The 144179-nt window shown below is 43.9% G+C and overlaps 2 protein-coding genes and 1 long non-coding RNA gene across 5 annotated transcripts; 2 read left to right on the top strand and 1 right to left on the bottom strand.

Annotated features, from left to right (window-relative positions):
- The first annotated feature begins 32460 nt into the window (after window positions 1-32460).
- On the top strand, window positions 32461-32786 carry PIGY (phosphatidylinositol glycan anchor biosynthesis class Y). Its single transcript, XM_075849794.1, has one exon. It carries the CDS (start codon window positions 32549-32551, stop codon window positions 32762-32764), a length of 216 nt encoding a protein of 71 aa, XP_075705909.1. The 5' UTR covers window positions 32461-32548; the 3' UTR covers window positions 32765-32786.
- A 6063-nt stretch (window positions 32787-38849) lies between these two features.
- LOC142758666 (putative E3 ubiquitin-protein ligase HERC6) lies at window positions 38850-115984 on the bottom strand. Of its 2 annotated transcripts, none has more exons than XM_075860720.1 (23): window positions 115706-115984; window positions 101734-101893; window positions 101335-101411; window positions 100458-100685; window positions 100276-100367; window positions 97371-97498; window positions 95747-95880; window positions 93100-93176; window positions 89670-89788; window positions 88377-88436; window positions 84129-84222; window positions 80324-80513; window positions 76565-76701; window positions 75008-75124; window positions 74565-74672; window positions 57857-58027; window positions 55664-55807; window positions 55118-55284; window positions 53424-53490; window positions 50965-51035; window positions 48647-48830; window positions 44909-45011; window positions 38850-39220 (listed from the first exon to the last, which is right to left on the bottom strand). In XM_075860720.1, exons 1-23 carry the CDS (start codon window positions 115890-115892, stop codon window positions 39009-39011), a joined length of 3027 nt encoding a protein of 1008 aa, XP_075716835.1. In that variant the 5' UTR covers window positions 115893-115984; the 3' UTR covers window positions 38850-39008. The 2 variants fall into 2 exon arrangements, with proteins under 2 accessions (XP_075716835.1, XP_075716834.1); XM_075860719.1 differs by having other exon boundaries at window positions 100276-100370; window positions 115706-115983.
- Window positions 75622-98471, top strand: LOC142758692 (uncharacterized). Of its 2 annotated transcripts, none has more exons than XR_012883034.1 (3): window positions 75622-75763; window positions 90366-90594; window positions 98246-98471. It is a non-coding gene; the product is annotated as an uncharacterized LOC142758692 (long non-coding RNA). The 2 variants fall into 2 exon arrangements; XR_012883035.1 differs by lacking the exon at window positions 75622-75763 and adding an exon at window positions 87005-87387.
- Window positions 115985-144179: the final 28195 nt, after the last annotated feature.

The following is a 144179-nucleotide window of genomic DNA, read 5'->3' as shown; positions in this document are numbered from 1 at the left end:
GTATATCAGTAACATCTGTAATAAAGCAATTGCAAGTAGAACATTGGAGTATAGGGGGGTAATAGCCATTAAATATTCCGAACCCACAGGTTGAGGACTCCACAATTGCATTATGAAGACAGTTGAATAGAGTTACTAGTAAAAGTAGTAAGAAATGAGAATATAAGGTTATAGCAAAATAACATCATATTATGGCAAGTGGGTGAAAGAAATAAATTCTTCATATAGAGCGTGCTCTTATAAAATCGACTGATAAGGGCATATCCGATTCAGGATTGAAAAGGAGCAAGAGAAAACACATAGATCAGTCATTATCATCCACAAATCTCCTCGGAGTCATACGACCTGACTTTTTCCTATGCCTCGATGTTTTGAAAGCCGGATTCTGTTTCCACGGAGTAGCCTGAGTGACTGGCGGGAGAGAGGCAAGATCCGTAACGAGGTCCCAATCTTCAATTTGTAATGGATCTATTCCCAGGTAATCATAGACTTCGGAGAGATCACCCACTGATGAGATGGTAAATCTGTGGCCCTCGACCGAGAAAGATAGTCCAAAAGGAAAGGTCCACCGATATAGAATTTTCCGTGCTTGAAGGAGATCAGTAAGTGGTTTAAGCTTCCGCCGCTTCTGAAGAGTAACCGCAGCTAAATCCTGGTAGATGGAGATCGCTGTGCCTTTAAATAGGAACGGTGCGGTTTCCCGGGATTTAAAAAGTATTTTATCTTTCACTTTGAAGTTGAGATATTTGCATATTATATCTCTAGGTGGATCATTCCCTTTAGGCTTCGGGCGTAGTGCTCTGTGAGCTCTTTCAATAACTATTTCTTCGTCTGAAAAAATTTCACCTAAGATAGAGCGGGATATAGATAAAATGGTATCTGGGATCTCTGCAGGCAACACCGATTCAGGGATGCCACGAAAGCGTAAGTTATTTCGGCGGCTCCGATTTTCCTGATCTTCTAGAGATCTAAAGATGGTGTTGAATGTGAGTTGGCAGGAGGAAAAGCTTTGCACAGTTGCTGCATTAAAATCTAAAATGGCCGCTTGATTATTCTCCAGGGTCTCTACCCTGTGGCCAATTTGTTTTATATCCTGTTTTATCTCAGCAATATTTTTAATAGCCGGCTCTAAAGTTCTGGTAAGTACCTGGGTAATGAAGTGTCTAGTCAGTGGCAGTTCATCAGCAGCCGAGGTGTCAGCAGCTTCTCCCTCCACATCCGAGGCGTCTGCACTCACGTCTCCCTGTTGTCTGTGGGAGGACGGCGCCATCTTGGGACCTCTCGGCGGGAGAGAAGCGCTCTTTTTTTCGAAGTATTTCTCCACTTTTGCTTGTGAGGGGGTCGGAGCAGTGGTCTCCGGAGTTTCCCTCACTTTACTGCCTCCATACTTCACCATTGTGAAGTTTATGCCGCTAATATAGGCTCCTGTGGGTCTCTGGATGTACGGAGCTCAGCGAGACACGTCCATGCAGTCTCAGCGCTAGCTCCGCCCCCGGCTCTCCAGAATTTTGAGGTAAACTGAACCCCTTGATCGGACACGATGTGAAGGGGCAAGCCATGCGAGGGGAAAATGTGCTGAATGAAGAGCCTCGCCAGTCGGGGAGCAGAAGGTAGGCCGGTTAGTGGAACAAAATGAGCCATCTTGGAGAATCGGTCTACCACCACCCAGACTGTACTGCATCCCGCTGAGGGAGGAAGGTCTGTGACAAAGTCCATCGCAATGTGCACCAGGAGACATTGGGTACAGGCAGAGGTTGAAGCAGGCCGGCAGGCTTGAAGTGAGTAACCTTGTTAGAAGCACACACCGTGCAGGAAGAGAAAAAGTCCACAACATCTTTGGGTATCGTGGGCCACCAGAAGTGACGAGCAATCAGGTCCTGGGTCTTACGAACACCAGCGTGTCCAGCCAGTGTAGAGCTGTGTCCCCAGCGGAGAACTCTTCTCCTGTCTGCCAACCAAACAAAAGTCCTCCCCGGAGAGGGATGTCTCTAACCTGCAAAGGATTGCCAGTGACAATGCAGGACGGGTCTATGATACTGTGAAGGGGCTCCACCATGTCATCCGTCTCAAATGACCTGGACAGGGCATCGGCCCTCACATTCTTGTCAGCGGGACGGTAGTGGAGCACGAATTGGAAATGGGTAAAGAACAGCGACCACCTGACTTGACGGGGATTTAGTCGCTGAGCGGACTGGAGATAGGTGAGGTTTTTGCAGAAGAAAAAAGTCTCGAGTAATAGCCACATACTACTGCCTTTCCTTTGGAGCTCTTCTGGAGCAGAAGTGCACCTGCACCAAAAAGAAGAAGCGTCCACCTCCAATGAAAACTGCCGAGATACGTCTGGGTGATGAAGGATCGAGGCTGAAGTGAAGGCTTTCTTGAGGCTAATAAATGTGGACTCTGCCTCTGGAGTCCACACTTGGCGTTCACACCCTTCTTGGTAAAGGTAGAGATGGGAGCCGTCAGAGATGAGAAGTTTGGAATAAACTGCCGGTAGAAATTGGTGAATCCCAGGAAACGCTGCATGGCCCTCAGGTCTTGAAGATGTGGCCATTCCAGGACAGACTTTAGTTTCTTGGGATCCATCTTGAGACCTTGATCCGAGATGATGTAGCCCAGGAAGGGCAAAGACTTATTTTCAAAGACGCACTTCTCCAACTTGGCATATAAGCGATTCTTCCTTAATCGCAGTAGAACCTGACGGATATGCCTCTTCATGGGTTGTCAGATCTGGGGAGAAAATCAAAATATCATCGAGATAGACTACAACACAGATATAGAGGAGATCTCGGAAAATATAAATGACGAATTCCTGAAAGACTGCGGGAGCGTTACACAGTCCAAAGGGCATGACCAGGTATTCGTAGTGCAGGGCTCGGGTATTGAACGCAATCTTCCACTCGTCCCCTTGACGGATTCAAATCAAATTATAAGCCCTACGCAAGTCTAATTTTGAAAAAATTCTGGCTCCTAGTATACGGTCAAGCAGCTCGGATATAAGTGGCTACAGGTATTTGTTCTTAACCGTGATCTAGTATGGACCACGGTAGTCAATGCAGGGTTGAAGAGATCCGTCTCACTTCTTAACGAAGAAGAACCCGGCTCGGGGAGGAAGATTTCTCCAAATTCTCCTTGATATAGGCTGACATGGATAAAGTCTCTGGCAAGGAGAGAGGATATACCCGTCCACGGGGAAGAGAAGCATTTGGAACCAGTTCAATGGGGCAGTCATAATTCCGATGTGGAGGCAACGTCTCAGCCTCTCGCTTGATGAAGACATCCACAAAATTGGCATACTGAGATGGTAGATCGGAGAGTGACTGAGGCAGAAGGGGCATAACAGGACGAACCTGTGACCGGAAATGGCTATGGCATCTGGGACCCAGACAATAGCCGGGGCGTGTAGGCGAAGCCATTGCAGATTCAGCAGGATAGGATTGATAGACTTGGGTAGTACAAGGAAGGCGATCTGCTCCGAGTGAAGAGCTCCAACCCATAGTCTCAACGGCTCCATGATGAACGCAATCGGATCAGGCAATGGTAGACCATTCACAGAGGCAACAGCCTGGGGTCTCTCCAGAAGAACTGTGGGTAGATGTAAACGATCCACTAGATCATGTTGGATGAAATTAGCAGCTGCTCCAGAGTCAAGATAGGCAGGTGAGGGATGTAACGTCTCTCCGGAGACAATGGCCACAGGAATCGATAATTTGGAAGAGGTTTTGACGTTTGGAGACGTTCCACCTAGAGTTGCCTCTCCAACCAACCCTAGGTGCTGAAGTTTCCCAGTTTCTGTGGGCATTGGCGCACAAAATGACCCTTAAGGCCACAATACATACATAGTGCAGAGGAGTGTCTGCGCTGCTTCTCTTGTTCGGACAACCGGACTCTGTCTACCTGCATGGGTTCTTCAGGTAGCGCACTAGGGGAAGGCAATAGTGGTCTCTGGAACGAGGGTACAGGTCTGTGACTCCGGCTCTCCTGTCGAACCTCTTGAGTGCGCTCCCGGATTCTCATGTCAACCCGAGTGGCTAACAGGATGAGGGAATCCAAGGTAGAAGGAAGGTCGCGGGCCGCCAGTTCGTCCTTGATGTGAGAGGACAGTCCCTGCCAGAAGGTCGCCACCAGTGCCTCATTGTTCCATGCCAGCTATGCTAACAGGGTACAGAAGGAGATAGAATACTCCCCTACTGTGGAACCTTCTTGCTTGAGGGTCAACAGAGTGGCTGTGGCAGAGGATGTTCTGCCCGACTCCTCGAACACGGCACGAAAGGACTGCAGGAACAAGGCTAGGTCCGAGAATACAGGTCCTTGTTGTTCCAAGATTGGGTTCGCCCATGCGAGGGCCTTGCCAGCGAGGAGGGAGATAATAAACACTACTTTGGCCTCCTCGGAGGGGAAGAGATGAGCTTGTAGCCTAAAATGAACCGTGCATTGGTTAATAAATCCTCTACAGGCTCTGGGATCACCGTCATAGCGAGGTGGAAGAGGCAGAGGAACTGTGGATCCGGAAGAAACAGGTGGAGCAACGGGCAGTGGCACAGCAACAGTCTCTGGAGGAAGAACCGGAGGAGGAACAGTGAGTTGATCCAGACGTGCCATTATAGTATTTACCGCCTTAAGGAGTTGATCCTAACGTGTGCGTAGGTCATGTATCCTCTGGACTGTGGTCTTGGGCTGGCCATCGGGTTCCATGGCCTGAGCTTACTGTCACGATCACAGGGTATGTGGACCCACTAGGCTGCTCCACCGTAGCGGAGAGGCAGCTGGCCTAGTCACAGTCTATACAAAAGTCTATAGTGAACTAGTCCAGACAGTGGCTGTGGCTTCAGCACGGATGGAGGTAGGTGCAGTAGGTTGCGCCAGACGTGGCGGACAGTATTAGACGTGGCAAATGACACTGGACGTGGCAGAAGACACTGGACATTGCAGAAGACACTGGATGTGGCAGAAGACACTGGACGTGGCAGAAGACTCTGGACGTGGCAAATGACAGCAGGTCCAGTAGGGCACGACTCCAAAACTAAGAGGCTCAGAAACTAGAACACAGCACATGATACAGGATACGGGTAACAGTGCACGGGTAATAACTGGAACGGGAAAACACTAAGGGACCATTTGCAAGACTGACATGGGATACACTAACAAGCTCAGGCAACGATAAGAAGGGCGGGGCCCTTCTTATAGTCCAGAAATCATGTGTAGTTGATGATGATGATTGTTCACATGTGCACGTGCTGGCCCTTTAAGACCTGGCACAAGCGTACGCGCACACCCTACGGGACTCAGCGGACCGGAGCGGAAGTGATCGCTGGCGTCTCCTAGGATAGAGATGCGAGCCAGCGCTCACTGATCCATGGCTACGGGCGTCGGGAGGTGAGTAAACCAGATGGCCCATGGCCATGGACGCTACAGATCTTTTTAGGTGCCGGCTGCCCCAGCTGCTATCCCACAGGTAAAATTCTCTTGCCCGGGGAGACTCTATGAGAGCGGCTCCCGTTCCTGCGTACTAGAAGCCATCCTTGTTCTGATAGTTGGCTGTCCATGTAATACGTCTGCCATGTAGTACTACAAATGCCTGGCTACGACTTTACCTGGCAAAACTTGTCAAGCGATGAACGATGCAGTGCCTATATTTTGTTAATCTTTTTTGTAAATTGAATAGTCAGTAATATAAAATGTGGATTCAAAGGAAGTAAGGAAAATAATCTTATATTGCGCCATAAGTAAGAAATGATTTAAGCCTAGATATGACACATGGCTCACTGATGTCAGCAAAGCCCATGAGTAACTTATCCTTTTGAACTTTCAAAGCTTTAGTGTCTAGTTGTTTCAAATGAGAAGTTCCAAAGCCAAGCTAGATTTTGTGCCAAATAAAATGTATGAGGAAGTTTTTGTCACACAAAATAAGACTGGCTAAAACAACAGACTAAAGGAAATTGGACCTGAAGATGTCTGTTGAAAGATTATACTGGTGCCTGATGCTCTGGGACAAGGAAAAGAAGGACTAAATTGTAATCTTAGTGTTTAAAGAGGCTAAATAGTAGTTTATATTTTGTTGATCTGGTGCATTTATTGAAAAGGTTATGAAACTACTCGGAAACTCTGCCTCTTTTTTAAAACTTATTGGTAAAAGTTAAGGAGTTCTTATAGAGGATCTGTCTCCCTATATGCTAATTTGTTGTAGTTAGCCAACGGGGTGGAGCTAGATTCCTTGATCTGATGCTGACCAATCAGCGCGAGGCAGCTTGAGGGTGTTGACTAACTGCAGCAAATGGTATTAACCCCTCAGTGTAATATTATTTTTCCCACACGGTGAACACCGCAAAAAAAATAAATGAAAAACCGTGCCCGAATCACAATTTTTTGGTTACCAACCCTCCAAAAATATACAATAAAAAGTGATCAAAAAGTCGCATGTACGCCTAAATGGTACCAATACAAACTACAACCCGTCCCGCAAAAAACAAGCCCTTACACCGCGTTTTTGACTGAAAAATAAAAAAGTTATCACTCTCAGAATATGGTGACACAAAAAATAATTTATTTTATAAATAAGTTATTTTATTGCACAAACGCTGCAAAACATAAAAAAATTATATACATATGGTATCGCCATAATCGTACCGACCCGCAGTATAAAATATAATGGTAATTTATAGCCCAGGGTGAACGCCATAAAAAAAAAAAGAATAAAAAACATTGTCAGAATTGATGGTTTTTGGTCACCTTGCTTGCCAAAAAATGGAATGTAACGTGATCAAAAAAATTTCTGAAAACTACAGATTGTCCCGCAAAGAATAAACCCTCACAGCTCCGGTGGAGAAAAAATAAAACAGTTCTGGCTCTCAGAATATGGTGACACAAAATGTGCAGAGCGTTCCAAAAGCGGATAACATCTGGCATCATTTGTCAGTGCGACACCGGCCACATATCTGCGGATTATTATTTATTAATATTATTATTATTATACCCTCTTATTTTACCCTGATGTACCCCGCACAGATAACATGTACCCTGATGTACTCCGCACAGATAACATATGCCCCCACATTATAAACTGAAACACCAGTAAAACCCCAAACAGAACTACTACCAAGTTACATCTGCGCCCCAAAAGCCAAATGTCGCTCCCTCCCTTCTGAGCCCTGCAGCGTGCCTAAACACCAGTTTACGTCCATAGATATGGCATCGCCATACCCAGGAGAACCCGGTTAATATTTTATGAGGTATTTGTCTTCAGTGGCACAAACTGGGAATAACATGTAGTGCACTAAAATGGCATATGAGTGGAAAATTTTAATTTTCACTCTGGACCATCCGCTGCACATTAACCCCTGCGCGCACCACGACATAGCATTTCGTAGTGTGGGGGGTGATGTATGGAGCGTCTCACGTGAAAAATAAAGCATTTAAAATGGCAAAATCACTGTTTTTTGGTCACCTTGGCTCTACCTAAAAATGTAACAAAAAGTGCTCAAAAAGTTGTATGTACCAAAAAATGGTACCAATAAAAACGACTGCTCGTCCCTCAATAAATAAGCCCTCACACCGCTCTATAGACTGAAAAATAAAAAAGTTGTGGCTCTTGGAACGCTGGGAGGAAAAAACTAAAAAGGAAAAGAAAAAAATGGATCAGTCCAGAAAGGGTTAATTACTTTCTAATGAAAAATCATTTATGACCACACGTGAGGTATTGCCGTACTCGGGAGAAATTGCTTTACAAATGTTGGCCAGCTTTTACCCCCTTTATCCTTTGTGAAATTGAAAAAATGCAACATTTTAGTGGAAGAAATGTCGATATTCATTTTCACGGCCTAATTCTAATAAATCCTGCAAAAGACTTGTGGGGTCTAAATGCCCACTATATCCCAAGATAGATTCTTTAAGTGGTGTAATTTCCCCTTTTGGGGGGTTTCCACTGTTTTGGCTTCTCAGGGGCATTGCAAATGCGACATGGCACCCAAAAACCATTTCAGCAAAATTTGAGCTCCAAACGACAAATAGCGCTCCTTCCCTTCTAAGCCCTGCTGTGGGTCCAAACAGCAGTTTATTACCACATATGGCATATTTCCGTAATCGGGAGAAATTGTTTTACAAATATTGGGGTGCTTTTTCTCCTTTATTCCTTGTAAAAATTAAAAATGGCTACCTTTTTTCAGAAAAAAAGTAGATTTTTACCTTTACAGAATAATTCCAATGAATTCAGCAAAACAACTGTGGGGTCAAAATGCTAACTTTACCCCTAGAAAAATTCCTTGATGAGTGTAGTTTCCAAAATGGGGTCACTTTCCGGGGGTTTCCACTATTTTGTTCCCTCCAGTGCATTTCAAACGCGACACGGCACTGAAAACTATTCCAGCAAAATCAGAATTTCAAAACCCAAATGGTGCTCCTTCCCTTCTGAGTCCTGCTGTGGGTCCAAACAGCAGTTTATTACCACATATGGGGTATTGTTATAATCGGGAGAAATTACTTTACATATGTTGGGGTGTTTTTTCTCTTTTATTCCTTGAAAAAATTAAACATTTCTACGTTTTTTCAGAAAAAAAGTAGATTTTCATCTTCACATACTAATTCAAATAAATTTAGCAAAAAAACTGTGGGTTCAAAATGCTAACTATACCCCTAGATAAATTCCATGAGGGGTGTAGTTTCCAAAATGAGGTCACTTTTGGGGTTTTTTATTGTTTTGGCCCCACAAGACCTCTTCAAACCTGACATGGTACCTAAAATATATGCTAAAAAAAAGGAGGCCCCAAAATCCACAAGGTGCTCCTTTGCATCTGAGGCCTGTATTTCAGTAAATTAGCGCACTAGGGCCACATGTGGGATATTTCTAAAAACTGCAGAATCTGGGCAATAAATAATAAGTTACATTTCTCGGGTAAAACCTTCTGTGGTATAGAATTTTTTTTATTACAAATGAATTTTGTAAAAAAAAAATGAAATTTGAAACTTTCACCTCTACTTTGCTTTAATTCCTATGAAACGCCTAAAGGGTTAAAACACTTTCTGAATGCTGTTTTGAATACTTTGAGGGGTGCAGTTTTCAAAATCGGGTGATTTATGGGGACTTTCTAATATATAATGCCCTCAAAGCCACTTCAGTACTGAACTGGTCCTTGTAAAAATCGCCTTTTGAAATTTCCTTGAAAATATGAGAAATCGCTGCTAAAGTTCTAAGTCTTGTAACGTCCTAGAAAAATAAAAGAATGTTCAAAAAACGATGCCAAACTAAAGTAGACATATGGGAAATGTTAACTAGTGACTATTTTGTGTGGTATTACTATCTGTTTTACAAGCAGATACATTTACATTTAGAAAAATGCAAATTTTTACAATCTCAGAATCACTTGGATAGGCAAAAGCATTCCGGAGTTATTACCACATAAAGGGACACATGTCAGATTTGAAAAATCGGCTTCGTCCTGAAGGCCAAAACAGGCTCAGTGCTGAAGGGGTTAAAAAGTGGTTTTATTTACTAAAAGTGTAAAAAATAAATATAAATACAGACATATGGTATCGCAATCGTAATGGCCCAAACAATAAAAGGTAACATTTAATTTAAACCGCAAAGTGAACGCCGTAAAAAAAAAAACACGAAAAAAACAATGCACAATTTTCCATTGCCCCCCAAAGAAAGTAATTAATAAGTCCCATGTACCCATGTTAAATAGGGAGGGAGAATGGAATTGAAGGGACTCTTTGGGGGAGATTTATTAACCCTTTAAGGAAATGTACTAGTTTGCACTTCAGGACGCAGCCACATTTTTCAAATCTGACCTGTGTCACTTTATGTGGTAATTAGAAGCGATTTTGAGATTGTTTTCTCGTGACACATTATTCTTTAAGTTAGTGGTAACATTTGGTCAATACATTTAGTATTTTATTGTGAAAAACACCAAAATTTTGTGAAAAACTGCAAAAATTCTAATTTTTCTCAATTTAAATGTATCTGCTTGTATTTATTTTGTGTGGTATTACTATCTGCTTGTAAGACAGATAGTAATACCACACAAAATAAATGCAAATTAACATTTCCCACATGTCTACTTTAGATTGGCATCGTTTTTTGTACATCCTTTTATTTTTCTAGGACGTTACAAGGCTTAGAACTTTAGCAGAAATTTTCTCACATTTTCAAGAAAATTTCAATAGGCTATTTTTACAGGGACGAGTTGAGTTGTGAAGTGGTTTTGAGGGGTCCATACAATGCAAACCCACATAACTCACCCCATTTTAAAAACTGAACCCCTCAAAGTATTCAAAACAGAATTTAGAAAGTTTATTAACCCTTTAGGCGTTTCACAAGAATTACAGCAAAGTAGGGATGAAATGTACAAATTTCATTTTTTTTGCAAAAATTCATTTTGAATCCTTTTTTTTTCTGTAAGGGCGGATTTACAGGAGCGTGTGCGTTTTGCGCACGCAAAAACCGCGGCGTTTTGCGTGCGCAAAAGGCACTTGACCGCTCTGTGTGTCATGTTCATATGGATGCGCAGCTGCGTGGTTTTCGCGCAGCCGCCATCATTATGACACTCCGTTTGGATGTTTGTAAACAGAAAAGCACGTGGTGCTTTTCTGTTTACATTAATTCTTTTACTGCTGTTGCGCGAATAACGCGCGTCCCACGGAAGTGCTTCCGTGTGGTGCGCATGATTTTCACGCACCCATTGACTTCAATGGGTGCGTGATGCGCAAAAACCGTAGAAATATAGAACATGTCGCGAGTTTTACGCAGCGGACTCACGCTGCGCAAAACTCACGGACAGTCTGCACTGCCCCAGAGACTTGCATAGGTCTGTGCGACCCGCGTGAAAACCACGCGGGTTGCACGGACGTATAGCACGTTCGTGTAAATCCGCCCTTACACAGAAGGTTTTAGAAAAACGCAACTCAATATTTATTCCCCGGATTCTGTAGTTTTTAGAAATATCCCACATGTGACCCTAGTATGCTAATTCACTGAAACACAGACCTCCGAAGCAAAGGAGCACCTAGAGGATTTTAGGGCCTCCTTTTTATTAGAATATATTTTGGGCACCATGTCAGGTTTCAAGAGGTCTTGTGATGCCAAAACAGTGGAAACACCCCCTAAAAGACACCATTTGGCAAACTACACCCCTCAAGGAATTTATCAAGGGGTATAGTGGGCATTTTGTCACCACGTTGTCGTTTTTTTGCTGAATTTAGTGGAATAAACCCGTGAAAATGAAAATCTAAATTTTTTCCAATAAAAAAGAAATTTTATATTTTTACAAGGCATAAAGGAGAAAAAGCACCCCAAGATTTAAAAATCAATTTCTACCGATTGAAGCAATGATTTTTGGGTGCCATGTCGCATTAGCAAAGACCCTGAGGGACCAAATCAGTGGAAACCCCCCAAAAGTGACCCCATTTGGGAAACTACACCCCTCACAGAATTTATCAAGGGGTATAGTGAGCATTTTGACCCCACAGGTTCTTTGCTGACTTTAGTGGAATTAGGCCGTGAAAATGAAAATCTACATTTTTTCTAATAAAATGTTGCAGTTTTTAATTTTTACAAGGCATAAAGGAGAAAAAGCACCCCAACATTTGAAAAGCAATTTCTCCCGATTACGGCAATACCCCATAAGTGGTCATAAACTGCTGACACACGGCAGGGGTCAATAGGGAAGGATCATCATTTGGAGCTCAAATTTAGCTGGAATGGTTTTCGAGTGCCATGTCACATTTGCAAAGTCCCTGAGAGACCAAAACAGTAGGAACCCCCAAAAGTTACCCCATTTGGGAAATTACACCCCTTAAGGAATCTATCTAGGGGTATAGTAAGCATTTAGACCCCACTGGTCTTTTGCTAAATTTATTGGAATTAGGCCGTAAAAATTTATATCAGCTTTTTTTCCACTAAAAGGTTGAATTTTTTCATTTTCACAAGTGATAAAGAGGAAAAAGCACCACAATATTTGTAAAGCTATTTCACCACAGTACGGCAATACCCCACACGTGGTCATAAACTGCTGTTTGGACACACCGTAGGGCTCAGAAAGGCAGGAGCGCTATTTGGCATGCAGATTTTGCTGGATTGGTTTTTGGGTGCCATGTCGCATTTGCAAAACCCTGAGGTACCAGAGTACAGTGGAAGCCCCCAAGAAGTGACCCCAATTTGGAAACTACACCCCACAAGGCATTTAACATTTGCCTGGACATATGACAGAGCTCATAAGTGAAGAGCAACATGCGCATTTGAGGTCTATTTTGGTGATTTTCACATCATTGGCCCACAATTGCAGGGCTCTGAGGTCAAATAGCAAAACACACCCCCAAGTAGTGACCCCTATTTTGGAAACGACACCCCTTAAGGCATTTTAAGGGGTGTAGTGAGCATTTTTCCCCCACATTTTTCCATTAGTAATTAATGCGCAGCACATGGTGCAAAGTGAAAATTGCAATTTTCCGCCGATATGCTATTTTAAGGGGAATTTGTTGTGCCCTGTTTGTGCCAACGAAGACACACATCTCGTAAACAGCTAAGCTGGTTCCCCCAGGTATGGCGATGCCATATATGTGGATGTAAACTGCAGCTTGGGCACACTGTAGGGCTCAGAAGGGAGGGAGCGCCATTTGGCTTTTTGAGCGCAGACTTTGCTTGGTTGTAGTTTTGTCTGGGGTTTTGCTGGTATTTCAGTTTATAATGTGGGTGTCACGGCGCGGGATGTGGACCCACTGGGCCGTACTGCCTAGCAGGATAGCAGCTGGCCAACTAGGTACAAAACAATGTCTATAGCCCAGAACGTGTACCGGAGGCAATGTAGACAGTAGCGGAGGCACAACTTGACTTTCACTGTAGAAGGCTTAGTAGATGCAGCGGAAGACACAACTTGGCTCTCAGTGTAGATACGATAGCACGGGATACAGGGTACAGGCAGCAGGAACGGGTAACACTGGGAACTGGAAAACACTGGGAGACCATTTGCAAGACAAACTTAAGGTAGACAACAACGCTCAGGCAAGAATCAAGTGGGCAGAACCCTTTTTATAGTCCAGCAGCACTCTGGGCAAATTATTGAATGCTGACAGCTGGACATGTAAATAGCTTTACAAATATTGTGGTGCTTTTTCCTCTTTATCACTTGTGAAAATGAAAAAATTCAACCTTTTAGTGGAAAAAAAGCTGATATAAATTTTTAAGGCTGTGCACAGTCCCAGCAACCGGAAGTGAATGCCGCCGTCTCCCAAGAGGGAGATGTCACAGAGAACACAGATGTCCATGGCCGGGCCCATCAGAGGGTAAGTCTGAGCGACGGTCCTAGGCCATAGACGTTACAGTATCCCCCCTCTTACGCCCCCTCTTCTTGGGGCCAGAGCGGGAGAGAAATCTCTTCATGAGGACAGGGGCATCGATGTTCACCTCTGGCTCCCAAGACCTCTCCTCTGGACCAGGTGGCCAGGATCTCCCTCACTTCAAAAGTTAGGGATCTTGAGGGTAGGAGGCAGCCGAAGCTTATACGACACAGTATTGATCTTTAGCAGAATCTCGAAGGGTCCGAGGAACCTGGGAGCAAACTTGCAAGATGGCACCCTCAGCTGGATAGTTCTGGAAGACAGCCAGACCTTTGTACCTGGAAGAAACTGATGAGGTATTCGTCTTCTAGTGTCTGCCTTTCTCTTCATGCGGTCCACCGCCAGCAGAATAGAAGATCATGTCTGTTGCCATATCTATAGAAAGTCCCTGAAGGTCGAGTCAGCTGCAGGCACCTGGGACATAGTAGAGACAGGAAGAGGTATACGAGGATGTTGGTCGTAGAAGATGAAGAATGGACTGGAGGTGGTGGACTCACTAGTATGGTTATTATAGGAGAACTCAGCCCACGGGAGCAGCTGTCATCATGCAGTCTGGAGACAAAGTGCCACAGATAGTTCTCCATAATTTGGTTAACCCCCTCGACTTGTCCATTGGACTGATGATGATAAGCCAAGGAAAAGTCCAACTTTACACCGAGGAGGCTGCAGAGTGCTCTCCAGAACTTCGAGGTGAACTGGACCCCTCGATTCCAAAATCCATGAGATCTCTCTCTGAGCCTTATGTCCACTCGAGTAGCAAGCAGAATCAGGTCGTCCAAGGCAGCTGGTAGATCTCGAGCAGCAAGTTTGTCCTTGATCTCGGGCGAAAGGCCATGAGAGAAGGATGGTACCAAGGTCTCATTGTTCCAGGACAATTCTCCTGCCAGGGTCCGGAACTGGATGGTGTATTCGCCCACAGAGGCGTCCCCCTGGCGAAGGTTAAAGATAGCAGAGGGTGCCGACGAGACTCGTCCAGGCTCCTTGAATACGGTACGGAACAACCGCACGAACCCCTGGAAGTCTTGGGTCCCTGTAGTTTCTAGATTGGATTTGCCCATGCCAGGGCCTTGCCGGCAAGTAGAGATATAATGAAGGCGATCCTGCTTCCGTGTGAAGGGAATGCTCGGGCGTGCAGAGTGAAGTGGATATGGCATTGGTTCAGAAACCCCCCTGCATGAACTTGCACCTCGATTCGAGACAATATGCAGAGGCAAGTCGTGCAGACGGAAGAGGTGTTGAACGAATAGGTCGGCCAGTCGAGCAGCAGAAGGCAGACCAGTCAGAGGAACAAAATGAGCCATTTTAGAAAATCGATCCACCACCACCCAGACCACACTGCATCCAACAGGGAGAGGCAGATCTGTGACAAAGTCCATTGCAATATGTCATCAGGGGGCATCTGGCACAGGCAGTGGTTGGAGCAGACCAGCTGGTCTGGAGTGGGCATCTTTGTTTGCTGCGCACACCGTATAAGAGGAGACAAAATGACGTCTTTGGGCAGCGTGGGCCACCAGAACTGACGGGGAATTAGGTCTCGGGTCTTACGGGCACCCGCGTGACTTGCCAGCTTGGAACTGTGACCCCAGCGAAGGATTCTTCCTCTGTCTGCTAGACGTACAAAAGTCCTTCCCGGAGGAATGTCTCTAACTTGCAGAGGGTTAACAGAGTAGATGCAGGAAGGATCGATAATATTCTGTGGGGACTCCACAGTGTCCTCTGTTTCAAATGACCTAGACAAGGCATCGGCCCTCACATTCTTGTCGGTAGTGGAGTTCGAACCAGAACCAAGCAAAGAACAGCGACCACCTGGCTTGACGAGGATTCAGCCATTGAGCCGTCTGTAGATAGGTCTGGTTCTTGTGGTTTGTGAAGACCAGGATAGGATGAGATGCACCTTCTAATAGGGGTCTCCAATCCTGCAGAGCCAGCTTGATGGCCAGTAACTCCGGATCCCCAATCGAGTAGTTGCACTCTGCGGGAGAAAACAGCTTAGAATTGTAGCCACATACCACAGTCTTGCCTTTCGAACCGCTCTGGAACAAAAGTGCACCGGCACCAACAGAGGAAGCGTCCACCTCCAATGAAAACTGTAGAGATACATCAGGGTGATGAAGAATAGAGGTTGACGTGAAGGCCTTTTTTAAGGTTTTAACGGCGACTTCAGCCTCTGAAGTCCATACCTTCGCATTCATACCCTTTTTTGTGAGAGTGGAGATGGGAGCTGTCAAAGAAGAGAAGTTGGGAATGAACAGCCAGTAGAAGTTGGCGAATCCAAGGAACCGTTGTATGGCCCTTAAGCCTTGGGGGCGTGGCCTCTCCAGGACAGCCTTTACCTTTTCAGGGTCCATTTTGAGACCCTGATCAGAGATGATATAGCCCAGGAAGGGTAGAGACTTCTCTTCGAACACGCACTTCTCCAGCTTCGCATAAAGATGATTCTCCCTTAATCAAAGCAACACCTGGCGGACATGACCCTGATGAGTCACAAGATCTGGGGAGAAAATCAAAATGTCATCGAGATACACCACAACTGTTACGTCCATGGCTGGGGATCGCCGTTCTAACTCACCCCCTGACGATCCCAGCCATGGCCATCTCTCTGCTCGGCGTCCTCCTCCTCCTTGCAGACGCCGGCACTCTCTTCCGGGTCCTCATGCTGTTTCCCGCAGGGCGCGCGCGGCCGCGCGTGCACGGCCTTAAAGGGAATGTGTTGCCAGCAAAACATGTTTTTTTTTTTTAATTAAACATTTAGTGTGTAGGTGATTAAACATTGTTCAAATTTTTTTTATTTTTTTCACGAGTCAGGAAATATTATAAATTAGATTCTAATTTATAATATTTCCCATTGCTGGTCACTAGATGGAGCTATTCCCAAAATTGCAGCATTGCATGTGGTAAAGCAACCACATTGCTTTTTGCTGCAAAATTGGGCAAAAAGCACTCGCTCTAGTGAGCTCTGAGAATCCTCCCCTCCTTTATCCTGGCTAGTGCCGGGATAAACGAGGGGATTGAACGGTCTAACCTCCTACACTGTGTGTCGCCATTTTTTGAGCTAACACACAGTGTAGAAGGTTTACATACAGTAGTAAACACACACAAACACGAACATACATAGAAATCTCTTACCTGCTCCTGCCGCCGCGGCTCCCTCCGGCCCGTCCGCTCCGTCTGCTGCCGCTGGTCCAAGTGCACAAGTCCGGAAGCCGCGACCGGAAGTAGTAATCTTACTGTCCGGCCGCGACTTCCGGTCCACAGGAAAATGGCGCCGGACGGCGCGCATTTCAAATTGGACTGTGTGGGAGCGGCGCATGCGCATTTCCCACACAGACGGCGTACACAGAAGTGGATGGGACGGGACCCGTTCGCAGTCCCTATGGGACTGTGGCTGCCGTATTCCATGTCTGTATGTGTCGTTAATAGGGAAGAAAAAGTGAAAAAATAGAAAAAAGTAACACACAAACACACAAATAAATAAAAACGTTTTTAATAAAACACTAACATTAAACTGACATGAAATTTTTTTTTGTGGTGACACTGTTCCTTTAAAGGGCCAGTACGCGTCCAGCTGTCAAAGATCAGTAATCAGCCCAAATGGCTGCTGGACTATAAAAAGGGGCTCTGCCCACTGGTTCCTTGCCTGAGCGTTATTGTATTCCCTAGTTTGTCTTGCTAAAGATCTCCCAGTGTTTTCCAGTTCCCAGAGTTACCCGTTCCTGCTGCCTGTACCCTGCATCCCGTGCTATCGTTACCTCACCTGCTGTGAAAGCCAAGTCGTGTCTTGCCGCGGCGTCACCTGCTGTGAAAGCCAAGTTGTGTCCCTGCCACTGTCTACATTGCCTCAGTTACCTGTTCTGAACTATAGACATTGTTTTGTACCTTGTTGGCCAGCTGCTAGCCCGCTACGCGGTACGGCCCAGCGGGTCCACACCCCGCGCCGTGACAAGAACACAGACATAAAGGAGATCACGAAAAATGTAATTGACAAATTCTTGAAAAACCGCGGGGGCATTACACAGGCCAAAGGGCATGACGAGTTATACGTAATGTCCATCACGTATATTAAATGCAGTCTTCCACTCATCACCCTGACGAATCTGGATTAGATTGTAAGCCCCCCGCAGGTCTAGCTTGGAAAAAAAAATTGTCCCCCGTATGTGATCAAACAGTTCAGAAATCAAAGGCAAAGGGTACCTGTTTTTCACCGTGATCTGGTTGAGGTCTCGGTAGTCAATGCAGGGTCTGAGGGATCCATCTTTCTTCTTGACAAAGAAAAACCCGGCTCCAGCCGGGGATGAGGATTTTCGTATGAAGCCCCTCTCCAGATTCTCCTTAATGTAGGCTGACGTAGACAGGGTCTCAGGCAAGGAGAGAGGGTACACTCTACCGCGAGGAGCGGACAATCAGGAACCAAGTCGATAGGGCAATCATATGCCAGAGGTGCGCCAGCGTGGTTTCTCTTAAACTGACAGTTTAAGCCGATCCACCTGCATCGGAACCTTGAGTGGAGCAGTAGAAGAAGGCAAGAGGGGTTGCTGGAAGTTGGGCACAAGTCTAGGAAGCCATCTCTCCTGTCGAACCACTTGAGATCTCTCTCTGAGCCTTATGTCCACTCGAGTAGCAAGCAGAATCAGGTCGTCCAAGGCAGCTGGTAGATCTCGAGCAGCAAGTTCGTCCTTGATCTTGGGCGAAAGGCCATGAGAGAAGGATGCTAGAAAGGTCTCATTGTTCCAGGACAATTCTCCTGCCAGGGTCCGGAACTGGATGGTGTATTCGCCCACGGAGGCGTCCCCCTGGCGAAGGTTAAAGATAGCAGAGGGTGTCGACGAGACTAGTCCAGGCTCCTTGAATACGGTTCGGAACAACCGCATGAACCCCTGGAAGTCTTGGGTCCCTGTAGTTTCTAGATTGGATTCACTAATGCCAGGGCCTTGCCGGCTAGTAGAGATATAATGAAGGCGATCCTGGCTCCGTCTGAAGGGAATGCTCGGGCGTGCAGAGTGAAGTGGATATGGCATTGGTTCAGAAACCCCCTGCATGAACTTGCGTCTCCATGGAACAGAGATGGCAATGGCAGCGAGAACCGAAGATCCGAACCGGAGCTCCAGGAGGTGTAGTAGGAGGGTCGATCGGAGGAGCTTGAATAGGAGCAGTGAAGGAAATAGCTAGCACCCCTAGTTGCTGTGCCATGTAGTCTACTGTCACAAGGAGTTGATCCTGTCGTGCTCGCAGATCCTGCAGGTCCGCCTGCATGGTTTGGGAGGGTGACATGCCCTTGAATTGAACAGCCGGGTCCATGGCCTGAGCGTACTGTCACGGCGCGGGGTGTGAACCCATTGGGCCGTACCGCGTAGCGGGATATCAGCTGGCCAACTAGGTACAAAACAATGTCTATAGTCCAGAACGGGTACCTGAGGCAATGTAGACAGTAGCGGAGGCACATCTTGACTTTCACTCTGGGCAAATTGAGTGATGACAGCTGGACGTGTACTGTCCCTTTAAGGCCGTGCATGCGCGGGCGTGCACGCTCTGCGGGAAACAGTCCCAGGACCCGGAAGTGAGTGCCGGCGTCTCCTAGGAGGGAGATGTCGCCGAGAACACATATGTCCATGGCCGGGGCCGTCAGAGGGTAAGTTTTAGCGACGGCCCTCGGCCATAGACGTTACAGTGGGGGTACATGTAATCTGTGCGGAGTACATCAGGGCATAATAAGAGGGTATAATAATGCAGTAAATAAATTATATTTCAGAGATATGTGGCCAGTGTCGCACTGATAAATGGTGCCCGATCTTATCCTCTTTTGGAAACTCTACACATTCTGTGTCGCTATATTCTTTGAGCCAGAAGTTTTTTATTTTTCAGTCAAAAAAGCTGTGTAGTTTTCTATTGGTACTATTTTAGGGTACATGCGACTTTCTGATCATGTTTTGTGAGGGGTGGTGATAAAAAAAAATTGATTCTGGCATTTGTTTGTTTTTTATTTTTTTTGCGGTGTTCACTTTGCGGGAAAAATAATATTATAGTTTTATAGTTTAGGTCGTTACGGATGCGGCAATATCAAATATGTGTACTTTTTTTTTAACATTTTCATTTTTTTTCCCAATAATAAAAGGCTTATTATAGTAAAAAAGGCAGTGTTTGTTTTTATTAACTTGAAACTTTTATTTTTACACTTTTATTCACCATTTTTATTAACTTTTTTCAACTATTTTTTTTTTGTTCCACTAGGGGACTTTGAGTTCCTGCACCTCTGATCTTTACTCTAATGCATTGCACTACCCACATAGTGCAATGCATTAGAGCTGTCAGTCATTCACTGATAGCAAGCCTATTAGGTCCCATCTGTGGGCGGGGCCTAATAGGCTATCGTACGTGGCAGACCAGGAGGCCATTATTAGCCTCCGGTTGCCATAACAGTGATCGTATTCGTCACGATAACATTGCGTCGATGCCGATCACTACAAACCACTAAGATGCCGCGATCGTTCCCTGCCATTACAGCACGGTGTCAGCTGTAACATACAGCTGACACCAACGGCTGATGTCGCAGGCTCAGCTTCTGAGCCTGCGCCATCTTGAAACTGCGGCCAGACGCCTTTTAGGCCCCGTCTCTGGGCGGGACCTAGCAGGCTTCCGTTCTAGGCAGACAGGAGGCCATTGTTAGGCTTCCGGTCTGCCGAAGCATTCATCGGAACCCCGCAATTTCATTGCAGGGTTCCGATCTGCTTGTAAACACCATAGATGCAGCGCTCGGTTTTGAGGGCTGAATCGGCCCGCAGAATAAAGTTAACATGTAATTTATGACACGTTGTGAACGCTATATAAAAAAAACCTAAAGAAAAACTATGACAGAATCGCTGTTTTTTGGTCACCTTGCCTCCCAAAAAAAGGGATAAAAAGTGATCAAAAAGTTGCATGTACCCCAAAATGGTACCAATAATAACAACAGCTCATCCCGCAAAAAAACAGCCCTCATACCACTACGTCTATAAAAAAAATAAAATAAGTTAAGGCTGGGTTCACACAGCTTGCACGCCGATATTCACGCCGTTTTTCCCCCGGCCATTGAGCGCCGCAGGCAAAAAATGCTGCAAAATACGCTTTCTCTTCCTCCCATTGATGTCAATGGGAGGTCAGAGGCGTAAAGGCCCGAAGATAGGGCATGTCCCTTCTTTTTCCCGAGAGACGTTTTTTCCGCTTGCGGGAAAAAAAAACCTCTGCCTTCCATTGAAATCAATGGGAGGCATTTTCGGCTATTTTTTGGCACGTTTTCCGACGCTGTTTCCGCGTCAAAAAACTTGTCAAAAATCTCTGTGTGAACTCCCTCTAAGACTCCAATATGTCAGGAAAGAGAAATATGAAGTTGTACAGGCCCGAAGGGAACATATCTTCTGTTTCAAGAGGCGATTTATCAAGGCACTAAAATTATGGAACCAGGAAGGAGAGGACTCAAATATATCTGTTGGAAGCGAGGGCGCCCGTATTATACCAGGACAACACTTTCCCAGCACAATTCCCCAAACTGCAAAGGTATCGAGTGTGTACCACAAGGGAGATAAGAAAGGACACTGTTTATTAGTGCGACACTGGCCTGTGCATAAAGGATTGCTTCACAGTGTAACACACATCTATGAATTATTTTACCCCATTATTACACCACCTCACTATGCCCTGATGTACTCTGCCCAGCTTACATATGCCCCCACATTATAAACTAAAATACCAGTAAAACTCCAAACAAAACTACTACCAAGCAAAATCCATGCTCCAGAAGCCAAATGGCACCCCTCCTTTCTGAGCCCTACAGCGTGCCGAAACAGAAGTTTACTTCCACATAAATGGCATCGCCAAACCAGGGAGAACCCTTTTAACAATTTTTGGGGTGTGTGTGTCTCCAGTGGTACACGCTGGGCACAACATATTTGCCACTGAAATGGCATATCTAGGGAAAAATTTAAATTTTTACTTTGCACCATCCGCAGCACAATCATTTATGGAAAAGACCTGTGGGTGAAAATGGTCACTACACCCCTTAATAAATGCCTTGAGGGGTATAGTTTCAGAAATGGGGTCACTTCTCAGGGGTTTCTTTTATTATTTCACACCAGAGCCTCTGCAATTGTGAATCAATACTTTGGAAGTTGCTAAATTAGGCCTCAATTTCGCATGGTACTTCTAAAACCGGGAAACAAAGCATAATAATTAAAGAGCGGTCTTGTTACGGTGGCACACGCTGGGCACCACATATTGGCATATCTATGGAAAAATTCCCATTTTCACTCTGCAACATCGAGTGCATTTCTGGAAAACGTCTGCGGGGTTAATGTGCTCACTACATGGCTAGGTGAATACCTTGAGGGGTGTAGTTTCCAAAATGGGGTCACCTCTGGGGGGTTTCAACTGTTTTGGTTCCACAGGGGCTTTGCAAATGCGACATAGCACCCAGAAACCAATCCAGCAAAATCTACACTCCAAAAGCCAAATGGCGCTCCTTCCTTCTGGGCCCTACTGTGTGCCCAAACAGCAGTTTATGACCACATATGGGGTATTGCCGTACTTAGGAGAAATTGCTTTACAAATGTTGGGGTGCTTTTTCTCCTTTTATTTGTTTAGAAAATTAATTTTTTTTAGCTAAAACTACATTTTATTGGAAAAAATATATATATTTTTTTTGCCAAATCCTCCCAATCCAAACTCTATGAAACACCTGTGGGGTAAAAATGCTCACTACACCACTAGATAAATTCCTCAAGGTGTGTAGTTTCCCAAATGGAGTCACTTTTGGGGAGTTTACACTATTTTGGTCCCACAGGGGCTTTGATTACGCGACATGGTGCCAAGAAACTAATCCAGCATAATCTGCGCTCCAAAAGCCAAATAGCGCGCCTTCCCTTCTAAGCCCGGCCATGTGCCCAAACAGCAGTTTATGACAACATATGAAGTATTTCCGTACTCTGAAGAAGTTGCTTTACAAATGTTGGGGGGGCCTTTTCTACTTTATTCCTTGTGGAAATTGATTATTTTTTAGCAAAAACAACATCTTATTTTTATTTTCATGTCCAAATTCTAATAAAATCTATGAAACACCTGTGGGTTCAAAATGCTCACTACACCCCTAGATGAATTCCTTGTGGGGTGTAGATTCCAAAATAGGGTCTATTTTTGGGGTGTTTCCTTTGTTTTGGCTTCACAAGACTTGTTCAAACCTGACATGGTGCCTAAAATATAATCTAATAAAAAGAAGGCCCCAAAATCCTCTAGGTGCTATTTTGATTCTGATGCCTGTGTTTCAGTCCATTACCACACTAGGGCCACATGTAGGATATTTCTAAAAACTTCAGAATCTTGGCAATAAATATTGAGTTGCGTTTCTCTGGTAAAACCTTCTGTGTTACATAAAAAAAATGAATTAAAAATGAATTTCTGCAAAAAAAAATGAAATTTGTAAATTTCACCTCTACTTTGCTTTAATTCTTGTGAAACGCCTAGAGGGTTAAGAAACGTTCTAAATGCTGTTTTGAATACTTTGAGGGGTGCAGTTTTTAAAATGGGGTGATTTATTCAGACTTTCGAATATATAAGGCCCTCAAAACCACTTCAGGACTGAACTGGTCCATGAAAAAATAGCCTTTTGAAATTTTCTTGAAAATGTGAGAAATTGCTGCTAAAGTTCTAAACCTTGTAACGTCCTAGAAAAATAAAATAAAAGGACGTTCAAAAAACGATGCAAACATAAAGTAGACTTGTGGGAAATGTTAACTAGTAACTATATTGTGTGGTATAACTATCGGTGTTACAAACAGATACATTTTTATTTTGAAAAATGCTAATTTTTGCAAATTTTCTCTAAATTTTGGTGTTTCTCACAAATAAATATTGAATGTATCGCCTACATTTTTTCACTAACATAAAGTCCAATATGTCACGAGAAAACAATCTCAGAATCGCTTCAACAGGTAAAAGCATTCCAAAGTTATTACCACATAAAGTGACACGTCAGATTTGAAAAATAAGGCTCTGTCAGGAAGGTCAAACGTGGCCACAGCGGGAAGGGGTTAATATAAAGTTTGCTAGAGTAAGATGTGCCTAATTTATTAATAGGTGCACAGCGCAAGTCTCTTATTAAAGTGTGTGCATCTCTGGCCATCTATACAGGAGATTTGCTTAATCCACACTTAGTTGGAATAAAAACGATCTAAAAAATGTCCCGCTGGGCGCTGCAGCTGTATCAAAACAGCTGATCGCTGCTGACAGGCGCACTGCATGCTGGACGACTGAAGCAGCGATTAGCGATCAGCGTCAGAAGGAGGCAGGAGGTCTTGCGGCGGTGTTCTGACTGGGGTCGAGGCCGGCCCGGCAGTGAACCAGTCCAGTCACCTGACCTGTCATCTGACCTCTCCGGTCAGGTGACAGGTCAGGTAACTGGACTGGTCCACTCCCGGGCCTGCATCGACACCAGTCAGAACGCCGCTGCAGGACCTCCTGCCTTCTCCTAACGGTGAGTGACGTCAAGGCAGAGCGGAGAGTGGCAGCAGTAGGCTACCTCTACCCCTCTCCGCTCTGGCGGCATTGTGGCACAAAGTATAAGGGGGAGGGGGTTGTGTGGCACTATGTACAAGGGGGAGGGGGGTTGTGTGGCACTATGTACAAGGGGGGGGAGTGGGGTTGTGTGGCACTATGTACAGGGGGGGAGTGGGGTATTGTGGCACTATGTACAATGGGGAGGGGGGTTGTGTAGCACTATGTACAAGGGGGAGGGGGGTTGTGTGGCACTATGTACAAAGGGGGAGGGGGCTGTGTAGCACTATGTACAAGGGGGAGGGGGGTTGTGTGGCACTATGTACAAAGGGGGGAAGGGGGTTGTGTGGCACTATGTACAAAGGGGGAGGGGGGTTGTGTGCCACTATGTACAAGGGGGCTGTGTGTGTGTGTGTGTGTGTGTGTGTGTGGCGCTATGTACAGGGGGGTGTATGTGTAGCTATCTACAGGGGGCTGTGTGTGGCGCTATCTACAGGGGGGCTGTGTGTGGCACTATCTACAGCGGGCTGTGTGTGGCGCTATCTACAGGGGCCGTGTGTGGCGCTATCTACAGGGGGGCCGTGTGTGGAGCTATGTACAGGGGGCTGTGTGTGGAGCTGTGCACAGGGGGGCTCTGTGGCACTATCTACACGGGGGCTGTGTGTGGCGCTATCTACAGGGGGGCTGTGTTTGGCGCTATCTACAGGGGGCCGTGTGTGGAGCTATCTACAGGGGGCCGTGTGTGGAGCTATGTACAGGGGGGCTCTGTGGCACTATCTACATGGGGGCTGTGTGTGGCGCTATCTACAGAGGGACTGTGTGTGGAGCTATGTACAGGGGGCTGTGTGTGGAGCTATCTACAGGGGGGCTGTGTGTGGCGCTATTTACAAGGGGGCTGCGTGTGGCGCTATTTACAAGGGGGCTGTGTGTGGCGCTATTTACAAGGGGGCTGTGTGTGGCGCTATCTACAGAGGGGCTGTGTGTGGCACTATCTACAGGGTGGCTGTGTGTGGAGCTATCTACAGCTGGCTCTGTGTGTGGAGCTATCTACAGGGGGGCTGTGTGTGGCGCTATCTACAGGGGGCCGTGTGTGGCGCTATCTACAGGGGGCCGTGTGTGGAGCTATGAACAGGGGGGCGTGTGTGGAGCTATGAACAGGGGGGCGTGTGTGGAGCTATCTAAAAGGGGGCTGTGTTTGGCGCTATCTACAGGGGGCTGTGTGTGGCGCTATCTACAGAGGGGCTGTGTGTGGAGCTATGTACATGGGGGCTGTGTGTAGAGCTATCTACAGAGGGCTGTGTGTGGCGCTATTTACAAGGGAGCTGTGTGTGGCGCTATTTACAAGGGGGCTGTGTGTGGCGCTATCTACAGGGGGCTGTGTGTGGTGCTGTCACGATGCGGGGTGTGGACCCACTGGGCCGTACCGCGTAGTGGGAAGGCATCTGGCCAACCAGGTACAATACAATGTCTATAGTCCAGAAAGGGTACCTGAGGCAATGTAGACAGTAGCGGTGATTCAAGCTTAAGATGAGGCTCCGGCAGCAGACAGACACCCGGCGGGTGTGACACAGTAGATGCAGCGGAAGACACAACTCGACTTGAACTCTAGATAGCACAGAGGCAAAGTAGCACGGGATACAGGGTACAGGCAGCAGGAATGGGTAACACTGGGAACTGGAAAACACTAAAAGACCATTTTCAAAACAAACTTTAGGTAACACAACAACGCTTAGGCAAATATCAAGAGGGCAGAGCCCTTTTTATAGTTCAGCAGCATTCTGGGATAAATGCAGATTCACTGTAACTGGAAGCATACTGGCCCTTTAAGGCCGTGCACGCGGGCGCCCTGCGGGAGACAGTCTCTGAACCAGGAAGTGAGTGCCGGCGTCCCTCAGGAGGGAGATGCCGCCGAGAACTCACTTGTCCATGGCCGCAGCCGTCAGAGGGTAAATCAGAACGACGGTCCACGGCCATAGACGTTACAGGCGCTATCTACAGGGGGGCTGTGTATGGAGCGATCTACAGGGGGGCTGTGTGTGGAGCTATCTACAGGGGGGCTGTGTGTGTAGCTATCTACAGGGGGGCTGTGTGTGGTGCTATCTACAGGGGGGCTGTGTGTGGCGCTATTTACAAGGGGGCTGTGTGTGGCGCTATCTACAGGGGGGCTGTGTGTGGCGCTATCTACAAAGGGTCTGTGTGTGGAGCTATCTACAGGGGGGCTGTGTGTGGAGCTATCGACAGGGGGGCTGTGTGGTGCTATCTACACGGGGCTGTGTGTGGCGCTATTTACAGGGGGTCTGTGTGTGGAGCTATTTACAGGGGGCTGTGTGTGGAGCTATCTACAGGGGGCTGTGTGTGGAGCTATCTACAGGGGGCTGTGTGTAGTGCTATCTACAGGGGGTGTGAGTGGAGCTACTATTTACAGGGGGGCTGTGTGTGGAGCGATCTACAGGCGGCTTTGTGTGGAGTTATCTATAGGAGGGGGTGTGTGGAGCTATCTACAGTGAGCTGTGTGTATAGCTGTCTACAGGGGGGCTATGTGTGGCGCTATCTACAGGGGGGTGTGCGTGGAGCTACTATCTACAGGGGGGCTGTGTGTGGAGCGATCTACAGGCGGCTTTGTGTGGAGCTATCTATAGGGGGGTGTGTGGAGCTATCTACAGTGAGCTGTGTGTGTAGCTGTCTACAGGGGGGCTGTGTGTGGCGCTATCTACAGGGGGGTGTGCGTGGAGCTACTATCTACAGGGGGGCTGTGTGTGGCGCTATGTACAGAGGGGCTGTGTGTGGAGCTATGTACAGGGGGGCTGTGTGTGGAGCTATGTACAGGGGTGCTGTATCTGGAGCAATCTACAGGGGGGCTGTATCTGGAGCTATCTACAGAGGGGCTGTGTGTGGAGCTATGTACAGGGGGCTGTGTGTGGAGCTATGTACCGGGGGGTGTGGAGCTATGTACAGGAGTGTGTGCGTGGAGCTATCTACAGGGGGGCTGTGTGTGGAGCTATGTAGAGGGGGCTGTGTGTGGAGCTATCTACAGGGGTTGGAGCTATGTACAGGGGGCTGTGTGGAGCTATCTACAGGGGGGGTGTGGAGCTATCTACAGGAGTGTGTGCGTGGAGCTTTCTACAGGGGGGCTGTGTGTGGAGCTATCTAGAAGGGGGCTGTGTGTGGAGCTATCTAGAAGGGGGCTATGCGTGGAGCTATCTACAGGGGGCTGTGTCTGGCGCTATCTACAGGGGGGCTGTGTGTGGTGCTATCTACAGGGGGGCTGTGTGTGGCGCTATTTACAAGGGGGCTGTGTGTGGCGCTATCTACAGAGGGGCTGTATGTGGCGCTATCTACAAAGGGTCTGTGTGTGGAGCTAGCTACAGGGGGGCTGTGTGTGGAGCTATCTACAGGGGGGCTGTGTGGTGCTATCTACAGGGGGCTGTGTGTGGCGCTATTTACAGGGGGTCTGTGTGTGGAGCTATTTACAGGGGGCTGTGTGTGGAGCTATCTACAGGGGGGATGTGTGTGGTGCTATCTACAGCGGGGTGTGCGTGGAGCTACTATCTACAGGGGGGCTGTGTGTGGCGCTATCTACAGAGGGGCTGTGTGCGGAGCTATCTACAGAGGGGCTGTGTGTGGAGCTATGTACAGGGGGCTGTGTGTGGAGCTATGTACAGGGGTGCTGTATCTGGAGCAATCTACAGGGGGGCTGTATCTGGAGCTATCTAAAGAGGGGCTGTGTGTGGAGCTATGTACAGGGGGCTGTGTGTGGAGCTATGTACAGGGGGTGTGGAGCTATGTACAGGGGGCTGTGTGTGGAGCTATCTACGGGGGGGTATGGAGCTATCTACAGGGGGGCTGTGTGTCGAGCTATCTACAAGTGTGTGTGCGTGGAGCTATCTACAGGGGGGCTGTGTGTGGAGCTATCTAGAGGGGGCTGTGTGTGGAGCTATGTACAGGGGGCTGTGTGGAGCTATCTACAGGGGGGGTGTGGAGCTATCTACAGGGGGGCTCTGTGTCGAGCTATCTACAGGAGTGTGTGCGTGGAGCTATCTACAGGGGGGCTGTGTGTGGAGCTATCTACAGGGGAGCTGTGTGTGGAGCTATCTAGAAGGGGGCTATGCGTGGAGCTATCTAGAAGGGGGCTATGCGTGGAACTATCTACAGGGGGCTTTGTGTGGCGCTATCTACAGGGGGGCTGTGTCTGGCGCTAGCTACAGGGGGCTGTGTGTGGAGCTATCTACAGGGGGGCTGTGTGTGAAGCTATCTACAGGGGGCTGTGTGTGGCGCTATCTACAGGGGGGTTGTGTGTGGCGCTATCTACAGGGGGGCTGTGTGTGGAGCTATCTACAGGGGGGCTGTGTCTGGAGCTATCTACAGGGGGCTGTGTCTGGGGCTATCTACAGGGGGCTGTGTCTGGAGCTATCTACAGGGGGCTGTGTCTCGGGCTATCTACAGGGGGGCTGTATCTGACACTATCTACAGGGGGCTGTGTGTGGCGCTATCTACAGGGGGCTGTGTGTGGGGTGCTATCTACAGGGGGGGCTGTGTGTGGCGCTATCTACAGGGGGCTGTGTGTGGCGCTATCTACAGGGGGCTGTGTGTGGAGCGATCTTCAAGGGGGCTCTGGTGTATGACTTTTCCATTGACAGGTAGCAGAGTTACGTTACACAACTGAAAAATTCCCCATCATGTAACTCTGCTACTTGTCAATTGAAAAGTCATCAACGACAGGGTCTCCCTCTTGACTTTCATTGGTCTCAGCCTTTTGGTTTGTCCTGCAGCTGCCGTCGTGATGGGCAAATGTTATACCCAATTTAGGAAAAGTAACATAAAGACGATATAACCTGATCCATAATATTGGTATCCATAGTTTTTTTTTGTAAGTCTAGAGATCCACAGTGAGAATATGATCCTGTTATTTGAAGAAGGATCTGGCCGTGATTTGATGTGTTTATGCGGGGATAATGGGCGTGGTTATGGGCGTGGCTTAAAATGTCCCTCTTTTCCAAATTCAAAAGTTGGGAGGTATGTATGCCGTTAAATAAATTTGGCATATCTTTGGCTATGCATGTGACAGACGTTTAAATATACGTCGTAAATTAGTGCTATAATTTACACCAGTTTCTGTTGTAATTTATAGTAAATCTGTCTGTGTGCTAGTGTCTCCACCCCCTTACAGCTAACCCCGCCCACTTTTCGTACCAGTTTTGAAAACTGGCGAGAGAAGTAAAAACTCTTTATAATGCCACAAAAGTGGCGTAAAACTATGAATTCACCCTATTGACTTCAATTAGTTCTATCAAAACGTCAAAAATCCTGACAAACCAACTACTAAGGTAACACAGCTCCCACGTGAACAATACAAACACATGCCGCAAGCGCCCCCTAGTGGCAGCTGCAGGCTATGTGACTGTGTGAGTGGGGAGACTAATCCATGTCTCCAGGGAAATCTCTATTGACGCTGCAATACATCAGTCACCTTTCCTTCTATTCCCTTTAGTGTGTTTCCATTCAGCTGATGCTTTCAGTTGAATTGAAAAACGTAGGAAAACGCAGATTTTGGCAGCGTAGACCTAAAAAACCGTACACTTGGAAGACTGTCTCTTTTTACTGCCCTGACTTTGCTAATAAAGTTATTACACATCCCCAGGCACTACCACAGACGCGAGGAACGTACCATTCTGACAGTTATTACAGGGGTGTGCTTCTAATAATAAACAGGAAGGATATGACTTAGAAGCAGCAGAGGCTTGTGGGTAAGAGGGTGAAGTGTCCTTGTCGCTGGTGGATCATGCTGGGGATCAGTGTGTGTAGGGGAATCATACGTCAGTCTCTATTAGGGCGCGCAGCTTTCAGCTCGTTGTCATCGGTCAGACGGCACAGCCTGCACACCGCTCCAGCCTGTAGAGCCGCAGGACTGCGGGAGGCCTCAGGCAGCACGACGTTTGACCCTTCAGTACTGGAGTTCGTGGTCTGCCCCCTCTCCAGGAAGGCTCTGAGGTAGTCAGCGCTTCATCTATGCGGCTTCTTGTAATCTAGTGGTTAACCCCTTCCCGCCGCAGCCCTTTTTCAGATTTTCATTTTCGGTTTTTCCTCCCCACATTCCGGAAGCCATAACGTCTTTATTTTTCCATCAATATAGTACTATGAGGGCTTGATTTTTGCGGGACAAGTTGTAGTTTTTCGTAGCACCATTTATTTTGCCGTATAATGTACTAGGAAACGGGGGAAAAAATATTTGTGGGGTAGAAAATGAAAAAAAACAGCGATTCCTCCATGGTTTTTCACCCGCTGTTTTTACGAAATTCACTGTGCAATTAAAACAACATGTTAACTTTTATTCTGCGGGTCAATACGATTACGGCGATACCAAATATATATATTTTTTTCTATATTTTACTACTTTTACAAGTAAAAACCTAAGTGTAAAAAAGAAAATTTATTTTGCGTCTCCAAATTCCGAGAGCCATAACTTTTTTTTATTTTTCCGTCGATTTAAGTGGTATGAGGGCTTATTTTTTGCGGGATAAGCTGCAGTTTTTAATAATGACATTTTGGTGTACATGCGACGTTTTGATCACTTTTTATTTCATTTTTTTGTGGGAGATTAGGTGACCAAAAAATAGAGATTCTGGCGTTTACAATTTTTTTTTTTTTTTTTTTTACGCCGTTCACCTTGCGGGTTAAATAATGATATATTGTAATAGTTCAGACTTTTACGGATGCGGCGATACCAATTATGTTTATTTTTTTTACTATGCTCTTGGGGGGGAAATGGGAATAGGGGGGTTTTTTGAACTTTTAATTTGTATATTTTTTTTTTTTTTTTTTTAAATACTAATGTATTGCAGTATATCGTGATTCTGACCGGAGGCAGCGCTTAATATGTGCACAAAGATGGCGGACCTGGGGGCCTTTGTTAGGCCCCCAGGCAGCCATAGCAACCATCATCCCCCCACGATTGTGTTGCGGGGGATGCGATGAGCTGTTAGAGGGGGTCGCCCCCCTCTTTCTAACTATTTAAATGCTGCGGTCGCTATCGACTGTGGGATTGCGCTCGAGCACGATGCCGCTCGTTACTCTGAAGTGTCGGTTGTAACAAAAAAGCCGACACCGTCATCGTATGGAGCGGGTGCACTTCGTAAGCCCGCTCCATACTTCCCCCTACCCGACTTTGGCGTATGGATACCTGAAATGTCGGGAAGGGGTTAATAATACAATGCTAATTTTGGGCCTTCAGGACTCATTGATCTTTGGGTACATATAATTTATTGATGACTTTTTATAAAATATCTTCTTGGGGGAGGAAAAGTTCATCCGAGCACAATGTGTCAAATGTAATAAGGGCCTCTTCAGTTTAGCGCAGCTCGGCAGTCCTAAAGACAGAAAATGAAATCTATGCTTGATATAAGGCGGCAATTTTTGCCATGATTTGTCTTGAAGAATTATGAATCTATCGGAAACTTGCTGCCCCCGCTCCTACTCTATTACACAGTAACTGCACTCATCAAATTTCTAAATAGAATAAATCTTGCTAAATATTATAGTCGGCAGTGCCGGGCCCCCTGACCGCTTCTTCCTCAAACCCTTCCCGACCGGTGATGTGCCGGTACTACGAAATAGTAGTCACGTAAAGAGCGTAGCATGTTCCACTGCTTCCGGAACTGCCATTCATTACTATGGGAGTTACAGAAACAGCGTAGCTCAGCAAGTTATGCTGTTTCTGTAGCTCATCCATGTATTGCAGTGTATTGTACCAGCGAACTAATAAAATGTGTAAAAAAAAAAAACACGAGATCAATTTTCAAGAGTGTAAATGAAAAGTTAAAAGTTCCAAAAAAATTTTTTTTCCCCAAGCACAATGTAAAAAATAATTGTTATCACTGCATCCGTAAAAGTCCAAACTATTACAATATAGCATTATTTGACTCACACTGTGAATGGTGTAAAAAAAAAAAATAATGTAAAACCCCGGAATCGTTGTATTTTTTGGTCACCATTGCGCTAAAAAGAATGAAATAAAATTGATAAAAAAATTTTATGTACTAAAAAATAATAACTACATCTCGTCCCGCAAAAAAATAAGCCCTCACACCGCTCAAACGATGAAAAAATATAAAAAGTTAAGGCTCTCAGAATGTGGTGAAACGGAACAAATATATATTTATTTTTTAACCAATAGTTTTTTCTTCGTAAAAGTAGTAAAATATTATTTCAAATATTATTATTTTCTGTTTTCTAAAACCTGGGTGCGTCTTATAGTCCGAAAAATACGGTATATAAGATTGATCAGTATGGAACCTCTTTCTATTCAGACAAATTGTAAAGCAGCTTTGCCTGAACTGTTGGGTGATCCCTTCGCCCATCAAGCTTAGGGGGTCCCCCATGTAGCCCAACTTCATGTACTATATTTACTGCATAATTTTATGAGGTAGAGCTAAAGGTATTCTGTTATACTACAGAGTATGGAAGCAAAATGGTATTCATGAAAAACCGGGCATGTTTTAATAAAAGCCTTTTATTTCTATTTTAGGTTTTCCGAATCTACGAATGAACTCGTTAATGATGAGCTAGGCATCGCTTATCCTATAGTGGACGGGATTCCCAATCTGATTCCGCAGGATGCAAGGAGGATTCACATAGAGCAGAAGTCAAAGGAATCTGATCAGGCCCCGCAGTAATCTCCTGGGGTGACGTGACTGACAACCCTGCGGACATGTTCCTGTCCTTCCCCACACTGACTGTGCTCGTGCCTCTCGTGTCGCTATGTGGAATTTTTTATTCGGCCTCAGTGGACAGTGATTTCCCCCAGGGATGTACCAGCACGTCAAGTGTGTGTTTCTACAGTCTGCTGCTCCCCATCACTTTACCCGTCTATGTGTTTTTTCATCTGTGGACATGGATGGGACTCAAGCTTTTCAGGCATAATTAAACTGCCCCGTGATATTTCCGCATGTGATTTCAGAGTGGAATCGATTCAGAAGTAAACTTTTTTTTTTTTTGGGAAACAAGTCACAATTGTGACTTATTTTTCTTGCGTAATAAATACTCCAGTTTACAAGTAATTATGTAATATGGAATTCTATACATTTATCCATGGACAGACATACTACTGCTACAGCAGCACAGGGGCCCTGCAGGCAAGGGGGACCACCACGAACTTTACAGGGGTTGTCTGGGCATGTGGTGATTTTTCATACTGATGATCTATCCACAGGATAGGTCATCATTATATGATCGGTGGGGGTCCGAAACCCGGACCCTGCACGATCAGCTGTACCAGCTGCCTCCGGCCACCGGGTGTCTATGCCTGGAAGCAGAATGCTCCTGTCACAGTATAGCGGACGTGCTCCAGTATTACAGCTCTGCTTCTATTCAAGTGAATAGGAGCAGAGTTCCAGCACGGCCGCTATACAGTGTACGGAGCCAACTGCTTCAGACACAGACCACTGTATAACGTCCAGAGGCAGCTGGAACAGGATGTCTGGCCCCCACCAATCATATACTGATGACCTATCCCATAAGTGTATCCATCATTTTGTTTTATCAAATTGGTTGCATAATATAATTTTATAATAGTCGGAGCGCTTTTTTTTTTCTTCCTGATACTTCACTCCAAATCCTCTGCTCCCTTCACAGCCACCATAAGGGGCGCTCCATGCATAACATTTATAAGAAAGTATACTGTTTATTACTATTTATACTTTTAAACCCATTGGGACCTGTATAAATCAGGCAGAATTTGATCATTAAAAGGAGTTTTCTAACCATAGCAGGTTAGGACATATTGCTGGGATGGCCAGACACCTCGATCCCTACAATTAAGGTGCTGTGACCCTTTTGTCGTTTTCTCTGCACAGTGTCGCTCCTAAACAGAAGTGGTGCAGAGAATTGCCACACCGTCTCATTTAAAGGCTATGTAAATGTTTCAAGTGTTTTTTTTTTAAAGGAGTGTGTGAGTTAATAAACGTAAATGCATTTTATTAAAAATTATTTTTACTTTTTGAGATACAGCTGCTCTGTATTCTCTACAGAGCAGCTGTATCATTCACAATTCACTGAATCCATCCGTCCCGTGGATGTGACTGGTTCAGTGACAGTGGGTTCTGCGTGTCTCTGACACAGGGTCCACCTGTAAACTATTGTAACTAAGTCAGAGACACGCAGGACCTGTTGCCACTGAACCAGTCAGGTAGGCAGGGCTGATGAATTCCGTGAAGAGCGAACGATACAGCTGTTCTGTATAGAGAATACAGAGCAGCTGTATCTCAAAAAGTAAACATTTTTAATAAAATGTATTTACAAAGTTTATTAACACACTAAAACCGTTTTTTTTTGTTTTTTTTTTAAATCAAAACCCTTTCAAACATTTACATAGCCTTTAAGGGAGTTGCAGTATCTTTAGGGTATGTTCACACGGCAGCGTCCGTTACGGCTGAAATTACGGTGCTGTTTTCAGGAGAAAACCGCTCCGTCATTTCAGACGTAATGGCACATGCAGGCGTCTTTCGCTGCGTCCATTACAGACGTAATTGGAGCTGTTTTTCCATGGTGTCCATGGAAAACGGCTCCATTTACATCTGAAGAAGTGACAGGCACTTCTTTAACGCGGGCGTCATTTTTACGCGCCGCCTTTTGACAGCGGCGCGTAAAAAAAAAAATGACCGTCGGCACAGAACATCGTGAGACCCATTCTAATGAATGGGCAGATGTTTGCCGACGCTTTTGAGCCGAATTTTCGGACGTAATTCGCCCGAATTACGTCCGTAAATAGTGTGTGTGAACCCAGCCTAAGGGTATGTGCACACACTAATTACGTCCGTAATTGACGGACGTATTTCGGCCGCAAGTCCCGGACCGAACACAGTGCAGGGAGCCGGGTTCCTAGCATCATAGTTATGTACGATGCTAGGAGTCCCTGCCTCGCTGCAGGACAACTGTCCCGTACTGTAAACATGTTTTCAGTACGGGACAGTTGTCCGGCAGGGACTCCTAGCGTCGTACATAAGTACGACGCTAGGAGCCCGGCTCCCTGCACTGTTTGGTCCAGTACTTGCGGCCGAAATACGTCCGTCAATTACGGACGTAATTAGTGTGTGTGCACATACCCTAACTGTGCTTGCTCAAAAGTATCACTTTTTAGAGAACACTTTTGTTTAGTCTGCAGTCTACAAGTGCTGTGGCCTCTTCGTTCTGGGGTCTTTAGGCTGGAACTCCTCCGCTCAGTCAGTTATGGTATATCCTAGCTGTATGCCATAATTTTGATATTGTGGGAAAACACAAGGGTCAGTTCACACACTGCGTAAACACTGCGGATTTTCCGCAACGGAATTAGCTGCGGAAAATCCACAGCTAATATAGTAGCAGCAAAGTGGATGAGATAAAACAAATCTTATCCACATGCTGCGTAAATAGTGAGAGGAAATACTGCTCAGAAATTGACCTGCGGTTCGTAACTTTATTCAGTGGCACGTCAATTTTATTTGCGTAAATGCGCTTATTTGTTGTGGGTTTTCCCCATTGAATTTAATGGGAAGGTAAAACCCGCAAAAAATAGCATTTGCTTTTTTTACGGGAGGTTGACAGATTCTGCCGCAAAAAACGTAACTAAAAAAAACAAAAATTCACAGGCTGCAGCCGTCTCTTGGGATGAAACGTGTAAGTTCTTCAGTTTTTCGCAGCAGACATTCCGGGCAAAAAAACTGCACCACAGTTTGGTGCAATTTTTCACCCGGAATTCCCTGTGGCGCACAGGGCGAATATGCTGTGTGCTTTTACGCAGCGTGTCTGCCCCGATTGAACTCTGCCTAAGGCTGTGGAGTCAGCGGGTTCACATATTTTTTTCGCACATGGGCCATAGTGTCGGATTTGCCTATGCTCGTTACTAGAGGATCTGTGGCAGAATTCTGAGGCTGACACACAGATTTCGTCTGTGGATGTGCAGCTTGATGTCAGTTGTGAACATGGTGTAAAGAGTCATGTGTATTACAGGGAGAGTGGATTTCCCAAACGTCCTATAAAATAGGAGCTGCATTCACATCACATGGGTGCTGGACTGTTAGGGTATGTTCACACGGCCAAATTTCAGACGTATACGAGGCGTATTTTGCCTCGTTTTACGTCTGGAAATACGTCTCAAATACGTCGTCAAACATCTGCCCATTACTTTCTATGGGTAGAACGCTGTATTGTCCACACGACGCGTAATTTTACGCGTCGTACGGCAATTACGACGCGTAAAATTACGCCTCGTAAAAAGAAGTGCAGGACACTTCTTTGGACGTTTTTGGAGCTGGTTTCTCATAGACTCCAATGAAAACAGCTCCAAAAACGGACGTTGAAAACGCCGCGAAAAATGCGAGCTGGTAAAAAAACGTCTGAAAAGCAGGGTCTGTTTTCCCTTGAAAACAGCTCTGGCTTTTCAGAAGTTTTTGTTGACTACGTGTGAACATACCCTTAAAGTGGTTGTTCTCCTTCGCAGTTTGAGAAATTAATGCTGAGCTCTGATTGGTCAGGCTAGATTTCCGCTTGGATGTTTTTTTTTAATAATGCCCTATGATCTGATGTCCAGAATGTGAAAAAAAAAGCTCTATAGGACAATCCAACCCCTGTAGCACCGCTGGCCATTCAACCCCTCCAATGCTGCGGTCAATCGGTGCAGCATCTGAGCCGTTGAAAAGAGGGGGGTGGCCCCCTTTCGACAGCTCATTGGTGCCCCCATGCTGCGATCAGGGGGGCGTGCCAGTGGTTGTCATGGCAACCCAGGTGCCTAATGAAGGCGCCTAGGTCTGCCTCTGTTAATCTGTGTCTCTGGCACAGTGAATAATACAGTTAATAAATTAAAAATTGCTTCTAGAGTAATGTAAAAAATAAACAAAACTGGTATCTCTTCATCTGTAAAAGTCTTAAAGAGGCTCTGTCACCAGATTTTGCAGCCCCTATCTGCTATTGCAGCAGATAGGCGCTGCAATGTAGATTACAGTAACGTTTTTATTTTTAAAAAACGAGCATTTTTGGCCAAATTATGACCATTTTTGTAATTATGCAAATGAGGCTTGCAAAAGTCCAAGTGGGTGTGTTTAAAAGTAAAAGTCCAAGTGGGCGTGTATTATGTGCGTACATCGGGGCGTTTTTAATACTTTTACTAGCTGGGCGCTGTGAAGAGAAGTAACATCCTCTTCTCTTCAGAACGCCCAGCTTCTGACAGTGCAGATCTGTGACGTCACTCACAGGTCCTGCATCGTGACGGCCACATCGGCACCAGAGGCTACAGTTGATTCTGCAGCAGCATCAGCGTTTGCAAGTAAGATCGACTTACCTGCAAACGCTGATGCTGCTGCAGAATCAACTGTAGCCTCTGGTGCCGATGTGGCCGTCACGATGCAGGACCTGTGAGTGACGTCACAGATCTGCACTGTCACAAGCTGGGCGTTCTGAAGAGAAGAGGATGTTACTTCTCATCAGAGCGCCCAGCTAGTGAAAGTATTAAAAACGCCCCGATGTACGCACATAATACACGCCCACTTGGACTTTTGCAAGCCTCATTTGCATAACTACAAAAATGGTCATAACTTGGCCAAAAATGCTCGTTTTTTTTAAATAAAAACGTTACTGTAATCTACATTGCAGCGCCTATCTGCTGCAATAGCAGATAGGGGTTGCAAAATCTGGTGACAGAGCCTCTTTAACTACTACAATATACCATAATTTAACTCGCATGGTGAACAAAAAATTGAAAACCCCAAAATTGCTGTTTTTTTGTCACCTTGGCTCACAAATTTTTTTTAATTAAAAGCGATTAAAAAGTTGTATGTACCAATGAAAACTACAGCTCGTCCTGCAAAAAATAAGCCCTTAGACCGCTCAATCGACGGAACAATAAAAAAAGTTATGTCTCTCAGAATGTGGTGAAACATGAAACAAAACATTTATTTCTTTTTACAAAAAGTTTTTCTTTTTTTTTTACAGTAATAAAATACAGAAAAACCTATGTAAATTTAGTATCACCGTAATCGCATAGAGCTGCAGAATAAAGCTAAGCTGTCGTTTTTACCGCACGGTAAAAGCCGTAAAAACGAAAACCAAAAAACAATGTAGGAATTCAATTTTTTTTCAAATTTCAGCAAGCACAGAATTTTTTTCCCATTTCCCAGTACATTTTATGGTACTTTAAATGGTGCCATTAGAAAATAGAACTCCTCCCGCAAACAATAATCCCTCACATCGCTCTTTTGACTGGGAATTGTATGGCTCTTGGAAAGCAGGGAGTGAAAAACGCCTCGGTCCTTAAGGAGACGCACACGCGCGCTTGGTCCGTGTGTCGGCCGCATTTCCCTGGACCGTACACAGTGCAGGGAGCCGGGCTCCTAGCATCATAGTTATGTACGACGCTAGGAGTCCCTGCCTCGCTGCAGGACAACTGTCCCGTACTGTAATCATGTTTTCAGTACGAGACAGTAGTACTGCGGAGAGGCAAGGGCACCTAGAGTTGTACATAACTATGATGCTAGGAGCCCGGCTCCCTGCACTGTGTACGGTCCGGGGAAATGTGGCCGAAGTACGGACCGTATATCACGGACCGAACACGCTCGTGTTAATCAGGCCTAAGGAGTTGTCTTATCAGCGACGACCCTTTCAGTATGCGGCACTCCTGTCAAACAACTGAGTTTTCCGGGCAAAGCAATGGCCAGCCAGGCACAAATGTAGTAGTATATGGCGGCCATTCCGATGTAATACAAGGACGTCTCGAATTCACTAGAACCAGAAACACTTTTTCAGAGCGGCTCTTTGTTCTGGCCCATAGATGCCCTAGGAATGTGGATAGTGTTGTCTTCATGAGACGTTATTTAGTCATTTTTGAAGTATAAGAGGGATTTGCGGTAGGATGTTTGTAAAAAAAGAAGTTCTACATCTATCCAGGAGAACCCCTTTAACTTCTTCGGTTCAAAGTGTGATCAGGTATTTGCTTACCAAAGTCATTATTTGTAGAGGGAAATATATATCTCACACAATTTACATCTTTTAATGCTTAGTTTAATGAATTTACTTCAATTCAATCTAGATGTACGCAAGAAATCATGGAGTAATGCAAGACAGAGGACACAGAGTTTAAGCAGGACATCTTATCTGTGCTGACATTGACCAATTGTTACAAGAAATGTTGCGGACCAGGTTTTCTATTTTTTTTCAAACCCCTTGTTGTTCCCCAAAGCCAGAAGAAGCTTTTTGCGTAGCACCTCCTTGTTTGAGTATTCCGGAAGGAGTAGAAGCTGAGAGCAGGTATTTGCCTCGGGAAGATAACTTTCATTTGGGACGCCAAACAAGGTGACCTTCATAAAGGTATTCTGCATCCCGTACACTGAGACTTTGTCATTTCCCGTTAGAAAATCTGAAACAAAGATTAGATTAGAAGATTAATTTTAGGATTATATACTAACTACATGACTTTAGCCTGCATGGTACCCTGCGGACCTAGAAGGTCAATAATATCAGCACATTCTCTGCGCCAGTTTTGCATAGGAAAGGCCAGACTAGACGTTATACATCACAAGTAAAAGCAAAAAGGAAGTATCTCTTGCAATAGCAGCATGTAGTTGTAATGAATCATTTATACCACTAGGGGTCTTTTTAGAACGGAATATGTGCTGTATGCAATACAGCAGGGGTAGGCAAGCTTGGTGATGCACAGATCTACGGTAATAATACGTTTTTAAGATTTACCCTGATGAAAAAGTATTTTTTTCACATAGCAATGAAGCGACCCTGTCTAGGCCATACACTATACTTATACAAGGTGATGCTGTCGATTTTTCACAAACATACATGTTACAATTCTCAATTCGTAAATGTTTTCTCAAAAAAAATGAAGTAGAAACACAGCATGTTTCAAAAGAAGAACTAAGGTTTCGTTCACATTCTATCCATTCTGCTTCATCGGAACAGAACAACAAAAAAAATGGTCGCACCAATGCTGTCTGACAGAACCCACTGATTTTAACCACCTTAGGCCCCATGCACACGACCGTAAAAAACCTCCATTTTTGCGGACCGCAATCGCGGTCCGCAAAAACGGACCCATTCACTTTCATTGAACGCGGACACCTTTCCGTAGCACTACGGAAGGGTGTCCGTGCCGCGGAAATGTTCCGGGAATTATGGAACATGTCCGTTATTTTGCGGGCCGTGCTCCCATGCTTTGTATGGGAGCACAGCCCGAAAATGCGGCTGTCAGTCGGCGGCCGGCCGTGCCCGCAATCGCGGGCCGTGATTGCGGGCACGGTCCTGTGCATGGAGCCTAAGGGTATGTTCACACATGGCGGATACGTTACCTAAAAATACACAGCGCGGCAAGGAATTCTGCCTGAAAAAGCGCAATGCAAATTGTGGTGCAGTTTTTCGGCTGAAATGTCCACTCCGAAAAATAGCAGGTAGAAAAAAAAAATTCATACGTACAACGCTTGAGTCCTTATTCATGGCTTATCAATTAAGCCATGAATAAGGACACAAGCATTGTCCAAAACACATAGGCAAAACCATTATTGCTAACCACCCTCGCATATGGAATTTTGAGGATGTCTTCAAATAAAATTGGAACGCTGTTTCCTTTTAAATTACCTGGCGCTGGATCACTGTTTTCCTCTGTTCTATGTAATTTACAATGAATGGTGAACGCTGTTTAAAAAAAACGAAAAAACAATGCCAGAATTGCAGTTTTTTGGTCACTTGACCTCCCAAAAAAATAGGATAAAAAGTGATCAAAAAGTCACATGTACCCCAAACTGGTACCAATAATAACTGCAGCTCGTCCCGCAAAAAAACAGCCCTCATACCACTATGTCTATGAAAAAATTAAATTAGTTAAGGCTCTAATAAGTCAGGAAATAGAAAAAAATATGCAGTTGTGCATACACATCTATGGATTATTTTACCCCATTATTATACCACCTGACTATGCCCCTGATGTTCTCCGCACAGATTACATGTACCCCCACATTATAAACTAAAATACCAGTAAAACTCCAAACGAAACTACTACCAAGCAATATCCACGCTTCAAGAGCCAAATGGCGCTCCCTCCCTTCTGAACCCTACAGTGTGCCCAAACAACAGTTTCCTTCCACATATATGGCTTCACCAAACCAGGGAGAACCCTTTTAACAATTTTTGGGGTGTATGTCTCCAGTCGCACAAACTGGGCACAACATATTTGCCACTGAAATGGCATATCCAGGGAAAATTGCTATTTTTACTTTGCACCATCCGCAGCGCATTCATTTATGGAAAAGACCTGTGGGGTGAAAATGCTCACTACACCCCTTAAAGTGTAGCTAAACGTTTGACTTCAGCTGCTTCGTTCTAGCGATTGGTGGGGGTCTCAATGCTCGGACCCCCACCAATCCAAACTTATGACATGTCACTATGACATAGAACAACCTAAAAGCACAGGGAACATAACACCCAGAATAAATAGAAGAAATATGCATCTACCACGTATCAAAAAATAGAAATCTTTATTAATAATAAATAACAATACATGGTATCACATGTTTCGCCTAAGACCGGCTTCGTCAGGAGGCTCGAAGCCGGTCTTAGGCGAAACGCGCGTCGAGGCGTTTCTTGTGCCACATCTCCCTACGTGCCCTCCTCCTACTACCATGTCTTTAGGTACAGTTTATTTATAACTATATTCTGGTGATGACTTTTTTCAGCTTACATTTAATTTATTATTTTCATTGCTGTTTTGGGGTCATACTTGATGTACATCTATCATCTTTTATACGTACCTATAAGGTTTATATTTGACTTTCTGGCTATTGCTGCTTAGTCAGTCATGCTTTGCATTTCATGATGATCTGGAGTATGGGACATTGTTGGTTTGAGATGGGTTGTTCTGTTTACCTCTGGGTATTATTACATCTATACCACTGATGCTCTTCGTTTATGACCTTTTCTATTATGTTCATCTATATATTTATGTGATACCATGTATTGTTATTTATTATTAATAAAGATTTATATTTTTTGATACGTGGTAGATGCATATTTCTTCTATTTATTCTGGGTGTTATGTTCCCTGTGCTTTTTGTGCTTTTAGGTTGTGCTATGGTATAGTGGGGGCTCCCTTGTTCTGCTGTTTGAGGTTCTTTTTTAGGTTTACAATGTCACTATGACATGTCAGAAGTTTATCAAACGTTTAGATACACTTTAATAAAGCCTTGAGGGTGTAGTTTCCAAAATGGGGGTAACTATTTGGGGGTTTCTTTTATTATTTCACATCAGAGCCTCTGCAATTGTGAACCAAGTTGCCAAATTAGGCCTCAATTTCACATGGTACTCTCTCACTCCTGAGCCCTGTCGATCGTCAAGGCAAAAGATTAGGGCCACATGTACAGTGTTTCTAAAAGCAGGAACAGCATAATAATTAGAGAGCTGTCTTGTTATGGTGGCACAAGCTGGGCACCACATATTGACATATCTATGGAAAAAATCCCATTTTCACTGTGCAACATCGAGTGCATACTAATTTCTGGAAAACACCTGCAGGCCTAACATGCTCACTACACCCCTAGGTGAATACCTTGAGGGGTGTAGTTTCCAAAATGGGGTCACTTCTGGGGGGTTTCCACTGTTTTTGTTCCACAGGGGCTTTGCAAATGCGGCATAGCGCCCAGAAACAAATCCATCAAAATCTACACTACAAAATTCAAATAGCGCTCCTTCCCTTCTGAGCACTACTGTGTGCCAAAACAGCAATTTATGACTACATATAAGGTGTTGCCGTACTCGGGAGAAATTTCTTTACAAATGTTGGTGTGCCTTTTCTCCTTTTTGAGCTAAAGCTACATCTTATTGGGAAAAAATATATTTTTATGTTCACTGCCCAATTCTAATAAAATCTATGAAACACCTGTGGGGTCAAAATGCTCACTACATCCTTAGATAAATTCCTCAAGGTGTGTAGTTTCCCAAATGGAGTAACTTTTAGGGAATTTCACTGTTTTGGTCTCACAGGGCCTTTGCAAACGCGACATGGTGCCAAGAAACCAATCCAGCAAAATCTGCGCTCAAAAGCCAAATAGCGCTCCTTCCCTTCTAAGCTCTGCCGTGGGACCAAACAGCAGTTAATGACCACATATGGGGTATTTCCGTACTCTGGAGAAGTTGCTTTACAAATATTAGGGTCTACTTTTTCTTTATTCATTGTGGAAACAATTTTTTTTTTGTTAGCTAAAACGACATCTTATTGTAAAAATGTAAAAACATTTTTTTTCACGTCCAAATTGTAATAAAGTCTATGAAACAACTGTGAGTTCAAAATGCTCACTACACCCTTAGATTAATTCCTTGTGGGGTCTAGTTTCCAAAATGGGGTCTTTTTTGGGGTGTTTCCTTTGGAATCACAAGACTTATTCAAACCTGACATGGTGCCTAAAATATGATCTAATAAAAAGAAGGCCATAAAATCCACGAGGTGCTCCTTTGATTCTGAGGCCTGTGTTTCAGTCCATTACCACACTAGGGCCACATGTGGGATATTTCTAAAAACTGCAGAATCTGGGCAATAAATATTGAGTTGCATTTCTCTTGTAAAACCTTCTGCGTTATAGAAAAAAATTAATTAAAAGTGAATTTCTGCAAAAAAAAATGTAATTTGTACATTTCACCTCTACTTTGCTTTAATTCTTATGAAACGCCTAAAGGGTTAAGAAACTTTCTGAATGCTGTTTTCAATACTTTGAGGGGTGCCGTTTTTAAAATGGGGTGATTTATGGGGGATTTCTAATATATAGGGCCCTCAAAACCACTTCAGAACTGAACTAGTCCATGAAGAAATAGCCTTTTGAAATGTTCTTGAAAATGTGAGAAATTGCTGCTAAAGTTCTAAGTCCCAGAAAAATAAAATGACGTTAAAAAAACGATGCAAACATAAAGTAGACATGTGGGAAATATTAACTAGTAACTATTTTGTATGGTGTAACTATCGGTTTTTCAAGCAGATACATAAAAATTAAAAAAAAAATTCTAATTCTTGCAAATTTAATAAAGTCCAATGTGTCACGAGAAAACAATCTCAGAATCGCTTGGATAGATAAAAGCCTTCCCAAGTTATTACCACATAAAGTGACATGTCAGATTTGAAAAATGGGCTCTGTCAGGAAGTTCAAAAGTGGCCACAGCGGGAAGGGGTTAAAGAGGCTCTGTCACCAGATTTTGCAACCCCTATCTGCTATTGCAGCAGATAGGCGCTGCAATGTAGATTACAGTAACGTTTTTATTTTTAAAAAACGAGCATTTTTGGCCAAGTTATGACCATTTTTGTAGTTATGCAAATGAGGCTTGCAAAAGTCCAATTGGGTGTGTTTAAAAGTAAAAGTCCAAGTGGGCGTGTATTATGTGCGTACATCGGGGCGTTTTTAATACTTTTACTAGCTGGGCGCTCTGAAGAGAAGTAACATCGACTTACCTGCAAACGCTGATGCTGCTGCAGAATCAACTGTAGCCTCTGGTGCCGATGTGGCCGTCACGATGCAGGACCTGTGAGTGACGTCACAGATCTGCACTGTCAGAAGCTGGGCGTTCTGAAGAGAAGAGGATGTTACTTCTCTTCAGAGCGCCCAGCTAGTAAAAGTATTAAAAACGCCCCGATGTACGCACATAATACACGCCCACTTGGACTTTTACTTTTAAACACACCCACTTGGACTTTTGCAAGCCTCATTTGCATAACTACAAAAATGGTCATAACTTGGCCAAAAATGCTCGTTTTTTTAAAAATAAAAACGTTACTGTAATCTACATTGCAGCGCCTATCTGCTGCAATAGCAGATAGGGGTTGCAAAATCTGGTGACAGAGCCTCTTTAAGAGTCATCTACTAAGGACCTATCAAGGATCTATCAGCAGATCTTGATCTACTGGTTGCCTAAACAATATATATACGGTATATATATTGCTATTAAGTCAGACATAAGGAGAGTAATTAAAAATGGTATATAACATCATATGGGTTTAGTGTGATACTTGTAAATAAACTAATTTTAACAGATCAGTGAAACACTGTTATATTGATATACTTACAGAGAAATGCTTTCTTTTTTTCCAGTGGTAGTTTGTGGAAAACTTTCCAAAACATAATGATAGTTGGGTGGATGGGACAATACATGCCCATGTAAGTGGTATTCTGCAGAGAGGAAAAAAAAGATTTATCTGTTTGCATATATACAGTATATTATCATTATACAGTGCCGTATGGAGGCACCATACAGTGGTACACAGAGTATATAGTAGGAACTCTGCACAAGCCATGTACATAAGCCCTTTGAGTGTATCTGTCACCAATTTTTGGCCTGTATCTATATTAGTTGATTATAAATGCCCTTGTGGACATTCAGTTACATAATATCTTTTACTTTATTTGTACTATTTTTAGTATCTTTATCTTTGAAGTGAAGAAGTCTGAAAGGTCTGCTTATGTCTGAATAAGGCCTCATGCACACGACCGTAAAAACTCCCGTTATTACGGGTCGTAATTACGACCCGTAATAACGGGCTCATAGACTTCTATTGGCCACGGGTACCTTCCCGTTTTCTTACGGGAAGGTGCCCGTGCCGTTGAAAAAGATAGAACATGTCCTATTTCAGGCCGTAATAACGGCACGGACAGTCCATAGAAGTCTATGGAGCTCCCGTAATGACGGGTGGCTACATGTGTGCAGCGTTGCTAAGCGACGTCAGTAAATAGTCACTGTCCAGGGAGCTGAAAGAGTTAAATGATCGGCAGTAACTCTTTCAGCACCCTGGACAGTGACTACCGATCAGAATAAAGAGCAACCTGTAAAAAATAAAAATAAAAGACGTTCATACTTACCGAGAACTTCCTACTTCCTCCAGTCCGGTCTCCCGCCCGTTGCCTTGGTGACGCGTCCCTCTCGACATCCGGCCCAACGTCCTGGATGACGTTTCAGCCCATGTGACCGCTGCAGCCAATCACAGGCTGCAGCGGTCACATGGACTGCCGCGTCATCCAGGGATGTCGGGCTGGATGTGAAGAGAGGGACGCGTCACCAAGACAACTGCCGGGTAAGTATGAATTTCTTTAACTTTTATTACAGAAAGGGCTGTCCCTTCTCTCTATCCTGCACTGATAGAGAGAAGGGGCTGCCGATTAGTGCAGTGCTATTTTGCCGCCAAAAACGTGCCCGTAAATACGGGTGGAATACGGGTGAAACCGGACCCATATTTACGGGCACGGGTCCGTAAATACTGGTGCAAAACGGGTCGAATACGTGTGACACCGGACCCGTATATACGGCAGTATTTACGGACAATAAAAAAATACGTTCGTGTGCATGGGGCAACAGCCAAGAAAGGAAATGTGGTTACCAGAGGCGTAGCTAGGTTTACGGGTGGGAAAAAATACAGTCGTGTGCATGAGGCCTAAGTCTAATGCTTGGAGTTGCAATAAGGGCTCTGCCAATTAGATTCAGCATAATATCTCAGTTGACATGATCAACCTATCAGATGCTAAATCCTGTATTCTAAGAGGGATGGTCAAGGGTGGATGCCCTAATAAATATTCATCGGCAGCCATTTTGTAAAATTGATTAAAAAAGCTCAGGACAGCTGTAGTGTTAGTTACTGGAAGAAAATCAGTCACATAGAGCGAAATATATTTATCATATGATTCTATAATGACTGGTCCAATGACAGAGAAAAACTGCATTTTGGTGACAAACTTTATAACCTCTGATGTTTTATTTGAAGAAATAGAAAGCGGTACAGATGTGATGGAACACTATACGGCGTTATTCTTGTCACAGAAGGACTATATTAACTCTTTAAAGACCCAGACATTTTTCGTTTTTACTCCCTGCCTTTCAAGAGCCATAACTTTTTAATTTCTTCATCTGTAGAGTGGTGTGTGGGCTTATTTTCTGCGGGGGGAGTTGCAATTTCTATTGGCATTGGAAAAATCCTCAATTACTGCATTATTTTTTGGGTTTCGTTTTTACAGCTTTCACCGTGCGGTAAAAACGACAACTTAACTTTATTCTGCAGCTCAATACAATTACGGTGATACGAACATTAAATCATTTTTTTATATTTGACTACTTTTACAAAGAAAAAACTGTTTGTTAAAAAAAAATAGTTTTGTGTCACCACATTCTGAGAGCCGTAATTTTTCGTCGATTGTGCGGTGTGTTATTTTTTGCCGGACGAGCTGTAGTTTATATTGGTACCATTTTTTGGTACATATGATTTTTTGATCACTTTTTCTTACACTTTATTTTAGCGCTAACGGAACCAGAAAACAACAATTCTGGTGTTTTCAATTCATTTATTTATTTACACCGTTCACCGTGTGAGTTAAATAATGGTATATTGTAATAGTTCGGACTTTTACGGACACGGCGATACCAATTTTGTTTATTATTTTTTATATTGTGCTTGGAGAAAAATGGGAAAAGGGTTGTTTTTTAATTTTTTATATTTTTTTAACACTCCTGAAAAATGTATGTACATTTTTTTACACCTTTTATTAATCCCCCTAGGGGACTTAAAACAGTTATCGTTAGATCGCTGGTACAATACAATACACTGCAATACCAATGTTGTCATTTTTACAGGCGCCCGGTAAGCCCTGCCGGAGGCATGGCTTAGCAGAGGCAGGGAGAAGGCAGACTTGGGGGCCTTCACTAGGCCCCCGGGCTGCCATGACAACCATCGGCGCCCCTCAAAAGCATCACGGGGGGGCCGTTGGGCTATCAGAGGGGGCCACTTCCCTCCTTCTAACGGTTTAAATGCCGCGGTCGCTATTGACTGTGGCATTTAAGTAGTTAAACGGCCAGATTGTCAACTAGGGTTAGAGCAGTTAACCCCTTAGCGATGCACCACGTACAATTACGTTGTTGCAGCTAATGACTTAGTGCACCAGCATGTAACTGTATGTAAAGCTGAACCCAAGCCATCACCAGCTGTGACACCGCGCTGTAACAGCGGGGATCGGCGCTAGCTCCGATCCCCGCCAATTAACCGCATAGATGCCGTGGTCGCGGCATCTAGGTGGTTTGTAGCTGATTGAAACCTTGCGACCTAACAGTGGCCTCCTAGTCTGCCAAGTGGGGAAGGTTATTAGGCCCTTTCAGAGGCAAGGCCTAATAGGCTGTCTGTCAGTGGGACACTGACAGCTCTAATGTATTGCACTATGTAGGTAGTGTAATTATTAGAATGGATTAAAAAAATTTAATTTGTAAATCATACCTCCAATTTGCTTTAAATGCTGTGAAACGCCTAAAGGGTTAAGAAACTTTCTAAATTCTGTTTTGAATACTTTGAGGGGTACAGTTTTTAAAATGGAGTGTTTCTAATATATAGGCTCCTCATTTTCTTGAAAATTTGAGAAATTGCTGCTAAAGTTCTAAGCCTTGTAACATCCTAGAAAAATAGAAGTACGTTTAAAAAATAATGGCAATCTAAAGTAGACATATGGGAAATGTAAACTAGTAACTTTTTTGTGTGGTATTACTATCGGTCTTACAAGCAGATACATTTAAATTTACAAAAATGCAAAATTTTTCAAATTCACGCAAAATGTGTGACGATAAAACAATCCCCAAATCGCTTGGATAAGTATAAACCATTCCAAAGTTATTACCACATAAAGAGACACATGTCTGATTTGAATAAATGGGCCGTGTCCACAAGGCCAAAACTGGCTGTGTCTCTAAGGGGTTAAAGTGTATTTTTTTTTTGTCTGTTAGTCTTGTTCAGTCAAAGCTCTGGGGGCTGTAGTATACACAATGTACCAGCATTTACCTTTTCAAATACGGTCCAGTCATAATTAGTGTGACCAGCGACAAGATTCATCAGTTCATCCGGCTGTAAAAATAAAATAATATCTTTGTCGCAGACTTTGTAGAGACCTTTTCTGAACTCTTCGAATGTCTCTAGCACTGATGTGTTGAAAATGTACTCCAAACATTTATTGACGTAGTTGTGCCTTTAAGATATACAAAAATATATAATTAATAGAGAGTGGTATAAAGTAACATGTGTTTATTATCTGCTATATCAAATAAACGACTTTCTTTTTAGTACATGCAGGTTAGACAGTTATAACTATTCGTATTAAGTTATCAGTAATTGCTTTTAATCTTTTTTTCACCATGATCCATGGGGCTTTATATTTGTACTATTTTTTTATAGAATTATTTTCCTGTCTTGGGTTATAGGGGAAAATGAGAAAAAAAAGTTTCTCTTTCACACTTTTTATATTTTAATTGTATAAAGTTGTATTACAATAAAGATTGATTGTGGATTCCCCTTCTGTTACGGTCTTTTTAATATAGTTGATGTATTGTTTTAGACTGTTGTTAATGGCACTAGAACTTCTATTAGGTTTTTCTTCTTACTATTTTATTTTTACTTTATTGTGTCCCCCATTAGGCTTTGTTAACGCTTAGACCAGAGGCTCCAAAGCGTTGAATGCAGTGCTGTTTTTCCCCGTTAAAACGATGGGACACAACAGTTACCGGGGAAATTGTGCCTCTTTGCTAACATTATAGAGCTGATCTGGGTCTGCAAAGACCTATCAGGTTTAATCCCTACCATGCACCTAGTAATCACGTGACCAATCGCCAGAACTAATACAGCAAGAGACATGGACACATACGGTATTGTGTAAGGGTATGTTCACACGACAGCGTCCGTAACGGCTGAAATTACGGGGATGTTTTCAGGAGGAAACATCCCCGTAATTTCAGCCGTAACGGCATGTGCAATCGCTTGAACGCCGCGTCCATTACGGACGTAATTGGCGCTGCTTTTCATTGTAGTCAATGAATAACGGCTCCAATTACGCCCAAAGAAGTGACAGGTCACTTCTTTGACGCGGGCGTCTATTTACGCGTCATCATTTGACAGCGGCGCGTAAATATACGCCTCGTGTGAACAGACAAACGTGAGCCCATTGCTTTCAATGGGCAGATGTTTGTCAACGCTATTGAGGCGCTATTTTCGTCCGTAATTAGTGTGTGTGCACATACCCTAAACCGTTCTCATTGAGCGCTCTGCAATAAATGCTCTGGACGGAGAAATGAATAGTTTGCTTGTCTGGCAGCCGGCTCTCCCCTCCGGCCACTGCTCGCTTACTTTTTCAAAGGTACTAAACATGCCAACCAGCTTGATGTTATATTGTCAGATGGTTGGTAAGAGGACAATATAGGCGTTCCTATGTGTTTAGAACACTTTTCTGGTCTTTTTCTTTATTGAAATGTGTAGTTTAATCAATTAGTATATAGTCATCATGGCCCTAATTCTTTTTGTGTTTTCACCTAAAAATATCTGCCCTTGGATGATTATTATCCATGTACAGACGCTGTGTCTAAAGCTAAGAGTGGGAGATACATTTAATGCTAATATAAGGTCTTTGTTTCCGGCACTATAGCGATGTCATACATTACACAATGTATATATATTTGCCATTGCTGTGTAACAGAAAATAAGAGAATTCATTTTTTGGGTTAATTTTAAACTACCTGAAAATAAAACATGAAAAAATTATTTCAGACCATTTTTCTCTAAATATCACCTACAAAATGAATTGACATCAGCTTGAATTTAAAATAATAAGTAAGCCCAATGTGTCCTGCAAAAAAAAATAAAAAATTGCAGCAATCTAAAAGGTAACATTTTGCTCTGGGCATCAAGGCTTAAAACACCTAAGGTCATAAAGCGTTAAGTAGTGGGAGTCCGTTATTAAGACTGCATAGCCAATATATTGAAGTACAGTACTGTAAAGCACACTTGGGATAAAAGGACTGCAATTTCACGTGTAGGGGGCCTCTGGACTGAGCGATCGCACATGTGGGAATTCAGCATGAATCGGCTGGTAGTTATCGGTCTATGGCCAAATATAGTGCTTGTTAATGGGATGACTGATAGGAAATCCCGAAAATGTCTGCCCTATCATATTTGCGTACATATGTGTGAATCCTATTAGTAGCTCTTTTTGTAAGATGCAGTTTTTTAACGTAGGTTCAGTGGCCCTTTGATCCCAATAGATAATCCAGCAAAAGCCCCGCTATATACATTAGGTGCTGTAATTTAAAAAGACAGGGTCACTTTATACATACTTGTTTAAATTGGTCACACGCTCGTTTGCTCCATTGGGGATGACTTCTATATTTTGGTTTTCCCAGTGCAGCTGTAAGTATATATCAGTATGACATGTTAATACCTTATATAAAACTCCAGATAAGAACGTTTTCAGTGGGCCAGCTGTGCATATCTAACCATTGTATAGGTGCAGATGCCGCCTACAGAAATAACCACAATCCATTTACACTCCTGACATTGTGAAACATGAATCCCCAGAGCTGGTATGAATCCCTTAATATGATTATAGCTGTGATGTAATGGAAGAGCGAGGGAGCTGACTGGGCCACATGGTTATATGCTTAGGTCTTTGTGGCCACGAAAAATATAATGTGCTTATTGGGAAGCCGACTAGTTTTTATTCTGAGAGATTGCACGGAATGTCAAGGTTATTGCATCAAGCGTCCGAGTTACTAGTGGGATTATTGTAAGTGGCCTAGACATATTTATCAGGTAGTAAAGCTTTATTTAATGGGTTGTCCAGAAAGCTGGAGTATTTGCCTTGATAAATATATACCTATATATTTCAGAAGACATTCTTTCAGAACTTCTTAAAACCCTTTTATGTGTAACAGTAAGGGTATGTTCACACGCTGAGAGGCAGTTACGTGTGAAAAGACAGACTGTTAACAGCTGCCTCGTTTCACACGTAAAAGCTCCTCCTCGTAATTTACGAGGCGTCTGAGACGCTCGTAAACCTTGAGCCGTGCTTCATTGATTTCAATGAAGAACGGCTCAAATTACGTGGCAAAGAAGTGTCCTGCACTTCTTTGCCGAGGCAGTAAATTTACGGGTCGTCGTTTGACAGCTGTCAAACGACGACTCGTAAATAACAGGTCGTCTGCACAGTACGTCGGCAAACCCATTCAAATGAATGGGCAGATGTTTGCCGACGTATTGTAGCCATATTTTCAGACGTAAAACGAGGCATAATACGCCTCGTATACGTCTGAAATTTGGCCGTGTGAACATACCCTAAGGACTTGTCCACACACAACGGAATTGCTGCAGAAAATTTCTGCAGCAATTCCATTGAAAGTAGCAGACATTCCTCTGTGGCAAAAACGCAGGACCCCTTCTATGAGCCAGAATGGAGAGATGCTGTAAGAGCAGCTCCCACTTTGACAGACTAGAGCCATCTGTATGGCTGCCATGTAATACTGTATTTCCCACTTCATGGCGTTCTACTGATGGTCACTGTGGTTCCAATAAAAAATGGGTATTTTGTTATGAGACAACCCCCTTTAATATCTTTGATTTTGAAATTGAATGAAAACCTGTCCTAACCTACTGCTGCTCACACAGCTTAAAGAGGCTCTGTCACCAGATTTTGCAACCCCTATCTGCTATTGCAGCAGATCGGCGCTGCAATGTAGATTACAGTAACGTTTTTATTTTTCTGGCGTTGTGAAGAGAAGTGGATGATACTTCTATACACAACGCCCAGCTAGTAAAAGTAGTAAACACGCCCTGATGTACGCACCTAATACACGCCCAGTTGGACTTTTACTTTTAAACACGCCCAGTTGTACTTTTGCAAGCCTCATTTGCATAAATACGAAAATGGTCATAACTTGGCCAAAAATGCTCGTTTTTTAAAAATAAAAACGTTACTGTAATCTACATTGCAGCGCCTATCTGCTGCAATAGCAGATAGGGGTTGCAAAATCTGGTGACAGAGCCTCTTTAATGCGAGTGTCACTTGGGGCCCACCAGGACGGAAAACAGAGGAAAGTGTCACTATCACAATGACTGCGCCGTGAGTATCAAATGTTTTATTCATTTTACACATAAATAAAGTTTTTTTTTCTGAGTAGTGATTTTCATGGAAGAATTGCAGCTTTTCCCCCGCAAAAATCGAAACATCTGCTATTTGTTGCAGGTCTTACCTCCCATTGCATTCAATGGGAAAACCCGCAACAAAAAAACAGCGATTCTTCAGCACAAATTGACATGCTGCGGATCAAAAAAATGCACTACAGGTCAATTTATGGACGATTTTTCAGTGGATGTTTTACGCAGAATGTGAATGAGATTCGTTCAAATCTCATCCACTTAGCTGCTATTGTAATACGCTGTGGATTTTCTGCAATGAAATACGTTGCGGAAAATCTGCAGTATTTATGCTGCGTGTGGACCCTTGCTGTGCAACTCCTATTATAGGAGACGAGAGTTCAATAGGTGAAATGCTGGTGACAGGTTCCCTTTAAGTGACTTTTGCATCATTTCCCACCCATTATGAAAATGCTAATGACTCATGTACTCTGATTAGCTGGCACAGTGGCTCAGTGGTTAGCACGGTGGCTCAGTGGTTAGCATTAAGGTTCTTCATTTGAATTTTACCAGGGCAATGGCTTCACAGAGCTTGTTGACTGTCCTCTTGCGTTTGTCAGCATTACATTACTAATTCCTTATTTTGTAATTGTATTATACTTACAGTAAAATATAGATCTAGGCTCTCCACATCCTTTTCATTTTCAGCATCCAATAAACACTGCATACTCCTAAAAATAGTTATAGTTAACCCAATACTTGATGTGAAATATGTTTATTAAGGGTCTTTAAAGGGTTCTGTACTTTTAGGAAATAGTGTTCAGTTAAAGGAGTTATCCAGGATTAGAAAAACGTGACTACTCTCTTCCAAAAACAGTGCCACACCTTTCTACAGGTTGTGTGTGGTATTGCAGTGCAACCCCATTCACATTATGGGAGATGAGCTGCTTTACAAAGCACAATACGTGGACAGGTGTTTGGCGCTGTTTCTAGAAGTAAGCAGCCATGTTTTTCTAATGCTTTACAACCCTTTACACTAAAACTGCTGCGACTTTGTTATTCATATATGTTGAAAATACGATCATGAGCTGAGACCTCAAAGTTTGCGGTGTGTTTCTATACACAGGCAAATTATTCGGAGGAATGGGAATGGATGCACAGTGTAAAACTAGAAATGCAGTCCTTCCTATTAGACAGCTGTTTGTGTACAATTGTTTGGGACTATATCAATAATGGCAATTTAAGAAATAAATGTTAGTTATTATGTTAAATGCAAATGAAGAGGAAATACAGTTACATTATATGGCATAATATATTATATCTATAAAATATGTGCTAGGTTTTCAATTTAGTAAACAAATATAGCATATTTTAACTCCAAAGTGAAGCACAATTGTGATTATTTCTCCAATACTTGCTTCCTTAAAATAGCGTTTCCTTTCATCTTATAGACATACATTAGCAATGCCTTAGGTCAGAGCTCCACAGCGATAAATCGTGTGTATCCCACGTTGTGATCACATTAGATTTGAACGCAATATTGCATATAATGGTTTTCTATATTCCTTTATATTTTTATATAATGTGCACAGTACATGCAATTTTTTGCGGCCATATCACTATCATAAAAATTCCATAAGTTGGGGGTCTTTTGCAACTATCACAAATCACAAGTGATATTTTCCCACCATAGGGTCCTATTAAAATCACTTGAAATATTATGTGATCATGATTTACCCTTACCAATACCGAGAACTGGGGTGCCTGGTCCTTATTTCCTGATGAAGAAGGATTCACATATGCGTGGCCACTCTTGACTAAGAGCAATGGGAGTTACGAAACAGCCGAGCACGTTAATTCAGCTATTCTCATATCTCACATTCAAAGGTGTTCCCACCATAGTAAGGGATGACATATGCCATTCCTTACAGATCAATGAGTGTCTGACTACTGGGACCCCCACTGATCCTTCATAGTGTTCCTCTGCACAGCGATGGTCCCCGCTACCCGCTGTGAAGGGAACTGCCACACAGCCCCATTCACTTGATTCCAGTTCGCTGCACAGTGGATGGCCGGCAGCACTGCTGTGCAGGAGAAAAGCTGGAGGGAAATTGGTCCCTTTCTTCTCCAGATGGTAAGAGGTCATAAGCGATACTAATGATATGCCATAAGATTATCAGATGGGAATACCTCTTTAATAGAGGTTAATGATGTGTGCATGGCCACCTCTCAGCCCAGTTCACACCTATTTTGTTGGTATTGCTGTGGTTTCAGATAAAATAAAATTAAAATAAATAAGTAAATGAAAATAAACTCCTCTGAAGAGGTAAAGCACATAGGTGGATAACCGTGACTTACCTCCCTATAGTAGGCTCTAGCTCTTTTAAGTCGTCCAGGTTAATTTTTTTACCCAAAAGTTTCTTAAACAAAGCCAGTGGGAATGGTATGTAGATAACAGTCTGGTTGAAAATTGCCAATCCGCATAGTATGCCATAGTAATAATACTTTTTTTTATCCACTAATGGCTGAAACATAAAAAAACAAAAAACATGAATGCAATACAAAGACGAATTCTCAACAGAAAATTACCTTATAGAAAATCCCTCTATTCTTGTATCAGATGGTAGCAATGCTCCCTATATGCCTCCCCAAGGTTTTGCTGTTGTACAGGATTAGAAAACATGGCTGCTTTCTTTCAAACAGTGTCACACAAGTCCACAGGTTGCGTGTGGTATTGCAGCTCGTCCCTATTAACTTCAATGGAGCTGAGCTGTAATACCAGACAACACCAATGAACAGGTGTGGCGCTGTTTCTGGCAAAATGCTTTTATAGTGGTGTGATAATCATGTATAAGTACAATAACATTTCAATTAAAATTTACTAGCAGAAAAACAGAAACTTACATGACTTGGAAACCACACCGGTAGTAGTGGATCAGAACACTTAAACAGCCCATAGTCAGGTTGTACCATCTTTTCAGCCACTAAGAGGAAGAACTCTGCCTTGGATGCTTGGGGATCAGTTGTAGTCTCACCGTGAAATTCCACCTTGAGGAAAATGTAGGTATAATAATTGCGTTAATATGTGTACATTTCACAACAACTTTGTTTTATTTTATGTACTCGGATACCCCATAAGGTTGTCTGTTTACCCTATATTCCAGAGGGAGTAGACCGTTGGCACACCCGGAGGGAAGGGGATGCATAGCCTTTAATTATGGATTACTTCTATGCCTGTTATGAGAAGGTGTAGATATTCTCTATACTTTACGCCAGTTTGCGGCTTAAATTATGTTAAACCTGTTGTTCCGTTGGAGGCCCGCCCCTCCTGCTTAACCCCGCCCTCTTTTCTTGCTACTTCCGGAAAGTGGCAAGAGAAGCAAAAAGTTCCATTTTAACTATGGCATGCAGCGAGATTTGCAACTTTTTTATGCCAGGAACAAAATTCTCCAAATGTCTTCCAGTCATAGGTTTCCTTTATCTCATTGTAAAGTTTTACAAAGTTGTATATTGCTTCTAGGAGATAATGAGGTGAAGTTAAACTTTTTTGAGAAAAGTTGCAAATGGCAAAAAAGTCACATGCTACAATTTGTTGCATTATCATTGATGATTTATGTGAGCAATCTATTAGTGACCCGGCCGGGCCTGTGGTGTGTATTTTGTTTGTCTATTGCATGCATTGTGATTTTGTGTTTATTTTGTCAAATAGATACAGGATTGCACTTAGTGCTATTTCCTGTCATTTTTTAACTAATTGATAATACATTTTGATACTTTTATAAAATGCTGAGACGAGTGCCTATTTTCCAGTGGTTTCCCTAAATACTCCCCCTTCTCTTTGTCCCTTCCCTAATTCCCCTTGTTCCTTTTCCCTTCCCTGCATTATAATTATTATCATTCACTGGTTGGCACCGTATGACTTGTACTGAGCTCTAGCACTTGATATGATCTGATGCAATATATACTCTATGAAACTTTTGTGCTGTTTCTGCCACTCATGGCACTTTTCTAAAAAGTGGACGGAGCTTAGCTTAGAGGGTGCAAGGCCACCCGTGGCCCAACACATTTACTTTACATTACTCCAGAAACTGGCGCAAAATACAGCATAGATTTAAGAGGCGTGCGCCTCTAAAAAAAAATTGTTGTCTCTTACTCTAGCAGGCTTTAAGGTAAGACTGGCATATGAAATGCCAGTCTTCGTAAATATGACCCAATATCTCAGTAGTACAGGGCAGCCCGGAACACTAGGGACTACATGTGCCTCTGCAAAGACTGTGCTGTGTGCTTGAGCTTATACTGAAGGACCTATTACCACTTTTCATCTTCCCAGGCATAGAAGAGTCCCATGCTACTTGTCATGTGTATCCTTTTGAGCTCAGATCTTCCCTATAGTCTTTTATGTCAGTATTAAGGTATGTTCAGACGGCCTATTTTCAGACGTAATTCGTGCATTTTACGCCTCAAATTACGCCAGAAAAAGCGCCCCTAATACGCCTACAAACATCTACCCATTGTTTTCAATGGGTTTTACGGTGTTCTGTTCCCACAAGCCTTCATTTTAAAATACGGCGCGTAAAATGACGGCTCGTCAAAAGAAGTGCAGGACACTTCTTGGGACGTTTTTAGAGGTGTTTTTCATTGACTCTATTGAAAACATCACCAAAAACGGCCATAAAAACGCAGTGAAAAATGCAGCGAAAATCGCGAGTGGCTTAAAAAACGTCTGAAAATCAGGAGCTGTTTTCCCTTGAAAACAGCTCCGTATTTTCAGATGTTTTTGGTCACTGCGTGTGAACATACCCTTAGAGGACCAGTACACTCTCAGGGGTATTTTTTTCCTTACAAAAAAGGGGTGTTAAGGAATCCTTCTCTAAATAATGGCACCTAAAGGGGGCCAGGACTAAATTAACATATAGATCTTCAAGGATTTATCTGGCGGACATTCCTTGTTACAAGCAGTCAATATGAACTGCAGTTTAGATGTAAAATATTCCTTTGCCATCTAATTATACTAAGAATGTATAGACTAAAAGAATAAAACATTTTTAAAAGTCTAAAAACAATAGAAATTTTTAGTCAAATATGGACTGATTCTACCAGTAATTCCTTTTGGAGGTCGCAATCTTCCACCATGCTTAACTTCTTCAGTGCATCTTCCAATAGATGTTGATGTCTGAGTTTGAGATGTAAGAGAGGTATTCTGGGAATATCACTGTTACCCTGCAATCTATTCATCACAAGCGCCTGGCTGGCTTGTAGCTTTGCGACCTAGATAAAAATAAATTAGGATTTATATACACCGATCTACTATAACATTAAAGTCACTGACAGGTGAAGTGAATAACATTGATTATCTTGTGACAAGGGCGCCTGTCAAGAGGTGGGATATATTAGGCAGCAAGTGAACAGTCCGTTCTTGAAGTTGATGTGTTGGAAGCAGAAAAATGGGCAAGTGTAAGCACCTGAGCGACTTTGACAAGGGACAAATTATGATGAACAACTGGGTCAGAGCATCTCCTAAACAGCAGGTCATGTGGGGGGGTTCATGGTCTGCAGTGGTTAGTACCTACCAAAAGAGGTCCAATGAAGGACAACCAGTGAACCGGTGACAGGATCATGGATGCCCAAGTCTCATTGATGCATGTGCGGAGCAAATACTAGCCCATCTAATCCGATCCCACAGAAGAGCTGATTGTAATAGTAAAATGTCAGAACTCTTAGTACATCGCAGGTTGCTGCACTTGGGGCTGGGTAACGGCAGAGTGGTCAGAGTGCCCATGCTGACCCCTGTCCACCGAAAGGTAAGCTGGCAGAGGCAGTGTGATGCTCAAGGCAATGTTCTGCTGCAAAACCTTTTGTTTTGGGATTCATGTGGATGTTACTTTGACATATACTACCTACCTAAACAATGTCACAGACCAAATACACCGCTTCATGGCAACCTAACGGCATTGGACTCTTTTAGCAAGTTAATGCGCACTGCCACACTGCAAAAATTGTTCAGAAATGCTTTGAGACACATGCCAAAAATTTAAAGGTGTTGACTTGGCCACCAAATTCCCCAGATTGCAATCCAATCGAGCTTCTGCAGGATGTGCTGGAAAAACAAGTCAATTGAGGCTCCACCTCGCAACTTACAGGACTTAAAGGCTATGTAAACCTTTTAAGTATATATATATAACTGTGTATAATGTGATTTTGACCAACTTTTCAATTGTTTTTTTATTAAAAAAATGTTTTTACTTTTTAAGATGCAGCTTCTATGTATACAGGATACATAGAGGATGTATCTCAAAAGTAAAGTTTTTAATAAAAACCTATTTATAAGTTCTGCACAATCATATTATTCACAGTTTTATTATATAAAAAAATAATTATAACTTTTTATGGAAAAACAAAGGAATAAGCCATATTAGCCATGAATAAGGACACTGATAGTGTTTGAAACACGTAGGCTTCAACACATATTAATTGAACCCACCTCGCTACTGCGTTTGTTAATATTTTATTTATTTTTTCTACTACAATAAAAGTGCGAACACCGATTCCTTTTTAAAATACCAAACAGCGCTGGATAAATTTTCCTTTGTTTTTCCATGTTACTTACCGTGAGCCGTCACGGAGATCCGGGCGAAGTTTGAACGCAAGACGCAGGACTGGTGAGCTGGAGGTTTCCTCCCCTTGGGGTTTTTTTTTTCCCTTAAAAAGGTTTACATAGCCTTTAAAGGATCTGCTGCTAAAGACTTGGTGCAAGATACCACAGGACATCATCAGGGGTCTTGTGGAGTAAATGCTTCAACAATTCAGAATTGTTTTGGCGGCACAGAATATATATTATAATGATCACTTCACATGACAGAAATAAATGGCACACTGAGGAACACAAAATATTACTTATTTACAGACCTATATGGTTGTGTTCAGATAGCACCGGTTTCTTTGGGTGCTCGAGGTAGGGTCCCAACCCGGATGTAGGTTAAGAATTGTAGTCGGCACACCTTGCTTGTGTTTCAAAAATATATATATTTTTATTCTCAGGATGGATGCCAGAGGCTACATGTGCAAAATATATATATTTTTATTCTTAGGATGGATGCCAGAGGCTACATGTGCGACGTTGACGTTTCGGTCGATAAGACCTTCGTCGGGCACTGAGCCGTACTGGGGACTGGATCGCTGCAGGTAAGCCGCCAATTACCTATCATAGCAGCGCTACTACGCAGTATATTTTTGCAGCGATCCAGTCCCCAGTATGGCTCAGTGCCCGACGAAGGTCTTATCGCCCGAAACGTCGACGTCGCACATGTAGCCTCTGGCATCCATCCTGAGAATAAAAATATATATATTTTTGAAACACAAGCAAGGTGTGCCGACTACAATTCTTAACCTTATTTACAGACCTGTTATTAAGGAAAGTTAAGTGACAAAGTTGTAGAAGTAGTGTTAGCCATACATTACGTAAGCAACGTATGTGGACACCCATTCTAGTTATTGAGTTCACGTGGTGCGAGTCCAGAGGGACTGGGAGTTAACCTTATACAATACAAATCAAATAGCTGAGATCCATGCATCATTTCATACGCCAGTAAGGTTGGGTTCACACGTTGTGGTTGAAAAAAGCGCACCGTTTTGCAATGATTTTGTGAAAATCGCTGCAAAATGGCACAATTTTGTTGCTAATTGCGACAAAAAAAAGCGCATTTTGACTGACGTGAAAAACTAGCCTGAAGGTTTAGCAAGTCCAGAAAAAAGTACCCAGCCTGAAATAGGGAGTTTGTAGCCTTTTTTATTTTATGTGTGTGTTTAGTATTTATCAACATTATCCTTATAGACATTTATTAAAAAACTTGTTTAGTTTTAGTTCTGCAGCTTCTACGTATTCAAAACGCTATAAGCGTCTCCTGTGTGCCTCTAAGGCCCTGTTCACACTGAGTTTTTTGCAGAAGGAAAATTTTGACCTGCCTGCATGCCGTTTTCTGCGATTTTCGTGGCGTTTTTCACAGTGTTTTTTGCTCACGCCCATTGAGTGCTACGGGCAAAAAACGCAGCAAAATACGCTTTCTCTGCCTCCAAATGATGTCAATGGGAGGTCAGAGGCGTAAACGCCCGAAGATAGGGCATGACGCTTCTTTTAGCCGCGAGACGGCTTTTCTGCTCGCGGTAAAAAAACGCCTCCGTCTCCCATTGAAATCAATGAGAGGCATTTTCAGACGTTTTTTGGCGCGGTTTCCGTGTCAAAAAACTTGTAAAACAACTCAGTGTGAACAGGGCCTAACACACATTCTAAACCTAATACCGATCACATTTTAGTTGATCATTTTTTTCAGCAAAAAGCATTCCGCAAATAGTCCAAACAGATTCATAAGCTCTTTAGGGAAGAAAGTTAAAGGGGATTTCAAAATTCATGACCTCTCCTTAGGATAGGCCAACAATATCAGATCGGTGGGGGTCTGACTCTTGGCTCCCCCGCAGATCAGTTGTTCAGAAGGGCTGCATCGCTCGTACAAGCTCTGCAACCTCTTCACTGTTTGCATAGTTTTTATTTGATTGGAACAGCACTGCAATACCTTGCACAGCCGCTATGAAAGTCACGGTGTGTGCAAGTACGAAAAGCCTAAGGGCATGTGCAGCATCCCAGAAGATACCCTTCTGGTTCCCTGTTATTTGTATGTCATGCATTGTATGTGTTTTACATGTCTTTATTATTTTTCACACAGTGTGCTGTTCACCAGCTGAAGAGTAGGATGAAGGTATCAGTGGGGAGCCACTAGAGGGTGCATTGTACATCTAGCATTGTTTGAAAAGGGGGTGGAGCCTGGCTACAGCCCGAGAGCCTCACTCTGACGCTGTCTCACAGTCTACACAGAGGAGTCGGGTCGTGTCTGTGAGGAGACAGACATGTCTGCTAGCTGCTCTGACACAGCAGATTAATACAATCCTTTCAACTGGCAACAGGTCTCAGCACCTGCAGCCCAATGCAAGAGGAGGAACAGTAAGGAGATTGTAACCAGCATATCATCTCTATCATCACCACAGCAAGTATTATTTAGCTGAAAAGCTGTCTGTCTGTTTCTGAGGAGAAGTCTATATAATATTGGGCCTCAGAACTCCTGCTGGCGCTGTTACCGGTTCTGCCGCACGCCACAATTAATATAAGAAGTGTCTATCAAGTCACTCAACTACAACCCTCATCACTGAGAAAAGTGAGTTCATTTATTACACACGCTGCTGGAAAAGTGAATGATTTCTAGATATAGCTGGACAATTGAAACCCTCATTGGTCACCCACTGGTCCCTTCTTCCCCTCAACTGTTGAAGTGGACAGAAGATAACGTGCCTCCATTTTGGAAGACTGTATAAAGTTCTTCAGTAAACGTGAGTTATTCAAATCCCCTGTGTCGTCTGGTCCCTGCACTGCATAACATCAAGGGCACCCCACATACCACCTTGCCAGGCGCACACATACTACTACCACCATCACGGGAGTTGCTACGGGGGAAAAGACTATTACCACCATCATCCATAGTGCAGCCCCCCTGTCACTCTGCCAGCCCGAGAAGGAGCGAGGGAGGAGAGGTAGAGATTCCTACAGATACCTCAGGCCATACACCGTGCACTTCACTACTGCTCCCATCCTCCTGGGAAGCTCTTCCTCGTGGTTGCTGCATATAAACTTTGGCGTCACGAACAGGATACGTTTAAATCTCATGTGGGCCCCAAACCAGAGAGACTTTGTCCCAAAGCCCTGGTCCCCACCGTACAAAGCTGCAACCGCAGCTGCAAGCGACTATTTCAGCCCCAAAAGGGGTTAAAATCACTGTTTCCCGGCAGTTCCAGCCCAAAAGGGGTTAATCCGCCATTTTACCTCACAAACTGCTGCGTCACAGTTCCATTTACCCGCTCCAGACAGGTTAACCTGCGGCGCCAGTCTAGCGCCACCATCTGGATGATTATAGGAACTCACAATATCCAGCACAGGCAAGAGGGAACGGCCGAAAACTGCTAGGCGCCGCCATCTTGGATGAGTGAAGCCTCTGCACGGCACCTCCACCGCGGATCCCCTGCAACCAGCAACTCTCCCAAAAACATCACAGGAGAGCAACGGAACAGCCCGGTAACAAAGTACAGCCCAGAGGGAAGCAACAGCATACCATCGGTGAGTCCCGATTCAATTGGCCATCAAGTTAACCCCTGCTGTACCACCACCGGTGCCCAATAAAAAGCCCGGGAGCATCCTGGACATCACTCCGGACCCAATAAAAAGTCCGGGAGCACCTTTAACAAGACCCCCGACTCAGTTAAAAGTCCGGGAGCACCAATAATAGACATTGGAAAAATTTAAAGGGACAGTAACAATGTCGGACTCAAGTGACACGGAAGAGCCCGGTCTCAGCACGGTCACTACACCGGCCATGACAGAAAGAACAACACCTGCTGCAGCACCCTGCATCATGCCGCTGTCCATGCCCTACTATGCAGGGGCCCCATGGCTGCCCCACTACAAAGGTGAACCACACACCTTAAAAGACTTTAGAAAAAAGATGCTTGCCATGTTCCGCCTCTACCCCATTCCAGAAGAACAGAAGGTAGAGATCTTAATGGGACAACTACAAGATGTGGCCCTAAAAGAAGTGGAGTCCTGGCCACGTATCCAAAAGAAGGCTGTGGATCAGATCCTGGTCCAGCTACGTACCACCTTTGAGCCCAAATCCATCTCTGAGCTCAGGATGAGGTTCATGGACAGAGTTCAGCAACCAGGTGAGACACTCCGAAATTTTGCTCTTTCCTTACAGGAGACCATGAGGGCCATGATACAAGCCGACCCCCATGAGGCTGAAAAAGCAGACAGAATCTTGAGGGAGCAGTTCATTGAAGGAGTCGCCTCAGATTCCATGAGTCATCAACTACAAATGATGTCCGTCCAGAACCCTGACAGCACCTTCCATGAGTTTAAAGAACTGGCCATAGAGGTACTAGAAAGAAGGCCCAGAAGAAGAACAGTCAGGGCTACCACCCCTCTTAAAGAGGCAGAAGAGGAACCTGCCCCAGTAGCACCACATCCAACACCTTGCAAGCCCATCACCTACCAGGCTACACAGGCTCAAATCACAGCTGGAGGAGATCAGTACCAAGATCAACTGAAGCTCATTGCCAAAAGCCTGGAGCAAGTCTGCCAACGACTGGAGAATCTAGAAGCCAGCTCTCCAGTAAAATGTGAGCTGCCAACATCTAGAGACAGTTATCCAAATAGTCCTAGCAAGGGCTACCGCAATAGTCCCAACAAAACGTCGACAGATCGCTTTGATGAACATGGGAGACCTGCCTGCAGACACTGCCATAAGATAGGTCACCAAGAACGTCAATGCTGGGCGTTAAACGGACGTCTCCCGAGGCAGAGGACCATTCCTCGGGAGGAGAAATAATAGGTCCCAAAGATCCAAAATGGCTGCCACGGTTTGTCGGACCTCGTCCAGAAGTTACCATCCGCATCAATGGAGTACCATTTGCTGCCCTCCTGGATACGGGATCCCAAGTGACAACCATCCAGCAGGCCGCCTTTGAACAACACTGGAGTAGCGAGATCCTGATGCAACCTCCAGAAGCCTGGTTAGACGTCATCGCTACCAACGGCCAGTCCCTACCTCTGCACGGGTACTGGGAGCCTACTGTCCAAGTGGGAGGAGTGCACTTACCTCAGCAAGGAGTCCTCGTGATCAAAGTTAAAGATCAAGGACAACCCACAGTAATTCTGGGAATGAACATCCTAAAGCACTGCTATGGAGAAATGCTAGAGGCCCTACGACAATCCGTCCCCACGGCTTCCCAAGCTGCCCAGAAGGTAATACACAAGACCATCCGTGTACTGGCTGCCCAACAGCGATTCACCAACGCCAGAGGAGAGATCTGCAGAGCTCGCATCAAGGACCACCATCCAGTAACCCTAAAACCTGACACAGAAACACTGCTATGGTGTCGGGCCCGTTCAGGCCTACAAGGACTTGACTACCAAGCCCTAGTGGAACCAATACCACTAGATGAACATCCAATGGTTATGGCTGCCCGAAGTTTAGTGACTGTGGTCGAAGGGAAAGTACCCATCCGTCTTCTCAACTTAGGAGACCATTCAGTAACCCTGAGGAAGTACTACCCTGTAGCACAGCTGTCCCAACTCAGTGTGCAAGACCTGGTGGACATTCCAACTGTCACCGCTAAACAGGCTGCACAGCAACTAAAGACGTCAGAAGAAGCACCAGTAACACCCTGGTGGGGAGAAATCCATGTGGGAACCGCAACAACACCTGCCTACCAGATCCAAGGAGTACTTGAAGTGGCTCAGGATAGCCATGAAGCCTTCAGTAAGCATCCTCTGGACCATGGGAGAGCAAAAGACATTGAGCACACTATTCCCACTGGTACTCATCCTCCCATTAAGGAAAGACACAGGCCTATACCACCTGCCCTATACCAAGACGTGAAGCAGATGGTCCACGACATGAAAGAGGCCAAAGTCATCCAAGAAAGTCACAGCCCCTGGGCTGCACCACTAGTTCTTGTCAGGAAGAAAGATGGCAACCTTCGCTTCTGTGTGGATTACAGAAAAATTAATAACATTACCCACAAGGATGCCTATCCTCTTCCAAGGATTGAAGAATCTCTGACAGCCCTGGGATCAGCTGCCTACTTCTCTACACTGGATCTCACAAGTGGTTACTGGCAAGTACCAATGTCTCCAGCTGATAGGGAGAAGACAGCCTTCACCACCTCAATGGGCTTATTCGAGTTCAATTGCATGCCCTTCGGACTGTGCAATGCTCCTGGAACATTCCAAAGGCTGATGGAAAGATGCCTAGGTCACAGGAACTTTGAGACTGTGCTCCTATACCTGGATGACGTCATAGTCTACTCCAAGTCCTATGAAGATCATCTCAAGCATCTAGCTGATGTGTTCCAGGTCCTAATCAAAAATGGCTTAAAAATCAAACCCTCCAAGTGTCACCTCCTCCAACCTCAAGTCCAGTACTTGGGACATATAGTGAGCGCAGAAGGCATAAAGCCAGATCCTGAGAAGATAGCTGCTGTCCACAGTTGGCCTACGCCTACCACTGTGAAGGAAGTAAGAAGCTTTCTCGGATTTGCCGGGTACTACCGGAGATTCATTCCTCATTTTGCCCGCATCGCTGAACCGCTACAAGAACTCTTGAGGGGGCACCCTAAAGAACACTTGAAGAGGAGAATTCCCATTAACTGGAAAGAAGAACAAGAAATTGCCTTCCAGTTACTAAAAAGATTATTGACTGAACCACCCATTCTGGGCTACCCAGATTACAGCCTGCCCTTCCATCTTTACACAGATGCAAGCAACCAAGGACTTGGTGCAGTGCTGGCCCAACAACAAGGAGACAAAGAAAGAGTGATCGCCTATGCAAGTAGAGCACTCAAAGGAGCTGAAAGAAACGATCAGAACTATAGTTCCTTCAAGCTGGAGTTCCTTGCATTGGTCTGGGCCGTCACAGAGAAGTTTAAGGACTACCTTGCCGCTTCTTCCTTCACTGTCTTCACAGATAACAACCCGCTAGCACACCTGAACACCGCAAGGCTGGGAGCCTTAGAACAGAGATGGGCTTCACGATTAGCAAATTACAACTTCGTGGTCAAATACAGAACAGGCAAGTCTAACATCAATGCGGATGCCTTGTCCCGCCTGCCTACAGGAGAAGACCCGGAGAATCCTGATGATGACAACCACAAAGAGGAAGTAGAGATGCCTGCATTCTACAACCGCTTTGCAGATCCTGATGCTATCAACAACAAAACCCAGGTACATTGTTCTTCCCAACAGGCCAAGAAGCAGTCACCAGAACAAGAACAATGGGCCCTGTTGCAAGCTGAGAGCAGAGTGATTGGAGATATCCTAGACTACCTGGATACCAAAAAAATACCCATTAGAATCCGCCGAGGCAACACAGACCCAGAACTACTTCGCCTTTGGAGACAAAGGAAACGTCTCTTTGAAGAGAATGGTCTGCTGCTGAGGAGAGTGCTGGATCCCATCACCAGTAATCGGCTGCACCAAATTGTCATCCCAAGGAGAGATGCCAAAGTTGTCCTTGAGGCATACCACAACAAGTCTGGACACTTTGGAGTTCAAAAGACAGAAGCTACAATTCGCAGAAGATTCTATTGGATCGGAATTAGAGGTGATGTCGAGAAATGGTGTCAAGAATGTACTGCTTGTGCCTTAGCAAGAGGAGAGAAGCCAAACCAAAAGGCCCCTCTGCATCCTATCGTGAGTCATCGACCGCTGGAGATCGTGGCCATCGACCATGTGAAAATGGAGCCAAGTAGAACAGGATACACCTATGCCATGACCATCATCGACCATTACACCAAATTCACAGTCGCAGTACCCGTAAAGGACTTGACAGCAAAGACCACCGCTGCAGTCTTCCTAAAAACTTTCCTTCTACCCTATGGCTGTCCTGAGAAGATCTTGACAGATAGAGGTTCTGCATTTGAATCCCAACTATTTCAGGAACTTTGTCAGCTGTACAACTGTAAGAAACTAAGAACAACCGCTTACCATCCCCAAGGAAATGGGTTGTGTGAGAAGATGAACCAGATTCTGATTGAGATGCTCAGAACTTTACCGCCTCATCAGAGAGCTGTCTGGCCAAATCATTTGCCTGAGTTGGTGTACATCTACAACAACACTATGCAAGCCTCCACAGGTTACACCCCATACTTCCTATTGTTCGGAAGACAAGGAAAGCTGCCTTCAGACATTTCATTGAATGTGTCCGTTCCAGATGACTTGAACCCTCTACCAACCACAGAGTGGGTGAGTGAACACCAAAGACGCATGGCTGATGCAAATGAAATTGTTGAAGCTAGGATGGAAGAAGCGAGAAAGAAGCAACAACAGGATTATGACCAACATGCTAATGCTAAACCCTTTCAAGTTGGAGACCTTGTCTGGTTGAAAAACTTTCAGAGAACCAGCAAATTGGACACTAAGTGGGAAAGAATCCCTTATACCATCAAGGCTGTCCCATACCAAGGAACAGATATCTATGAGATCCAAAGAGATGGTAAACAACCGCAAATTGTCCACCGTAATAGGCTTAAACTGTGCCTACAAGATCAACAGTTGCCTACCATTGAACAGGAAATATCAATTGAAGAACCAGTTGCAATTGATCTACCAGAAGTAACTGAAGCTATTGAAGCAACAACTACTGAGTCCTCAACTCAAGAGCAACACTTGGACATAAAGAACCCACTGAGTTGGTGGTTTACCCCAATTTTGTCATTCCTTGCACCTGATCCTACACCTACAGTGTCTACAACTCACACAGAGGACAGATCACATCATGTACCTGCTGTTGTTGTACCTGAACCTGTCAGGAGATCAGAGAGAACCACTAAAGGAGTGAAACCAGTTCGCTATAGGGATTGAATATAATTGCAAGTAGGGAACAAGAAAGACTCTTATGTTCTAGAGCCCCTTCTTCATTTCTTCATTTATTCCTATCCAAGTTAGGCCGAAGCCTACCAACCCTTGTTACGTTCAAGAGGGAATATCCCCATAGACTCTGACGTACCAGAGCCCCTCATATCCTAAGTGCCATAAACTGTTGGACACTGCCGCTCATCTTGACTTGAGACTTCTGCCCCTCCTCTTCCAACTGTTACAGAAGAACTCTTCGCCCCTATTCCCCCTTCGAGAGTCAAGAATACAGGAATACAATGTTATTAAGATGTTTGCATTTCATGTTAACCCTTTTTACATCTTTTAGGCTGTTCATATCCAAGAAAACGACGAGGACGTCTTGTCTTAAGTCCGGGAGTATGCAGCATCCCAGAAGATACCCTTCTGGTTCCCTGTTATTTGTATGTCATGCATTGTATGTGTTTTACATGTCTTTATTATTTTTCACACAGTGTGCTGTTCACCAGCTGAAGAGTAGGATGAAGGTATCAGTGGGGAGCCACTAGAGGGTGAATTGTACATCTAGCATTGTTTGAAAAGGGGGTGGAGCCTGGCTACAGCCCGAGAGCCTCACTCTGACGCTGTCTCACAGTCTACACAGAGGAGTCGGGTCGTGTCTGTGAGGAGACAGACATGTCTGCTAGCTGCTCTGACACAGCAGATTAATACAATCCTTTCAACTGGCAACAGGTCTCAGCACCTGCAGCCCAATGCAAGAGGAGGAACAGTAAGGAGATTGTAACCAGCATATCATCTCTATCATCACCACAGCAAGTATTATTTAGCTGAAAAGCTGTCTGTCTGTTTCTGAGGAGAAGTCTATATAATATTGGGCCTCAGAACTCCTGCTGGCGCTGTTACCGGTTCTGCCGCACGCCACAATTAATATAAGAAGTGTCTATCAAGTCACTCAACTACAACCCTCATCACTGAGAAAAGTGAGTTCATTTATTACACACGCTGCTGGAAAAGTGAATGATTTCTAGATATAGCTGGACAATTGAAACCCTCATTGGTCACCCACTGGTCCCTTCTTCCCCTCAACTGTTGAAGTGGACAGAAGATAACGTGCCTCCATTTTGGAAGACTGTATAAAGTTCTTCAGTAAACGTGAGTTATTCAAATCCCCTGTGTCGTCTGGTCCCTGCACTGCATAACATCAAGGGCACCCCACATACCACCTTGCCAGGCGCACACATACTACTACCACCATCACGGGAGTTGCTACGGGGGAAAAGACTATCACCACCATCATCCATAGTGCAGCCCCCCTGTCACTGTGCCAGCCCGAGAAGGAGCGAGGGAGGAGAGGTAGAGATTCCTACAGATACCTCAGGCCATACACCGTGCACTTCACTACTGCTCCCATCCTCCTGGGAAGCTCTTCCTCGTGGTTGCTGCACATGTTCACACGTGGCGGAATTGCTGTGGAATTCCGCTGCGGACAGTCCACACTGCAAATCCGCAGCAGACAGTGTGTCCATTGGTTTCCACACCTTTTTAGACATCTTCGTGCAGACGCGGAATTTGGTGTCCGCAGCATACACTGGCTGTTGCCGACTTGATGCGTACTTGTGGCGTAATTTCTCCATTGACTTCAATGGAGTTGCAAAATTACGCAATGAAATCCGCAGATGTTATGTGTGTTGCGTTGCGGATTGGTTTTGCGAACATGCTATTTCTTCATTCTGTTTCAAGGTCTTTAGCCAGACTGAGATGGAATGTTTTAAAAGACAGCAGGATGTACGCTTCACCTGATTCCGCAACGACTAATCCACAGCATTTTGCTTCACATTTTAGGCAAAGGCGCAACGAAATCTGCAACACAGATTATGTGCGGCATTGATGCGGACAGTGTCTGCAGAATTCCGCCACGTGTGAACATGCCCTGAATCCCAAGGTAAACAATGAAGAGGCTGCAGCATTCAAACAAGCACCACGGCCCCTTTAAATAGCTGTTTGATGCGAGAGTCGGATCCCCACCGATCGAATATTGATGGCCTATCCTAAGGATATCCCCTTTAAAGCAGCACATTTGGAGCACATTCCATTGAAAAAGGCACTGTACAAATTCCTGCACAACTACAGAAGTACGCCAAGTTCAACAACTAAGGCTACATTCACACGAGCGTATCAGATTCGCGTGCGTGAAAAACTGGTCCGTTATGCATCAGTGTGCTTTGCGAGGGGCATGCGTTATTCACACACTCTGTACATCCGTGTGCTGTGCGTGATTTTCACGCACCCATTGACTTCAATAGGCGATAGGCGCGTGAAAAACGCACCAATATAGGACATGCAGTGAGTTTTACACAACGGACACTCACTGCGTGAAAACTCCTGCATGTGTGAATGGCCCCATTGAAATCAATGGGACAGTGTGCTGTGCGTGATTTTCACGCACAGCACACGGACAAGTTTTACGCTCGTCCGAATGAGCCCTAAAGCTGCTCCTGCCCAACTACTGTTCAACAGAACTCCTCACACCCTTGCACTAACAGCCAAGTTCACTGTAAGGGTATGTGCACACGACCTCTTTTCAGACGTAATGGAGGCGTTTTACGCCTCAAATTACGCCTGAAAAGACGGCTCCAATACGTCTGCAAACATCTGCCCATTGCTTGCAATGGGTCTTACGATGTTCTGTGCAGACGAGCTGTCATTTTACGCGTCGCTGTCAAAATACGACACGTAAAATGACGGCTCGTCAAAAGAAGTGCAGGACACTTCTTGGGACGTTTTTGGAGCCGTTTTCTCACAGACTCTATTGAAAACAGCTCCAAAAACGCAGCGAAAACGCAGCGGAAAAAGCGAGTTGCTCAAAAAACGTCTGAAAATCAGGAGCTGTTTTCCCTTAAAAACAGCTCCCTATTTTCAGACGTATTTTGTTAATCATGTGAACATACCCTTAGGGTATGTTCACACGGCCTATTTTCGGCCGTTGTCCGTAGACGCCCGAAAAACGGCCGAAAAATCGGAAGCAGAAATATCTGCCCATTGATTTCAATGGGAAAAACGGCGTTCTGTTCCGACGGGCCGTTTTTGTACGCGCCCGTTTCGAAAAACAGCCGCGTAAAAAAACGGCCGCGAAAAAGAAGTGCAGGTCCCTTCTTGGGACATTTTTGGAGCCGTTTTTCATAGACTATATAGAAAACAGATCCAGAAACGACCGTGAAAAACGCTGCGAAAATCGCGAGTGGAATAAAAAACGTCTGAAAATCAGGAACTGTTTTCCCTTGAAAACAGCTCCGTATTTTTAGACGTTTTGAGTTTGCGTATGAACATACCCTAAGTCCAACAGAGTCAAATAACAAGAATAAAATTAAACGGTTTGCATACAAGAGACGACATGCCTAGCCTTCTTCTATACAAAGAGGTGATAAAGTTGTATTTTAAAGGCAAAGCAATAAGACTACGCCAGTGTATGACCCAGCAGAATACTATGTAAGGGCCCATGCACACGAACGTAAAAACGCCCGTAATTACGGGCCCATAGACTTCTATTAGCCACGGGTACCTCCCCGTATGCTTACGGGAAGGTGCCCGGGCCGTTGAAAAATATAGAACATGTCCTATTTTAGGCCGTAGTTACGGCACGGGCAGGCCCATAGAAGTCTATCGGGCTCCCGTAATTACGGGTGACTACGTGTGTGCACCCGTAATTACGGGAGCGTTGCTAGGCGACGTCAGTGGATAGTCACTGTCCAGGGTGTTGAAAGAGTTAACTGATCGGCAGTAACTCTTTCAGCAACCTGGACAGTGACTTCCGATCACAATATAAATCAACGTGTAAAAAAAATAGAAGTTCATACTTACCCAGAACTCCCTGCTTCTTCAGTCCAGTCTCTCGGGATAATGTTTCAGCCCATGTGACCGCTGCAGCCAATCACAGGCCAATAACAGTCTGCAGCGGTCACATGGACTGCCGCGTCATCCAGGGAGGTCGGGCTGGATGTCAAGAGAGGGACTCGTCACCAAGGCAACAGCCGGGTAAGTATGAATTTCTTTTACCTCGGAAAGGGCTGCCCCTTCTCTCTATCCTGCACTGATAGAGAGAAGGGGCTGCCGATTAGTGCAGTGCAATTTTGCAGCGAAAACGTGCCCGTAAATACGGGTGGAATACTGGTGACACCGGACCCGTATTTACGGGCACGGGTCCATAAATACTGGTGCAATACGGGTCGAATACGTGTGACTAAGGACCCGTATTTACGCCACTATTTACGGACAGTAAAAAATACGTTCGTGTGCATGGGGCAACAGCCAAGAAAGGAAATGAGGCTTAGCTAGGTTCTCCGGCACCCGGGGCAAAGATTCAGTTTGGCGCCCCCCACCCCCAAATTTTGTTCCCAACATCTCCTTCCCCCTCGCCATATTTGCTTTCCCTACCAATCAATGAGGTATAACTTTTTTTTTTAAATGTAACTCAATTATAAAAGCATTTGTACATTTTACAAGCTATATAGTTATATCAGGTAGTTAACATAACAATATATATAAAGAAAATAAATTAAATAGGTCAGTGTGCTTGACTAAAACACATTAGATAGTGCCACACAGCCCCCCTGTAGATATTGCCACATTCCCCTCCTAGTAGATAGTGCCACACTGTTGTGTCCGCAGTCGCTGACCGCCGGCACTCTGTACTTACCGGCAGCTGCGACCGCGGGACACTGAAGGCTGGTCGGCGTCTCCCTCCCAGGAGACGCGAACACACGCGGCTTCACTCTTCTGCCACTAGGTTGCGCGCACATGCTCGTCCCCGGCCTTAAAGGACCAGCACGCGCACCAACAAAGTGTTCCCTAACCTATTCCCTTACATCCTGGACTATATAAAGGGCTCTGCTCTTGCACTTCTTGCCTGAGCGTTGTTGTCGTATTCCCATGTTAGTCTAAGCAAATGGTCCCTTAGTTGTATCCTGCTCCCAGTGTTGGAGTCGTGTTGTCATCTGCCACGTTCCGTGTCACCTGCCACGTACAGTGTCACAGCGACACCTTCCACGCCAAACATCATCTGTGCCAAGTGTCTACTACATCACGTGCCTGCTTCTCTGAGTATCTGCCAGATCATCTTCCCAGGTACCCTTACCCCAGGGACTGTTATTGACTGTTTGGCCAGCTGCTGCTCCGCTATGACAGAGGGGCCTAGTGGGTCCGCATGCACCACAGGTGTGACACACACACCTCTTTGTAGATACTGCCACACTTCCCCCTAGGCGATAGTGCCACACATACCCCCCTTGTAGATGGTGCCAAACACCCCCGCCCCTGTAGATAGTTCCAAACCCCTTCCTTGTAGATTGTGCCAAACACACCCATGTAGATAGTGTCACACAGCCCCCTTTGTAGATAAAGCCACACACAACCCCTGTAGAGAGTGCCACACACACCCCCTGTAGATAATGCTACACCCCCCTTTCCTTTACATAGCGCCATTGGGGCTCCCTGTAGGAGCCCCTGATGTCACTGTCCATATATGGATAGTGACGTCAGGTGTTTCTCAAGAAGCGGAATCCCTCGGCTAGAGCATCGGCAACGCTCTGGCCGGGGATTCCGCTCCAGGAGTAACCCCTTAAGTCATTGTCCATATATGGACAGTGATGCTGAGGGGTTCTCCCTCTATGAGCGGAATACTGTGGATCCATCTAGGAGCGGAATACCCAGCCAGAGCATCAGCAACGCTCTGACCTGGGATCCCTCTCCTGGCAGAGCCCCTGTCCATATATGGATACTAACGTCAGGGGCTTCTCTAGGAGCGGAATCCCCTGCCAGAGCGTCGGCAACGCAATTGCAATGATTCTAGGAAAGAATAACCTCGTAATATGGCATTATTGAGCAGAATCCATGTGAAAATAACCTCTATGTGCCCTTTTGTAAAGTCGGAGGCACCCAAAAGTACAGTGTCGGGCAATACATTTCTGTGGTTGCCATATTTGGAATACACATCACACATACACCTGTGTGCATCAGCTCTAAGTCTGTATGAGTCCTTTGTTACCGGTGAAACTAAAAAGAACCTGTTTTCTGTTTCAGGTGGCACGAGGCTTGAAAATGGACAATCCTTTTAAAGTCTACAATATTCTTTCAAATATTCCATTCGGGTATAGGGATGTCTTTTTTTTTGTAATAACTAATTATTTTGACTTAGTATTACTATAAATGGATTGGATCTCCAGGTTCTGTGTGTGTGCATGAGGAAACACATCACTGTGGTACATGGCAGATACGTGGCACAAGGACTACATGACAGACTTTGAGCAATATGTAATATTCTAATTATCCACTTTATTCAGTAAAATGAAAAAAGTAACTTACATTCTTCTTCTGTAAAGCATCAAAGAGCAAATACTGAACCTTGATGTCAAATGTAAAGATAAATGGATAACGGCAATATATTTCAGGTAGTACAATGCCATCAGCCTCCTGTAAAAACATGCGATAGAGAGGATTGAGTCAAATTGTTATTATTAGAGCTTATTGAATTCTGATTACAAAGTAGATGTCTAATATAATATGTACCTTTATAACTTTTATAAGACTTACTGCATATACCTTGGCACATCCACACCAAATACAATCCATATGGATGGCATTTATCATATTTTATATTTGACCTTTATGTTGAGCATCGATATAAGTGGCCGTATGGATAATGTAGCCAAATACACCTCTCTACACCATGGTCTTAGATGTGTTGGTCTGTAAACATATTTTTACTATATGCAATTGCCAATAAATCTGTACAATCATTTACTCACAGTTTGCCTTTGATAGATCCGCCAGTTGTTGAGGTCCGCAGGGACAATTATTATTTTCGAGACTTCAGGCACGCAGAAGTAGTTTACTGGTACTTTATAACCAGATTTCATATTTGCCTGCATCACAGATATGTAAACAAATGTTGCTATAAATATGCTGCTAGATTAGAATAAGCATATAATAATAAATCGTACTCTAGACCCCAAACCATCATTTCTTAATCCAGAAATATGAGAAATATGTGGCACATGTCTTGAGGGTACTTGTAGTGCACCATGCCAGGCATCTGCCACAGACTTCTGCTTTGCAGGCCGGCTGACTCTGTTAGGTACTGTTGCAGGCGCAGGGCACGGGGGCACAGTTGTAGGCTACTTCTATTATACTGATGATGTTGCAATCTGGATTATTCTGGGGGCACTGTTGCAGTCTGCCTCTGTTATGGTGGCAATCTTGCAGTGTTAGGCGCAGTGTTGGAGGCTAGATCTGGTAAGGAGCCCTGTTGTAGGCTGGCTCTGCTATGGAGGGTACACTTACATGTTAGCTCTGTTATGAAGGCACTGAGGCAGCAGAAAGATTTGTCCTGAACTCTGTTTTTATCTCTGAATGATATAGTAACTCCTCCATGATTTAATGCCTGAAGCTCCCCACCCCTACCCAAGTTTGCAAGAGAAAGTGCACATCTTGAGGATTTGGCTGAGCCATCTGAAGTAAGAAGATGACCCCACCCAAGCCTTCAAACATAATCGTAGTCAAAGGTAACAAAATTATTTTTAAAAGAAGTAGCATAGCTGCGATAGCCACATCTCAGTGTACCGTGATATCATTCAATAGCAATTGTCTTCAAAATCATGACTTGGATACTTGGCTTTGAAACATTGACAAACACAGCTCTAGACCGACACATTATAGGGCCCCAAATGTGACCCTTGATTGTATGAAAGATCTGCACGTAACATTCAGCCATAGCCCAGGAAAGAGGGAAAGCATAGAAGCTGTGTTTTCACCCTGTCATTTTTCCCAGCAGTGGTAAAAAAAAAAAAGTGTTCCCACTTCACCTTTACTTTCCCTCTACTACTCAGAGTGTGTTCATCCGTTTTCTATGGTCCGACAGAGCATCAACATGGCATTGCTTCTACCGAATCACTATCATGCGTAATAACTCTGAACCCTATGTACAGTATCTACCTTCCACTCAGGCCTGGGCTACACAGGTGGCACGTGAAGGAACCTTGAAATACCAGTTGGGCATCAGTTCTCTAGATAGTTTATGTCTATTCACTATATTTAATCCAGGAGTTTAGTGAGAGGCAAGTCGCTTGTACGAAAAAGTAGACGAGCCTAGAGCAGCTGATGTGTGCATTCAAGTTATGGTAAGTAATGCTTCTCATAGTTGAGATTATAAGGGGTCCATACCTGCGTAGGTGGCTATAGTTGGCAGGGTGAAAACCTACTACATTTCTGGCAGGGACGAGAATAGTATGTATCTATCTGTTATTGTATAACTAAAAGCTATCACACATAGGGCAACAGAGAATACCAATCCATAGCATACTCACCTTGTACAGCTTCTTTAGTACTTCTAGTGTGTGTTTAATAGAATTATTCTTATTGAACACAGACAATACCAAGGCAATTTTAAATGTTTGGATTTGCTTTTTCAAAGAAGGTTCAGGCAAAGATGACCATAATGTCTCTGATAAATGACAACAAAAATTGAACAGTTAGTAAATAAGATATATTTCATATTACTGGTGTTTATATAAGTACACTGTTAAAGAGAAAAGCCTAAATGTATTAAGATATATAGGAGTGTCAATGACATATCATTAAACTCTATGACTTATCAGAAGTTGGTGCTCCGAGCACCAAGTTAATCTGCCCCTTCAGCTCCTATTAGCATTTTCCAACTTTCTTCCGAAATATGTGGTTAACAGTAAGCCATTTTTACCTAGCTACGGCTTTTTGGTGAAAACTGAAAAATATCATTAGTCAGTGAGTCAAAGTGATATTTCACTCAGCAGAGGGCTTGTGCACCTTTGTTCTAGGATTTTGTGGGGGTCACAGCACCCAGACTCCACCAATATAAGCTTTGGACATGTCCCTTATGACCCTTTAAACCAGGGGTCTCAAGCACACGCATGCGGCCCCTGAGGCTGTCATCTGCAGCTCGCAGGACAGAGAGCTGCAGGACACACTAGTATCAACTCTGCTCCGGGACTCTGTGGAATTCCCTGACATCGCTGTCCATATATGGACACGTGATGTCCGGGGCTTCCCCAGAGCCGGAGTCCAGGGCAGAGCGCTAGTATCGGCTCTGCTCCGGGACTCTGTGGAATTCCCTGACATCGCTGTCCATATATGGACAGTGTTGTCAAGGTCTTCCCCAGAGCGGCATCCCGGGCAGAGCACTAGTATCGGCTCTTCTCCGGGACTCTGGAATTCCCTGACATCGCTGTCCCCATATGGACAGCGATGTCTAGGGCTTCCCCAGAGCTGGACAGTGATGTCAGGAGCACAGCTTGAGTCCCAGTAGGAGCGCTACTAGCACTCTGCCCGGGATTCCAGCTCTGGGGTTGCCCCTGACATTTCTGTCCATATATGAACAGTGATGTCAGGAGCAGAGCTGGAATCCCAGGCAAAGTGCTAGAAGCGGCTCTGCTCCGGGACTCCATATATGGACACTGATAGCAGGAGCTTCCCCAGAGTTCCGGAGCAGAGCCTATACTAGTGCTCAGCTCTGGGACCCCGGGTCTGGGGTTGCCCCTGACAGCACATTTCAGTCCAGGAGGATCCACTGACGTCACTGTGTATGGTCACTGACGTCAGGGGCTCCTCCAGCAGAGGAATCCCTGGTCAAAGCGTCGGAAAGGCTCTGGCTGGGGATTCCACTCCTAGAGGGAGCCCCAATGGAGCTATCTACTGGGGGTGTGTGTGGCACTATCTACAAGGGGTGTGTGTGGCATTATCTACAGAGGGCACTGTGGCAGCATCTAGAGAGGGCACTGTGGCAGCTTCTACAGAGGGCACTGTGGCAGCATCTACAGAGGGCATTGTGGCAGCATCTACAGAGGGCACTGTGGCAGCATCTACAGAGGGCACTGTGGCAACATCTACAGAGGGCACTGTGGAATTATCTACAGAGGGCACTGTGGGTGTGTGGCAGTATCTACAGAGGACACTGACATTATCTAGGGGTGTGTGGCAGTATCTACAGAGGGCACTGTGGCAGTTTCTACAGAGGGCACCGTGGCACTATCTAAAAAGGGGCTGCCCAATTTCGACATTTGTGTGTCTGCCAAACGCTGCCAACTGAGCCACCGGACTGCATTTAGCGACACTTAAGCTGGAAAACTGGATTGTTGAAATAAGCACGTGGAGAAAACGCACATATTTCCATTAAGTTTAAACCTAGCAGTATTATTATAGTAATATAGTGTTATAGTAGTTCAAATAACTAATTGATTAACAATAATTTTGTATTGTATCAAATTTGAAAGTAATGCGGACCGTCAACTTCACATTTTTTCTATATGTGGAATACTTACCTGGCCAAGTTTGAGACCCCTGCTTTAAACATAAGCTGCATTCTGCAGTTAAAGGGACACTGTCACTTTGAAAATTGAGTCTAATTTAGGGCTAACATATTATGGAGCAGGAGGAGATGAGCAGATTGATATATATTTATTTGTGAAATGATTTAGTATAACTTGTAATTTATTCAATTAAACCTCTACTTAATCTGGGTTTAGAAGTCCAGTGTGTGGTCCTACTGCTATCTCTGTATTAACACTCGTACTGGAAAGACTTTGAATCACTAAATAGGACCACCCACTGGACTCCTAAACCCAGATTAAGCAGAGGTTTAATTAATAATTTACAAGTTATACTATATCTTTTGACATATAAAGATATCTGCTAAACTTCTTCTGCTCTATAACATATGTCCTGCAGATTAGACTGCATTTTCAACATGACAGGTTCCCTTTAAACACATGAAACAATCAAAAACACACCAAAAGGATAACAATAAAATGTCAAATAAATTAATTTGATTTACACTGAGAATACAATTCAGAATCCTAACTCTGACCTGCTAAGCTCTATCCTACTAGGCTCTTGTCTATATTTCCTAACACTTCTCCAGGTCTGATCCCACACACAACCTTTGGCCTGCCCATCATCTCCTCCTTTCTACCACTCTAATTACCTCCTTATACTCGTACTTTTCTACCGCTGATAATTTGGATTTACTTATTAATTCCCCTCCATCTTCCCCGATTACTTCTATATTATAAGCTTGTGTGGGCTTGGTTCTCTTCTGATGTACAGTATAAGTGTCTATAAAAAAAACTATTAACACTATCAACAAAAAAGTCAAAGTGGAGCCAAGTCTTCACAAACGGATCCAAAATTAATTAATTAATTTAATTATTAAAGGGATTTTCCAGGTGAATAGGACTTTTTTTGTTCTGAATGGTGGTTGTCCTTAGGATAATCCATCAATGTTTAAGTCCTTTAACCACTTTAAACAGAAAATAATTTAATGAATTATATATTGCTCCAATGCATCTAAAATAAAAAATTAAGCAACTTTGCAATAGGTCATGATTAAAAATTCTACAGCTTCTATGAGAATTCATACGTCTCTATGGTAACAGACTACAGACAAATTCTGTGTAGTCTGATCCTGAGGTCATAGGGTCTATTCACTCATTGTGCTCAGTTCCACGTCTTTCAGGAAACTGCGACAAAACCTCAGTGGTATGTAGCTATTTTACAAAAATCGCTGCAAAAGCCGCAATATAACTGCAAAGTGTGAACAGGCCCATACTCTCTTCCATTTGTAGTCTACTTTTTGCTAGGATTAATTTGGTAGGTTAGCAAGTAGGGCACAGATTAAAGAGAGTATGGCTGCAGGATCAGACTACAAAGGGTTTCTTTGTAGTCTGTTACCATGTAGACCCATAGGTCTTTTTTAGGATGTCTTTTTTATATTTTTAATACGCACTGTTGGCAAAGTGCTACATTATTCATTTTACTTTGAAGTTGTCCAACTGGACAACTCTGTCTCAAAAGCAAGCCAACCCATCAATCAGCCACAGTTTACAAATAAATAGATGATGTAATACATGGATGCACCAAGTCTGGCAGAGCAAGAGCTGCTTTCTCCAGCTGCTCTCCACTCTGGCTAATATAGAGGAGTCCAAAGCAGAGCCCCCCTATGACATCCATATACACTAATTAAGAGTTATAATCATGAAGTTCAGAAATGCAACACATAATACACTGTCACTAACATTCCCTGAGTAACATACCCAACAATTTTAGAGTATTTGGGCTGAGATCGTTGATAGCCTGTGCAAAATGAGCTGTTAACGGCAAGCAGATGTTGACATCGTGCATGATAGGGCATTCTGGGATTAAAAGCAATACAGAGAGAGCCTCAAAGAGATTTGGAAGACTCTCAGTCGCTGGAATCAGTTCATTTTTCAAGCTGGAGCATATCTAGGAAGAAACAAAAACAAAAAAACACATAATAATTTTGTTTGTAGACTAAGGAGGGAATTTACTAAAGTCACCAGTATTAAACAGAAGCCAGCTGAAGTAAGATGTGCCAAATTTTTTATGAGTGGCATGCCTCCTAAAATATTGACAGCATCTTGGGCTGATCGTGCTGAAGAACAGCACGGAGCTCATAGCTGCTGTAGATTTCTGCTATAATATACATAAATTATAGTAAATACGTAGTGCTGTGGGTCGCCCGGCCTCTCCTGCTGAGCCCCACACGTTTTTTAAACTGTGTGGACCAGAAGTCTCAATGCGAATCTCATAGAATTGCATAGACAGACTGACTTACAGACCACACAGCAGACGCTGTAGGATTCGGAGTGTGGGTCAGGTGAGCTAACAGCACGGAACAGAGTGGATAAATAAAACCACCGGTAAGAGAATTACATTCACTACCTTTCACGTAACCTAGTTTACAAATGGTTGAAAAAAAAGAGGGATTCTTTAACCCCTTAATGTCATCCGACGTATACTTATGTTAGATGTGCACTACCTCAATGTGGCTCAGGCTGAGGAGCTGAGCACGCTTTATACGAGCCGGCTGCTGGCTGTTACAAACAGGATGCAATGGCTGGAATCAGAGAACTCCGATCCCAGCTTTTTAACCCCTTAGATGTCGCTGTCAATAGCGTCCGTGCCATCTGAGCGGTTAGACACTCTGTCCCTTGAACGCCTTCCATGACAAAATTACGCTGTGACAATCGGTTGCCATGGCAGCTTGAGGTATATTGAAGGCCTCCAGGTCTGACATTAGGGCCCTACTATTAAGCCTTGCCAGAAGTAAGGCTTAATAGTAGAGCACAGAAAAAGGCAATACACTGCAATACATACCTTAAGTATTGCAGTGTATAGAAAGAGTGAGCTAACAATGGCATAGTAAAGGCCCCCAGAGGGAATAAAAAAAAAGTAACAAAAATGTTTCATAGAATGTAAAATAACTACGTTTAACAAAAAAATATTTTTTTCATTTTTCACCCAAAAATTATGTAAGCAATAAAAAAAGTAAACATTATTGGTATCGCTGCATCCATAATAGTCTGAGCTAGTAAAATATCACTTTATTTAACCCGCCTGTAGGAAAACAAAAATCACAATGCAAGCATTGCTATTTTTTAATCACCTGACTTTCCCCCTCAAAAAAAGAATAAACAGTGATCAAAAAGTCTACAGTTCGTCGTGCAAAAAACAAGCCCTCACTCCGCTCCATCGATGGAAAAATAAAACAGTTATGGTTCTCAAAATATGCCAACACAAAACAATTTTTTCACAAATTGTGTGTTAATTGTAAAAGTAATACATCACATGAAAGAAAACATTATAAATTTGGTATTGCTTTAATCGCATTGTCCTGCAGAATAAAGTTAACATAAAAACAAATCATAAAGAACAATGAAGACATCTCAGTTTTTTTCCAGTTTCCCAGTAGAGTACATAGAACATGTCCCGAAAAAAAAACAGCCCTCATACGGCTATATCAACGAAAAAAATAAAAAGTTATGGCTCTCGGAATTTAACGGTGGAAAAGCAAATATTGAAAATCAAAAATTGGCTGTATCTCCAAGGAGTTAAGGCAAAAAAATAAAACACATAAATAATTACTAAGCCTAAAGTCTGCAGCTTATATAATTCTGAAATAATAATATAAATGTTTCTGGCATTCTCTAAACTGGAGATATGTGAAATAAAATAGTAATCATGGGGGCAGACATTTTTCTTGAATTCCTGTTGCTAATCCCATTCATAGACAATTTTGCCAGCCGCTCCCCAGCCTGAAATGATTGTGTACAGTAACATCAAATTGTAATAAACAGCATAGCAAGTATAGAGATGATGTAACTTATGGTTCATTATACACATTTATAGGTTTCTACTATTCAACTCACTATTTATGGTCTTTCCACACGGTGCGGTCAAATCACAGTGGCAAAATGCAATTTTTTGTGAAATCTCAGCAAAGCCTCCTAATCTTGTGGTAACCACTATTTAAAGAGAATCTGTCACCTGCCTAAAAAACTGAAGCTGACAACTCAGTTAGAATCTGTGAGGCGCCTGCAATCTGACGTTTTTTTTTTTTCTTCTAGCCCCTACCGTTGTTTGCGACGTTGGTGCCGTTAGTTTTGGTGCCTGATATACAAATAACGCCTTTGACAGTCAAGTGGGTGGGTAACACAGGTCACTTGATAAGGGGTAACCGCCCACTTGACAGTCAAAGTACTCATTTTCATATCAGACACCAGAACTAACAGCCCCAATGTATCAGGAACGGTGGGGGCTAGAAGAAAAAAATAAAAAGCATCAGAATCTGTGAGGCGCCGGCAATCTAACTAAGATGTCAACTGCAGTTTTTAGGGCAGATGACAGGTCCTCTTCAAAAGCACCACGTGTGTAGACCCTGAAGCCTAGTAGCTGTACCTATTAGGCTGGGTTCACACGTGGCGGAATTTCACTTGAATTCCGCTGCGGACACTCCGCAGCGTTAATCCGCAGCGGAGCCGTTTCTCCATTGACTTCCACTTAAATTTAGAAGTGTTCGTTTAGACGATGCGTAAAATTCCGCTGCGGAGCATAGGCTGCGGAGCGGAATTTGGTGTCCACAGCATGCTCTGTCTGTTGCGGAGCAGTGGCGGACTGGTTGCGGACTCATGGCGGAATTTCTCCATTGACTTCAATGGAGATTCTAAATTCTGCAATGAAGTCCGCAGCTGTCATGCACATGTTATGTGTGCTGCGGATGCGTCTTGCTTTTTTAACATGACATTTCTTCATTCTGGCTGGACCTATGTATTTCTAGGTCTACAGCCAGACTGAGGAAGTCAATGGGGCTCCCGGAATTACGGGAGCGTTGCTAGGAGACGTCAGTAAATAGTCACTGTCCAGGGTGCTGAAAGAGTTAAGCGATAGGCAGTAACTGTTTCTGCACCCTGGATAGTGACTACCGATCCCAATATACAGCAACCTGTAAAAAAATAGAAGTTCATACTTACCGAGAACTCCCTGCTTCTGTCTCCAGTCCGGCTTCCCAGGATGACGTTTCAGTCTAAGTGACGGCTGCAGCCAATCACAGGCTGCAGCGGTCACATTGACTGCCGCGTCATCCAGGGAGGTAGGGCTGGATGCCGAAAGAGGGACGCGTCACCAAGACAACGGCCGGTAAGTATGAAATTCGTTTACTTTCACTAGGGAAAGTGCTGTCCCTTCTCTCTATCATGCACTGATAGAGAGAAGGGAAGCACTTTTTCCGCAGTCCGCAGCAGCTAGTCCGCATCAATTTACTGCACATTTTGGGCAGATCCGCAGCCGTAATCCGCAACCCGGATTAGGTGCGGCATTGATGCGGACAGTTGCGGAGGAAATCCGCCACGTGGGGGCATGCCCTAACACTCTCTCTTACATTTTGACCTTCCTTAAAAAAAATCATTATACGCTAAGATACAAATTGTTGCACTGTAGATTTACGACAAAGTGAATATGTAATCAAACATGGCAGGGGGTCTTTTTCGCTAGTCACCCCGAAATCCAAAATAGTTATATCGACAAGAGAAAATCACTTACAATGTCAGTAATCCACTTCTCTTGGCACAGTTTTGTAAATAGTTCACTTGAAACATGAAGATCCACTATTAGAGATGTGTCAGATGAAGAAGTGCTAAAGGGGTTGAAAACACAAGCATTTGTTCGAAAGAGTAGAAAAACCCATTAATATCATAGGAGTCTATTGATGGGTCTGTTGCTGTCAAACCTTTTATAAACTTAAAGAGATTATCCCACAAGTACATTTTAGTAAAAAATTCCAACATCCACCTTAATATGAGATAGAAATATGTTATACATGTGTTCATGTTTAATTAACTTATCTTGAATTTTGGCATATCATGTCAGCGCATCGGTGCCACTCTTTGGGTACCCTGTTCCCACCACTGCCGCCAATAATGCAGTTGCATTTCTAGGCTTTAGCTAACTATGGGGATCTCTGGTAGGTCATTTGTCAAGGTGGTGCCTGAAAATGGACATCTCCTTTAAAGGGGTTGTGCAGGAAAAAAAATATTCTAACATGTGTCCCCCAGCCTTGGTTTGCCTTCCCTAATACCCCCAATTAAACTTCTAACCAGTGGCGGCTGCTACGGGGCCCGCGGAATGGGGGGGCCCGTGTCGCCCGCCGGCACGGGCCCCCACCATGGCCGGAGGCTCCGCTAGCAGCCGCTATGGCTACTACAGCGGGACGCCACTGAACACTACGGCAGAGCAGGGAGGTATCTCCCCGCTCTGCCATTAAACAAAAGACATGTATCCCCTATCCACAGGATAGGGGATACATGTGTGATCGCTGGCAGCGATAAGGAGAACGGGGGACTGAAAGTCCCCTGAAGTTCTCCATCACAAACCTCGGACTTCCGGGGTCTGTGTCGGCAGCTCCGTAGAAATGAATGGAGCGCCGGTCGCGCTTGTGCGCATGCGTGACCAGCGCTCCTTTCATTTTTAGTGAGCTGCGCAGATGCCGGAAGTCAGAGGTTAGTCATGGAGAACTTCAGGGGACTTTCAGTCCCCCGTTCTCCCTATCGCTGCCAGCGATCACACATGTATCCCCTGTCCTGTGGATAGGGGATACATGTCTTTTGTCAGACATGCTGTAGGTAGCATTTTTTTGGGAGGGGGAACGCTGTATGGCGTTCCCTAGAGGGGGGGGGGGGCGCTGTATGGCGTTCCCTACAGGGGGGGGCTCTGTATGGCGTTCCCTACAGGGGGGGGCGCTGTATGGCGTTCCCTACAGGGGGGGGCGCTGTATGGTGTTCCCTACAGGGGGGGGCGCTGTATGGCGTTCCCTACAGGGGGGGGGGCGCTGTATGGCGTTCCCTACAGGGGGGGCTCTGTATGGCGTTCTCTACAGGGGGGGCTGTATGGCGTTCCCTACAGGGGGGGCTGTATGCCATACAGCCCGCCCTGTAGGGAACGCCATACAGCCCCCCCTGTAGGGAGCGCCATACAGCCCCCCCTGTAGGGAACGCCATACAGCCCCCCCTGTAGGGAATGCCATACAGCGTCGTCGTCCCCTGTAGGGAACGCCATACAGCGCCGCCCCCCTGTAGGGAACGCCATACAGCCCCCCCCTCTAGGGAACGCCATACAGCCCCCCCCTGTAGGGAACGCCATACAGCCCCCCCTGTAGGGAACGCCATACAGACCCCCTGTAAATAACGCCATACAGACCCCCCCCCCCTGTAGATAATGCCATACAGCGCCCCCTGTAGATAACGCCATACAGCCCCCTCTGTAGATAACGCCATACAGCCCCCCCCCTGTAGATAACGCCATACAACCCCCCCTGTAGATAACGCCATACAGCCCCCTCTGTAGATAACGCCATACAGCCCCCGCTGTAGATAACGCCATATAGCCCCCTGTAGATAACGCCATACAGCCCCCTGTAGATAACGCCATACAGCCCCCTCTGTAGATATCTACAAAGGGGGCTGTATGGCATTATCTACAGGGGGCTGTATGGCGTTATCTACAGAGGGGACTGTATGGCGTTCTCTACAGGGGGGGATGTATGGCGTTATCTACAGAGGGGACTGTATAGCGTTCTCTACAGGGGGGCTGTATGGCGTTATCTACAGGGGGGGTTGTATGGCGTTATCTACAGGGGGGCTGTATGCCATTATCTATAGATGGGGCTGTATGGCGTTATCTACAGGGGGGCTGTATGGCATTATCTATAGATGGGGCTGTATGGCGTTATCTACAGGGGGGGCTGTATGGCGTTATCTATAGATGGGGCTGTATGGCGTTATCTACAGGGGGGGTTGTATGGTGTTATCTACAGGGGGGGCTGTAAAAAAGGCACTATCTACAAGGGGGGGTTGTGTGACACCCAGGGGAGGGGGGGCCCCAGTCAAAAGTTTGCTATGGGGCCCAGTCTTTCCTAGTTACGCCGCTGCTTCTAACCAGTTTCTGTTTGATTTCCATCGTCACTGCTGCTCTTTCTGTTTGTTACATCCCTTGCTGTCTGTTTACATCCCTTGCTGTCTGTTTCCTGTCTTGTAACCCACCATACCCATGATCCCCTGTTGCATCTGAGGAAACAGTTGCATCCCCCCCTTCCTCCAAAGCATCTCAGCTATTTGCATACTGCCACTCCCCTCTATCTTAACAGGTCCTTCCCTGCTCTAATTCCAGGCAGCTCCCTCCCTGCACACTGTCTTACACAGTAATGTAATAATCATCATTATCCTTTGTGTGAAGGCAGGGACTTCTCCTGGAGCGAAATCCCCAGCCACATCGTCGGCTGCTTTGACCAGGGATTCCGCTTTAGGAACAGTCCCTGACTTCACTGTCCATATATGGACAGTGAAGTCAGGGACTTCTCCTGGAGAGGAATCTCCAGCCGCTGTGTCCGGGGATTCAGTTTCAGGAGTAGGGGACCGCTCCAGGAAAAGTCATGGACTTCTCCTGGAGCGTAATCCCCGGCCACAGCTTTGGCAACGGATTAGGGAGGAGGAGGAGGTGTGGACGACGAGACAGGAGGAGGAGTGGGCGTGTACTATGATTGATGACGCTCCGTGTCTTTGCTCAGCCAGCACTTCCTGCTGTGTAAACTACATCTACAGGCGGCGGGACCAGAGGAGGCGGAGCTCTGAAGAGCTCATGAAACATCCGCCCGGCCCACTGCCTGTAAATGTAGTTGATGACGCGCCGTGCCTTTCTCAGCCGGAAATGCTGGCTAAGCAAAGACACGGTACTTCACAGGAAATAAAAAATTTACCCTGGGTGCGGTCACGTGACGGCAGATCGGAACACGGTAACGCTGGCACAGGTAAGCAGACACTATATTAGAAATGTTAATAAATATGACTAATTAAGTTAAAATTGAAATAAAATGTATTCCCGGACAACCCCTTTAAGTTGCTATAGTGCATCTAAAATAAACAATGCAGCAACTTTGCCAATGGCTAATAATATGCTATTGTATGACCCTATGAAGACTTGTGTCTCCATGGTTACAGACTACAAAGAAACACTGTGTAGTCTAACCCTGCAATTATACTCCCATCCATCTGTTCCCTACTCTTTTGCTTACCTTCTGAATGTATATAAGCAAAAAGTAGGGGACATATAAAAGGGCGCATAACTGCAAGATTAGATTATACAGGGTTTATTTGTAGTTTGTAACTATGGAGACATGTCTGCATGGGAGGGGTAGACGCAAAACGATAAAATATTTTTAATCAAGTCTTTTTGCTTCATTTTTTATTTTAGATGCACTGGAGCGCTAAAAGAAAATGTTGCAAAGGTGGACATAGCCTTAAAGTAGAAGCTATCCTTACATTTCAAAATTTTTGAATTACATAAACAGCAATTCCTTAGTATTTTGTATTATTATAAGTATTATCAGAACAGAAAAAGGATATGCAAATGTTGCGTTAAGTGCGTCATTTTGTGAGATACTACATCATGCTATGTATTCTAGAGCTACAGATTAGCACCTGCACATTTATTTCATTGTTAGCAGGTGCTGACTGCCCTTGTATTGGGCATTGTACTTTTGGGAGTGGTGGCTGCCTCCATCTTGGTGGTGCACTCCTCCCAACTGTCCAAGGCTTTTTTTTAGCGCCCGCAGGGTGCTGCTGCATTCTTATTGTGCTTGTTTGCTTTTGCATTGCAGTCACAGCAGACGTGCACCTGCACATTTGTTTCACTTTAGTAGTAGGTGCTAAATAACTTTTTTTTCTATTCTATTGTCAAAAGTGTTCTTTACCATGGTTGCATAGAAAATAACAGTAAACAAAGCATTTTTTTCCATACCGGTTCTTTAAAAAACTTGCAGTCAGGCAAGCAGGTGACGAAAATATTTTGATTATTTCCCTGCAAAAGGAAAAAACTTTATTATCTGAGTACCTTGTTTATTTTTAACTACTTTAGAAATCTATAGCAAAATGTAGGACATCAATCATATCATGCCACAATTTTTTTTAATGTTAGAATCCGACAGAAAAAACTTGTATGAAGTCGGAGGCATACGAAGGTACAGTAGAGGTCCTACATACCTCTATGGCAGCCCTATTATGGATTTGTACAAAACAGCCGTAATACGGTCGCGTGCATGAGCTCTAATTGTTAGGATAGTGCAACACGGCAACTTTGGCCACGATAGAGTTCGTAAAGATGGAAATCGCCGTGTTATCATAGTATCGCGCTGGCTGCATTGCGGTGATGAAAGTGAATGTGGCGGGGTTGTGATCCGCAGGTTGCCGCGACCATGACATGACAGTTGCAAGAAACCCAAACATTCACTTTCAATACTGTGATGCAGACAGCGTGACACTTCGATAACACATCGTTCTTCATCCGTGCGACCTGTGTCGCAGCCTAGCCTAAGGGTATGTTCACACGCTTACTAAAAAACGTCTGAAAATACAGAGCTATTTTCAATGGAAAACAGCTCCTGATTTTCAGCCGTTTTTTATCCAAACTTGCGTTTTTTACGGCCGTTTTTGGAGCTGTTTTTCTATAGAGTCAATGAAAAACACCTCCAAAAACGGCTCAAGAAGTGTCATGCACTTCTTTTTTGTGGCCATTTTTTTACGCATCAGTTTTGAAAAACGGCCGTGTAAAAAACGTCTCGTCGGAACAGAACGTCGTATTTGCCATTAAAATCAATGGGCAGATGTTTGGAGGCGTTCTGCTCTCGACTTTTCAGCCGCGTTTAGGGCCTGAAAAACGGCCAAAAATAGCCCGTGTGAACATACCCTAACAATTAGAGCTCATGCACAGGACCGTATTGGAGCTCTGTTTTTTACGAAGCCGTAATAAGGCTGCCATAGTGGTACGTAGGGCCTCCACTGTACTTCCATATGCCTCCGACTACAATTTTTTTTCTGATGGATTCAAAATTAATCCAGAATGGAAGTTTAAGTACTTTGTGTTTGCTCAATTTTTGCCCCAGTGGGGCTTATCTCTGGCTTGACAAATCTCATCATAAATAAGACCCATCAGAAATGCACTATATATACCCTAGCCTGTAGAGTGTATATATACTGTGTGGTTTGCTTGTTATATGATACAATGGTCAATACAATAGCACTGTTCATTAAAAACCTTTTTGCATCCTGGCGCTCTGGTTTTCCAGGTTTTGTGTCTATCCAGTTCTTTACCATGGTGTGGTCTAGTTGGCAAATCTTTTGTAAATTATCCGTCATTAAAGTAATAGTATGGGTCTACAAAACAAAGCAAAAGAAAGCTATCATTATTCCTGCAAAAATCAAGCCTGAGTTAAAAGTAAGGGTATGTTCACACGGCTCCATTACGCCTACAAACATCTGCCTATTGCTTGCAATGGGTTTTACGATGTTCTGTTCCCACGAGGTGTAATTTTACGCGTCGCTGTCAAAAGACGGCGCGTAAAAAGACGCCCGCGTCAAAGAAGTGCATGTCACTTCTTGGGCCGTTTTTGGAGCCGTTTTTCATTGACTCCATTGAAAAACAGCTCAAATAACGTCCGTAAAAAACGCCGCGAAAAACTCGAGTAGTTACAAAAACGTCTGAAAATCAGGAGGTGTTTTCAGGCAAAAACAGCTCCGTATTTTCAGACGTATTTTGCTACTGCGTGTGAACATACCCTAACAAATACAGCCACAATAATCTGTATTCTCCCTTTGATGACCCAGTCTAAAAACCGTCAATAAAGTTTAGTACTTTTCGCTGCTTTAGAAATACTTGTTTCCCCCGCAGGGCACTCATAAAAATAAGTTTTAACTGTACCCTTGGGTTATGTCATGTTTTTTTTTTATGAAGTCTAGAGTGAATGGAAAATTTACGTGTCTTTGCCTGGTCGACAAAACACCTTCTGCCATCATCAAGTGCAAATAAAGGGAGGTTCTATTGAGAACTGGAGTTTCCCACTGTAATCTGGTGACATTCACGTGAAGATCATGCTGTGTGGCTATAAAGAACAGAAATTCACTGCTGCCGCCTGTATTTTGCAAGGGTACGATGGCTGACATCCCCAGTACTGGAGTGTGGAGTGAGTTTTATTTTTTTGTATTTAATGCTGCAGCTTTACGTTAAAGTTTTGCAGTCCATAAGAATACATTATGTAGCATGTAAATGCAACTTTCCTGAGATTTTCAGGTGATAAAAATATAAGAGGTGGGCTAATAAAAAAAGAAACGTAAAAAATAATAATTGTAACTGGAGATACTTTAGAGATTATGTGTGTAGCCCTAGCCTAAGCAGCTCTGTCGAATTGCAATGTTTACACTGGACAATAATCATTATACAGTATATTAGACATACATGACAAGGGATCATTATGACAAACGCCTAATTTAAATGGACATACATATTAATAGTAAATGCTAAAAACTATCATTTATTGTTTTTTTATCTTTGTCAATTTTACATGTATAAAAATCTTCAGCATTGTGGGAAATGTATATCAGATCCTAGTGAACGATTTTTCAAGTCACCAATCATTTGTCGTGGTTTTCAGAAAATGGTTCCATGTAAATGGACCTTTAAGGCCCTTTTACACGGGCCCATGATCGGGCAAACAAGCGTTCATATGAATGCTTATTCCTGATCATTGCGTAAACAGGGCAACGATCAGCCAATGAACGGGGAAATGCTTGTTTATCATCTGATCGTATCTTTTATGCAGCAGTAAATATTATCGTTGTCGGCAGCACGTCCCTGTGTAAACAGGGAGATGTGCTGTCAACAATGGCGGATCATTATAGGGAGTTTTGGGCAGCCGCCCAGAGTACAATGTGGTTTTGTCGCGTTTTTGCTGCGAATTGCGGCAAAAACCGCGACGAAACGGCATTGTATATGTCCTGCAAAAGGACCTTTAGACATATGGTCACATGACCTTATCTCTGAAGTTCTTACTACTGTTTAGGGTCCTGCTGGGCACATGACCGCAGGTCCATGAGCAGCAGCAAGACTTCACAGAGAAGACTGAGGTGAGCTGCTATGTAAGTATAAGGGGATGGATTTGTTTAAGGGGTCTGTATTTAGGGGGCCTGGTTTGGGGACTGTATTTAGGAGGTTTGGTGTCTGTATTAGTTTAAGGGGTCTGGGGTCTTTATTTAGGGGGTCTGAGGTCCGTATCAGTTTAAGGGGTTTAGGGTCTGTATATTTAGGGTTCTGTGTTAGTTTAAGGGGTCTAGGGTCTGTCTTTAGGGGGTCTGTATTAGTTTGATGTCTGGGGTCTGCATTTAGGGGGCCTGTTCCAGGGTTTGTATTAGTTTAGGGGTCTTTATTTAGGGGTCTGTATTCAGGGGTCTGGTCTGTGGGTCTGTATTAGATCAGGGGGTCTGGTCTGGGGTTTGTATTACTTAAGGGAGTCAGGTCTGGGGTCATTATTAGTGTAGGGGGTCAGGTCTGGGGTCTGTATTTAGGGTGTCTGTATTTAGGGGTCTGGGGTCTGTATAAGTTTATGGGGTCTGTATTTAGGGGGCCTGGTCTAGGGTTTGTATTAGTTTAGGGGTCTTTTATTTGCGGTCTGTATTAGTTCAGGGGTCTGGTCTGGGGTCATTATTAGTGTAGGGGGTCTGGTCTGAGGTCTGTATTTATTTAGGGTGCTTGTTCTGGGGCCTGTGTTTGTTTAGGGGGATCTGGTCTGGGGACTGCAATAGTTTAGAAGGTCTGGGTCTGTATGTATTCTATGATCTAGTCTGGGGTCCAAATTTATTATTCTGAGTAAAAGGGGTTTGTCCGGGCACATCGATAGGTCATCAGTGTAAAAACTGGTTTGTGCCCGGACAACCCCTTCCCGCCGCAGCCATTTTTCAGATTTTCATTTTTTCCTCCCCACCTTCCAAAAACCATAACGTTTTTATTTTTCCGTCGATATAGTTCTATGAGGGCTTGATTGTGTAACTCACAGAGACGCTACAGAAGTGGTCAGGATTCTGAATACACATCACGTCCTGGCTGGAGGTAATGTATATTCATTGTCCTGACACATGAGTAGCGTTATAGTGTGTTTATGTGACTGCACATAACGATATAGCTATATCGCTATGTGCAGTGTAAATGAATGGAGAGAAGTGTATGACGCTGATTGGTCACTGATTGGTCAGCGTCATACACTCCTCTGTACATCACCCACTTGGTCATATAGTCAAACACGCCCAGTTGTCCATTGAGAAACTCATTAGCATAAATCTAAAATAGGTCATAACTCCGTCAAAAATTATCGTTTTCCTACATAAAAAACACTGCTGTAATCTACATTACAGCGCCGATCATATTATGTAGAAGATAAGGGCACTTATAATGTGGTGACAGAGCCTCTTTAATCCGCCACTGGCTGTCAACATGATGCAAATGCATGGGGACAAGCAATCGTAGTAACGATCGCTCGTTCCCGTACATAATATAATAATTGCTACTGAAAGGAGCAAATGAGTCAACGAGCTATCACGTTGATCGGTGCTCGTTTTCACAGAGAGGACCTTTAGTCAGGTCTGTAATGTTTACCATAAATAAATGTTAACTACTATCCTGCTAAACCTCAACATACCTGTGGTTGCCGCATGGAGGTCGCAAAGCTGACATTGTTCCCAGCAAAGATCTGCTTTAAGTGAATGTCCTTGAGGTCTGAAAAAACCGAAACTACATTAGTAAACCTTTATTTGAAACAAATTAAGGGATTGGTTTAAAATTACACTAGCAGTGCAACTAGTCATATATTTCTATTTAGTATGTTTTAAACCCGTTAAGGACACAGACAGTTTTCGCCTTGAGGACAAAGTCCTATTTTGCAAATTTGTAATGTGTCACTTTATTTGGGAGTATCTTTGTATTGCTTTTACATATCCAATTGATTTATTGGAAATAGTTTTTTTTCCTAACACATTGTACTTTATCTTGGTGGCAAATGTAAAATAACTAAACACAAACATGTACCCAAAATTTGCAAAAATAACATTTTAATATTTTTATTACTGTGTTTCTCAAATACACTGTTACATATTTAATACAATTCAAAATAAATATGTCTATTACGTTCAACCAGGGTAAGAGAGGGGATATGGATGTGGATAGTAATACCTTACAAAGAAACCAAGCCAGTTTTTATGTGACTTTGAGGTGCCTAAATAATAGAAATACTAGCATTTGTGGCTTGTCTACGTCCTGTTGGGAACTGGTGTTTACCTGCCCATTTAGTAAGTATGGCTTGTTTTTGTGTTTTTTTCAAGTATATGTATGTCCCATTTCTCTGTGAATTGCTTTTATGTAGGGAACGAAGACGGTGAATACCCTTGACGTGGGTTTTCGAGCTTGCGTATTTTGGCCAAAACATCAACTAATACCTCATGTTTTGCCAGGCCTCATAATATGAGGGAGCATAGTGTGCAAGTGTGTGGTGTGGCGTGCAGGGCAGCCCGCCTGATCTAATAGTATGGGCTTGATTAATATGACCTGATGCGGCAACATACGCTACGCTGTGCAACCGACACATTTTTTGAAGCTTTGGTTGTGTGCAGTGTTAACACTGAGCAGCCACTCCCCTCAAGAACAGTGGGAGCCAATATCACTAGATAATGCACCTGAGCACTCTCTCTCTTTGTAGCATTTTTGGCTTGTCTGCGTCCTGTTGAGTACTGGTGTTTACCTGCCCATTTAGTAAGTATTGCCTGTTTTTTTGAGTATATGTACGTCCCATTTTTGTGTAAATACAAGAAACACACTGCCCAATCCCGGAAGTGACACTGCTTTAAAATTTTATCCTCCAAAGTTTTAAAATAGGGATTTAGTATGTATGCTGACCCTACTGGTGTTTTGCAAAAATGTATGCAAAGCGCTAGTGAAATTCACATACGAGGTGCCAAAAGGGCAAACGCAATCCAATATTTGCTTCGCTGCTTAAGGGCATGTTCAGATGTGGCGGAATTCTGCAGACACTGTCCGCATCAATGCCGCACATAATCTGCAGATTCCGTTGCGCCTTTCCCTAAAATGTGCAGTAAATTGCTGCGGATTAGTCGTTGCGGATTCAGGTGCAGATCACACCCTGCTCTCTTTTAAAACATTCCATCTCAGTCTGGGTATACAGTAGACCTCGACACACATAGGTCCAGCCAGAATGATGACATATCCTGTTCCTGAGAGCAATCCGCAACGCAACACACATAACATCTGCGGATTTCATTGCGTAATTTTGCAACTCCATTGAAGTCAATGGAGAAATTCTGCCACAAGTACGCATCAAGTCCGCAACAGCCAGTGTATGCTGCGGACACCAAATTCCGCACTGGAGTTGTCCGCAATGTCTGCACAAAGATAACTAAAAAGGTGTGGAAACCAATGGACAGACTGTCTGCTGCGGATTTCCAGTGCGTACTGTCCGCAGCGGAATTCCACAGCAATTCCGCCACGTGTGAACGTGCCCTATGACAGTTCAAGTTAATGACTTCCTACCATCGCTGTTGTGATGTAAACGTAGATGATCAGGGGACCATGGAGGACTGGAAAGGCGGGGGATTAAACAGGTTGTCTGTTTTGATATTTTAAGGGCATATTCAGACGTGGCAGAATTGCTATTGAATTCCGCTGCAGAGAAGCAGCGGGTTTTCACTGCAGATTCAGCCTTTGTAATGGCTGAAATCTACGGCAAGTCCGCTGTGATATCCGCAACGTCTGAATTACATGTCAAATATGCAAATGTTGCTGTAGATTCGTTGCGTAATTGCCACGAATTTGGAGCAACATTTGCAGCGGAAAAACTCTGCCACGTCTGAACGTGCTCTAACACATATGATGATGGCAGAATTTTTTAAATGCTAGACAACCACTTTATATTGTAAACTCCATTGAGAAAGCCCCCTCTCCTTGTGTCTCCAAAAATTGTTCTCCTTTTGGATGTATTTTAAAGTATCTCCAATGTTAAATATAATGGTGTTATATGAAAAATAAAAATTACTAGAATTATTTAGAGATAGGAACTTTTGGCCACCTACAAGTCACTGGTAAATGCTTCCCTATGAATGAAAACGTTGTGGGAAAGAATTCAGAATTTTCGAATTGTTACACAACTTTTTTCCCCATAATAAAAAAAAACATTGAGGTTGTGACTTTGCAGCAACCTACGGACAACCAAATGTCATTGTGGTACACTAGCCTTAATATTCAGCATAATATATGTCTTTGATTTGAAAACATTGTACCTTTTGAAGTGAAGACGTTGCCATTGTCAGATGCCAGTGGCCCTTCTGGTGGCTGATCATCTACTTTTATTTGCAGTCCATGACCAAATGATACAATTCGATTAGATGGGAAAACATATAGAAGCGTGTGATAGCTGGAGACACAAAACAATACTATTCAACAAGACTGTCTGCAGGCAACATTGGATTTATACACTGCATATGGTGGCGGGGCAACGTTTAATTGCCATGTTTCATGTTTTATTTCCGTGATATCTTTTTTGATGCTACAGTATTAAACAAATCTTAATCCCAAGCATAATGTTCCATGATAACAGAATGGACTACACCTGTCATCTATCTGCAGAAGTGTCCATTGTCCAACCACTCTGAGACATATTTGAAAAAATTGTTGCACGCGAAAACGTGGAGCTGTTGCCAATAGCAACCAGATTACAGCCCTAATTTTTCACAGATTCTTTTGGAAATAGAAACAGCAACCTGATTTGAAGCATTGGGCAACTCAGATTTTCCTTTGCACCAGTTTTAGTAACTTTCTCCCATTGAAGAATTTGTCTAGAATTTGCTACAGGATGAACATACATGAGCATAAACGCTGTGGAATTTCCACAACAGAATTCTGTGCGGAAATTCTGCAGCATTTACAGTAGCAGCAAAGTGGGTGAGATTTAGTAAATCTCATGCCCACGCTGCGGAAAAAAACCGCATCATAAACGTTAATAAATTGACCTGCGATGCGGAATTTAATTATGCAGAATGTCAAATTATGCTGCGTTTTCATTTATTTTCTGCTCTGGGTTTTCCCCATTGAATTTAATGGGGATGCAAATCCCGCAACAAAGTCAAGTGTTGCGACTTTTGCGGCATATTTGCAGCATTTACGCCGCAAAAATTGCAACGCCTGGAAAAAAAATAATCAGAATTACCCAGAACGCCCTCCTTCTTCCTGCATTCCGGCCTACTGGGATGATGTTGTATTTCATGTGACGCTGCAGCCAATCACAGGCTGCAGAGTCACATGGCCTGCAACGTCATCCAGGGAGGATGGAGCGGACGTCAGAGGAGAGAGGGGGTAAGTATAAACGTCTTTCCTCCGCAGAATTACGGACAAATTCTACGGTCATGTGCATGGGGCCTTAGGGATGACATTTGCGGATATTTTACGCTGCAGATTTCTCTACAGATCCACAACGAATATTCAGCAAAATCCACATGTGTTACATGCAGATTTAGTTGTGTATTTTGCCATATAGTATTTGCAGCAGATTTCACTCTATGCATTGTAAAATTTTAAATCTGTGGTGAAGATCCACGACAAATCTGCAACAGAACTGAAATGCTTCAGATTTAAAAATCTGCAGCATTCCGTTCAATGCCGCTCGGATTTTTTCCACTACATGTGCATTGGGTTTTGAAAACCCCATTCACATATATTGTACTGTAATTTACCTTTAATTCTCGCTATAAAAGTAATTTACCTGCATAGTTCTTGCACAATTTTGCACATATTGATGCAAATATTTAGATTTCTTTAAAAGGTTGTAACTTTAATTTCGGGTTTTTTTCTTCTTTAGGCAGCAGACTAGTTTGCCCAAATCTAGTAAATGCATAGTGTATTGCTTACCTTCCACATGCTATCTGTGAAACCAGCCTTTCAAATTCTTCTATCTTCTGAGGCACAGAAGTGTGAGTAATAGAAGTTGTTCCTAGCTGTCCTTGTGTGCCATCTCCAAAAATGTAGACAGTGCCCTCCTAGTAAAATTGGCATATAGAAAAATTGGGATATGTTAGTTTTGTTATTTTTATGATGTGTAGTAATTCGAAACCAATTACAAGTTATACAACACTGATGAGCAGAATTCACTTTTATGCTATTATGCTGTTATATTGTTATTCAATAAAACAAGTTTAAAAAGATAGTAAAACTATTTTCCATTTAAAAACGGAGGAGGAATAATTTTTTTAACCCCTTACCACCCTTTTGCTGGCATTGTAATCTTGCAGGCACATCAGTTATAACCGCATGATTCCCTGCATGGGGGGGCATAGGTCTGTGATTGATCCCAGTTGTGGTTAATACCTAAAGTATTGCAATGCACAATGCTTTATGATAATTATATATAAGAAAAATGCTAATAAAGTTTAATAAAATAATTAGTAAAAAACGTACAAGAAGATAAAGCAATGTCGGAATTAAAATCTTGGCGCATTCCACAGAAATCTTTTTTTTTTTTCGTATATAAATTAGACGCAAATTTTTATGTATTGAAAAATTATACAAAAAACTACACCTCAAAACTCCAAAAAAAGAAGACCTCACAGGAACATCAGCAAAATAATTAAAAAGTTGTGCCACTCAGAGTTCCTCCCGGTGAGACAAAATTGAAACAAGATACTCCATCCTGAGGGCCAAAATAAGTTGCATCCTTAAGTTAAATACATGTTATTTAGAAAATTGGGCACTTACTGTTCTTTTTTTCTAACTTTCACATTTATTAGGAGGACTACATGGAGAGCCAAAGTCTGACATTGCCGGACCATGTATGCTAAGGTGCCATGATCTCGCGAGACTCGGGCGATGCCTATCGAAGTCTAAAAGAACATCAACAACGTCAAGGATGCTGGAAGCAGGCTGGTTGGTTGGCGGCAATTTTGCTCTCCAAAAAGAGATCCTTAATGATAGTGAAAGTAATTTTCCCTAATAGCATGTACAATAAATTCTCCACATTACCTTATAAATAGAAAAAGGTTTTAATGGAAGATTAGTTCTATATAAGTGAAACCATTTACATTGTTATGAGACCTCTATTTGTGGATTCAGCAGTCATGTGGTCATAAAAATACAGTAACAAAAAATCGTGAAGCACCATTTGGAAGCTTGGGATATGGGTATGGCTAGAACAAAGTGGGTTCTTTGTGTTGAAGTGGATTTAGGGGATTTTGAAGAAGTTATCAAGTGATGACATTTGTATGAATGGAGGAGTGAATAAGCACCAAAGATGGAGGCCGGCGAAGATACCCAAAACCTGTTAACCTGCCTAGAACTTCATGTAGTCTTGAAATGACTTTTCTATAATTAATGTACACACTTAAATCTGCCGCCTTCTACTAAATACAAAATTCTACTGGAGACTTCAAAGTCCTCGGAGTATTCAATCATGCTGAAGGCTTTTATGTCAGGTACCGTATGTGATGGATGTTTTTTTTCTTCTATTCTCTGTATTAAATTAGATTATGAATTATCGAGCAGGATGCCTGATTATGCAGAGATATAATTTATTTTCCACCTGCAATGACCTTCTCCCCCTGTTTCAAGAAATATATAATAACTGTGAAAGTGATTCAAATATATATATTGGTTCCATTTTAATGAGTATGGCTATAATACTCCCATTTTGTATGGAGTCTCCATCTTGTTTCTTAAAGAATCCATTTTACTGAATAAGAAGTTGTTGTTCCTTTAAGACAAGTATATTAATGCTATTTTTCAGCTATGTGTCCTTGGTGCTTATGAGAAGCTTGTTGAAAGAGATCCATAGTGACCTCGAAGCTAAAACAGCTCTTTCATAAGGAAAGAAGGGGAGTGAGATAAGAGTTCACTCTGGCCTGGAGAAAAGGATACTTTTAGTAAGAGAGAACAAGCTCATAAAGATAGTATTGTATTCTTGCCAGAGAATTTGCAGGTGTTAAGTCTGATGAAAAAATGTAAATATTACATTTGAAATGTATTGTATGTCGGTGATTGGTTTAAAGAGGCTCTGTCACCACATTATAAGTGTCCTAACTCCTATCTCCTGTAAGTCCTACACAAACGTTACCGAAGATCGGGATTGTGAATAGATATCCCGTCCTGGCTGGACACTATGTCTATTAACTCTCAAGACACTTCAGTAACGTTAATGTGTGAGTAAGTGACTGCACATAATGATCTAGCAAGATCACTATGTGCTGTGTAAATGAATGGAAAGAAGTGTATGACGCTGATTGGTCAGCGTCATACACTTCTCTTTACAACGCCCACTTGGTCAAAAGTAAAAACACGCCCAGTTGGGCATTAAAAAGGTCATTAGCATAAAGCTAAAAAAGGTCATAACTTGGTGAAAATAGATTGTTTTTCTAAATAAAAAACACTGCTGTGATCTACATTACAGCGACGATCACATTATGTAGAAGATAGGCCAATGTGGTGACAGAGCCTCTTTAATATGAAATATTCTCGTATGCTTTTGGCTGTATCTGAGTTATTGTTATATTGTAAATGATTGTTTGAAATTTAGCCCACTCCATTTTTTGAAAGATATTATTGTAACTTTTTGATTAATAAAGGTCAGAGGAATATTTTTGAGCATGCAAGCAGTGTCTGTGTCTCTTACTCCTCTCCGATATATCGATATAATCTATGATTTGGATCTGGATAAGTTCCCTGAGTGAGTGTCAATTGATACACTTGTCTAAAATTTCAGTCTAATATTCCATACATAGTAGCAATTTTTATATTGGATAACCAGTATTTTTAATGTTGCATTTACCTTGCTTAATACAGCCGTGTGCTCATCTCCACAACTGATATAGATAACACCTTTATCTCTCAAAGAACTTACTGCATATGGTTTAAACACACCTGCTTAATAAAAATAAAAAAAACAAGGTTATTCTTTCTCTCAACTATGTATTTACACAGCTGACTCTTATGTCCATAAGCACAATCTACCTTTTAGAGGATCGCTCTGAAGTCCTAGTTGTCCTGCATTATTCTTTCCCCATCCAAACACAGTTCCTAACATCGACAGAGCAAAACTCTGGGAACCACCAGCAGAGACTTGAACCAGAGGAACACCTTTCAGAGACTTCACAAGTTGAGGGCTGGCTTGGTTTGGTATCTCTTTGCCCAGTCCGAGTTGACCGGTATCATTTTTTCCCCATGAAAACACATTGCTATCTGAAAAAAAAGCCAAGAATACCTTTAATCAATGTGGTTTCTGACATTCTGGAATATTTTTTTTACCTTACAGTGAATTTCATTAAGGATCTATTACTTTCCATTGCTTTTGCCTGGTGTCCCATACCAAAGTGTAATCCCACATGAAGAAAGTAAGCATCATAGATGGAGACCTTACAGCTGCTTTGGGGCCCCTGGAGGAGAAGGGACCCTTTCTCAGTTTGGATTAATCTCCCTATGTAATGACTGAAGTGAATCTGCACAAAACAAAGAGCTTAAGGTGCCCCTATATCGGTGGGGGGGGGGGGATGGTGTGACCCACCACCAGATTGGGTCTCCCCTTGATTTTTTGCAGTGGGGGGTGCTCTGGATATGCTCGTGCCTCAAATTTACAAGCAGGACTTCTCTCATTCTAGTGACTCAGTATAGTGATATAATTGTATTAACTTATCGAAATCACAAGCAGGATCAGGCTAAAAAGAAACTGCATATGTGTGCAGCGACTCTCATATTACTGCCATCGAGCAGTTTCGGCTCAACGTGCAAATGTCAGTTCTTTATGAAATGCTGGGACCCAGAAACCCACGGGAACCAAAACGAGTAAGCATGTTCAATGGACCTCATTCTTGCGAGCCTGGTGACTACGCACCTTCTGAAAGGGCAACTGTATGAAAGTGTCCACAAGATATCTGTATTATTCTTACGCTGGACAATCCGGTTATCTTCCTGTGGTATGTAAAAAAAAAAAAAGGCAATCATTAGTGAAACATTTTTTACATACTGTGTGCCCTGTTTCATGGCATTCATTCACCACATTCACACTCTACCACCACACTTCAATAGGTCACAATATAGCAGAGTATGGCCGGAGATCTGAATGCACCACTCTAACAATTATTGGTTAACCTACATGCTCTTTTTGAGACTCTAGGCCTAGGGCATCGCAGGCAACAGCACCTACTTAGGGCACCTCAACAAAATATTTGCAATGTGCCATGATAGTTTTTGCTTTCTGAATGACAATGAAAGAAATTATATTGCACGGTACCTAGGAATAGGAGATTGCTTAGGAAATTGTCCTGATCCAAGTTGTCCTTGTGATCCTTCACCCCAGGTAAATATATTTCCTTCATTGCAAATTGCCACAGAATGGTTAGACCCACAGCTCACATCCACAATTGTCTGGGCTTCCAGTGAATAGATTACTTCTGTAATGAATAAAGACACCATGATCTTATATTAAAAGGTAAATAGGTAGTGGCTGAGGAGATGCACATTTAGAGTAAGTTCACAAATGGCAGATTTGTTGTAGACATTTCTGTGACTGTCCCATTTATCTCAATGGGGCTTGCAGAAATCCATGCACATGCTGTAAAAACAACCCCATTCACATATATGGAATTCCTTTTTTGGTTACAGAAATTATTACAACAAATCTGTCACACGTGAACTTACCATCGTATTGGAAAACAATTATAGTGCAGTTTTTGTTTTTTTGTACAAAATAATCATTATTCTATACAACTTGTTTAGCAAATTCTGCATAACTCTGCAGTAGGAGACACCGTGTCCTGCCCGGTCTCCTAGGCTCCTGTCTTCAGTACAGGAGCCCGCATGGTAGGATCACAGAACATTCTACATTACTGGTTTCCGTACTGGAGACGGGAGCCTAGCAGATAGGGCAGGACACTCTGTCTCCTACTCACAGTTATGAGCAGCCCGCAGCACGGACCACGGCAGGTTAGAGTTCACAACCGACAATAGTAACCGCCAGAAATAAGCTCTGTCTGTGATTTTTGGTGTTTTTAAGTTTGCACTGCTCATGAGTCAAAACATGACATGCTCAGTGCATAATTACTGTAGTAACTGGGCCGACGCTTAAATGGTTTCCAATAGAAAAAAACAAGACAAGATGAGCCCCTGTTACTATACTAACTCCCTTAAATGCTTATCCTCCTCGCTCCAAGGTGGGTCCTATTCAGCTACGGCTCAGCATAGGATCAAGATGGCGTTCAACTGTGCCCGGAGCTGAAGAGGCTCCGACTCAGGAGAGAGGACAATAAATATATGGATAATGTCTTCTGGGGCCCTGTATCTATCCAAGCCTATGATGTCTGCTGGGACCCTGTATCTAAGCCTATCCTGTATGCTTGGGTCCTGTATCTACGTTTATGATGTCTGCTGGGGCCGTGGATCTAAGTCTATGATGTCTGCTGGGGCCCTGGATCTAAGCCTGTTATCAGCAAAACATGTCTTGTGCCCCTGATCTTTTAAGATCCCAGCAAATCTCCTGGCTGTTAGTGCTGCATCAATGGGTCATTTAAGAGACAAATAGACAAGCCCGTCCAAAGTACATAAGATGCATAACTTTCCTGTTTAGGGTCAGATAAACAGGTCTGAATATCTGCCATGTTGTTCTCTCAGTCTTAGGCCTAATTCACACGACCGTGTTCGGTCCGTGATACACGATTCGCATGTCGGAAGTATTTCCCGGAGTGAACACAGTGCAGGGAGCCAGGCTCATAGCATCATAGTTATGTACGCTAGGTGTCCCTGCCTCCCTGCGGAACTACTGTCCCGTACTTAAAACATGATTACAGTACGGGACAGTTTTCCTGCAGCGAGGCAGTGACTCCTGGCATCATACATAACTATGATGCTAGTAGCGTTCCTCCCTGCACTGTGCCTACTCCGGGAAATACTGCCGACATGCGGACCGTATATCACGGACCGAACACGGTCGTGTGAATTAGGCCTTAGGATGAGATAGGAATGGCTACGACTGTCTCCTCTTTCCACAGACCAAAGCTGGCCATTCGTCTGCGTTTTCCCCATGTAAATACTTTGAGCACAGACAGCCAATGTTAATTCTGGTAAGATCCACCCATTTTTCAGTAAACATTAACCCCTTAAGGACGCAGCCTAGTTTGGGCCTTAAGGCTCAGAGCCCATTTTTCAAATCTGACATATTTCACTTTATGTGGTAATAACGTCGGAATGCTTAAACCTACCCAAGCGATTCTGTTTTCTCGTGACATATTGGGCTTCATGTTCGTGGTAAAATTTGGTCGATATATTCAGTGTTTATTGGTGAAAAATTGCAAAATTGAGAGAAAATTTTGAAAAAATACAATTTTTCAGAATTGAAATGCATCTGCTTGTAAAACAGACGGTTATACCACCCAAAATAGTTACTAGTTCACATTTCCCATATGTCTACTTTAGATTGGCATCGTTTTTTGAACATTCTTTTATTTTTCTTGGACGTTACAAGGCTTAGAACATAAACAGCAATTTCTCATATTTTTAGGAAAATTTCAAAAGCCTTTTTTTTAAGGTACCTCTTGAGTTCTGAAGTAGCTTTGAGGAGCCTATGTATTAGAAACCCTGATAAAACACCCCATTTTAAAAACTAGACCCCTCAAAATATTCAAAACAGCATTTAGAAAGTTTTTTAACCCTTCAGTGGAGGTGAAATTTGCAAATTTCATTTTTCTTGCTGAATTTCAATTTTATTCAATTTTTTTTGTGTAACACAGAAGGTTTTACCAGAGAAACACTACTAAATATGTATTGTCCAGATTCTGCAGTTTTTAGAAATGTCCCACATGTGGCTCTACTGCGCTCGTGGACTAAAACACAAGCCCTAGAAGCAAAGAAGCACCTAGTGCATTTTGAGGCCTCTTTTTTATTAGAATATATTTTAGGCAGCATGCCAGGTTTGAAGAGGTGTTGAGGTGTCAAAACAGTAGGAATCCCCCAATAGTGACCCCATTTTGGAAACTACACCCCTCAAGGAATTCATTTATGGTTGTTGTTACCATTTTGACCGCACAGTTTTTTCACAGCACGTATTTGAATTGGGCTGTGAAATGAAAAAAATGTAATTTTTTCCAATAAAATGTCATTTGTGATCAAAATGTCTTATTTTCACAGGGAACAAAATACTCAATTTTGTTGCCCAATTTCTCCTGAGTGCAGCAATACCCCATTTGTGGCCATAAACTGCCGTTTGGGCCCATGGGAGGCCTCAGAAGGGAAGGAGCGCTGTGTGTTCTTTGGAGTACAGATTTTGCTGGTTTGGTTTTCGGGTGCCATGTCACATTTGCAGAGCCCCAGAGGTATCAAAGCAATGGAAACACACCAGAAGTGACCCCATTTTGGAAACTACACCCCTCAAGGAATTCATTTATGGGTGTTGTGACCATTTTGACCCCATAGTTTTTTCACAGAACTTATTTGAATTGGGCTGGGAATGAAAACAAAATTATTTTTTTCAAATAATATGTCGTTTTGGCTGAAAACAAGAAACAAAATACCCCATTCTGTTGCGCCATTTGTTCTGAGTGCCGCAATACCCCATTTGTGGTGATAAACTGCCGTTTGGGCCCATGGGAGGGCTCAGAAGGAAAGGACCATCATTTTGCCTACTGGGGATTTTCTGGTGCGAAGTCATGTATGCAGAAGCCCCTGAGGTACCAGTACAGTTGAAACCCGCAAAAAGTGACCCCGTTTTAAAAACTACACCCTTAAGGCATTCATCTAGAGGTGTAGTGAGCATTTTGACCGGAGACCTACACCCCATAAACTGTAATGTGGGTTCTCCCGGGTATGGCAATACCCTACATGTGGCTGTTATCAGCTGCCTGGGCACACAGAAGGGCTCAGAGGGGAAAGACGAGGGGGGATAAGCTGTGCGAAGTGCATCAGGGTAAGTAAAATTGGGGTAAATTATAAACCAAGGGATGTATGATAAATTTTAAAACTGACTTTCATACAGAGCTCTGGTTATTCGGGACACGTGTCACATTGATATATTGTGTCATCCCTTATCGCCCTCTTATAGCAGATTTTGCACCTCTTTTGACTTTTTCCCTTCTTGCCAGTTTGGGGAACTTCTCCTGGAAAGTGTTGCCGCCCTGGTACGATGCGTGTGGCATCGCTTCCAGAAGTACTGGGTGCCCCCCCTTCTTGGTCCCTAAAGATTAGGTTCTTGATAATCGCCTCTTGAAATTCCAGGAAAGTTCCCGTCTGGCCTGCACATCGACGTAGCACGTACGCATTGTACAAAGCCATCTGTATGATGTGCCCGGCCAGCTTCTTATACCACACCGCATGGCGCTGTAGGGCTTCAGGATTTGATCTGACAAGTCCATCCCTCCCATGTACCTATTGTAGTCCAGGATGCAGTCTGGTTTGGGGGTGGCCTTTCCTTCATATATCCTAAATCTGTAGGTATACCCTGATGCACTCTCACACAGCTTATACATCTTCACGCCATACCTTGCCCTCTTACCCGGCAGGTACTCGCGGAATTGAACCCTCCCTTTAAAATGTACCAGGTACTAATCAATAGAAATACACTTCTCGGGGGTGTATGCTTGGGAAAACCGGGCACTGAAACGGTCTAATAGGGGTCTCCGTTTATACAAACGGTCAAAACTGGGGTCATCTCGGGGTGGGCACGGCTCATTATCAGTATAATGTAAGAAGCGAAGTATTGCCTCATTTATTTATTTTTTTAGGTTTCAGTTGAGTTCTGAAGTTGCTTTGAGGGGCCCATATATTAGAAACCCCTATCAAACACCCCATTTTAGAAACTAGACCCCTCAAAGTATTCACAACAGCATTTAGAAAGTTTATGAACCCTTTAGGTGTTTCACAGGAATTTAGAGCAAAGTAGAGGTGAAATCTACTTTTTTTTTTGTCAGAAAATCCTTTTTATACCACTTTTTTTTCTAACACAAAAGGTTTTACCAGAGAAACATAACTTAATATTTATTGCCCAGATTCTGCAGTTTTGAGAAATATCCCACATGTGGCCCTAGTGTGTTAATGGACTGAAGCACCGGCCTCGGAAGCAAAGGAGCACCTAGTGGATTTTGAGGCCTCTTTTTTATTAGGCACCATGTCCGGTTTCAAGAGGTCTTGTGGTGCCAAAACAGTGCAAACCCCCCAAAAGTGACCCCAATTTGGAAACTAGACCCCTTGAGGAATGCATTGTAGTTTTCTTGGGGTGCATGCGGCTTTTTGATCAGTTTTAATTCTATTTTTAAGTGGCGTGGTGACTAAAAAACAGCAATTCTACTATTGTTTTTTTATTCTATTTTTTTTACAGCGTTCACCGTGCGCTATAAATGACATATTCACTTTATTCTGCGGGGCGATACGATTACGGCGATACCAGATGTTTATAGTTTTTTTTATGTCTTATGGCGTTTGCACAATAAAATACGTTTTGTAAAAAATCATTCACTTTTTGTGTTACCTTATTCTAAGCGCCAGAACTTTTTTATTTTTCAATCAATAAAGCCGTGCGAGGACTTATTTTTTGCATAACGAACTGTAGTTTCGATCAGTAACATTTTTCGGTACATGCGACTTTTTGATCTCTTTTTATTCCATTTTTGGGAGGTGAAGTGACCAAACAATTGTGATTGTGGTACGGTTTATTATTATTTTCTTTTACGGCGTTCATTGTGCGGGATAAATAATGAAATAATTTTGTAGTTCAGGCCGTTACGGACGCGGCGATACCAATAATGTATAGTTTATTTGTTTGTTTATATATTTTTATTAATAATAAATGACTGATAAGGTAAAAAGGGGGATTTTTACTTTTAATACTTTTAAAACTTTTATTTTCTTATTTTTACACATCTTTTTTTAACTTTTTTTTAACTTTATTACTTTGTCCCACTAGGGGACTTGAGGGCAGGAGGCCCTGATCGCTAATCTAATACACTGCACTACATGCGTAGTGCAGTGTATTAGAACTGTCAGCTACTCACTGACAGCAAGCATAGTGGGTCCTGACGTTGTCAGGACCCACTAGGCTTCCGTCTATGGCATAGCCGGACGCCATTGTTTGGTGTCCGGTTGCCATAGTCACCATCGCCGGCCGCTATCGTGTAGCAGGCCGGCGATGGCAGCTTAACCCCTAAAAAGCCGCGATCTCTATAGAACGCGGCTTTTAAGGGGTTAATCAGCGGGGACACAGCGATCGGTCCCCGCTGTAGGAGCTGTGACAGCTGCTGTACGAGACAGCAGCTGTCACATCTCCTGTATGTGTCGGGAGGACGGCCGAAACGGCCGTTACTCCCGAGACGTACTATTAGGTCATGGAGCGCGAACGATACAGCTGCCATGACCTAATAGTACGTCCAGGAGCGGGAAGGGGTTAACTCATGGTGTGCTGATTTTGGTATATTTGTTATGCATCTGATCTCCTTGCTGTGCATACTACTGTTTTACTGTTGGTGGATTTTTTTCGTTTTCGTACACTGGAGGACTCCACATACAAATTATTATTTTTCTTGTTTGTCCTGTGAGTTTATATACCTGATTTTAGGGTCATTATTAAAGGTTATATATTATAGTAGCTACCTATGCTTTTTTCGTCACATAAGAGACCCAGCAATGCAGCTGAAAGCGACAGAAGGGCCACACTTGACGGCTATAAAGAGAAGTTACAAAGGGCAAAGGCCACGCAGAACTTTTGCATCGGAGCCCAAGAACGTTTAGGTGCGCCCCTGGGAGTAAAGATACAAGAATATCGAAGACCAAAAGAGAAAAGCGACCGGGGAGGCTACACTCTAGCTCAGGGGTGCTCAACTCATTTTAGGAAAGGTTCACTTACCTGGGTCTGTCGTCAGGGGAAGGTATGAGCTGAATACCAGTTGTAAAGATTTGTAGATAATGGCACACAAAATTCCCCCTGTATATAGTGCCATACCCATTGCCACACAACCCCTTGTAGATAGTGTCACACAAACCCACTTGTAGATAGTGCCACACACCCCCTTGTAGATAGTGCCACACACACCCCCTTGTAGATAGTGCCACACAGCCCCCCTTTGTAGATAGTGGCACACAGCCCCCCTTTGTAGATAGTGGCACACAGCCCCCCCTTTGTAGATGGTTCCCCCAAACAAGTAAAAAAAATTATACTCAACAAGCCCCATTCCTGGGTCCGCCGTAGTATTCAAGACGCCGATACAACTGAATGTGGCAGTCGCCCGGGGATCTGAAGCACCAAGCCAAAAATCCGGGGCTTCTGCCCCGGGTGTCCGGTGCTAGCGACGCCACTGGTCCAGACAACTAGCTTCTGCGGTCCGGTTTTGGTCTGTTACTGTTGGTGCATGTAATGTCTGTGTGTATGGATAGACGTACACTGCTCTGACATATTTCTCCCCTGCAGTGTCCTGCATCTTTCAGGTTATTAACAAGTGTATGGCCTGCAATTTCATTTATATAATGTTATACTGACTACAAGTGCACAGGCTTATTTGGAGATGGGCATTACGAGTAGATGGAGATATGGCTTATTTGTAAAGATCTGTGGAAACATTGTTTATTATTGATTTGATATATAATGTAGTTATCTATTATATAAATGTGTATGGAGATAATTCAAATTTATAGTTAGAGTAATAAAGTAAGTGGGATGGTTACGCCGCTCGGATACCATTGTGGACTCCAGTGGAAGAGTAATAACATCTTGCTATAGTTTGTAGTATATTACAAAATTGTCTTTGTTATTCAAGGGCACTATGTTCAGGGCGTTTTAAGGGCGTGATGTGGGGGCGTGGTATCTAAAAAGGGGCGCGGTGAATGTTCATAAATATTTTGTGCCATCCGTGATTTTTGGTTCATTTGGACAGAAAAAATTAAAGGGCGGTTGGTAATGCTGCAGTCAGTCTGCTTTAGGGTATATTCACACTATTAATAAAATACATCTGAAAATACGGAGCTGTTTTCAAGGGAAAACAGCTCCTGCTTTTGAGATGTTTTTTGAGCAACTCGCGTTTTTCGCGGCCTTTTCGATTCCACTCCTAGGGGGAACCCCCGATGACACTGTCTATATATGGTGTGCATGAGCGGAGATTGGGCGGGATTAGAGGCGTGCCTTAAAAAGGAAAATAAATTGTTGCCCCTCTTTACAACACTTGAAAGTTGGGAGGTATGCTGTTGACACAAAACATATGTATGATAGAAATATCACTATTGGTGCTCTAGGTATCAACTAGTGGAATTAAAACATTTACCGTTATTTTTTTTTTACTGTTGTCACTTTCCACATAAATATGAAAAAAAAGATTTGCTACGATAATGTAGCGTCCATGGCCGCGGGCCGTCGGGTTCACTCACCTCCAAACGCCCGCAGCCATGGATCCGTGAGCGCTGGTCCCCGTCTCCCTCCTAGGAGACGCCAGCGCTCACTTCCGCTCCGTTCGGCTGTGTCCCGTAGGGTGCGCGCGAACGCTCGCGCTCGGCCTTAAAGGGCCAGCGCGCGCAAATAGGAAGTCGTCATCATCATCAACTTCCACGATTTCCTGGTTTATAAGAAGGCCCCAGGTCTTCTAATCCTTGCCTGAGCGTTGTTAGTTTTCCCAGTCTGTCTTGCAAATGGTCCCTTAGTGTTTCCCGTTCCAATTGTTACCCGTGCCTTGTTCCCCATTCCTGTTTCCCATGCTGTGCCTTAGTATCGAGTCATTCCACGTCCTGTGTCATCTGCCACGTCCAGAGGAATCTGCCACGTCCTGTCTCATCTGCCACGTCCGGAGGAATCCGCCACGTCCTGTGTCATCTGCCACGTCCGGAGGAATCCGCCACGTCCTGTGTCTTCTGCCACGTCCGGAGGAGTCCGCCACGTCTGGTGCAACTTGCGGCTCCTGTGTCATCCGCCACGTTTGGCGCCATCTGCTGCACCCATCTCATCTGTGCCAGAGCTGCGGCCACCATCTGGACTATTCAGGTACCCTTGTGCGGGACATTGTATTTCTGGGGTGTCCTGTTGTTTCGCCAGCTGCCTCCCCGCTACGGCGGTACAGCCTAGTGGGTCCACTAACCCGCGCCGTGACAGCTAACTTCAGGTCAATCCCAGTTTAGAAAATCTAAGCAGCTGGTCACGAGCAGAAGAGCTGCTGTGATTGACAAGCGGTTCACACATTACGGTCGAAACGCGTTTTTTTTGCCATGACTGCGGTCATGGCAAGAGAGCAGGTTTTGACTGCATTGTGTGAGCTTAGCCATACACTTAAGGCCCCCTGCACAAGCTGCAGATTTTGTTACAGAAATCTGCAACATAATCTGCAGCCTGTGCAATTGACCTAAGTGCATGTTCAGTTTAGTGGCAGACATCTTTTGCTGCGAATTTCGACCGCAAAGTTGGCCTAATTATGCAACAAATCTGCTGACTAATTCGCATATGTGAGGGTTTATCCAGACGTCACAGGACTTGCCACAGGGAAAATTCCATGCTTCTCCGCAACAGACTGAGCATGCTGGAATGTAAAATTTGCATCGCAAGCTATTTTCCACACCGTTGTTTTCTGCAACGTCTGCACTAAGTAACTATAGAAACTAAAGTAAGAAAAGTCTGCTGCGGATTTCACTACAGCCTATCTGCAGCGGAATTCTGTTGCAAATTCACCACGTCTGAACACGCCCTTAGGCTGGGTTCCCACGTATTGTAAACGCTGCAGAATTTCCGCAACGAAACTGTGCACAAATTTTGCGGAATTTACAGTAGCAAAAAAATACTATTGAAATCAATGGCAAATGCAAATGGAAACGATGATTTTCATTTGTCTTTCCATTTGTCTGTTCCTCTGACGAAACAGATGAATGGAAAGCCAAATGGAAGCCCAACACAGATGTGAACAAGCCTATAGTCAATGTTTTGATGCTAAATAGGTTATAGATTTATTCCAACAAACATAATAGTAACCAGATATGAATGTTAGCGGCGTTTTGATCCGATAGGATCTTTGGCGAGAATATCTGTAGAGGGAGGTCGGCATGTGAATCAGCGACATGTTGTAGCACGGGATCTAAACATCAACTAATTCCATTCATTCAGGCGACATTCACACGAGCATGTCCGTTTTGCGAGCGCAAAAGTTCAGTGTGGCATCAGCATATGGTGCGCGGCTGCGTGATTTTCGCACAGCCGGCATCATGATGACACTCTGGTTTTATGTTTCGAAACAGAAAAGCACGAGGTGCTTTTCTCTTTTCATTCATTTATTTTACTACTGTAGCGCGCATCACCCGGAAGTGCTTCCGTGTGCCAGGCGCGATTTGCACGCACCCGTTGACTTCAATGGGTGCATGCTGCGTGAAACACGGGCAAGTATAGGACATGTCATGAGTTTTACGCAGCAGACATACGCTGTGTGAAAATCACTGACAGTCTCAACGGCCCCATTCACTAACATAGGTTCACTAACATAGGCATGAAAATCACGCGCGCATCACGGACGTATAACACGTTCGTGTAAATAAGGCCTTAGTGTTGTGCATTCTGCTACGCTAGTTTAACCTATATGTAGCCATAGGCTACACACGTCGCGGATTTGTATTGTGGATTTTACCCTTTGCAACGCAGAAGGGTAAGCTCTGTGTCAATTCCGTAACAAAATCTGCGACAAATCCGCGATGTGTGAACCATGGGCAGGATAAGATTTAGAATTTCTGTGCGCAAATTCCGCAGCATTTACAATAGCAGCAAAGTGGATGAGATTTCTGCAAATCTTAGTCAGACGCTGCAGAAAAGTAATGCAGAAAAGTCTTGTGGAAAGTGTTCTGCGTTGCAGCTTTCAAATGAGCGGAAATTCTGCTCCTGTGGCCTAAAGAACTGAATGGGGAGCATAAATTCTGCACTAAAATACGCAAGTTGAGTTTTGTCGCGGTTTGTTCAGCATTTACGCAGCAGAAATGCTGTAACAACTGCTGGAAATCCGCAGGTGTACATAAAGTTTCATAAAACCGCTGCGGATTTCTGTGACTATTTTACCTGCGTTTTTTGAGATTCCGAGGCCGGATCTTGCCTGTGGGAACATAAGGGTTTGTCCACACACAGTGTAAACACTGCAGATTTTCTACAACGGATTTCAATGTGGGAAAATCTGAAGCGTATTGCAGTAGCAGCAGAGTAGACGTGATTGGAACATCAGCTGAAAAAATCAGCTGAGAAACCGTTCATAAATGAATCGGCAGCATGTCAATCTATGCTGCGGAATCGCTTTTGTTGTGAGTTTTCCGAATCCAATTTAATGGGGAGGTAAAACCTGCAACAAATATCAAATGTTGCAACTTTTGCGGCGGAAAAGCTGCGATTCCGCCACAAAAATTGCTATGGGTTGCCGAAACGATGCGTTTCACTGTTCTCCATCTAGGTCGGCCTCCTGGCTTGACGTATTATCCCATTTGACTGCTGCAGCCAATCACAGGCTGCAATGCTCACATGGACTGCTGTGTCATCCCAGGAGACAGGGCTACACGGAAAACAGAGGGACGCGTCGTTATGACAAAGCCGGGGTGGTAAGTATTAAAAAAAAAATTTGCACTGTTTCCGCAGCAGAGATTCCACCCGAAAATCTTCCCCACAATTTGCTGCGTTTTTTTGGGCGGAAATCCCTCCAGTCTCCAGGACGGATATGCTGTGTACTTTTACGCAGCGTATCCGCCCTGTATGAACATACCCTAATGATTCCCCAAAAAATAAGGCTTTATACAGCTACATCAAATTAAAAAGGTTATGGTTGAGGAAAAAAATAAATTCCCAGGGCTTAACCCCTTCCTGACATCCGCCATATTTATAGGGTGGAGGTTGGGTGGGGGAGTATGAAACAGTCGACACTTCAGACTACGGCTCGTCCCACAAAAAATAAGCCCTCATACCGATTAATTGACGGAATAATAAAAAACGATGGCGACACAAAATAAATTGTATTTTTAACAATTCGTTTTTTCCTTAAAAAAGTAGTAAAACATAAAAAATATATAGAAATTTGGGATCACCGTAATTGTATTGACTCTACAAATAAAGTTAACATGTCGTTTTTACTACACGATGAGCTCCGTAAAAATGAAACCCAAAAAACCATGAAGGAATCAGTTTTTTTCCCCATTCCACCAATAAATGGTGCTGTGAAAAACTATAAGGTCCTGTTCACACTGAGTATTTTGACGAGTATTTTGGCGCGGAAACCACTCCGCAAAACTCGTAAAAAAATGGCCGAAAAGGCCTCCCATTGATTTCAATGGGAGGCAGAGGCGGTTTTCTCCCGCGAGCGGTAACACCGCCTCTCGTGAGAAAGAAGGGACATGCCCTATCTTCGCGCGGTTACGCCTCTGACCTCCCATTGACATCAATGGGAGGCAGAGAAAGCGTATTTCGCTGTTTTTTGCCCGTAGCACTCAATGGGCGCGAGCGAAAAACGCTGTGAAAATCGCGGCAAACGGCGTGCAGGAAGGTCAAAATCTGGCTCAAAATCCCAAACTGAATTTTGAGGCAGAATTTTCCTCCTGCAAAAAAATTAGTGTGAACACAGCCTAAGGGTATGTTCACACGCTTACTAAAAAATGTCTGAAAATACGGAGCTGCTTTCAAGGGAAAACAGCTCCTGATTTTCAGCAGTTTTTTAAGCAAACTCGCGTTTTTCGCAGCGTTTTTTCTGGCCGTTTTTGGAGCTGTTTTTCTATAGAGTCACTGAAAAATGACCGCGTAAAAAAACGCCCCTTCGGAACAGAACGCCGTTTTTTCCATTGAAATCAATGGGCAGATGCTTGGAGGCGTTCTGCTTCCGAAAATACTCCGTGTGAACATATCCTAACTCGACCTGCAAAAAACTAGCCCTCATACTGCTATAGCGACGGAGAAATAAAAAGGTTCTGGCTTTTGGAATGTGGGGAGGAATAAGCGAAAATGAAAATCTGATAAATGACTGCGGAGGGAAGGGGTTAATGCCAAAATGGTCTTTCCCTTGAGGGGTTAATGAATAAATGGCACATTGAGTGAAAATAATAGATAACCGGCTCACCAGCTATATTATCTCATATGTTCATGTGTGAATTTATTTTTAGCATCTTTACTGCCTCCTGCAGCCAGATTTCCTTAGAAAGGAAAGTGAAACTTAGAAATAGGAAGGAAAAGAAATGAAACTTGATTTTTTGCTAGTAGGTGGAATGTGGAAACATCCTATACAATAAAGGATCTTATTTCATGACGTCACTGATGTTTGCGCTCCGGGTAACTAATATTTGACAATTCATTTCCACATTTCCTTGTTTACATATGAAGGTTTCTGCACACGTTGCCGTTTTTATGCAGAAATATTCTAGATAGTAGTGAATAGGATTTAAAAAATATTTTATATGACTGATTTTGAGAGAGATATATATATTGATTTTCCATCATTAAATTCAACGTAAAAAAACAGCATAAGTAGAAATAACTGTAAAAAATAATGCCAATCACAAGGAAAACACAGGAAAATTACAACAAGCTTTATAAAGTTTGGCATAAGATGCCCTTATTTTATGATTCAGCCCCCTCTACTACATCTGTATTATAAGGCTATGTTCACACGGGGTATTTTGCCGAGTTTTTTGACGCGGAAACTGCCTCGCGGGAAAAAGAAGCGACATGCCCTATCTTCGGGCGCTTCCGCCTCTGACCTCCCATTGACTTCAATTGGAGGCAGGAGAAATCGTATTTCTCGCTGTTTTATGCCCGCGGCGTTCAATGGCCGCGGGCGAAAAACGGCGCGATAATCGCCGCGAAAATCGGCGTGCAGGGAGAGGAATATCTGCCTCAAAGTTCCAAACGGAATTTTGAGGCAGATATTACTCCCCCAAAATACTCCGTGTGAACATAGCCTTTGGGGAGCATTGGCACAGTGCGGTTTTGCCGCGGTTTTTACCACACGGCCAAAAACCGCACTAAAAACGCATGCGCTTTTACAGCGATTTCCAAAAACGTTTTTCAATGCAGTTTTCAGCCGGGCGACAAAAAACATGGCAAAACCGCAGCGTGTGTATACGCCCTAAAGCTATTTTCACTGCGTCTTTGCTGTGGATTTTGCTGCATTGCTTTTTATTTATGAAAAAGTGACAGAAATTTTTCTTTTGCTAAATGTACAAAAAATGGCAGAAATAAATGTAGCAAATATTTGCCGCGCAAACGGCATGAAAAGTCCATGTTTTCAAAAGCACCAAAGAACTTTACTTACCTAAGGAGCTGGTGTTAGTCTTCCTGCCCAGCTGTCCACTATGATTTTGACCACAAGAAAGGACAATGCCATCTTCCTGGAGAAAAAGCGTATGTCTTCCTCCAGATGCCACTTTTCGAACATCCACCTGACTAGTAAAGTAGTCATTCTCTGCGAAGTTAACATCTTCCTCTCCCCAGCGGTGCATGTTTGCAAGCGACAATTCCAGATGTGACGTATAATGACTGAGATGTGGAGCCCTGACTGTCTCACCACACACTGATAAAGTGCAGCTCTCACCCACTATATATATCAGCTGGTTTCGGTTTCCACCTCGCACCAGCATACGTCATCTGGAGTGTTTGTTTGTCTAATGTTAGCAATGTAGAAGAAATATCAGGGAGGTTTCTCTAGGTGTTAATATGTAGAGTTTTATAATACAGGAAAGTCAAACCTATTTGTTTTTGACGTACAGATACTGCTGAGCTAAATGTGTCAGAATTGTTTCTTTCGTGCACCGTGATAACTGAGTTTCTATGATGGTTCAGTCCTTTTTCTATGGAAACCTCAGATAACACATTGCAGTAATACTGCACATTGTGCCAAATGACAAACTCAGCTCTGCTATATCTATAACTAATTATAGACAGGCTTTTTATCATGGTAGAAGTTATCGGAAGCAACACAATTTGACAGTCAGCAAACTGGCTTTAATGGTCTCTTTTGGACAAACTATTCTTTATATATATATATATATATATATATATATATATATATATATATATATATATATATATATATATATATATATATATATATATATATATATATATATATATATAATCTATGAGAATAGGAAATCTCTTGTCAACATGATGGAAATTGTGACAGCTTTCCTTCAACATCGTGTCATTCTTGCCACACACTAGCAACTGCAAAATGAATGCCAGATTAGGCACCATGCACACGACTGTGCTAGTAATCACAGTCCGTGATTACGGGCACGGCCGGCTGCGGACAGCCATCTGCATTTGCGGACTGTGCTCCCATTACAAAGTATGGGAGCACGGTCTGTAAAATAAGAAAATAGGTCATGTCCTATTTTTTACGGAAGGTTTCTACGGCCCGGACATCTTCCCGAAAATATACGGGAAGGTGTCCGTCGGCCATAGAAATGAATGGGTCCGTAATTTCAAACCGTAATTACGGTCCATAATTACGGACAAAATCTACGATCGTGTGCATGGGGCCTTAGGGCCTATTCACATCAGCATCGGGCTTCCGTTTATCGGTTCCGTTTGACGTTTCCATCGGAGGAACCTATGAATGGAAAGCCAAACGGAAACCAAAGCTTCCGTTTCCATTACCATTGATTTCAATGGTAATGCTTCCATTGCAATTGTTTTCCGTTTGTTTCCGCTCCGTAGGGTTTCCGGTTTTTCTGCGGAAACAATAGCAAAGGAAGCATTACCATTGAAATCAATTGTAATGCAAACGGGAGCTATGGTTTCCGCTTGGCTTTCCGTTCATCGGTTCCTCCGACGGAAAGGTCGAACGGAACTGATGAATGGAATCCTGACGTAGATGTGAACAGGCCTTTACTCCTTTCCCAGATGGAGCAGGACGAGGGGTAGACGGAGTAGGCAGTTGCATAGGACACCATTAAGGGGTGAGAGGGCAATTTTTGTGTATAAAAAAAGACCTGTAAGGGTATGTTCACACGGCAGCCTCCGTTACGGCTGAAATTACGGAGCTGTTTTCAGGAGAAAACAGCTCCGGAATTTCAGACGTAAAGGCAAGTGCAGGCGTTTTTCGCTGCGTCCATTACGGACGTAATTGGAGCTGTTTTTCCATGGTGTCAATGGAAAACGGCTCCAATTACGTCTCAAGAAGTGACAGCCACTTCTTTGACGTGGGCGTCTTTTTAAAAAAAAATGACCGTCGGCACAGAACATCGTAAAGCCCATTCAAATGAATGGGCAGATGTTTGCCGACGCTTTGGAGCCGTTTAAATAGGATGTGTGAACCCAGCCTTAGGGTAAGGCCACACGGAGCGGCCCTGACACGGTCGCAACGCGGCTAACAACCGCGCAGGCACCATGTTTGATGCGGCTGTTAAATAGCCTGTTAGTGGCCGCATGTTAACGCGGGTAAACTGTCCCTTTATCTGCAAAATCGTGCGGCCATGAATTAATACACCCTTTATGGCTGCACGATTTTGCAAATTACAACAACTTACCTCCTATTCATTCTCTATAACAGCGCCGGAAAAAGTCGAACATTGCACTCGGCTATCTCCGGCGCTCCCACAGAGAATGAATGGAGCGGCAGTGCGCATGCACATGTAACCGGAATACCTCTTAACGAGGTATTTGTCAGCTGCTCCTACACAGTGCCAGCGCGGTTGTTGGCTGTGTTGCGACCGTGTCAGGGCCGCTCCGTGTGGCCGTACCCTTACTTCCCAGGTCTCCTGTATGGCAGGCCGCTGCATCTCCAGCAGTTCTAAGCAGGGGCGTAGCTACAGGCTCATGGGCCCCGATGCAAAAATTCTTACTGGGCCCCTCCCCCCCGCAAACTTCTCATGGCCGACGGTCCGCAGCTTTCAGCTGCATCGCTGGGTCTCCTAAGTGACCCAACAATGCAGCACTAGCAGCCGGGGCGTCACTAAGGCTGGGTTCACACAACCTATTTACGGACGTAATTCGGGCGTTTTAGCATTGAATTACGTCAGAAAATGCGGCTCAAAAGCGTTGGCAAACATCTGCCCATTCATTTGAATGGGTCTTACGATGTTCTGTGCCGACGGTCATTTTTTTTTATGCGCCGCTGTCAAAAGGCGGCACGTAAAAAAGACGCCCGCGTCAAAGAAGTGCCTGTCACTTCTTCAGACGTAAATGGAGCCGTTTTCCATGGACTCCATAGAAAAACAGCTCCAATTACGTCCGTAATGGACGCAGCGAAAGACGCCTGCACATGACATTACGGCTGAAATTACGGTGCTGTTTTCTCCTGAAAACAGCACCGTAATTTCAGCCGTAACAGACGCTGCCGTGTGAACATACCCTCAGGGCTTAAAATGTCAGGAAAATAGCCCCAATACATATGTGTCCGCCCCAAAAAAAATGTGTGTATAGGAGACAGCATAGCATATCTATAGCACTACGACCCTATAAACTATGGATAGGATTAGATGCAGTGGCCCAGCAGACAGTATCACACATGATAGGATTAGATAGAGTGGCTCAGAAGGCAGTATCACACATGATAGGATTAGATACAGTGGCCCAGCAGACAGTATCACACATGATAGGATTAGATACAGTGGCTCAGCAGTCAGTACCACACATGATAGGATTAGATACAGTGGCTCAGCAGACAGTACCACACATGATAGGATTAGATACAGTGGCTCAGCAGACAGTATCACACATGATCGGATTAGATACACAGCTCAGCAGACAGTATCACACATGATTGGATTAGATACAGGGCCCAACTCGCTGACATTGCGTCTCCAGTGCTGGACCCAGGATAGGTAAGAATAATTTTGCTTCTTTATGTCTTACTGATTATTTTTGTGTGTTTGTGTTTTTTTACAGGTTCGGTTGTTGGACTTCGGATACGAGGACTTCAATGACGGCGTTTTTTTTATTCTCAATAAAATGGTTAATGAGGGTTGTGTTTTTTTATTTCAATAAAATATTTTTTCTATGTGCTTGTATCTTTTTAAACTATATTATCACCGCCTTAGTAATGGCCGCTGGCTGATTGACAACCTCCATTACTAAGGCGAGGCTTAATGTTAGCCGGTGCAGAGGCCAACACTAACCCTCATTATTACCCCGGTACCCACCGCCACCAGGAGTACTGGGAAGAGCCGGGTACGAACCAGTACCCGACCATCTGAAGTGACGGGCAGGCACCGGGGTGGCCGCAGGCTGGTAGTATTAGGCTGGGGAAGGCCAAAAACAGTGGCCCTTCCCACCCTGGTAATGCTGCCTGCTGCTGCTGTGTTGTATCTGGCTGGTTATGAAAATTGGGGGGGACCCCACATCGTTCTTTCCAATTATTTTTTATTTAATTTTTTTTTTAAATGACGTGGGGTCCCCCCCATTTTTCATAACCAGCCAGATACAATAAAGCAGCAGCAGCCTAGCATTACCAGGATGGGAAGGGCCACTGTTTTTGGCCTTTCCCCTCCTGATAATACCAGCCTGCGGCCACCCCAGTGGCCGACCATCACTACAGATGGTCAGGTACTGGATTGTACCCGGCTCTTCCCAGCACCCCTGGTGGCGGTGGGTACCGGGGTAATAAAGGGGGTTAGTGTTAGCCTCTGCAACGGCTAACACTAAGCCCCGCCTTAGCAATGGATGCTGTCAATCAGCCGGCGGCCATTACTAAGGAGGTAGTAATATAGTTTAAAAAAAACACAAAGACATAGAAAAAATATTTTATTGAAATAAAAAAAAAAACACACAACCCTCATTAACCATTTTATTGATAATAAAAAAAAAACGTCATCGAAGTAGTCCTGGAATCCGCCATAGTCCAACGACCGAACCTGTAAGAAAACACACAAAAAATGATTAGTAACACATGTGTTAGGCTCAGATACAGGGCCCATGTGTGATACTGTCTGTGGGACCCTGTATCTAAGCCTACCACAACGTAGGCTTAGATACAGGGTCCAGCAGACAGTAATCTTATACAGTATAAGATTACTGTGTGCTGGGCCCCTGTATCTAAACCTACAGTGTGGTAGGCTTATATACAGGGCCCATCAGACAGGCTCACACATGGGCCATGTATCTAAACCTACCATGTGATTGGCTTAGATACAGGGCCCAGCAGACAGGATCACGCATGGGCCATGTATCTAAGCCTATCATGTGATTGGCTTAGATACAGGGCCCAGCAGACAGGATCACACAATCTGTGATCCTGTCTCATGGGCCCCCTAAGCCTGCTACATCGTAGGCTTAGGGGTTGTACAGTCCCTAAACATTGATGGCCTATCCTCAGGATAGGCCATCAATAGCTGATGTGTCTCTCAGGACCCGCAAGTCAGCTGTTTTGAAGGGGCCGCAGCACTCGTACGAGAGATGCTTCCCCTTCATTTCACTACTCGCCCACACTGTGAATCGCCGACACGGATTCACAGTGTGACCGGAATGAAGGGGAGCAGCTCTCGTACGAGTGCTGCGGCCCCTTCAAAACAGCTGTTTGGCGGGTCCCGGGAGTCGGACCCCGCCAGTCAGGGCTAACCTTACCTTCCTCTTCGGCCGCGGCGGGAGTTCTGTCGTCTCGATGCTGTGCGCGGCGCATAGCGCTGTGACGTCATGCGCTGCGCACAGCGCTTGACGTCAGGACCTCCGCTGCGATCCGGAACCAGGAAGGTAAGTAAAGTCTGTTACTATAGTAACAGGGGCCCGCAGCCCGAGTTACTATAGTAACTTTTTATTGATGTGGTGCGGGGGGCTGTGGGCCCCCCTGGCTTCGGGGCCCGGTCACAATTGCGACCGCTGCGACCCCTATAGCTACACCAGTGGTTCTAAGTGCCAGGTAGGTTTTCCCCAGGCAAATGTGCCAAACCATGATTTTCTCAGCTCTACTACTATGTGTGTCAGAACACAAATTCCTAAGGATGGTTTTAAAAGATTTGGAGAACTGGGCAGTAATCACAGTAGTTTCCCTAAGGGTATGTTCACACGGCCTATTTACGGACGTAAATCGGGCGTTTTTGCCCCGAATTACGCCCGAAAATAGCGCCTCAATAGCGCTGACAAACATCTGCCCATTGAAAGCAATGGGCAGACGTTTGTCTGTTCACACGAGGCGTATATTTACGCGCCGCTGTCAAATGACGGGGCGTAAATAGACGCCCGCGTCAAAGAAGTGACCTGTCACTTCTTTGGCCGTAATTGGAGCCGTTACTCATTGACTCCAATGAATAGCAGCGCTAATTACGGCCGTAATTGACGCGGCGTTCAAGCGCCTGCACATGCCGTTACGGCTGAAATTACGGGGATGTTTTCAGGGTATGTTCACACGCTGAGCCAAAAACGTCTGAAAATACGGAGCTGTTTTCAAGGGAAAACAGCACCTGATTTTCAGACGTTTTTTGAGCAACTCACGTTTTTCGCGGCGTTTATCGCGCCGTTTTCGCGGCGTTTTCGTGCCGTTTTTTCGGCCGTTTTTGGAGCTGTTTTCAATAGAGTCTATGAGAAAACAGCTCCAAAAACGTCCCAAGAAGTGTCCTGCACTTCTTTTGACGAGGCTGTAATTTTACGCATCGTCTTTTGACAGCTGTCAAACGACGACGCGTAAATTACAGGTCGTCTGCACAGTACGTCGGCAAACCCATTCAAATGAATGGGCAGATGTTTGCCGACGTATTGGAGCCGTATTTTCAGACGTAAAACAAGGCATAATACGCCTCGTTTATGTCTGAATATAGGTCGTGTGAACCCAGCCTAAGGGTGCTATCCGTTTTTGTCACTGATAGCACCCTGACCCATTCATTTCAATGGGCCCATGCACACTTCCGTTGTTCTGTTCCATCAAAAGTAGAGCATGTCCTACTTTTGTCAGTGATTCCATGACCGTGGCACCCATAGAAGTCAATAGGTTAGTCAAAAAAACGGACGGCACACGGAAGGCTTCCGTGTGGGATCCATTGCCCTAGCAACGGCAGGGCGTGCCAAAGTTCACAGACACACAGACTACAGTACACATTCATTCACGGCTGCGGGCATCAGGGAGACCGCTCTTCAGGATGAGGCGAGTGGCAGATGGCACAAGTTATCCCCCCCCCCTTGAGGATGAGCCCCTATTCGCATTGTGTGATAGGGGTGAGGACTTATTCCCCGCCGGGCAGGGGCTGCCTGCTATTACTGTTGTGCCTTCAGCCGACATTAATGTGCCTGTGCTGGTTCATATAGACCTGGGCCCAGCGTATAGTCTTCACACTGATTGCTCGGAATCGCGGTCATCTCAATCGCGAGAGGGGTCAGCCTCTTACAGGTCCAGGTCCTAGCGCCTGCGCTCCTCATGGCGTTGTGGGTCATGGCACTCTAGTCGCCGCTACTCCAGGCGTAGGACGACTTTGTCTTCCAGTAGTTCCTCAAGGGACTCTGCTAGACATTCCCATCATTCTTCTGCCCGTGGTACTTCTGAATGTGGCCACGCATCATCGAGGAATGCTCGTCGAACCAGTAGGTTGTGTCGTTCAGTGGTACCGACTGTCTCCAGCACCAGTGGTACCGACTGTGCCACTCCAGCACCATTACCTGAGACACCCGTAAATCCACCGCCGACGTCTAATGTCGCCTCTACTTCTGGTCCCGGTGAGTATGACTGCCTTCAGGCATGGCGTACTAATAATTCATCTGATGCTGATTTATTTTCTGTTTTGAGATCTTTGTTAACAGGCGGCACGGGGACGCAAGTTGACTGTGTAGTTGTGCCGATAGCGGCGAAGTCTCTGGTTGAGGCTTCCACCTCCACATCTACTCCTGTGCTGCCTGCATTTAGGGACACTTATTTTTGTGGAATAGCTCCTCTTGGGTCTCATTTGTCTGACGATACCAGGGAAAAAATATGTAGGAATGAATACGTTGATATTTGGTCCCTGGTGTCGGTGGATTCGGTGACCATCGATAAGTAGCGTCCCTTCGAGAGGGGGGTGCAAGCGAAACCTAAAGTGGCACGCACATTCAATAATTGGTTGCAGGCATTTGCGGTATTGGGGTGTGTCGTTTCGCAGAGGTTTCCAGAAAAGTCGTTTCGGTTATTTGTTTATTTAGACATGATTTTCAATTCTTATAAGACACACAGGGGCGCAGCGTGGTGGCGTTATGATGAGGAATTTATGAGACGAATGTCACAACGTCCTGAGATAGGTTGGGATACGAAGGCTACGGATGTGTGGTTGCGACTAATGATGTCGCAATGTCCCTTTCAGCCCTCTGCCCCCTCCCCCGGGTCCTTCACTGGTTCCTCTCCCGGGGTCGGGGGCCCTGCGATGCGCCGATCTGGATCTTGCTGGCTCTTTAACGAAGGGCATTGCAAGTTCTATGGATCTTGCAAGTTCAAGCATGAATGCTCCAACTGTGGGGGAGGCCATGCTGCTGTGCGATGCTCCCGTCGGCCAACGAACGCTAGGGAAATCGAGGACCCCAGTACACGTCCGCGCGATGTGATCTTGGCTAGATCGGTACCCCAAGATGGGGGAAGCCGCCCTACTTAGAACTGGTTTTATGTTAGGTTTTTTCATACCCTTTGTATATAGTCCCATGCCAACGTTTTCCCGTAATTTAAAATCTTCTAGAGAACTTCCGTCTGTTATAAAAGAAAAAGTAATGAAAGAAGTTAGTTTGGGGCGCATGGCGGGCCCCTTTTCAGTGTTACCTTTTCCTAATCTTCGTTTTTCCCTACTTGGTGTAGCTCCTAAGAAAGAGGTTGGGAAATTTTGTTTGATCCATCACCTCTCATACCCTAAAGGTCGCTCAGTTAACGACGGTATTAGAAAGGACATTGCTGCAGTTTTGTATGTGTCGTTTGACCGGGCGGTTGATTTGGTTTGTCGTTCAGGGTGTGGGGCCCTTATGGCCATTTTATGTTTCTATTTTGAAGTTTTTAGTTTGTTTCTTGAATGGGTTCTTCGGGGGGAAACCAGTAGCTCGTCCGTCATGCATTATTTAGACGATTTTTTCTTTGTCGGTCCCCCGGCATCCCCTCGTTGCTAGTTTTTACTTGATTCCTTTTGTTTTTTGGCTAGCCGTTTCGGGTGCCGCCTTCTGCTGAAAAAACCAAAGGTCCCCCCCCTCCGGTAATTTCGTTTTTGGGATAGAAATTTACTCCTTGAATATGGTCTTTCGTTTGTCCGCAGATAAAATATGAAAGTTGCAATCTCTTTTAGTTTCATCCTTGTCGGTTAAGAAGATGCAATTGAGACAAACTCAATCGCTGTCGGGTTTGTTGGTTTTCGCTAGCAGGGTTATGCCCATGGGTAGAATTATTTTTTCGCCGTTTGTCTATGTCTACGGCGGGGGTATCTTCGCCAACTCACCTAGTCCGTATTACGTTTGGTATAAGAGCAGATTTGATGGTCTGGTCTGTATTCTTGCAGGATTACAATGGGCGCACATGTTGGAGGTCGCCAACTGTATCCAATAGGGAATTTGAGCTGTTCACGAACGCGTCAGGTAGCTTGGGTTTCGGGGCTATATTCAGTACTGCATGGTGTGCGGCCCATTGGCCGGATGTTTGGCATTCCAGAGGGTGGTGTGGGAATTTGACTCTACTGGAATTGTTCCCTATTATTGTGTCTGTGGAATTATGGGGGCATGCAATTGCTAATTCTTCTGTGCTATTCTGGTGTGACAATGTTAGGGCCTGTTCACATCACCGTTTCTTTCCGTTCCGGTGTTCCTTCGGAGGTTCCTTCCGGCAGATTTCCATTTTTCAGACGGAATCAATAGCGCAGTCGACTCCGCTATTGATTCCGTCGTTAAAACAGAAACCTGAAGGAATGGTGACGAACGGAAACCATTAGCGATGTTTCCGTCACAATTGATGTTAATGGTGACTGAAACGGAAGCTGTGGTTTCACTTTCACTTTCCATTGCAGGGTTCACCCGACGGAAACCTCAGGCGGAACCCCGGAACGGAAAGCGAACGATGATGTGAACAGGCCTTTAGTGTGGTATATGCAATTAATAAGTTAACTTCCTCCTCATTGCCTGTGGTGTTATTGCTGCGCCGGCTGGTGCTGAGATGCTTGCAGCATAATGTACAGTTCAGGGCCCGTCACGTCCCTGGTGTCGACAATAAAATAGCTGATGTCCTTTCTCGTATTAACTTCCAGGCATTTCGTTTACTATGCCCGCAGGCAGATCAGGAGGGGACGGAGTGCCCGGATTCTCTATGGAGGCTATTGGATCCCAATTAGTGCCTTACGTCAGGTCCTCACTTGCTCCATCTACGTGGGCAGCGTACGCTAATGCTTGGAATGATTGGCTTAAGGTAGTGGGGGAACGTATTATTGGTCCTCCAGATCATCCTCGGTTAGCTTATCTGTTGGAATATTTATCGGGACTGGCTGAGCAGGGTGTATCAAGTTTCGGTTTTAGCCTTGTTCTTCAAGCTCCATGGGTTGTCTGTTACTAAATCATTTTTTATTTTGCAATCGATCAAGGGTTGGAAGAAATCAGCGGTTCATAGGGAATCTCTCCAATTTCTTTTTCGATTTTGCTGAAAATGTTTACTTGTTTACCTGTTTCCTTTTTTCCGTGGCTTTTTCCCTTGCCTCTTTTGGCGCTCTGCGAATATCGGAGTTAGTTCCCCCTAGTGCATCCCGGCCAGGTGACCTTTTGTTTGAAGACGTTAGTTTGTCTTCCGCGGGGCTACGTTTTCGCATACGTTGTTCAAAAATTGACGTGTTCGGCAGGGGCTGCTGGGTTTCGTTGTGTGCAATAGGGGGGCGGGTTGTCCGGTTGCTTTAGTATCCTCTTATCTGAGCATGCGTAGGTTCGGTTTTCGTCGCATATCAACGGTAGCCCACTTACTAAATTTCAGTTTTCTGCAGTGTTTAACCCCTTACCGCTCCTGGACGTACTATTAGGTCATGGTAATGGTATCGTTCGCGCTCCATGACCTAATATTATGTCACGGGAGGAACGGCCCTTTCGGCCGTCTTCCCGAAACATACAGGAGCTGTGACAACTGCTGTCTCGTACAGCAGTTGCCGCAGCTCCTATAGCGGGGACCGATCGCTGTGTCCCCGCTGATTAACCCCTTAAAAGCCGCGTTCAATAGTGATCGCGGCTTTTTAGGGGTTAAACCATCATCGAAGGCCCGCTACATGATAGCGGACAGCGATGGTTGCTATGGCAACCGGACGCGTAACAATGGCGTCCGGCTATGCCATCTACAGAAGCCTAGTGGGTCCTGACAAAGTCAGGACCCACTATGCTTGCTGTCAGTGAGTAGCTGACAGCTCTAATACACTGCACTACGCATGTAGTGCAGTGTATTAGAATTGCGATTAGGGCCTCATGCCCCAAGTCCCTTAGTGGGACAAAGTAATAAAGTTAAAAAAAAGTTAAAAAAAGTTGTGTAAAAATAAGAAAATAAAAGTTTTGAAAGTAATAAAAGTAAAAATCCCCCTTTTTCTCTTATCAGTCCTTTATTATTAATAAAAAGAAATAAAAAAACAAATAAACTATACATAATTGCGTCCTGAACTACAAAATTATTTTGTTATTTATCCCGCGCGGTGATTGCCATAAAAGAAATTAATAATAAACCGTACCACAATCACAATTGTTTGGTCACTTCACCTCCCAAAAAATGGAATAAAAAGAGATCAAAAAGTCGCATGTACACTACCGTTCAAAAGTTTAGGGTCACTTAGAAATTTCCTTATTTTTGAAAGAAAAGCACAGTTTTTTTCAATGAAGATAACATTAAATTAATCAGAAATACACTCTATACATTGTTAATGTGTTAAATGACTATTCTAGCTGCAAACGTCTGGTTTTTAATGCAATATCTACATAGGTGTATAGAGGTCCATTTCCAGCAACCATCATTCCAGTGTTCTAATGGTACATTGTGTTTGCTAACTGTGTTAGAAGGCTAATGGATGATTAGAAAACACTTGAAAACCCTTGTGCAATTATTTTAGCACCGCTGTAAACAGTTTTGCTGTTTAGAGGAGCTATAAAACTGACCTTCCTTTGAGCTAGTTGAGAATCTGGAGCATTACATTTGTGGGTTCGATTAAACTCTCAAAATGGCTAGAAAAAGAGAGCTTTCATGTGAAACTCGACAGTCTATTCTTGTTCTTAGAAATGAAGGCTACGGACGGGATTGACGCAAGTATTTCACGTGCGGAAATTACACACGCTAGTGTGCATGAAGCCTTACTAATGGACGCTGTTAGACAGTGGCCATTAATAATGCACTAGTAATAAATTTTTAAATAAATGAGAAGGACATAGAAAAAATATTGTAATGAAATAAAATAACACACACAACACTGGTTAACGATTTTATTAAAAATAAAAAAGGTGTCATTGAAGTAGTCCTTGAACTTGATGTAGTACCAAGGACCCAACCTGTAAAAAACACATAATAACTAAGAAAAAAAAAAGAGGGATGCTTAGATACACTGCTCATGTGTGATACTGTCTGTTAGACCACGTATCTAAGCCTACCACAAGGTAGCCTTAGATACATTACCCAAGCAGACAATGTCACACATGGGCCATGTATCTAAGAATACCACATGTTAGGCTTAGATACAGGGCCCCAAAACACTAATCTTATACAGGAATAAAAAGAATGTCATCTGGGGTCCTGTATCTAAGCCTACATTGTGTTAGGCTTACATACAGGCTCCATGTGTGACACTGTTTGTTAGACCCTGTATCTAAGCCTAACAATGTAGGCTTAGATACAGGACCCCAGAAGATCTTATACAGTGTACTATTATAGGCTCTGCTCCGGGACTCGCCTGACATCGGAGCAGAGCCTATACTAGCGTAGTGCGGCTCCTCCTTGGGCCTGCTCGGTCCTACGGCGCAACGGTGTCCCGCGGGCCGCAGATAACAACCTCAATGGCTGCATGCGACCCGTGTGCTTCGTGTTATATAATCCCCTATCAAAACCTACTATGTGTAGGCTTTGGCAGCGTAACAACTAAAAGTCTGCAGGTGCCGTCCCTTTTCACTTTTTTCACTGTGAACACGCATAGGCGCGCTCACAGTGAAAAGCTACATAGGCTGGGCGGGCAGTCATCAACGAGCACCCGCAGGAACGATACGTCACCAGTGACGTGTCGTATCCCATCCGAGGTCTCGCTAGGGCGAGACCATGTGATTGGGATACAACACGACAGTGGAGGAGGAAGAAAAAGTGACGTCAGAAGTCATGTGATCCGAAGAAAAGAGCTGCCAGAGCGGAGAACAGAAGCAAGACTACTACTTTTACACAGTAAAAACGCTTTTTTCAAAATTATTTGTTTTTGTGTCTCCATATTTGAAGAGCCGTAACGTTTTTATTTTTTCGCCGATACGGTTGTATGAGGGCTTTTTTTTTGCGGGACGACTTGTAGTTTTTATTGGTACCATTTTGGAGTAGATGCGACTTTTTGATCACTTTTTATCACATTTTTTTAAAGTCAATATTCACAGAAAACAGCAATTTTTCCATAGTTTTTTATTAATTTTTTTACGGCGTTCACCGTGCGGGTTAAATAATGTAATAGATTTATAGTCGGGGTCGTTACGGACGCGACGATACCAAATATGTATAACTTTTTAACTTTATTTTGTTTTTTTAATAGTAAAGCATTTTGTAAGGGGAAAAGCTGGGTTTTTCATTTTTTTTCACTTTTTTTTTAAATTAACTTTATTAAACTTTTTTTTCACTTTTTTACTAGTCCCACTAGGGGACTATAATATGCGATTCTGCGATCGCATTTATAATACACTGCAATACTTTTGTATTGCAGTGTATTACTGCCTGTCCGTTTAACACGGACAGGCATCTGCTAGGTCATTCCTGCGGCATGATCTAGCAGGCAGTCGCTCCAGGCAGACCTGGGAGCCTTTATTAGACCCCCGGCTGCCATTAGAGACACAGACACTCTGCGATCGTATCGCCGGGTGTCGGTGGGAGAGAGAGGGAGCTCCCTCCCTCTCTCCAAAACCACTCAGATGCGGTGCTCGCTATTGAGCACCGCATCTGAGGGGTTAAAGAGGCTCTGTCACCAGATTTTGCAACCCCTATCTGCTATTGCAGCAGATAGGCGCTGCAATGTAGATTACAGTAACGTTTTTATTTTTAAAAAACGAGCATTTTTGGCCAAGTTATGGCCATTTTTGTATTTATGCAAATGAGGCTTGCAAAAGTACAACTGGGCGTGTTGAAAAGTAAAAGTACAACTGGGCGTGTATTATGTGTGTACATCGGGGCGTGTTTACTACTTTTACTAGCTGGGCTTTCTGACGAAAAGTATCATCTACTTCTCTTCAGAACGCCCAGCTTCTGGCAGTGCAGACACAGCCGTGTTCTCGAGAGATCACGCTGTGACGTCACTTCCCCAGGTCCTGCATCGTGTCAGACGAGCCGGCACCAGAGGCTACAGTTGATTCTGCAGCAGCATCGGCGTTTGCAGGTAAGTCGATGTAGCTACTTACCTGCAAACGCTGATGCTGCTGCAGAATCAACTGTAGCCTCTGGTGCCGATGTGGCCGACACGATGCAGGACCTGTGAGTGACGTCACAGATCTGCACTGCCAGAAGCTGGGCGTTCTGAAGAGAAGTGGATGATACTTCTCATCAGAACGCCCAGCTAGTAAAAGTAGTAAACACGCCCCGATGTACGCACATAATACACGCCCAGTTGTACTTTTGCAAGCCTCATTTGCATAAATACAAAAATGGCCATAACTTGGCCACAAATTCTCGTTTTTTAAAAATAAAAACGTTACTGTAATCTACATTGCAGCGCCTATCTGCTGCAATAGCAGATAGGGGTTGCAAAATCTGGTGACAGAGCCTCTTTAAACGTGTGAGATCGATACTAATATCGATGTCACACGGCAGAGCAGGGACGCTCCCAGCCCTCAGCTGCCTCTAGCAGCTGAGAGCAGGGAGATTTGACAGCTCCCTGCTCTGTAAACTTATTCCGATGCCGCGACGTAAAAAGTCTATGGCATCGGAATAAGGCCCGTTAGTGACCGACGTAGAAATACGATGGGCCGGTCACTAACGGGTTAAGTGTCATAAACATTTAATTATTAGTTTTTCAATTAAACTCATGGATGGTATTGTGTCTTAGGGATCTTTGGATCATTGTAATCAATCCCAGACACCTGTGATAATTAGTTTGCCAGGTGTGCCCAATCAAAGGAAAACTACACTACCGGTGAAAAGTTTGGGGTCACCCAGACAATTTTGTGTTTTCCATGAAAACTCACACTTATATTTATCAAATGAGTTGCAAAATGACTAGAAAATATAGTCAAGACATTGACAAGGTTAGAAATAATGATTTTTATTTGAAATAATAATTTTCTCCTTCAAACTTTGCTTACGTCAAAGAATGCTCCATTTGCAGCAATTACAGCATTGCAGACCTTTGGCATTCTAGCTGTTAATTTGCTGAGGTAATTGGGAGAAATTTCACCCCATGCTTCCAGAAGCCCCTCCCACAAGTGGGATTGGCTTGATGGGCACTTCTTGCGTACCATACGGTCAAGCTGCTCCCACAACAGCTCTATGGGGTTGAGATCTGGTGACTGCGCTGGCCACTCCATTACAGATAGAATACCAGCTGCCTGCTTCTTCCCTAAATAGTTCTTGCATAATTTGGAGGTGTGCTTTGGGTCATTGTCCTGTTGTAGGATGAAATTGACTCCAATCAAGCGCTGTCCACAGGGTATGGCATTGCAAAATGGAGTGATAGCCTTCCTTATTCAAAATCCCTTTTACCTTGTACAAATCTCCCACTTTACCAGCACCAAAGCAACCCCAGACCATCACATTACCTCCACCATGCTTGACAGATGGCGTCAGGCACTCTTCCAGCATCTTTTCAGTTCTTCTGCGTCTCACAAATGTTCTTCTGTGTGATCCAAACACCTCAAACTTCGATTCGTCTGTCCATAACACTTTTTTCCAATCTTCCTCTGTCCAATGTCTGTGTGCTTTTGCCCATATTAATCTTTTCCTTTTATTAGCCAGTCTCAGATATGGCTTTTTCTTTGCCACTCTGCCCTGAAGTCCATTTTGAGAGTTTAATCGAACCCACAAATATAATGCTCCAGATTCTCAACTAGCTCAAAGGAAGGACAGTTTTATAGCTCCTCTAAACAGCAAAACTGTTTACAGCGGTGCTAAAATAATTGCACAAGGGTTTTCAAGTGTTTTCTAATCATCCATTAACCTTCTAACACAGTTAGCAAACACAATGTACCATTAGAACACTGGAGTGATGGTTGCTGGAAATGGACCTCTATACACCTATGTAGATATTGCATTAAAAAACAGACGTTTGCAGCTAGAATAGTCATTTAGCACATTAACAATGTATAGAGTGTATTTCTGATTAATTTAATGTTATCTTCATTGAAAAAAACTGTGCTTTTCTTTCAAAAATAAGGAAATTTCTAAGTGACCCTAAACTTTTGAACGGTAGTGTATTTAAGAAGGATGTTCCACATTATTAAGCAGGCCACAGGTTTCAAGCAATATGGGAAAGAAAAAGGATCTCTCTGCTGTCGAAAAGCGTGAAATAGTGCAATACCTTGGACAAGGTATGAAAACATTGGATATTTCAAGAAAACGTAAGCGTGATCATCGTACTGTGAAAAGATTTGTGGCTGATTCAGAGCACAGACGGGTTCGTTCAGATAAAGGCATAATGAGGAAGGTTTCTGCTAGACAAATTAATAGGATTAGGAGAGCAGCTGCTAAAATGCCATTGCAAAGCAGCAAACAGGTATTTGAAGCCGCTGGTGCCTCTGGAGTCCCGTGAACCTCAAGGTGTAGGATCCTCCATAGGTTTGTAAGTGTGCATAAAGCTATTATTCGGCCACCCCTAAACAATGCTCACAAGCAGAAACGGTTGCAGTGGGCTCAGAAATACATGAAGACTATTTTTCAAACCGTGTTGTTTACTGATGAGTGCCGTGCAACCCTGGATGGTCCAGATGGATGGAGTAGTGGATGGTTGGTGAATGGCCACCATGTCCCAACAAGGCTGCGACGTCAGCAAGGAGGTGGCGGAGTCATGTTTTTGGCTGGAATCATGGGGAGAGAGCTGGTAGGCCCCTTTAGGGTCCCTGACGGTGTGAAAATGACCTCTGCAAAGTACGTAGACTTTATGACTGACCACTTTCTTCTGTGGTACAAAAAGAAGAACCGTGCCTTCCGTAGCAAAATTATCTTCATGCATGACAATGCACCATCTTATGCTGCAAAGAATACCTCTGTGTCATTGGCAGCTGTGGGCATAAAAGGAGAGAAACTCATGTTGTGACCCCCATGTTCCCCTGACCTCAACCCTATTGAGAACCTTTGGAGCATCAAGCAAAATATCTATGAGGGTGGGAGGCAGTTCACATCAAAACAGAAGCTCTGGGAGGTTATTCTAACATCCTGCAAAGATATTCAATCAGAAACTGTCCAAATACTCACAAATTCAATGGATGCAAGAATTGTGAAGGTGATATCAAAGAAGGGGTCCTATGTTAACATGTAACTTGGCCTGTTAAGTTTTTTTTGATTGAAAGAGCTTTTGATTTCTGTAAATATGACATCCTGATGCTGCAAATTCAACAAATTACCATTTTAGTTCTCTTTACAACCTTTAAAATGTTTTGATCTCTGTTGTGCATAATAATGTGAAACAGTGCATTTTGAGTTTTTTACTTCTAAAAAAAAATCTGTTATCATTAGGAGATTTGTTCAATAAAATTCGCATTATACTCCAACGGTTGATGGCTTGAAGATTATACTGACTGTCATTTGCATCGACTATTTAGGAAAATCAGCGAAAAATAACATTTGCATAATAATTTGGAATGCGGTGTATACCGATAATGCGCCCACCCCGAGATGACCCCAGTTTTGAACGTTTGTATAAACTGAGACCCCTATTAGACCATTTCAGTGCCCGGTTTTCCCAAGCATACACCCCCGAGAAGTGTATTTCTATTGATGAGTCCTTGGTACATTTTAAAGGGAGGCTTCAATTCCGCCAGTACCTGCCGAGTCAGTGGGCAAGGTATGGCGTGAAGATGTATAAGCTGTGCGAGAGTGCATCAGGGTATACTTACAAATTTAGGATATATGAAGGGAAGGACACCAGTATTCAGCCCCCAGAATAGCCCCCCTTACTGGGAGTTAATTCAAGAATTGTGTGGGATTTGGTCCACCCACTGCTGGACCAGGGTTACCACCTCTACCTGGATAATTTTTATATCAGCCTCCCACTCTTCAAGTGCCTCGCTTCCAGAAGTACTGCGGCATGCAGCACTGCTAGAAGAAATCTGAGAGACCTCCCTAAGACTCGGCTTGGGCAAACACTCAGTAGGGGTGAAAGCAGGGCACATTCTAGCAGCAACATATTGTGCGTCAGGTACAAGAACATGAGAGATGTCCTTGTACAGGTACATGGGTACTGGTGTGGCCATGTATTCCACACCAGTACCCATGTACCTGTACGTGGTTTGCTTCGTTCTTACCTGAGGAACCAGTACAGAGACCCCCCAAACCAGACTGCATCCTGGACTACAATAGGTAAATGGAAGAGGTGGACTTGTCAGATCAAGTCCTGAAGCCGGACAGAGCCATGCGGTGTGGTATAAGAAGCTGGCCGTGCACATCATACAGATGACATTGTACAATGTGTACAAGCTACGTCGATGTGCAGGCCAGACGGGAACGTTCCTGGAATTTCTAGAGGTGGTTAACACAAACCTAATCTTTAGGGATCAAGAAGAGGGGGCACCCAGTACTTCTGGAAGCGAGGCCACACGCACCATACCAGGGCAACACTTTCCAGGAGAAATTCCCCAAACTGGCAAGAAGGGAAAAAGTCAAAAGAGGTGCAAAGTCTGCTATAAGAGGGGGATAAGGAAGGACACAATATATCAATGTGACACGTGTCCCGAAAAACCAGGGCTCTGTATGAAAGTGTTTTAAAATTTATTATACATCCCTTGATTTTTAATCTATCCCAGTGTTAACAGTCACATTGAGGGTATTGCCATACCCGGGAGAACACACATTACAGTTTATGGGGTTTATGTCGCCGGTCAAAATGCTCACTACACCTCTAGATGAATGCCTTAAGGTTGTGTCGTTTTTAAAATGGGGTCACTTCTCGGGGGTTTCAACTATACTGGTACCTCAGGGGCTTCTGTATTCACGACTTAGCACCCTGTTTGGTACTTACAGAAGAGCAAAGTGTAATCTCGCTATAACCTGTCATTTTCAGCGAGATCTCGCGAGATTACGCTTGCTCTGCTGTAAGTACCAAACAAACGTTAACGAAGTGCCGGGATTGTGAATAGACATCCCGTCCTGTCTGGAAGGAATGTCTAGTCACTATCTAAACACTTCAGTAACATTAATGTGTCAGTATAAGACAGCACATCGTGAACAACCCAGTGTCACTATGCACTGTCTAAATGAATGGAGAGAAGTGCATGACGCTGATTGGTCAGCGTCATACACTCCTCTGTACAACGCCCACTTGGTCTAAAGTAAAAACACGCCCACTTGGGCATTAAGAAGCTAATTAGCATAAAGCTAATATCGCTCCTAAAGTCGTGAAAATAGATTGTTTTTCTAAATAAAAAGCACTGCTGTCACCTACATTATAGCGCCCATCTCCTTATGTAGGAGATAGGCCACTTATAATGTGGTGACAGAGTCTCTTTAATGTCTCATAAAATGTGCTTTGCATTCCCAAATTTCTGACTGGTATAGTTGCACAGTTTCAAGTGTGGCAGAGGGTAGCGTACACCTCGCACAATCGCCATGTCCCCTTCATCTTTTCCACAGGGAGCATCTAATTTGACCGCCACGTTCATACATATGGCCTGTTATATTTCTAGTGTAATATTAATTTGTTTTTTGTTTTTTTAATTTCAAAGTCCACGAGGTCGCTGGAATTCTTGCCGGGACCAATTCCGACGCGAGCAGTCGCAGATTGCCAAAAGCGGTCAGGCGCCCAGCAAAAAAAAGTACTACATGTTCACGAAACAGCTCATGTTCCTCAAGGAAGTTATGGTACTTCGTCCGTAAGCAAATTTGTTTCTACTTAATTTCAAGTTAATATTTCAATTTTATACGAAAATATTCCACATGACGTATTACAGGCCTATTATTAGTTTTTGATCACATTTTATGCATATTTAGTTTTTGGTGGAAGCTGCTTCCCCTTTTTTTAACAACTTCCCTCAAAGTTTCAGAAAATGACAGTTCAAACAGGTTCTAAACGATTGTCGTCAAAAGAAACGTAGGTCCGAGCACGATGTCACGTTCATGACAGCTGATAGTCGTGGGTTCATGTAGTCGCAACACCCACCTATTTGATGTACAGTACATGGCCTACTATGTGGATAATGTATTAATTATGCAAAAAGTAATAATTTCCACACAATTTTTCATGTACTAAAAATTTTCTTTTCCTTTAAAAAATCGAAGAACAATTCACAATCTGGAGCAGGCACAGGAGGTGGACAGCGACGCAACACAACTGGAGGAGCCGGAGGCAGAGTCGACTCCACCCACCGAATCACCGTATGTCCTAACCGAGGACTCCATGCAGGCATCTACCACTTCTCCCATTGCTTCGGATGAAGTAACTCCACGAAGTGCAAGGTGCAAACGCCGGTCTGTTGCGGTGGACAACAGGGCTGTAGTGGAGTCCCATGTAATAGATTATCTGAAACGGAGTAGTGCGGAGATCCCTGAGGAGACCTTCCTATGAAGCCTCACCCCACATCTGACATGTCTCCCTGAAGACCGGCGTCTACGCGTCCAGGGAGCAATAATTGTGATGCTCCAGGCAGCAAAGCCACCGAATGACCCAAGGCCCATCTTCCGGGCAGTTGACTTGTGGCGTGTGCCCAACGACAAGCAGACAGATGGTGGTGCGCAGTGAGGTCATGAAGCACAACACACTTACCAGCAGCATTTTAGGCCCTCTTTTGAGTCCTCACAACCATTGTTCAGCCAAGATAGAGGCCTAAACATACGGCCAGAAGGCCCCTCAACTAGCACGCAAAGCTACCAGGCAGGTAGCGGACCAAGCTACCTGGCAACATGCGGCCAAAGCTACCAGGGGAACGTGGCCTACCCCTACCAAGGGCACCATCATGGCCAGGAATTACACGAGAGACATGCTCCCGCTCGACCGGCTCCATCTCCTGCAGTACCAACTGGCCCAGACCTTTTCCAGTTATAATTCCTGTTCATATGTTTATGTTTTTATTCACCATGTTGGAGATTATGAACCATGTTGTTTTTATTTGGTGTTCACTAATAAACCGTTTTGAGTTTACCTACAAATTTTATTCATTTCTAAAACATTGTATGATCAAGTTGTGTGGCATTTTTGGTAAGATAAGCTGCAGATGGATCATTCAACACATAATGAGGTATTTGTTTAAATTTTTGCAAATTACAATGTTTTTCGCCTTGACCAAATACTATTTTTGGTTAATTTTTTAAATTTATGTTCGAAATTAAAAAATAAAATTTTCAAAAATATGTAAGCTCACAAGCCCACGTTTATTTATAACAAATAAAACCATTCTAGAAAATTACATGTTTAGCGAGCAGCACCAATAGAGTCCTGCTGCGAGGGAACTGCTCCCTCAGGGGTCAGGAAATATGCAGCACCAAAAACGTCATGTGACTTTCCTATGGGTGTTTTCTGACACATATGACAAGTTCCAAACGAAAAATGGACAAACGGAAAAACAGAAGCCAAACGGCCGTTTAAAATGGAAACACGGAACGGACACGGAGTACACACGGAAAGCACACGGATACCATAACAGACGCACGGATCCGCGAGAAACGGCCGTCAAAACGGTGATGGAAGTGTGCATGCGGCCTTAAATGAATGAAAGTCTAAGGCCCCATGCACACGACCGTAAAAATTCTCCGTAAATGCGGACCGTAATACGGTCCGCAATTACAGACCCAGTCAGTTCTATTGGCCGCGGACATCTTTCCGTATCGCTACGGATAGGTGTCTGTGCCATAGAACTGTACCGCAAAAGATAGAACATGTCCTATCTTTTGCTTTTTACGGGCCGTGCTCCCAATGTGATGTCTATTATGATGATTTTCACAACATTGACCCACAATTGCAGGGTTCTGAAGTCAAATAGTAAAACAAACCCCCTTTAGAGACCTCTATTTTGGAAACTGCACCGCTCAAGGCATTTTTTAAGCGGTGTAGTGAGCATTTTGACCCCACATGGTTTATATTTATTATAAATGAACGCTCAGCGGATGGTGCAAAGTGAAAATTGCAATTTTCCACTGATATGCCATTTTAGTGCCCAGACAAATATCTCATAAACTGTGAATCGGGTTCTCTCCGGTATGGCAATGCCATATATGTGGACGTAAACAGCTGTTTGGGCACACTGAAGGGCTCAGAAGGGAGGGCGCACCATTTGGCTTTTGGAGCGCAGTTTTGGCTTGGTAGTTTTTCTGTTTGGGGTATTGCTGGTATTTTAGTTTATAATGTGAGGGCACATGTAAACTGTGCGGAGTACATCAGGGTATAATATGAAGGTATAATAATTCAGTAAATAAATCATTATCCGCAGATGTGTGGCCAGTGTCTCACTGATAAATGGTGCCTGATCTTATCCGCTTTTGGAACGCTCTGCACATTTTGTGTCGCCATATTCTGAGAGCAAGAACTTTTTTATTTTTTCACCACCAGATCTGTGTGGGGGCTTATTTCTGGCGGGACAATCTGTAATTTTCATTGGTACCATTTCGAGGTACATGCGATTTTTTTATGACTTTTTATTACATTTTTTGTCAAGCCGGGTGACCAAAAACAGCAATTCTGACAATGTTTTTTATTCATTTTTTTACGGCTTTCACCGTGCGCTATAAATGACAATTTTACCTTATTTTGCAGGTCGATACGATTACGACGATACCATATGTATACAGTTATTTTTATATTTTACAGCATTTGCACAATAAAATCACTTTTTTTTAAAAAATCATTTATTTTTTGTATCACCATAGTCTGAGAGCCATATGTTTTTTATTTTTCTGTCAAAAAAGCTATGGGAGGGCTTGTTTTTTGCAGGACGTGCTGTAACTTGTATTGGTACAATTGTTGGACCATGCAACATTTTGATCACTTTTTATTCCATGTTTTGGGAGGGGTGGTGAACAATAAAAAGCGATTCTGGAATTGTTTTATATTTTATTTTTTTTACGGTGTTCACCGTGAGGGGAAAATAACATGATGTCTTTATAGTTTGGGTCGTTACGGATGCGGCGATACCAAATATGTGTACTTTTTTTTAAATGTTTTCAGTTTTTTCCTATATTAAAATATTTATTATGGGAAAAAGGCAGTTATTGTTTTTTTTAACTTGAAACTTTTTTACTAAATTTTTTTTTGTCCCACTAGGGGACTTGAAGGCATGAAGCCCTGATTGCTTTTCTAATACACTGCAATACCTACTGTCGAAGAAACCCCTTCCAGATAGCACCTTTTGGGATGGGCGCTCTAATGGGCTCCCTTTTCTTTGTCAGGTGGTATTCCAACATGGTAATTGAAGTATCAGCAGTGCATCGGGAGATCAATAAAGACAATAGCAATCTGTTGTCTCAATCAATATTCTCATTTATTATCAAAATATATAAGTTAATATACCCTCAGGGCGTACCCTCTAATCAGGGTGTTACCTTTCATGGAACAACCAATCATAACATTTTACACGTAGACTGAAAATACGTCATAGGGTACCTTCCCACTGAGGTCACGTGATCTTTCAAACACCTGCAAATCCTGGCCTACAAACAATAGAAATGTAGGAGGTTTTCATAAGTGTATGTGATGATTTCAAATATATGTGTGAAATACTGAGATGAAGAGAATTAATTACGAATATGATGATTATTTCAGGTCTAGGCGTTCTGCCAGACTTCTATCTACCAGTATATTGAAGACCACACGAAGATCACAAAGAAGTAACATATTTCTTTATAACTCAAGCAGAACTATATAGAGGAAAGTCCATTATGATATGGAGAATACATATCTTCATAATCCGGCATCCTGCTTGATAATTCATAATGTAATTTAATACAGAGAATATAAGCAATTTGACCATCCATCACAAACCCCCCTTTTTCTCCTATTAATATACAGAGATTAAGAATTATCTGATTATAAACCTCAAACAAAATAATGAATAGGGCCACTACTACTAATATAATGCTATCACCAAGCTCAGGTTTGTTCCCAAAGACCCATGGTATACTCCTGTACATCCACAATACATAGTTTCATTCCCTTGTAAGTCTGTTTATTGCATATACCCTGGATAACGTTTACAATCAGTTTTACTTCCTGAAGGGAAGAAATGGCCATATTACCAACTACCATTATGTATGTACCTTTCTACCAGACTTGGTCTAAATACCAGGGAAATAGGGGATGGGAGGAAACCTCCAGCTCACCAGCTCCACGCTCCTGTGTTCGAATATCGCCCGGATCTCCGCGACGGCACACGGCAGGTAATGAGAACAAAAGCCTCGACCTAGCCATGAATAAGAGCACAGTTAGTGCTTGAAACGCGTAGGCTTTCATCTACTTGCCATCCCTACCACCTTGTCATTCCTCCTGGTGTTCTTCAAAGCTTTGTTTGCTTACATTTCAATAAAGTGGAAACCGAGTTTCCCCACTTATATCACGCATCGCTGGATCCTCTCTTTCTTTTGGTCTAAATACATCTGAGGTCTGTTGGTTTTTTTGAAGCTTATCTTTATGCCTTTTATGGGGATCTCACCTAGTGTCAGTGTTTTAGTGACATTTTTGGGAACCCATTTTCCATTTTCCTTTTGTATGAGAATCAGTGCCTTACCAGGTATCAGGGTTAGATTTACCTGCCACCAGAGATCCTCCATCCATCCTGCTATGGGTAAGGGCACACTGGTATTAGACCATGTATACGTTTTTGTGTTATCCTTTACCTTTGAGGGATCCCAACATGTAGTGTTAAGAAGTTCTTTCTCACTAAGGGGCACAGCCATGTATGGCATGGATTTTGAACTTATGGGACTGTGTGTACATATCCAACAATCAGATATGTTTGTTAATGCTGTTATAATTTGATGATGTTTTATGAATTTATTGTCCACTTCCTCCTTGAGAACTTGAGTCATCGTCCCCACGAGGGGCAGCATCAGCACCAACCCTGCCAAGGGCAACATCATCGATCGAGACAACGTCATCTGGTCTGATAACCTTTTTACAATGGCTTGCATGTATCCAATTGGCTGGTCCTTGGAGCTTCACTGATGTGGCGGTGACCAGCTGTACTTCTACTGGTTGGCTGTACCTTGGTTCCAGACTGCTCCTGTTGTGTATCTTTGTTACCACCCAGTCTCCAGGTTGTAGTGAGTGGGTACCTGAAAGAAAATTTGGATCTGGAATAGAAGAAAGGATTAGTTTATGTGTCCTCTCCAGTCGTTTGGTTAGGGCAGCCAAGTATGTGGTCATATTGTCATAATACTTCTGTAACTGCTGCGGGAAATACAGTCCTGTCTTTGGCATATTTCCAAACAATAATTCATAGGGAGAAAGTTTATCCTTCCCTCTTGGTGCAGTTCTTACAGAGTATAAAGCCAGGGGTAGACATTGTGTACACGGTAAAGAAGTTTCATTCATGGCCTTCTGGATTCTTAATTTCAAAGTTCCATTTAGTCTTTCTACCTTACCACTGCTTTGTGGGTGATAGGGAGTATGAAATGCTTATTCTATCCCAAGGCTTTTTAATATGTTCCTCAATAGTTCTTGGGTAAAGTGAGTACCTCTGTCACTTTCAATTGTCTCTGGTACTCCATAGCAACACACTACCTCAGCTATCAGTGTCTTTGCTGTGGTATCTGCATTTGCTTTAGCCACTGGAAAAGCTTCTGGCCATTCTGAAAATAGATCAGTGCAAACATGTACATATTGATAAATTCCCACCTTAGGTAGTTGTATGTAGTCCACCTGTAATCGCTGAAAGGGGTAGTAGGACTTAGGAGTGTGTTTAGCTGGTGTTTTGGTGGTTTTACCAGGGTTGTGTTGTGCACATGTCATGCAGCCCTCTGTATATTTGGCTGCTGCATTTTGAAAACCTGGAGCATGCCATTTCTGTAACACTAGCTGGCTCATAGCTCCCTTTGAACAGTGTGTTTTCCCATGGGCTAGGGCACACATCATTGGATACAGTGCTCTTGGCAGGCAAACCTTAGAATTAAGATGCCTCAGCTGTCCTAGACCTATTGCTGCACCTCTCTCCTCCCATTCTGCTTGCTCTTGAGGGGGTGCTTGGTCCTGGAAAGCACGCAACAGGGTCTTTGTGATGGGTTGTAAAACAGGCTTCACAATCATCAGAGGGAGAGCAGCAGCGTCCTTTGCCGCTGCATCCGCAGCCTCATTCCCTTTTGATATGAGATCACTGTTATTAGTGTGTGCCTGTACTTTGACTATAACTGCTTGCAGGGGCGTAGCTAGGGGGGGGCAGGCGGGGCACGTGCCCCCGGCGCAGTTCAGAGGGGGGCGCCAGCGTCACCTCCTCCTGCACTATAATTCTACCTGTGTCGCAAGGACACAGGTACAATTAGAAGCAATGAATGACCGGGCACGTTCCGTGCCCGGCCATTCAGGCGCCTTTCCACGAGTGAAGCTACTGGTACCTTTTGTACCAGTGAAGCTTCCGTCGATGAAAGGCGCTGACTGACTGACAGGGAAAGTAATCCTGCCCAGCCAATCAGCGCCTTTCATAGACGCTGTGTTCAACCCCCTGGAGACCTGCGCAGAAGAGAGCAGGTCTCCATGGCTGCTGGACGGCGTGGGAGCGGGAATAAGGTGAGTTTGAATATTTTTTTTAATTTTTTTTTATTGTAATAGAAGTGTGGCTGTATCTGCGGGGGGGGGGGAGGAACGGACTATATCTACAGGGGGGACCTATATCTACAGGGGGTGGGCTATATACAGGGGGACTATATCTACAGGGGGGCTATTTCTACGGGGGTGGGCTATATACAGGGGGACTATATCTACAGGGGGGCTATTTCTACAGGGGGTGGGCTATATACAGGGGGACTATATCTACAGGGGGGCTATTTCTACAGGGGTGGGCTATATACAGGGGGACTATATCTACAGGGGGGCTATTTCTACAGTAGTGGGCTATATACAGCGGTACTATATCTACAGGGGGGCTATTTCTACAGGGGGTGGGCTATATACAGGGGGGCTATTTCTACAGGGGGACTATATCTACAGGGGGTGGGCTATATACAGGGGGACTATATCTACAGGGGGGCTATTTCTACAGGGGGTGGGCTATATACAGGGGGACTATATCTACAGGGGGACCTATATCTACAGGGGGTTGGCTATATACAGGGGACTATATCTACAGGGGGGCTATTTCTACAGGGGTGGGCTATATACAGGGGGACTATATCTACAGGGGGGCTATTTCTACAGGTGGTGGGCTATATACAGGGGGACTATATCTACAGGGGGACTATTTCTACAGGGGGTGGGCTATATACAGGGGGACTATATCTACAGGGGGACTATATCTACAGGGGGGCTATCTATGGAGCACCATATACAGGGGTGGGCTATAGCTACAGAGGGGGCTATATAGTATATAGCCCACCCCTGTAGATATAGCCCCCCTGGATATAGCCCACCCCTGTATATAGCCCACCCCTGTATATAGCCCAGCCCTGTAGATATAGCCCACCCTCTGTAGATATAGCCCACCCCCTGTAGATATAGCCCCCCTGTAGATATAGCCCCCCCTGTAGATATAGCCCCCCTGTAGATATAGCCCCCCCTGTAGATATAGCCCACCCCTGTAGATATAGCCCACCCCTGTATATAGTATCCCAAAAATAGCTCCCTCTATAGTGCTCCACAGAAAGCCCACCCCTGTATATAGCCCCCTTGTACATATAGTCCACCCCTGTATATAGTGCTCCACAGATAGCCCACCCTTGTATATACTATATACAAGGGTGGGCTATCTGTGGAGCACTATATACAGGGGTGGACTATCTAGTGGAGCACTGTATACAGGGGTGGACTATATGTACAAGGGGGGCTATATACAGGGGTGGGCTATCTGTGAAACACTATATACAGGGGTGGACTATATGTGGAGCACTATATACATGGGTGGGCTATATCTACAGGGGGGCTACATACATGGTTGGGCTATCTGTAGAGTACTATATACAGGGGTGGGCTATATCTACAGGGGGATATATACAGGGGTGGGCTATCTGTAGAGCACTATAGGGGGAGTTATTTGTGGGACACTATATACAGGGGTGGTCTATATGGGGGCACTATCTACAGGGGCTCTATGGCAGGCACTATCTACAGGGGGCACAGTGTGTGTGTGACACGGTGTATGGTGCTATTATAATTAGAGGTGCAGTGTATGGCGCTATTATATTTAGGGGCGTAGTGTGTGGTATAATGATAACTTTATATTTATTTATAGGTGCAGAAATGTTGGAAAAGTGAGAAGCTGAAGACATCTGAGCAGCAAACTGTCCATATTGTCCCAAAGTCATGTGCAACTCCAAAGGCATATCTGGAGTCAGTGTATATGTTGACACGATGACCCTTACCCAATTTAAACGCCTCAGCGAGTGCTTTTAGTTCTGCCTCCTGAGCTGA

The sequence above is a fragment of the Rhinoderma darwinii genome, chromosome 1, assembly GCF_050947455.1.
Source record: "Rhinoderma darwinii isolate aRhiDar2 chromosome 1, aRhiDar2.hap1, whole genome shotgun sequence".
NCBI lineage: Eukaryota > Metazoa > Chordata > Amphibia > Anura > Rhinodermatidae > Rhinoderma > Rhinoderma darwinii.
Note: the sequence above shows the minus strand (reverse complement) of the source record. Positions and strands in the feature narration are given on the sequence as shown.

Coding starts and splice junctions, on each gene's coding strand:
- LOC142758666 (XM_075860719.1), bottom strand. CDS start 115,892: ATGCACCGCTGGGGAGAGGAAGATGTTAACTTCGCAGAGAATGACTAC. Junction 84,223..88,376: donor GCAAGTTTTTTAAAGAACCG/GTATGGAAAAAA, acceptor CAACCCCTTTAG/CACTTCTTCATCTGACACAT. Junction 75,125..76,564: donor TACTAAAGAAGCTGTACAAG/GTGAGTATGCTA, acceptor TCTGTGATGCAG/GCAAATATGAAATCTGGTTA.
- PIGY (XM_075849794.1), top strand. CDS start 32,549: ATGTTCCTGTCCTTCCCCACACTGACTGTGCTCGTGCCTCTCGTGTCG.